Genomic DNA, 119,397 nt, shown 5'->3' with positions numbered 1-119,397 from the left:
CATACACTCACACAGTCACTCACTGACACAGACACTCACTCACACAGAGACACACATACACACTCACTCACAGACACACAGACACTCACACACACACTCCCTCACAGACACACATACTGTCATGCCTTAACTATGGTATCCTCTTACTTCCTGGTTCCACGGAGCCTAGCCACACCCCTTTATGACACGGTCTCCTTATTTAATCCGACCGCACCAGCTGATCGACGCTGGATTATTGAACTACGTTCCGTACTCACGAACCGGCTACAACATCGTTGTGAAAGCCCTCTGTTACCGGACCGGACTGGAAGACTTCAAGTTCCCTTCACCTCTCCTCATCCACGACTAAAGCTGAACTCTCTCCATTCAGGATAACCGCCTCTGAGGAGATCTCGGGAACCAGTGTTCTATGTGCCGGAAGCTAAGTAAAACCTCTGTGATAAGCGTTGCATCTCAAAGCTGTTATTTCCTGTCTCCAAAGTCCTTCGATAAAACAAACCAGTTACAGCTAACTTCAACTTATACTTTATATCAGTTAGCTGCATCTGTCTTGCTTCAGTTAAAGCCTATGGAACAGCTATTTTAACTTCTTATCACCTAATTCATTAACACTACTAAGAGACTCTTTCTGATTCAGTGTCTGCTAATTTCTACCGTTTACTACTTAAAGCTACAGTGCCTATAATTGTGGACTTCAGTTATCGTTTACTACTTAAAGCTACAGTGCCTGTAATTGTGGACTTCAGTTATCGTTTACTACTTAAAGCTACAGTGCCTATAATTGTGGACTTCAGTTATCGTTTACTACTTAAAGCTACAGTGCCTATAATTGTGGACTTCAGTTATCGTTTACTACTTAAAGCTACAGTGCCTGTAATTGTTGACTTCAGTTATCGTTTACTACTTAAAGCTACAGTACCTGTAATTGTGGACTTCAGTTATCGTTTACTAATTAAAGCTACAGTACCTGTAATTTGGACTTAAAGTCAATACCTTTTATTTTTTATAATAAATATTCAAACTATAAGAAATCTGCAGTTGTGTTCCTTCATAACAAATGTTTAGACGTGACACATACACACTCACTCACTCACTCACAGACACACATACACTCACACACAGTCACTCACAGACACACAGACACTCACACACACACTCACTCACAGACACTCACACACACACACACACACACATACACATCACATACACTCACTAATTATTTTAATAAATAAAAAATTTCCACCCAGCCTCCCTACCTGGAGAGCTGGTGTGGATGAGGAGTCATTCCCTGGGGTCCAGTGGGGCTGCTGGGCGGCGTGCGGCAGTGCTGTGATCAGACGCAGTGAGGGAGCTCTAATCTCACCGCTCTGCTCCCCCGCGTGCGGTCTGCTGATACCGCGGGAGCCGGAATATGACGTCATATTCCGACTCCACCGGCATCAGCAGACAGCGCGCGAGGGAGCAGAGCAGTGAAATTAGAGCTCCCTCGCCGCGTTTGATCACAGCACAGCCGCAAAAGCACAGCACAGCCGATCACAGCACAGCCGCAAAAGAGAAAGAGCCAGAAAGATAGGAAAAACAGGGGAAAAGATGAGAACAGATTGCAAAATTTACTGAATAATTATAACCTAAGGGATATATGGAGAATATTTCATCCAACAGACTCAGATTACACATGTTATTCCAGAACATTTAATTCTTACTATATTACTATAGAATAGATCTTATCTTGGGAAATGCAACCTTGCTGTATCTTGTAAAAAAAAATAGAGATACAGGATATAGCATGGTCTGATCATAGCCCTATCATGCTGGAATATAAAGATAATTTTCATAAAGAGTGGTGCATAAAAGACTTTAAAAATAATGTGGAAGAATTTTTTTTAAAAAAACCTCTTCTTTTTAGAAAATAAAAACAAACGCACTGGACATTATGGTCTGGTGCGCATATAAAAGCGTAGTTAGAGGTCATTTGATAAAAGCTATTGAAAATAAAAAAGGACTACCGTCGCTATCTAAACTGATGAATCAACCTATAACAGAAGTAGATGTTGGCAAACCTATAGATAAACTTAGAACAAAGACTGCTCCATGCCCAGATGGCTTTACAAATAAATTTTACAAACTAATGAAAGACCAACTAAAAAGGGGAACTCACTAATATTTTCAACTATATTATAGAAACAGGAAATTGCCCTGGAGAGCAGCTGAGAGCAAACATCGTACCCATTCCAAAAGCAGATAAATACTTAGAATATATTGGTAACTATAGACCTATATAATTAATCAACACAGATATTAAAATATTTTCCTCTATTTTATCTGACAGATTAAAAATAGTTATACCACAACTCAATAATGACCGAGTTGGACTCATACCAGGGAGATCTGCAATCAACAACCTTAGAAAAATAATAAATATAAGGGTAGAGACGGAGAACAGTGGAACCCCTCTAATATTTCTGTCAATAGACGCAGAGAAAGCGTTTGACAGGGTTGGATGGGGTTTCATGCTCGCTACTTTAAACCAGTTTGGAATCACTGGACCAATTTCACAAGCTGTGCTCTTTACAGCTCTCCATCAGCGAAGGTAATAAGCTCAGGATTTACATCACAACAATTCATTATCAAAAATGGGACCAGGCAAGGGTGTCCTCTTTCTCCTTTACTGTACATAATGGTGTTAGAACCCTTAGCGATTTTAATAAGATAGAATAAAAAAGGATTCTGCTAGGACACACCTTATTAAATATTTATGCAGATGACATCCTATTAACACTAGAAGAATCAAACATCTCGGTCCCAGAGCTGTTGAAAGGTATAAACAATCACTCCAAAGTTCCAGGATACAAAATAAATCTGGAAACCAAGAGTTGGAAACCAAGTAGGAAACCAAGAGTTAAAATTAAACTGTTGGCCAGATCAAGACAAGACGGAGGCTTGGGATGCCCAGAAGTTTCGCAATGCTATCAGGCGAGTAGCCTTTTCCATATAATGCTCACACATAGTAAGGCGTCAATTCAAGAAAAAATGTATGAAATAGAAAAAAAGCAGGGTTGGAAACTTATCCTCACTATTCTAGGTTGTGGAGACAAACAAAAATTCAGAGAGGCATGAACTAAATCTCAGATATTTAAGGATTTGACGGGATGGTGGGATAAACTCACAAATAATAAAATAATAGACGTATTCCCATTTTCAAGCATATCGGATATGCTAGAAAATTTAAAAATAGAAATATGGACATTAAGGAGGATAAAGGAATTAAAACATATTCTGGAGGGACAAAATCTTAAACCCTTCAACCAAATTATGAAGGAATTCAGCATCCCTTCTAGTCAAACATTTAATTATTTACTAATTTAATTATTTACGAGCTTCCTAGCAGAACACCTCTATAAAAACAAAGGGGAGAATACCACAAATCTCATACACCTACTTGAATTAAAGAATTGCAAAAACCTACTGGCAAAATGTGCTAAAGCTATAAATGGATGGAGACAGACTGATAGCACTGATCAACAAATGGGAAAAAGAACCACAAGTACAAATAGAAGAAGGAGAATGGATAAATTCCTTAAATAAATTAAATAAAAATATACATTGCTTAAACCTCACAGAAACTCAATTTAAACTAACTAATAGGTGGTATTTAACACCAAAACGCCTAAAGAGAATCTTCCCAGAGTTATCAGATAGATGTTGGAAATGCAATAATGGTGAAGGTAATATGATCCATATCTGGTGGCAGTGGACACCCATAAACAAATGTTTTGTATGTGTGTTGGTATATGTGTATCTGTATATGTCAGTGTGTGTTTGTTTGTGTGTCTGTGAATCTGTTTGTGTGTCTGTGTTTGTATCAATGTGTCTGTATGTGTGTCTCTATCTGTATGTGTGTCTGTGCCTGTGTGTCTCTCTCTGTGTCTGTATGTGTGTGTGTTTTTATCTAAATGTGTGTTTGTATCTGTGTGTCTATCTGTATGTGCCAGTGTTTGTCTGTGTATGACTGTTTCTATGTAACTGCATGTGTGTACCTATGTGTCTGTGTATCTGTGCCAGTGTGTGTATATGTAAGTATATGTATGTATGTATGTGTGCATACATCTCAGCATTTCACCTTCACTACACACAAATACAACCCTGCATACAAATGTCAACAGTACAAAAAATAACACCACCATATTCAAAAACCACACTACATAAAAATGCACTCCTGCATTCAAATGCCAATACGTGCAAACACACCCGTACATTCACTCACACATACTCCATACAAAAACATGCTTACATTCAAACACACAAAAAGTGCTTGGTGCTAAATACATAAAAATAAAAACACTGCTCAGTGCTAAAGACATTAAAAACATTCGCGGTTGTTTTTTTAACATTTTTAAGGGGGGATGAGGGGAGTGCGAAATATACGATCAACCCTGGGTGCCAAATGCTCCAGGTACGCCCCTGGGTAGGTACTAACCATTGCATTCCGGGAACAACCCACAAGACTTGCCATTTTGAAGATGCTCTGACCCAGTCATCTAGTCAGCACTATTTGGACCTTATCAAAGTCACTCAGATCCCTTTTTCTTGCCCATATCTCCTGCTTACAACACATGAAATTTAAAGGGACACTAAAGACTCCAGAACTACTGCATCTAAATGCCGTTGTTCTGGTGAGTATAGCCTGTCCCTGCAGGCATTTTACCAGAGAAAAGGCAGTGTTTACATTACAGCCTAGGAACACCTCTAGTGGCCACTGCTCAGATGACAATTAGAGGTGCTTCCTCGGATGGTGCTGCACAATTATTTATTTATTATTATTTTCTTTTATATAAAATATTTTACCAGGAAGGATACATTAAGATTTTTCTTGTTTTCAAGTATGTCCCGGGTTCACAAAACATTTTATGTTTTTTTTTTATGGGTTCACAAAACTATGTGCAGCCCTGCAGTTCAGCATCTCCATTCGCTGCATGAAGACACTGAACTTTCCACATAGAGATACGTTGAATCAATGCATCTCTAAGAGGAGATGCTGATTGGGAAAGAATTGGGAAAGAATTGGATTGGCTGAAATCATGAAATCTTATGATGTCAGCCAAGAAGGCGGATCAGGAGCAGGGCCAGACACGAGGAGCCCCACGGACCACTGAAAAAAGTTAGTAAGTCACTTTTGTAACCCGAGGTAAAGGAGGCCAACCACCTAAACGGTGGTTTTAGGTTCATTTCACCTGTCCGCAGTTTTAATGGCCGAGTACAGAAAACAGAAGCTCCTGTACTGCGGACCAGAGAGAAGCTCGGCCACGCTGCAGGGAAGGGGAGGTGAGGAGAATAAACAGGGGGGGGGGAGTGAGGAGAACAAACAGGGGAAGGGGGAGTGAGGAGAACAAATGGGGGGGGGAGTGAGGAGAACAAACAGGGGTGAGAGTGAGGAGAACAAATGGGGGAGTGAGGAGAACAAACAGGGGGGAGTGAGGAGAACAAACGGGGGAGAGAGGAGAACAAACGGGGAAGAGGAGAAAAAAAACAGGGGGGGAGAGGAGAACAAATGGGATAGTTAGGAGAACAAACGGAGGGGAGTGAGGAGAACAAATGGGGAGGAGTAAGGAGAACAAACGGGGGGAGTAAGGAGAACAAACGGGTTGTAAGGAGAACAAACAGGGGGGAGTAAGGAGAACACAGGGAGAGGGAAGAGTAAGGAGAACACAGGGAGAGAGGAGGAGTAAGGAGAACTAAGGGAGGGGGAGTAAGGAGAACACAGGGAGGAGGGGAGTAAGGATAACACAGGCAGGGGGAGTAAGGATAACACAGGGAGAGGGGGGAGTAAGGAGAACACGGGGGGAGTAAGGAGAACACAAGGAGAGGGGGAGTAAGGAGAACACAGGGAGGGGGAGTAAGGAGAACACAGGGAGCTGTGGAGTAAGGAGAACACAGGGAGGGGGGAGTAAGGAGAACACAGGGAGTTGGGGGGAGTAAGGAGAACACAGAGAAGGAAGGGGTGAGAAAAGACCGATAGGGGTGGGGAAGTGGAGACCACTAAGGGGCAGGGGAGAGCTCTAAAGGACGGAAGGGAGAGCTCTATAGGACAGGGGGCGGTACAGGGAGCTCTTTTACACTACTTGCACACACACACACACACAATGCATCCCTATATATACACAGAAACACACAATGCATCCCTACACACACATGCAAACAAACACTGCTTCTCTTACATACACACAGAAACACAATGCATCTCTTACACACACTCAATGCACCCCTTAGACACACAATGCATACCTTACACACAACCAGAACACACACAATACATCCCTTACACACAAACACACACTGCTTTCTATCCCTCACACAAAAACACACTGCTTCACTACACATAAACACACTGCATCACCTACACAAACTGGTATCCCATATACTACATTCCATATGCACACACATTAGATCCTCTACAATAACACATAACACATCCCCTACACACTCCACTCCCTGTGAGCGAACTCATGGGTGGAACATATAGGTGGACTTATGGGTGGGCCTTATGGGCATACTCACCGTCAGGCCCTGAGGCCCTGACCTTGAGCTGTGTAAGGGGCCCCGAAAAATGGAGCTGCTTCCTGTTCTCCCAGAACATTGAATTTTAGGAGAGACTCAACCTAGTCACAAATAGGACATTACATAGGACACAAGGTCATGCATTTAGACTGGAAGAAAGAAGATTTAGTCTAAGGCAAAGGAAAGGTTTTTTTTACCGTAAGAACAATAGGAATGTGGAATTCTCAGCCTGAAGAAGTGGTTTTATCAGAGTCTGTACAGATGTTTAAACAGCAACTAGATGCATACTTTCCTAGTTTGTTGCAAATTTAGAAGTGCTTCAAACTGGGTTTTTTTTTGCCTTCTTTTGGATCAACAGCAAAAGCCAAATGTGAGGAAGGCTGAACTTGATGGACAAATTTCTCTTTTCAGCCTATGTAACTATGTAACTATACCATAGTGATGCTTATGCTGTTAAAAATGAAACAGAGATGTGGAATTTCTTAGTATGAAACCTCAAGTTTTGCGGGTGGCTTTTGGATACAAATGGTTTCACATTAAATAATGAGTCTTCAACCAGAGGTTAATCAACCCATGAGCAAAACAATAATACGTCATATATGTGCAAATAGCAGAGGGAAATAGTTTTTTTTGGTTTTTTTTTAAATAATGTTTTGTGGTCCTGTTTGTTATATTGTTAGGAAAATAAATTACTAACTAACTTATATTGCAAATGTATGAACATATATGCATCAACATTGGCTTTAATGTTATGATGTTATGTGGTTTTACCTTCCCTTTTAGCAGGGAGGTTCCTAAGGGCTATTCACTAAACAGGGAATTTTTGGAAATTGACCAGCGAATTGTACATTTTAGGCCAATATAGCTGAGCTTGAAAATGTTTCCAATTCTTCTCTCTGAAATTCCCTGTTCAATTCCCCAGTCATTTCCCTACAAATCCATGTTTATTGGATAACCCTTACACGTGCACATAACCCTTACAGAACCAAAAGCGGGTATGAAACTTTGCTACCCTAATGTGTGGTGAATGAGCAACACTGGCAATTAAAGCAATGCTACAGTACCATTTATTAGAGTGCATTTTAGAAAAAAAATTAAAATAAATTGCAACATTAAGGCTAAAAATGACAGCCCTGGCTATAACTTGGTTGGAGAATTTTCCATGCTGCAATTTTGGCCTGAACTTTGCAGTTCCTTTTTTATCAACACATTTCACCATTACCTGATTTATTTATTCAAAGTGAGAATTCAATGTAAATTTCAAAATAGCACGATTTGAAAAATACTCGAAGCCAGCTATGCTTCCAGTTCATCAGTTCATCCAGATCATGTGGCCTAAAATGTAAATATGACTTTGAATTCACTTTGATGTCTCACTTTACTGAATAACACTCTTAGTGAATAAACCTCTTTTGTACTGAAGAATGTTCTGAATTGTGGCCATTTATGGAACATGTACAGGTCAAAATAAAGCATATCTGCCTGCAGGATGCTATTAATGCCCAGACAAATCTAGTCAACCTAAGATGGATATATTTGTGTTCAAATAATCTAATAAAGTGTTGCTCCTGCAGAACTGGAGATCTAAAGTAATGAGTAATATAATATAATGTAGCAAGGCATAACTATAAGCACACATCCAAACTCACCCCCGTACAGTGGGCATGCACCTACCTGCTCATCTGTGGTTTGAGACCTTTGAATGGATTTTCTCTGAAGATTTTAATGCTTTTGTTTCAAGTCATGCAAACAGTGCTCCATGACAGTATTTAATGTACAATGATCAAAGAACTGCTTCCCGGAACACAACTAGAAATATGTGAATTCAGCTATTTGCCATAAATGTTCTCCCTTCATTTGTAAGTCCTATTCACACAAGGTTACTGTTAGCCTTCTTTGTTACCATTGGTGTTGTTACCAAGACGTGATGCTTTGTACAATACAATGTGTTGGGGATTTTGAAAAGAAAGCCAATGCAAAAGAATACCTTCTTCACACTATGCAATCAACCACTTATTCTTTCTGGTACAAGACATGTTTCATCTAGGTATTCCAATAAAAACTGGTTTTCCAAGTTTTAACGTCTGTCAAGGGTGTAAACAACTTACTAGAAATACAAACGGCAGAAGTCTTTGGAATGGTGAAAACAAAGTTTACAAATGTGTTTAGTGCAATATAGTGCCCCACATTAATTGAAAAGATAACATTTCTAATTTGTCTTCTAATGAATTATTTTAGAATAATACAAAATAATCACAATCAATAGTTTAATTTGAAATCTAATGTAAAAGTCTGAGTTTTGTTCTTGAATTGCATTTTTAATTATAATTTTTTTAGTATTGATAGTCACTTTGCTTCGTTAACAGAGTTGACTTTAAATGGCAACTATACCAGATGATGTCCCTCAAAGCCTTCAAAGCCTTAAACAATCAATGCCCACAGTACCTGATAGAGATCCTGACACCCTACATTCCATCCAGTTCACTTCGGTCAGCCAGCAAATCCTTCCTGTCAGTGCCAAGAATAAAGACAGGTTCTAGGGCATTCAGCCACGCTGCCCCTACCTACCGTGCGCAATCAGAAAGGCACCGTCCTTACAGACTTTTTTTTTAAAAGCTAAAGACCCACCTCTTCCATCAGGCATTCAGTCCGCTCACCTGACCTTCAGAAACTCCTAACTTTTATTTTTAACTACCATGAAAAAAATTATTGCAGATTAATTTTTTTACATTTTGTATTTATATTTTAAGGCTTCGAGGCCTTTTTAAAGTCTGTCTTTAAAACTTGTATTGCTTTATAAATATATGTTTGAGGTTTTCATACAGACATTTTGGGGGTTATTCAGTACCTATTGTTTAAATTATTAAACGTTTAAGTTCTGTTCCCACGCAAGGCCAAATTTCATATGAATTGAAATGCTCTTTATGTAAAACAATTCTAAAAGAGTTTTTGCAACATTTGTGGGGGGGAAAAAATGGTTGCTGAGAAAATGTGATGTCAGAGATTTTAACAGATGAGGCAATGAACGCCCATAATGCAAAGGAGTAAAGGTGTTGACACGTTGCAGGCCTTCTATAAATTACTTACTTACCAGGTAAAGCTACTGTTTTGACTACTACATTAAAATGCAAATACATATGATTACACAATAAAAGTCTATGAGTTTTGATGAAATAACCTTCCTTTTAACAGAGTATCACATTTGTTTATACTTGTTATTAGCCACAAGCCATTCTTATGACTATGAAAGATATATATTTTAATTCCATAAATTTGGCAATATTTGGGCTTGTTAAATTTTTGTATAGATTTTCAGGCAAACTACCTTTAGTAAAAACAGAGGCTGTCACCTTCATTCTTTTTTTCAGTCACTTATCAGGAAATACATAAAAAAATATATGTCTTCACACATTCAGCTATATATAGTTTGAAGCAAGACCATTCCAAAAAAAAAATAGTCATAAGACAAATAATTCAGTAAATGCCACAAACATTTGGCACGTTTTGGACTTTACAACAGGATCCATACACATAAAACTTACAAAATAGTCATCACTACTTATACTCCTTATCAGCATTGAAGGATTGGGAGCTATCCATTCACCAGGCAATGCTTGCATCAACTAACACCTGGGTTCCGAACACCAAGCAAGACATGACCCTCATCTCAATTTGCACCTGTTGGCTATCAATCGCTACACCTTAATCTGTTCAGATTCTGAATTTTGATCACAGGCTTCTGCAGGGTATGATAAGTGCACAGAGCTCAAACTACACAGATTGAGTGATACAAATGATCATTGCTGATTATACTGAGCCACAAACATATATATTTTTCCATTTTGGAATAATCTTGCATAAAGGAGTTGCATCAACTTCCTTAATGCTACACCTTTTGACTTGTTAAGAATGTTATCTATTTTGCTAATGTTTAAGTTCTATTATATTATATGATTTATTATTTCAAGCTGTATTTGGTGCATTATCATTAATAGGACACTATGCACTAAAACAAATTTAGTTTAATTAAGTGCTTGAGGTAGCTTTTAAAGTGATCTGCACCTGATAAAGGTGCAGACCGCAATGTTCCCACGGTCCCACCACCGGACCACCAGGGTACCAGCCCGGAGTGTCCTTCACTGGACAAAGACAAAGAATTGCCTCCACTGGACCACCAGGGATTACTGCCCCTAGGGAAAGCAGGAGGGGGGCAAAAGAGAAACTTCCACACATTCAGATACTGCAACCACACAACACTTAGACACATATAGATTATCATACACACACACAACAGTTAGGTTCCTTCACAACTGAGCCACCTCATACACAATATTAAATCAGCACAGACAGGCACACTCAGCCTCCCCCCCACATACATCTCTTGGTCTCCTCTACTCACGCAATATTTAACCACTACCCATACAAAACACAACTTCCCACACACAGACACAACTCTCAGCCACCATACAAACATAATACTAACAGAACATAGCCCAGGGCTCTAAGACAGGACGCCTATCATTTATCCTGCCCATGGACCTGGGCAGCTATAATCCAGTTCTACTAACAAATACATTTAGACAATAAAGGTTCTGAGACCGTACAAAGAAAATTTGTACTAATTGATCAACTGAAAGGCTGGCCATACCTTTACACGTCACATTTGCTATTTTTCAAAGACTGCACATATTACAGAAATATACAAACACCTTTGACTCTATAAGCTGATATGAAAGAACCAGATCATTGACTGTACTAAAATTTGTTTTTGTTTTTCTATCAGTTAAAGTTAACATATAAATTGCAGTTGTGCATTAAAATAGGCAGAAAAATGATGAGTCTATTTACCTGTGCCCTCAAAAGGAACTTCTGCTAGCTAAACTGAACTAGCAGGTAATGGGCTGAGTTAAATTGAGCACCACTGAGTTTAACCTTGTGCGTAGAGTGTCCAAAGACACAGGGGAAGCAGCAGGCACCTGGAAGACCTCAAGTAAGTTGTAAAAATATTTGCAAACTTTTTAAGTACTTTCATATTGATTGCATTGAATTTCGTTCAAATCCCAATGCAATTAAATCAGATATTTGTCTTGTGGGCAAGTCTGAGGCTGACAAAACTTGGCAAAAGGCAGAGCTTCCACCTTCAAATTTCATTTTAAGCGACAGGCAATGGGGTAAAGCAATGTTTAGAGAGACAAACATGAGAGGGTCAGGATCTACACACAAGGGGTGAAGAAGATTTAGAGAGATACAAAGGGGGATGAAGTGACACACAAAAATTACAATTTGGGGACAGGGTAGTTTAAACACATGATTTCACCCTGAATGTTGTAGTTTGGGCAGCAAAGAATTTGAAGATAGGTACTGAATTTAAAGGTCAGATTGCAAAAACTACTTCACAGCATCAAATCCACTGCAGTTATGGTGCTCAGTGTGTACTTGGTGTGTATGGTGCTTAGTGTGTACTCAGTGTGTATGGTGTTTAGTGTCTACTCGGCATGTGTCCGGTCAATCGACCGTGTACACATGTGCACGTCGGGGTTAGCAGTGGAAGGGTTAATGCGCGCGCACTGCTGACAGGTTGCGTGGGCATCAGCATGGTCTGTCCGATGCCATCTGTAACGGTAATATACCCCAACTCGTAGGATTCAGCTCAACAATGACAACACAGAGCAGAGATACGTCTACCGTACCTTAGAATGTCCGGACTCGACGTAAAGGAGAGAAATACAGAGTCAGGAACGATCCGAGGTTAAGGGCACAAAGAGACAGCGTAAACAGGACTAGCCAAGGTCTGGTACACAGTAGTCAGTAAGCCGGCAAACAGAACAGAAAGGGATCAAGAGATAAACAGAGTCTGAAACAAAGCCAAGGTCAAGTACGAAGGAACACAACTGAACAGAACAAGCGCTAAAGGGAACTGAAATGGAAACCACGATAGGGCAAGGTACTAAGGGAAAAAGGTGAGTATAAATACCTTAACATTTAATTTGATTGGCCCCTGTCATATCCACGCCCCCTAAACGTGAGTGTATGGGGAATGTGGCATGACAGGGGCCAATGGGAGACCGTTTCAGATTTCGGCTCCTACTGTCCACACGCGGCGCGCTCTTAGAGTCAGGCGGGACACGTGACCGCTTCTTGCGGTCACTGCCCGCCTTTATAGTATTGCCGTCGGAGGAGCCGCGCGCGGCTCAGGCAACAGCAGGACCACGCGTGGCGCGAACAGAGGACCCCGGCCGGCCCCTGGAGAGGGTAAGTACCGCTACACATCGTGGAGACATAGTACAGAGGTCTGCGTTGACAGTGTTCTGATTGGAGCTCTTGTCCGCGAGGGGAATGTAAGGTGGGAGACTGCAATATATAAGGCACCCTGAGGTAGCAGCTGGCGCCAAAACAGCTGAAGTAAATTAGTATTCAAAATAGTTGTAAAGTTTGAATGGGAGCTTTTCATTGTTCTCCCCCTTTTTCCTGTCAGCGCCGGTTTAGTTTAGTTTTAGTCTGTTATCAAGTAAGAAATGAAAAGGAGGGCTTCCAGCAGTGGTGGTGCTGAATGGTTCATGCAATGCCTTTTAACAGCCCCTTTCTCTCTAGTTGGTATATGCCCACAGGAATGAGCATTAATGTACATTTTGGAACATGATGTGGAGGAGGTTGCAAAAGGGGAAGACTCTGAGGAGGGGCAAGGAATGTCCATATGCCTGAGTGATGGAAGTACGCTTCAAGGAAGAAAGAAGAGAGTGACTAAATCAAGAGTGATTTATTCCCCTCCACCTATTAGTGGAAGCAAGAAGATGAGGATTGCGGGGAAGAGAAAGAAGAAGTTCAGTCAGCCTGCTGGTATTGGGCAAGGGCCGGTTATTGATGATGGTGAGCAAGCCGGTACCTCGTTTGACAGGCCTTCGGAAGGAGCGGCTAAGTCGGCTGGTGAGGCCTTTCCTGGGGTTTCTCAGCAGGCTAAGCTAGGAGAGGAGATGGGGGTGTTACTTCAGGCTTTACAGGGTAAGTCGGGTAGTCTGACTTTAGCCTGGGTTCAGGAGGATTTTGAGAAACTGTCACAGTCACCTATGCTTAGTAATAGCTCAGTTAGTCGTCCTGTCAGGAATAGCACATCTGTTCATAAAGCTTGCTTTGCTTGGCTTGCAAAGCTTCTCCGCTTGGTTTTCATTTAGCAAATTCAGTAAAAGAAAAGATATGGAATGAATAATATTTAGATATTCTTTCTTTATTACCAGCGTTTAAGGATTTCTTGTTAAAACAAGAAAGAGAGGATGACAAGAAACACCCGGTAACTCGGTCGTTTAACAACTGGTTACAAGCGTTTTGTATTTTTGCTAGTGTTTATTGTGAACGTCATCCTGATAAGGCTAGTGGCTTTTTTTCCACACTTAGAGTCAATATTGGAGGCTTATAAAAATTTTGGTGGATTGTCTTGGTACAATTATGATGAAATATCTTGTCAAGAACTGTCTGTCCATAAGAATTTGTGTTGGGGTATGAAAGACATGGGCACTTAGGTGAGTATTATGCTACCAACCAGATTCCCACAGAGTCAAGTGAGATAGCAGGGTCAGGTTAATGTGGATCAGCTGTGTCCTAAGGGAATTTGTTGGTTATTTAACCCCTTAAGGACCAAACTTCTGGAATAAAAGGGAATCATGACATGTCACACATGTCATGTGTCCTTAAGGGGTTAACGAGACGCAATGTAAATGGCAGAATTCGTGCAGATTTAAACATGAACGCATGAATTGCGCTGGGAGTCATCCTTCCTTTCGGTACTTAAAGACAGGGTATTGTCAGGGAGCAGATGAAAATACAAAATCTGCTAGGGATGTTGTAACGGAACCGCTCCTCCTAGTGCTTCCCGAGGACTTCAAGCACTCCGCCAGACACCATAACCACTGTAGACTCCCACGAACTGCCGTAGCTTGGTTGGGGTCTCGCTGTCTCCACCCACTCTGGACCCAAGACCAGGGTCCAACTTCCAGTAGGTCAACTTCTCCGAATTCCAGAGAGCAGGAACACGAACAAGCTCTTGGCAGAGCTTAGTGATTAAACCCTGGGGAGTTTAGTGATTATAGCAATCCCCAGAGTGTAGTTCTCCAATCCCCCAAACATGAGCCAAAACTTCATGAAGGTACAAGATGATCTGAACTTTTAATGACCACACACTGGCTTTTATGCAATTCCCCATGCAAGGGGACATCCCACAGGGTGGGACACAGTACAACCAATCATTTACAGGAAAACCGTAAAACACACCCAGCACCAACATACAATCCCTCCCCTCTGCCTGTGATATAATTACTGAACACAATGGGTTAATGTAATTTATCACAGGCAGGAAAAATACACTTTTTATACATATACTGTAACTTTAAAAAATATACATCATATTCACATAAAACATACTTAGTCAGAATCAGCATACTTTAAATATAAACATAACCAAAAATCAGACAAATCCCTCCAGTACATAAAAAGTTAGATGGAAGTCCTTTATGACCGACCGCAAGCACATTTTCCTGCCCAAAACAGTTCCATAGATTTGGGCTGTGCGGCTGGTCTATTTCCGATGTTAAAGGCAGTTCACTTAGAAAAACTACTAAGTCCCATTCAAATGCACGAACGGGCCCCGTTCGTGCAAATAGCACAGTGTAACATGGCGTTCGAATTGTCGAACGCACTTCGACTTTAGCCGAAGCGTCAAAGTGGAGGAGACGCTAAGGGTCAGCGGTGTTCGTGCATTTGTGTAGCTGATTTTAGTTCCATGGATTTACCGCTGACCGCGTTCGACTAAATTAAAATGGCCGCCGCCACGTGTTCCTTTGTCGAATGGCCGCCACTTCAACGACTTCGGCACTTCGGCTGCATCCGAAGTGCCATATGAAAAGTACCAATCCTTCCCCATAGTATTTAAAGGGCCAGAAGTAGTGAAATACACTCCGGTATGGCTGAATAATGTTTTTAAAGGACCCAATCTCCCAGGGGCCATAGTCATGTGGCAGGAGGCTGACAATCAGGCTCCTCCAACAGCCAGGGGAAAAGGGCAGCTTGTCACCTAACACTCCAGTGACAAAAGGCATTTTGTCACAGATGTGCATTGGCAAAAAATTTGATTCAGTTCGGCACTTCCAAAATTCGGGACTTCAGCAATTTGGGACTGTGGCGGAACCAGCCTCGCCACTGGGCATTGGAGAAGACTGATTGCCAGCCTCCTGCCATGTGACTATGGCCCCTGGGATGTATTGCCTGCTCTCCTGTACTGCTGAGATTTGCTACCAACTAGGTGGATTTGGCTATGGAGCTTGTCTAGTGCCCTCTGTTGGTAGCAACAGCAATATGCACTACCTGAATAGCAAGACGGGTTCATTTGCATATTCGGGTAGATTTTCATATTGCTAATTCTGCAGGCACGTGAGATATTTTCTGTTAATTATTGTCTCCTCCACCTCTTTAAAAATATGCCATAGTGTTATAATAAGTCACTGTATGTTGCCTGCTATGATTTGACTGTTTGTAATTTTATTGAGTTTTCACAGCAATGTTAATGTAATTACCATAGGGGCTAGTCCCAAGGAAAATAAAGTTTTAGACAGTTCTTCTTCACCCTCAATCTAGAGTTATGTCTCTTATTGGGGGAATTGCTATATCACTACAAGGGATTGCTCTGCTCTGCATGCTCCCTTGGATAATCACTTCTAAGCTCTTTTAAGAGCTTGTTCCTGTCTCGCTCTTGGCAGGAGTCTACGTGGTTATGGTGTCGGCTGGAGTGCTTGGAGCCCTCAGGAAGTGCTAGGAGCATCCAATAACAGAGGTACTCAGTCAAGGTGCCAGGTGATCCGTTACAGGGGCAATTCGCCACTTCAGTTCAGTTTGGCACTTCCGAAATTCGAGTCTTCTGCAATTCGGGACTTCGGCACTATGAAACTTTGGAATTCTGGGCTTCGGGACTTTGGCACTTTGGGAGTTCAAGACTTCGGGAATTCAGCAATTCCCTACCCCTAACTCTACCCCCAACCCTACCCTAACCCTCTTCCTCCCCCTAACCTTACCCCTACCTCTAACCCTACCCGTACTAGGGTTAAGGTTAGGGGTAGTCGTATTATTTTACAGTACTTATTATGTGTATTTCTTAAATGTTGTTATGTTTGGGTATGTTAAGGTTAATCCCTGCTGTGTGTATGGTGCTTACTGTGTACTTAGTGTATATGGTGCTTAGTTTCTACTCGGCATGTATGGTGCTTGGTGTGTACTCGTTGTGTATGGTGCTTAGTTTCTACTCGGCATGTATGGTGCTTAGTTTCTACTTGGCATGTAGGGTGCTTAGTGTGTCCTCAGATCTATTTGTTATTATAGCGTTTTGTTCTGGTGTATGCATTTGATATTAGGAGATTATTGTTTTGATCTTTACATACTGATTTTACTGTTTTTTCTGGTTCTACCAGATACTTATCTTCTCTTTTTTATATTCGAGGCCCTAGAAATTTTGTTTGTAATTTTCCATTTTTGTAGTCAATAATATAAAACAAATTGAAGCATACATGGTTTGCAGCACAATACACTAAATGTTATATATGGTACATATCACAGAAATATACTCAAACACCATTGACTCAATATGCTTATATAAAGGAACCAGGCCATTGACTGAACTAAATTCAGCACCCTTCCCATAGTGCAGTCTCACAGCTTGAACACCCCAAACAACTGGTCCATCCATCTGTCCTAGTGGTCATAATCATAATGAAATTTTCATTTTGATTACGGTGGAATTTAATTTATATCACAAATCCAATTAAAAGATATACATCAAATACTTGTCTTATGGTAAAATCTGAAGATGACAATACTTGGCAAAAGGCAGAGCTTCCACTTTCAAGTTTTGTCATAGCCAACACTAGCGGAGTGTGGGGTAGGAGAATAAGAGTCACACAATGGTGGGAAGGGGTTTAGATACACTTAAGGAGGGTAAGGGTTAGTTAAGAGACACACAAGAGGATAAGGGGGTGTTTAAAGAGACACACACGGGATGAGGAGGAGGCTGCAGAATGACACCAAGGAGGATGAATCAAAATATTCTTACAATTTGGTGGGGTTGGAGTTTGTGCGATGGACTTTGAAAGTAGATAGTAAATTTAAAGGTTAGATTGCAAGAACCACTTCCCAGTATTAAAATCACAAAATCATCATTATGCTATGCTGTATGGAACTTAGTGTGTTTCTTTAAGTCCTTGTTTTTGTTTTCTGGCTCTAATGTCTGTTTTCTGGCTTTAATGTCTCTTTTCTCTTTTGAGTTTAACCCCTTAAGGACCAAACTTCTGGAATAAAAGGGAATCATGACATGTCAGACATGTCATGTGTCCTTAAGGGGTTAAGGGGGTCCTAAAACTTTATTTTTTTTGCCTTGTTTTTTTTTTTTTGCTAAATGAGTTCTGCCACAAAACACCACGGTACACATATTGCAGAAACATACATACATCTTTGACTCTCTGTGCTGGTAAAAAATGAACCAGGCCATTGACTGAGCTAAAATGAGCAAACAATTCCCATGGTGCAGTCTCATAATTTGCATATCCCAAACCTTTTACCCTCATATTAAATACATGACTGATTTCATAGGAAAACAAATCAAAACAAACATAGTTTAAAGCACAATGGCATGTATTAAACAAACATAAAATGTGCTATAAAAACCAGTTTTAATACCTTAAGAGTATGTCATCTTTAGCTGCCATCTTTATGTGGTCATCTCCGTGGAATATTCAGCACCTTTAACATCCACAGCTCTATAGACCCTATTGATACTGAATGATTACGTTCTATTATTGAAATAAAACATTCTGACACCAACAAATGGCATAGTCTACCATTAGAACTTAAAGGACCACTCTAGGCACCCAGACCACTTCAGCTTAATGAGGTGGTCTGGGTGCCAGGTCCCTCTAGGATTAACCCTTTTTTTTTATAAACATAGCAGTTTCAGAGAAACTGCTATGTTTATACTGAGGGTTAATCCAGCCTCCAAAACCTCTAGTGGCTGTCTCACTGACAGCCGCTAGAGGCGCTTGCATGCTTCTCATTGTGAAAATCACAGAGAGAGCACGCAAGCGTCCATAGGAAAGCATTGTAAATGCTTTCCTATGAGACCGGCTGAATGCGAACGTGGCTCCTGCTGCGCATGCGCATTCAGCCGATGACGTCGCGAGGAAGAAGGAGAGGAGGAGGAAAGCTCCCCGCCCGGCGCTGGAGAAAGAGGTAAGTTTAACCCCTTCCTCCCCCCAGAGCCCGGCGGGAGTGGGTCCCTGAGGGTGGGGGCACCCTCAGGGCACTATAGTGCCAGGAAAAGGAGTATGTTTTCCTGGCACTATAGTGGTCCTTTAACCCCTTAAGGACCAAACTTCTGGAATAAAAGGGAATCATGACATGTCACACACGTCATGTGTCCTTAAGGGGTTAATGGTTAGAAAGTACTCATTGAAGCATTATTTTTTTATTAATAATAGTTTTTGCATATACATATCATACATTCATCTTGGACGGACACATAAAATATTTTTTTATGAGTTTGCATATCAGCGTATCACACAGTAAGATGTTTCCTTGTTGCTTACAAGTGAAATTTGTTTCCCTTTGCATTGCATACCTAAGTAGTTAAAGTGTTTTTAAAGGAGGATACGCCTCAGCCATTACAAAGGTTTGTAGCACAAAGTCAGCGTTATCAGTACAACTGATGAAAGCAATCAGTACACACGCAAACGTTTCTTTTACTTGCTGTAAAAAAAAAAATATTTCAATAATCACTGACATTTCAATCTACTGAGAAGAAATCATGGTTCTTCAGCACAAAGAATTTGCAAAAGCTGGACTGAAAGATGGAACTCAGATTTGGAGAATCGAGAAGATGGACCTAGCACAAGTTCCTAAGGAGCTACATGGTAGCTTCTATGTGGGTGATGCCTACGTAATACTGAATACCATAGATCGGGTTCTATACAAACTGTACAATCTACATTTCTGGCTTGGTAAGTTGTAATGTTTCTTGGTACGTGTAGACTACCAGAGACAGTTAGAATATTAGTTAGCAAATGTAATGGGGCATTATTTAGAATGTGGGTGAATTGTAATGTATTTTTAAAGGTTTTCCCTGGTCAAATGACGATGAAATGAAACAAGTAGAAACTGGATGTTTCTGGAAAATGTTGAGAGTGTGATATACATTTTCAGACTGCTAGATAATTTACTGCACATTTACCTAGCTTAAAAATCAATGACAAAAAAATGTAATTAAATGTAAAACAAAATAAAAAAATACACATTAATGTCTTTGCTTGATAAAACTTGATAAGACTTAGTGATACATAGGTTGCTGCTATATGACATGAACATATATAGTTTAAAGCACAAATGGCATCTATTAAACAAACATGTAAAATTTGCTATATAAACCATCTCAAAGAAAAACTCCAAACACCATAACAACTTAATCTAAATTAAGTTGTTATGGTGCCAGGAGGCCTCCGGGTGCACTCTTATCTCAAGTGGTTAAATAGTTTTTGAATGGTTTAACCTGAAGTTGCCTCCAGCACTGATCTCAGCTCCTCCCCAGGCAGCATCCAGCTTCTGAAATTTCTGTTTTTTGGGGGGGACTGAGATCAGCACTGAAGGGAATTTTGAGGTTAGATTGCGCCAGGCGCCTCCTGTCACCATAACAGCTTGATTTAGATAAAGTTATGGTGCCCTAAGTAAACTGTTATTTTAAGAGTAAATCACATTCCCTACCAACATGGAATAATCAGCATATTTATCATTTGCAGCTCGATAATCCCTATAACACTTGCAGCTCAATGAGAAGCCTTTGCAATGCAGTTGCCTGCCTTCCTCTTGAGTTTAGCTCCACTGAGCTAAACAATTCAGGAAGTAACAGGACCTGTCGTTTGATTGACAGCAAGGGGTTGTAACTAGTTTAATTTATAAGAGAGCCACCACACTCTTCACACATAAAGCACTTCAGCAAGCTAAAGTGCTTTAGGTGTCTGGAGTGGTTATTTAAATTTAAAGTTCACTTTTATTCTCCCTTTAGTGAATAACTCTTCACATGGAACTCTCTCTCATACTCATACTTTTTTTATATCTGCATGGCTATCCTTCTCTCTTTCTATTTCATGTTGTGTGTGTCTCCATCTCACTTCTTTTCTCTCTGTCTTTCATTGTGTGTATCATGTTACTGTCTGTCTGTGTTTTCCTATCTCCCTTGATATGTGTATGTATCTCACTCTGGTGTGCTGTTGAGTGCATTTTGCATTTAGTAAAGTATGCTATTTTCAGTGACACAACAAATGTATCAATCTTTCCATCATATTTTTCCTCTAGAAACATGTTACATTTTTTTTTTTTTTTTGCTTTAAATTTGGCGGTCTTTTCTGAATTGTATATTTATGTAAAAAAATTGTGGAATATTGGCAGAGACTACTTTTGAGAACAATTTAACAAATAGGAACAGATTCGAGACAAAAAATAATACACTTTTCAGAACGCTTTGATGAATCTACCCCACTGTGTTTACAGTATCTTCTCTATTGTTTGCAGCTGTTTGTGTCAGAATTCATAACTTCTCTGACCTGAGCAACAATCACTTCTTATTTACATGATACTTCTTATTTACATGATCACAATTATTTGCTTGATGTGTCAAGCGCGTGCATTTTCCTTAAAGGAGCACTACATATATATTGGGTTATTAGGTTATTAGGAGCAAAGGAGCCTCCCTCGTGGCCCCACTCACGCTGGGCTGAAGGGGTTAAAACTCCTTCAGCCACTTACCTTAATCCAGCACCGTGGTCCCTCGCCGCTGGTGACCTTTCCTCCCCCTGCAGACGTAAGTTCACGAGTGGAGCCGAATACGCATGTGCGGCCAGAGTCGTGCGCGCATTTAAACCGCCCATAGGAAAGCATTATTCAATGCTTTCCTATGGGGATCTGAACTCACGCTGCGTGAGTTCAATGCGATTTTCACACTGAGAATCGCAGAAGCGGCCTCTAGTGGGTGTCAGGGAGACAGCCACTAGAGGCTGGATTAACCCTGCAATGTAAACATAGCAGTTTCTCTGAAACTGCTATGTTTTCAGGTGCAGGGTTAAAACTAGGGGGACTTGGCAGCCAGACCACTTCATTGAGCTGAAGTGGTCTGGGTGCCTATAATGGTCCTTATAGGTCCCAGAAGAAACAGAGATTGTATATTATCAGATGATCTATAAAATCAGCCTCATACAAGTTATCTGGAGTAAAAGTAGATTATTGAAAGAGTTCGAAAGTCTATCATGTATGCAAATTGCATATTTAAATCCAGATAAGCAAAGTATCAAAAGATCAAGGTGTCGACATGAAATACTATGTGGGATAAGAATTACCAGCATGAAAGATTTGAATAAGGACTCATCTAAACTTTAAATAAGCGAAGCTATACAACTACCAAAGTTCAAAACTACAATATGTTTTTTTATTAGCACCTTTCCTGGACTAAAGACTGAAGTCTTTTCAAATATTCCCTTAGCGCTCAATACACAGTGTGCATATGGTTAAAGCATCAATATACTGATAGACCAACCATTTTAGCTACTTCTAACTTACTATTAGCTCTCAGCCACAGTGTACACAGAGTTAAAGTAGCAGGACACTTATAGACTCCTCATTACCTTTGCAGCTGGTAATATAATCTGAGGTGGTAATATGGAGCCAAGAAGTATCTGACATGATTAACAGAATCACCAATCATTACAGATTAAAACCTACTGAAATCACAACCAGGGGAAAGCAGAGATTCAAACGGTACTAAACTCGGTATGATACAGCCCCGGACAACCTACCTGTGACCTATTGCGGCCTACAACCACGTTAGGCGTCGGGGAGACGGCTGCTCTCCGGCGCTGATTGCTGATCACCGCAGCGGGTATTGGTATTCCCCCCCCCTCCCCATTGGACCGGGGGGGGGGATATCCCGGTCTCAGGAGATACGCTACTATTACCCCTAATGCCTATTGAGCAGCACCACGGAGCAGGATCCGAGATGGCGGAGTGCCCAAACAAACCCACGTTAGAGGACCAACTGGCGACCACACAAGAGAAGCCGAATCTTTGATAGGTTCTGGGCACGACTGGCAGCGTGACAAACAGGCACACCGAACCCAGAACTACACATGGCAAAAACAGCAAAACCTCTGACCAACCAACGTGGAACCACAAACCGCCCCAAGCCATCAAACGCCCAGACTAACCTGCGACACCACCGCAGGAGACCCCGAACCTGGAGACCACACAAGCCTGTTATCCTGCAGAAGCCCGATAAAATCAGCAGGAAGCACAGGGCAGAGAGAACCTATGGCGAGCACCGACGCCTGGGGACTCAAGCAATCAAAACCCCTCCAGGCGGCAAATCAATATGGCGGAGCACCATGAGGCACACAGAAGGGGTACAGCCTCACTCTTCACTATGACACAGAGCCTCATACGAAACCAGCCTAGGGCAGAGCGGTCAACAGCACACCCATAGACGGGAAATTGGATTAGCGGGCAAGAAGACCCGGACTGCCTGCTGGCCAGCTCCGGTGACGACGCCGGCACAGACAACCCTTGAAACCTGACACACATGGCGGACGCCTGTAAATAAGCTTACACTAACGGACACAGACTTTTGCTTGTTAATATTAGCCCTAGCACTGACTGCAACCATGCTTAGCCAGACACACTGTCTTAAGATAGGGTGCATAGAATGTCCAACTTGAAGCAAACCTATAGCCTGTCACTATATTCCATGCCTGTACACCTAGACAAGCTCACTCACTCAGTGCATAGGGCACCCATGTCAGTAAAGACAGCCTGATTATCAAACTCCCCTACCTACTGACACCTTGCATTGACTCCCCTACCTACTGACACCTTGCATTAGCTTATCATCACTCGTTTGTCATCATAATATAATAAATGTGTAATCCTTACTATGACTAACGACAGTAACCTATAGCAACGCAGTAATCCATTATTTAAGTTCAGCATGTTTTTGTCTAGTTTGAACCTGTACCTAAAAATGCGCATATAGTGCTGCCACTGTTTGGCACGTTGAAATGCACAAATACGCTGTTGTGGCGTTTGCCAATATTTCTGCACCCACCTGCGCAATAAAAATAAAGAATTAAAAAAAAAAAATACTGAAATCAAAATATGATCAGTCATCAGAGTCACAGCCCCAGTCCTGCACTGTGAAGCTTCACAACTTTTTAATTAGCTACAGCATGAGTGTCACCACTGTAGAGTCACTGAGAACTTTAAAGAAGATGATGGAGTTATTAAAACTATTAGTGACAGGTAGCACTGTGCTGTGTGTCAGAAACGCCTTCCTCCCCTTGTCCCCCCTTGTCTTTCCTTGCTTTATATATGAATTATATATATTCTTAATCAGCCCTCGGGCAGTCACTAGGACTTTTGCGAGACAGAAAATAACTGCTGCTGCTGCTATTGTTGTGCTCTCACTGTGGTGCTTACAATATGCCATCTTACTACTCTCTCCTGTAACTTTAACCCTACCCCTTGATGCTATAAGCCAATGATGACCCCTGAATAGAGAGGCCAATAGCACGAATCCACTCAGGGGCTGCTAGCTCTGCTGCCAGAATGACAACTCAATGGAAATTTCTGTAATTCCTTCTTAAATGACACTAGAAATGCAAAATCTGCTGAATATGGTCAGATTTCAAACCACCTCCATTTTTTGACATGCCTAGATGCTCTCAGGACAATTTCTACAAACAGCTACCAATGAGGAGAAGGGGCACTGCAGAACTGAAACCTATTACAGAATTAAATAGACACTATTTTCCCCATATTTTTGTGGCTTACCACCCTCTCCTCTAGAAAAAAAAAGAATCTTAGTGTTTATAAACTACTGCAGACATGTTTTATCCACATAAAAATTGGTGGGGGGAGGCTTACTCAAATGCCCCTATGGATAAGCCACCACTAGTCTCTATGCTTGGTCTCTATTCCACAGTTCTGTACATAATATGCAAGGATATTTGTATCACACACTTGTCCATGTTGTAGTGCATGTAATTTGCAGTTTATAAAGTTGGGTAGTCACCGACAGTTCAGAGTGCTCATGATGACTGCTGTCAACTGCCCCACTGCCAAAAGTGTCTTCAATGGGGAAATGAGCATTAGAACTGGACCATGGAGCAATGGATGAAGGTTGCCTGGTCTTATGAATTATGTTTTCTTTTAGATCAGGGGGATGGCTGGGTGCATTTACCTAGGGAAGAGATGGCAGTCGGATGCACTATGGAAAGAAGGCAGGTCAGCAGAGCCAGTGTTATGCACTGGGCAAGGTTCAGCAGGGAAACCTTGAGTCCTGGCATTTATGCAGATCTTACTTTGACATGTATCATCTACCTAGAAATCGGTGAAGACCACATACACCCATTTATTCCCTGATGGCAGTGGCCTCTTTCAGCAAGATAATGCCACACTGCAAAAATTGCTCAGGAATGGTTTGAGGAACATGACATAGAATTCAATGTGTTGCCTTGGTCTCCAAATTCCACAGATCTCACTCCAATTGAACATTTGTGGGATGTGATAGAACAACAAAACAAAACAACAAAACCAATACATGGTGGCCCCACCTCACAACTTGCAGGCCATAGAGGATCTGCTGCTAATGGCTTGGTACCAGATAACACATGACACTTTTAGAGGTCATATGGAGTCTATGCCATGATGCATCAGAGCTGTTTTGTCAGCACTAGGGGAACCTCATGATATTATGGCAGATGGTTTTAATGTTGTAAATGATCAGTGTATCACTAATAACACATAAATTAGCTTTTAACTGAGGGTTGAGCAAACATGTCAAGGAAATGTTCCTCAGTACTTTTAATAGAGTACAGATAGGGATGTATTTAATAAAACATAGGTTTACATTCTTGATTGAATCAATGCACTTGTTCATTAATCTTTACACAAATAAATTCATTTTTGGCATGTCTCATTGTAGACCGTACCTCTCTAAATCACTACCACTATGGCATCAGAAATAAAAGACTTAGTGTGACTAAGTGTAGTGTGCATGGGGAAGACTGTGCTGTGTGTTGAGGCTAACTGTGTTGTTTGTGTTGTGGGAAGAGGATGAGTGTGTGGAGGGAGGTCTTCCTACAGCTCTCTTTCTATTTTATTTTATTTGCCTCATCTTGCTTGCCTTTTTGCATGAGGGTGTGTAATCCCTGGTGGTTAAATGGCGGACACTTTTGGCGGGATCCCTGATAGTACAATGGGGGATCAATGTGTTCTGCAACTCTATCAGCTGCAGATCACTTTAAGATCCCTTTTGCAGTACCAGTGCTCACTCAAGTACTCAGACCACTAGCTTCAGATCATTGAGCTGGGACCACAAGGGAGCTCATAAAGTGATTTGCACTTGAGAGAGGTGCAAACCACAATGCTCCTTGGATGTATTGAGTTGTAGCAAGGATATCTTTTGATAGAAGGTCCCTTCAAATACAAAGCCTGAGATCCAGGCTCTGTCTCTAAAAATCCACCTCCTCTGAAGGTTTAACTGACTCACAAGGTCTACTCAATAACTGACATATGCATTACGAGCTATGGTTTCATCTGGGAAGACTTACAGCTCGCTACCTTGACTAACGCAGGGGATTAAATACAATCTCTCATCGACAGAATACCACCATACTCTTTTCTAATCAGAGAAATAAAACGAATTTAAAAACTAAAAGTTTAATCGGGCAACCACCATCTAGTCACTAAGGAAACAAGGGAATATATTACTCAAAATTCCTTGCAATCCATGCAATGCCCATTGTTACGTTTGTTGTCTACCTACTCTCACTTATGGTAAGGTTATGATCTTTATCAGCACATACCTAAATGTGATTTTGCTTTACTTCTGCTCATGTGTTTCTGCCCAGTGCACCAGACAGATATATGTGGCAATATACTACAACAGATAGCTTTTAGATCCAAAATGTTTTTTTTTCCATAACATAGTAAACTGTTTCAAGAAGAATTTATGGCACTGAGTATTTACTAGCAGCCAGGCTTGTCCTCAGAGGGATTTGTTATTGTTTAAGATCAGGATGATATGACAATGACATAAATACTTTGACGGATGACATCATGAACAGAATTATAGCAAAATAGGATGTCTTTAGTAATATATTACTAACACCAGTGATAATAAAGAATTGATGATATTAATGATGATAATAAGTTTAAGGCCGTAAGGCCTGTATTTGTGGGAGGAGTTAAGCGTTCCATATAAACGCTACTCCCCCCCCCTTCCTACCTGCCGTACGCACGCTGTTCACACCACCCACCTCTCCCTCTTATACAATTCATTCAGGGGGGCCCTCTTTTTCAGGCCTACCCTCTACGTCGGTTCCGGCACACCACACCGACTTAATTCCAATCACAAGGTATTTCACTATACGATATTAACCGACCACAAATATTTATTTTTCTCCTCTTTGACTCAAACAGACCATGCTTCTATTGAAGGAACTCTTTATCATTTTATTATAATACAAAATAAGAACATTTCAGGAAAGAGTCTTCCTGAAAATTAGAGTGAAAAATGTGTGCATCTATTGTGCATACTTGTGCACGGCAACAAATAAAGTTTCATTCAGAAAATTAGTTTTGATAAGGGTGAACCACATTTAGCTTATTTTCTGTTTCAGTTTGCCCAGATCGCTTTGTCTATGCAAAACCAGAAAACCTGAAACTTAAAATAAATTATGCCCAATGCCCCATCTGCCATGCCATGGGTGGGGGCATATCTACTAACAGCATAAAAACGGGAGACTGGGCAGCTATTGCCCCCACCCATGTGAACTGGGTGAGAACTTACAATCAAATAATGTGAGGTGAACAGGTCACTGTACATTCATTAATAGCCCCCACCTACCATTAATTATTAACACTGTGTTCCCCCGATGTATTCCATTTATAGCCCCCACCCACAGCTCATTGTTGGGAGAGGCAGTATATTTTCCTCATTTAATAATCAAACATTAGGATGTTCCTACATTTTTGTATTTCCTAGAACCACTAGCCATTATTTAATTTTAAAGCCCCTACCAATGCCCCATCAGACTCTTAAAGGGATACCTGTGCCCACCAATATTTTATTACAAACCCGGCAGCAATAGTTGCCCCGTTGTTAGTTTTCAATAACAGTGAGCAACTGCTGGTTGTTCACTGGTTTTTAGACATGTCCCAACCAGCAGCATAGCGGGTAGGGACTTTTTACTAAATATGGGGGGCATACTGACCCCCACAGGCTTTTTAGAATTGTTCTGAACTATTTTTTCTTAACTAGGCATATAATAAAGTCTTAGTCACGAGGCAAAGAAAATAGTTTGCCCATTGGTCATTTAATTTATTTTGGGATTCGGCCATTGACCAATCGGAATCGTTGATGACCCAAAATTTGGATGCATCCCAAGTCATCCAAAATTGAATGCACAAGTCTAATGTGTGCTTTACTATTTCACTCCAATGTAATTTTAAACAGTATAAAAAGCAAGATTAACTGTGTAACACATGTCAGGATTTAAGAGGAAATTGGTGTTTGTTTTAGAAGTGAGCCAACATAAATGTATTTCTATACACACACTCCATACTGTTGAATGGAAGTGCACATTGAAGTTAATAACCCCAGTTGTAAATATGGATAAATGTATTTAGACTAGCATTTTTCAGACCATGAATGCGCTTAGAAAGTATACTGTCTGTAAAAGCTTTTTGCAGAGAAACAATGTTAATGGGACCGTATTCCCAATATAAAGAAAGATGTTCATAATGGACAGCTATCTATCTTAGGGACCCAGGTATAAAAAGGAAAACAGACATTATTCTCTAGACTATTGCCTTTATTTCTCTAGTCTATTAGAGAATAAAAATAGTATTCTCTAACTTCATCTCTTGTGTCTGTCTACAATATGTTTGTCAGTTACGTATTGTAAATAACCTCATAGTATAACTGTAAAGCACTGCAGAAAATATTGGTGTTATTTAAATGATAGTAATAATAGAAAGAATTTAGAAATTTGCATGAAGGAATAAAATAGTATAAGAAATTAGAAAGACGAAGTACAAGAAATTAACTGCTAAAGTTTTAGATTTAGTTGGCTCAACCAAAAGCCATGAAAGTGAGAATAGGTCAATATAATAATCAATATAATTATGGAGACAGATAAAGGTTATAGTTAATGCATTCCATGCAGTTGCTGATGTTGTCTGAAAGCCTTAAAGTGAATCTACAGTGCCAGGAAAACAAAGTCGCTCGCTATAGTGGCCCTCTCCCTCGCACCCCCTCTTCCCTCCATGGTGCAGATGGGTTATAAATGTCACTTACCTGATTCCAACGCCAATGCCTACGCTCCTCCTTCAGCGATGTCAGCTGGCAGGGGGGTGGGGAGAGTCTATTGTGCCTTCGTGGCGAGAGCTGCCCTCGTATTAGGACTTCACCCAAAGGAAAGCATTATATAATGCTTTCCTATAGGATTTGGGTGGCGCTAGATGTCCTCATGCAGAGCGTGAGGACATCCAACGTCAGTTTGGCAAGTAAATTTACCTAACCCACCGGAAGTCTTTCTAGTGGCTGTCTGTAGACTATGCACCCAGACCACTTTAATAAGCTGAAGTGGTCTGGGTGCCTGCAGTGTCCCTTTAATATACCTGAGTTACGGTGCATAAAGCTGTGACTGCTTCCGTTCACCTAAACACATCTTAGCTAATTTATACCATTATACCATTCGGTCATGCTAAAATAATTATTTAAAAAATGTACAAGTACTTGTACAACCCCCAGTTTTTCCTTCTTGTTGTAAGACAGAAATAGAAAGGTGGTCAATGGCTATATTTTTTTGTAACAAATGTATCTAATGTATTTCATACATTGGAATAAAGATTATTGTTTGCATGATATTCTATCTGTCTAAAGTGCCTGGAGTATCATTTTAAGATTTTGTGAGAACATGTGAATTATAATGACTTCACAATAATATGAATTGTTGTAGGAAGGAGTTAGTAATTTCAATGTATCCTTTAAAACATCATTTGGATTTATGAATGTCTTGTGCTTGGTTATGTGTATTTCTATATTTCTGTTGTTTCATTATGTGTTATTTGACGCAGGTAATGAATGTACTCAGGATGAGAGTACGGCAGCTGTGTTATACACTGTGCAGATGGATGAATACCTGGGAGGGCGGCCTGTTCAGTACAGAGAGCTGCAAGGACATGAGTCCAACATTTTCCTTAGTTATTTTAAAAATGGAATTAAGTATCAGGTACATCATATAAATTAATATCAATTTATTGTTATATTTAGTTAAGTGAGTATTAAAATTATTTGAGAAAGTGTAAACATGGTATCACATACACGGTATACAAACTGACAAACTGGCATTATGCCCACCCCTCCCTAGCAAAAGGTAAGGAGAAGGCATGGGCAGACATTGAATAGATTTTCACCTCTCACCCAGCTACATACAGCATAGACCCTATGAACCCTTCACAGACACACACACACACACACACACTACATCCCTCACAAACACTACACCCTACACACACACAGACAGGCTGCCCCTCACTCACACTGCCCCCTCACACACACTGCCCCCTCACACACACACAGACTGCCCCTTCAAACACACTCACACTGCCCCCTCACACACCCTGCACCCTTCACACACACACTACCCCCACACTGCTCCCATCACACACACTGCTCCCATCACACACATTGGCCCCTCACACACACTGCACCCTTCACACACACACACACACACACAGCATCTCTCACACACACATCACCTCTAATACACACACACTGCACCCCTCACACACACTAACAGCTCCCTTCACACACACACACTGCACTTCAGACACACACACACTGCCCCCTCACACACACACTGCCCCCTCACACACACACAGCACCCTTCACACACACTGCACCCCTCACACACACTGCCCCCCTCACACACACACAGCACCCTTTACACACACACTGCCAAAAGTTAAAGAAAAAGCCGACAGTCACAGCGATGGGCACAATGCCAAAAATGTAAGAAAATCCAGGAAATTATTATTGTTAATGTTTACATAAGATTGATTTTACGATACAAATATTGGAAACAGTCTGAAGAACATATTTAATGCCAAACAGTTGCAGGAAGAGAATCTTGCTTAGTCACTACAACAGTTCATTTCTTGATGTTTCAGAGAAAGCAATTAACTTTTACATTTTTATATTGAATTCTTGTTATCAAATTATCTGTATGAGATTTTGCCCACGTACAAACTCACAACCGTAAAATGTTTGAAGTTAAAGGTGTACAGCATTGACATTTTTATTGTAGGCTGGTGGTATAGCATCTGGCTTCCAGCATGTGGTGATCAATGACGTCAGTGCAAGAAGACTTCTACACGTTAAAGGAAGACGAGTAGTCCGGGCGAGAGAAGTTCCACTTAGCTGGGCCAGCTTCAACAGTGGGGATTGCTTTATCATTGACGTTGGACCTGTAAGCATGATATAATATCAAATGTTAGAGTTCAGTGGTGAAAGATACTTTAACTGTCGGAATTCCATTGGAATGTGCTATCTATTTATCAGTTGATTATATAATGTTGTACTTCGGCACATCAGTAGTTCAACAACCCAAAGATCTCACCCTCATTTTTCATATGGGGAGGAAGGGCTTGTTTGTGGACCACATAATTTGTCCAAATGTGGGCAGAGATTTGCAGTTTGGTGTAGAGCTGGACGAGGGGACAGATTTAAGCATCACTTTCCTCACTCTAAAGTTGCCATAAAGATAAAGGGACCCCGGTAATATTGCAGTAAAATGCTATAATGAATCTATACAATATATAATACAAAAAAATATCAAACTAAAAGAGACATGTTTTGAGATTTTGTGATGTTTTATATTTTACACAACCAAAATAAATAGTTATGTGATAACTATAAAATTAAATCAATGGAGACGTCTATATATTTTACTGATTTCTTCAAGTTTCTCTCTTACATTACATTTAAAATGGTTTGGTAATGTTTTGCTGATGTAATGGTGAAAAAATAATCCATGAATGCATTATGACATAATTGAAGCCCCAATATTGGTAAAACATTACTACAAATGTATTTACACTATGCCCCTTGCTCATAATGTGCATGCAAATAAAACTAAATATAATAACATTCAATCTAAGACCCTATTTGGGGGTTTGCTCCCTAAATGTATATGGTGGTTGACTTCATAATTTGTCAAATAAATATCCATAAATAAAAAAGCAAGATTCCATTAATGCTTTTACGGCAATAATACTGGCAAAGTATCAAAGGCGAAGTAGTCCACAACATCTGGAGTGCAAAAGGTTGGCCTTCATCATATTGACTATATTTAAAAGAAGAAAAACTACCACAACAAGAGGACATAGTCTTAAATTAGAGGGGCACAGGTTAAAAATAATATCAGGAAGTATTACTTTACTGAGAGGGTAGTGGGTGCATGGAATAGCCTTCCAGCTGAAGTGGTAGAGGTTAACACAGTGAAGGAGTTTAAGCATGCGTGGCATAGGCATAAGGCTATCCTAGATCTCAGATAAGGCCAGGGACTAATGAAAGTATTTAGAAAATTGGTCATACTAGATGGGCCGAATGGTTCTTATCTGCCGTCACATTCTATGTTTCTATCATCATTGTCATTGGCTGGAATTACGTTTTCAGCCAATAGGCATAGACCTATTATCAGGAAATCACGGAGGTATATAAATGCTACTTTCAGACCATACCTCTATGCAAGGTGAGGTTAAGAGGACAGTGGCGCAATGTAAAACTCTAATATTATTTAGCACTTCTCCTACTTTTCTTTTTAAAACCACAGCTAAATGGATTCACTCAAAATTGTGCTATGAACTCAAGTTGGTAACATTCTGTGATCTCCGAATGACATTTTAACAAAGATAATGTACATGGTTACAACGTTTAGTACATCTTGATCACTATTTATATTTGTGTGCCTTAAACGTACATGGAGTCCAATTATTTCATGCAATTGGTATGTTTTATATAATCAGTTCTAGGAAAAATACTACCGGTAGGTAAAAGAGGAGGAAATAATCTCTAGTAAAGTTTATTTAATCTGGATCTTAGAATCCAGTTCCAAACATTGAAACTTTGGAATTGTGATTGTAACCTGGATAAGATGCATTCAAATACTTTCACTGTTACTTTCACCTTTGTTACTTTGACAAACATTATGTTTGTTTCTCATAATCTCCCAGCAGTAAGTGACCCAGCAGTAAGCCAACTCTCATAGCAATGTTAAGCAAGCAACAAGTGCATTTTGTCTTGTAATTCTTAAAACATTCATTCTAAAAAAACAAAAAAGACCTGGACAAAAACTCAAAACACAAATTTCTACTTAGAATGTGTATCTATATTTTGAATAATGAAGGTTTAATCCTCTTGCGTAGAAGGGCTGGCCGGTATGTGCCCACCAGCATTAATGTTAACCTGCTTCATACTTGCCTGAGGAGTTTCCATACTTATTTTTTAGGACTTCACTTGAGTGACAGAGGTTAAAAAATGCTATCATGAACTTAAAAAAAATAAGGCAAACGTAGACAGAGATAGACAAACAGTGACAAAATGAGAAAAGGAGCAAGTAGGCGGGGCTAGCAGCAAACTGAGAAACGAGAGAGGCTAAAAAGACTCACGGGAGAAAATTAGAGTTTTGCCTAGAGTAGTAATAATTATACCACCGGCCCAAGTGGCGTAGCGTGGGATGCCAGCACCCATGGCAAGGCAAGTATTGCACCCACTAACCTGTGAACCGTTAGCTCTCTCCGTGTCCCTTATTGGGCGTCTAAATAGTTTTGCTACTCCTTCCTTACCTACCTCATCTCAGCAATGTGTAGGACACTGATAGTTGTGTAATTGTTTTAATCCACCTCCACCATGCCTAAAGGGATGTGTATACTCTATGTACATTACTTTAGGTGTAAGGTCTATACACATTACTTTAGACTTGAGGTGGATTTTATAAATTAGGCAATGCAGCTATCAGTGTCACACACGTCATGAAGACGAGGCACATAGGGAAGGAGGAGCGACACTATCTAGGCACATGTTACAGACTACTGGTATGATGCCATGTAATAAGGATTTACATAATGCACATTAATAGCTTGATTTTGCTTTTTATGATACCGTCGGTATCTTCAAAAGGGAAAGTATGTTATTAATTGGCATTATGTCATTTATTACAATCAGGATTACATGAAGACAGCATGGCTGTAATAATAAGCAAGAAAAATACCGTAAAATGTTACGTGGCAATTTTTATTTGCCCGTCATGTTGAAAAGCTGTGTAGAATTTTCGAACATTGGGAGATTTTCTGTGTGAGGTGGAAGGCACACTCTCATTTATTTATTACTACTTTATTTTTTCTTTCTTTTAAAATTTTGCTCCTCTAAGAATTTTGGATAACCGCCTCCCCATGCAACGCCACAGACTGGCTTTGAATATACTGTATCAATAGACATAGAAACTTGTATGAGAAAATAGGAGCCCAGACATATAAATTGCCACACCTGATGTTGATGTTGATGAACATCAGCTGATAATAATGAAAGTAATAAAAAAGTGTTGATTGGTAACATTTTAGCCCATATTCTAGCCCAGGGATAAGCAACCTTCGGCACTCCAGATGTTGTGGACTGTGTAGCAGAACCCCTTTGGCTGTCCAATCTATTTCCTTTTATTGTTGGCACTTAAGAGTTTTCCCTTTGCCTGGATTACACAGAATCACCTACCACCATAGGTGGCTATACTTTGTTCGGTATAAAGATGTACCAGCTTGCATGTGAATGGCTAAATTCACCATACGAACTAAACTACCGAATAACCGGACCACCCTGGTGTGAAGGGTGGCTGTAATTTACCTCCCTGATTGCTTGTTACATTCCCTTGAATGCACGAACACTATGCTGTATTCCCTGGGTGGTCGCCATTTCGGAAGTTGAATACGTGGCAGCGGCCATCTTAAAACCCGCGAACAGCGGTGTTTGGTCGTCGAGTGTCTGGAACTCAAAACGGACACTCGACTAACCGAACTCCGCTAAGACCTCCAGGGCTTCAGAAAGTACCGATGGAAATGCTCGAACGGCCCGTCGTTCGGTAGGATTAATCCCACGAACTAGGGAATTCATACGGTTACAAACGTAACTATGGATGGCATAGCCTTTCGAGACTTTTGAGGCACGAACAGAGACTGACCGCAGGGCCAGATCTCATGGAACTATTTTCGCCTACTTTACCCATGCGGTCGGTCAAATCTTTACCTTCTCATAACTCCCGAACCCCTGGTCTGATCTGGGCTACCATATTTGGGGTACATCCAAGAATTGGGGAAAAGTCTGTACTGTATAATTATGTTAACTGTTAATCTAAGGGGAGGAGATGTGTGGGAGGTAACGTCTATGGGATTGGTTACTGTAATAATTATGGTGAGTCCCTCCCTTGCATGGGAGAATCTCATAAAAGCAGGAATGTTGCCATTAAACTGCAGTTCTACTCCTAATACTGTGTGTCGTCCAGTGATTGGGAAAGGTGATGGGATACTATTGGATTTTATTGCTGATTGTGCTGGATACTCTCTTGGATTTATTGCTTGTTCCTGCATTCTTTTAATATACCAGTGGAGTTAAGCTGTGGGAAATCAGCTCTCCGCTACAGACTACATCCCCCATAATGCTCTTACACCCATAATGCTGGCAAAGCATCATGGGAGGGGTATAGTCCAAAACATCTGCAGTGCCGAAGGTTGCCTATGCCTATAACTGATTGTCAGGGCCTTCTAAAGATGGTTTCTATAGTAAGTGAAACTTATCAACCCCCTTTGATTTATAAATCAAACTCTTCAGGACTAAACTCTCAGAAAAAAAAATCTACCAAAATGTTAAATCAATTGTGACTGAAATCAAAGTGACTGAAATACGTGAAACTCGAAATGTATCTTCCACATCATCGTTCAACTACTGCTCTACACTACACTATGTCATATTTCACTGTTGTGTAAAAACGATCTATTTTAGACTATTTTTTCATTTGGTTGGGACTACGACTATATAAGCATAATGAGGGAGATTTATCAAAGTGTCCTAATCTGGACTGTGTTATAAAGTTCTAGATGTGGGGCAATCACCAAGGAAAACAGTGGAACCAGCAGGAACATTGGTGACTATTCCCTTGTTACATTTTTGAATCTCTTCTTAAAACAGAACGCGTTACTAAATCTTTCTGTTTTCAGGTGATATAATATTGGTGATTTTATAACCCACAGGAAATTTATCAGTGGTGTGGGAGTAAATGCAACAAGTACGAGCGAGTAAAAGCCTCACAAGTTGCTACTGGAATTCGTGACAATGAAAGAAAAGGAAGAGCAAACCTGACAGTTATAGAAGAAGGAAGTGAACCAAGTGATCTTATTAAAGTAAGTAATTAATTGGCATGACTAATGATTATCACTTTATAGAGTACACTCTTATTAAATGTCATAACACCACCCTATAATATTTAAGAGTGAAAAATATGTTAGAGGAACACCATAGTGTTCCTAACACCATAGTACTGGAATAAATGTTCAGGTGTCCGGCACTCCCGCTGTGGAGTGAAAAGGTGATTTTACTTAGCTTTTCTCCACCTCTGTGACGATATTGCCTCCGTTAACCCTGCCTCCATGGTTGAGATTATAAATCTTGATGATCTAAGCCAAGGGTTCCCAACACAGTCCTCAAGTACCCCCTAGCAGGCCAAGATTTAGGTATTACTATGTTGTGTTTTGTCTTTCTAAAAACACCTTAGACACAAACGGGTAATACCTAAATCCTGGACTGTTAGGGGGTACTTGAGGACTGGGTTGGGGACCACTGATCTAAGTCAATCCAAGGCTTTTCCGTAGTAAAGCATTGGGAGGCTATTTCACATGCATGGCAAAATTGTGCACTGAGCCAATCAGCATCTCCTTATAGAGACACATTGAGTCTTCATGCAGAGGGTGGAGCTGCTAAGCGTAGGATCAGCACTAGAATATGAAACACCTCTAGTGGCCGTCTGTGTGCCACTAGAGATCTTACTAGGCAGCAATTTAAACAGTGCCTTAGCTCATCAAGGCAGTATTTTCATCACTCAGCCTGCAGGGACAGGCTATAGACACCAGAACAACTACATGAAGCTGCAGTGGTTCTGGTGACTATAGTGTACCGTTCATAATTACTATAAGTACCAATATCTACATGTATCTGATTTGCAGCAGATCACCAGGTTTGCTGCTTCTGGCACGATGTCTGCAAAGACCAGGATATATCTGAGATCAGCAACATTTGAATTTTATGGTTTGAAATCAACCAATAGTTAAAGAAGAAATTATTCATTATGCTGTTGTGTTTTTTTTATCAGTGGTGTATGACATAGAATTTAACAGCGACATGTTGTATTACATCTTTCTGTAAATTTATAGCAAAATATTAAAAACCCATGATGGTAGAGATTTGTTTTTTGATAGGTTTATGCTGCTATTGTCAGTTCCAATGTGCTGCGCATGTACTTCTAACAAATGCTTACAGGCGTTTTCTCAGAATATGGAGAGATGTGAGCAGTGTTAAAGGGACACTATAGTCACCCAGACCACTTCAGCGCAATGAAGTGGTCTGGGTGCAATGTCCCTCAGGTTTTAACCCTTCAGATGCAAACATAGAAGTTTCAGAGAAACTGCTATGTTTACATTTGGGGTTAAGCCAGCCTCTAGTGGCTGTCTTCCGGACAGCCACTAGAGGTGCATCTGCGATGCTGGAGGCATATTATGCCTCCATCACGCAGAGCGTCCATAGGAAAGCATTGAAAAATGCTTTCCTATTGACAGTTTGAATGCGTGCGCGGCACTTGCCGCGCATGCGCGTTCGGCTCCGCTGACGTCGGCAGAGGGAGCTGAAGTCGGCGGGGAGGAGAGGTCACCAGCACCAAGGGAGCCCGGCGCTGGAATAAGGTAAGCTGCTGAAGGGGTTTTTACCCCTTCAGCGCCACAGGAGGGGGACCATGAGGGTGGGGGCACCCTCAGGGCACTATAGTGTCATGAAAACCGCTATGTTTTCCTGACACTATAGTGATCCTTAAATTTTTGTTGAAAATTTACATTTAGTTTTAGTCATAGTCTTTTGACTAAAAAGCCATTTTAGGGGGGGCGGGGCCTGGCCGCCGACGGGATCAGACGCATTCCGTCTGAGCTCCCGCTCCAGGCCAAAAGTCGGCGCAAATTGGAGGTTACCTGCGACCGGCAAACCCCACCGACGACCACACAGTCCTCAAGGCACTGGGGAGTACGGGGATACCGAATGGGAGCCTGTCCGGCACCGACAGTAACCCGGCTGGGCTCGGAGCTCGTTGGGGCTTGAGCCGGGATGGGACGGCCGCCCTCCCGGGTCTCCTGCCGGCGGCTCGGTCCCCCCCCCCCCTGGACCGGGAGGGTCATCCTGGTCCGCAGCAGCACTAACCAGTGCATGGGCCTACTCAACCACCCTGGCGTGGAACATCACCCTGGCGCAAGTCCACAAGATGGCCGTCGCCATGTGCACGAGCTTCCAGAGAGATCGAGCTGCCACATGCTCAAAAGTTAGGATTCCGCTCGGCTAAAGATCCACTATTATTCTACCAGCCTAATACAAAGCAATAAAGCTGAGATCGACACCAGCGATCTACCACTCAGGCACACCCATGAGCACAGAGTGGATCCTCGAAGAGAGAGACATGGCCCCAGCGACGAAGCCCTGCACATTGACCCCCTCAGAACACCGCGAAGAAGCCGACTCACGCGGACCGACAGCCCGCAGCTGCGGGGTCACCCTGAAAACAACGTGGCTGCAGGGATCTAACTCCCACCCAACGCAGACACTGCAATAATTCGCAAGTACTCCACAAGGGGACTATCACTTTGCCACTTGCCTGCACTGTGCCTCACATGGCAGTTCCCAAGCTTTTGTCCCTCTGCAGCCACTACACTTCATAGGGTGAAAGTGAATCGGACAAGGGGCTGTTGATGAGAAAGCTTGTCCTCTCTGGCGTCCTGGCAAGTGAAGAGATCTATATAAATCAACTTGAAGTGCTGCTGTTGCCCATAAAGCCGTTGAAGACCACTGCAACCACATCTCAGCCTGTGTTAACCATGCAACAAATAGACGCAATTTTTTACAAGATTCAGGACATATATGAGATTCATAAGGACTTCTATGACAACCTGTGTCCTTGTGTTCAGCAGTGGGACAACAAGACCACTGTTGGTCACCTATTCCAGAAGCTGGCCAGCCAGCTGGGAGTATACAAAGCCTTTGTGGATAACTATAAATGTGCTTTAGAGACAGCTGAAAAATGCAGCCAGTGCAACGTCCAATTTTATAAAATCTCAGAGGATCTGAAGGTGAAAGGCCCTAAGGATTCAAAGGAGCTGCCAACATCTGTTACCATGGAAGCATTGCTGTACAAACCAATAGATTGCGTGACCCGTAGCACATTTGTTCTCCATGATCTTCTAAAACACACACCCGCTGATCACCTTACTCCAGGATGCACTTCGTATTTCCCAGAACTTTCTGTCTAGTATCAATGAGGATATTGATCCCAGGAGAACCTCTGTCACAACACCAAAGGGAGAGACACGGCAGTTGGTGAAAAATGGATTCATGGTGGAGTTATCCGAAAACTCTCGCAAACTACGGCATCTCTTCCTGTTTACAGACCTCCTCCTTTGTGCCAAGCTCAAGAAGGCAACTGTGGGGAAGCATCAGCAGTATGATTGCAAGTGGTACATTCCTCTTGCTGACCTGATGTTCCCTTCCCCTGAGGAGTCAGAAGCGCATCCATCAGCTCCATGCTACCCCTGACCATGAGATCGAAGAGATGAAAGCAAAGATATCTGTTCTGAAAAGTGAGATACAGAAAGAAAAGAAATCCAATAAAGGTTCCAGTCGTGCAATCGAGAGACTAAAGAAGAAAATGCATGAATATGAGTCCTGGCTCCTCCTTTACTCTCCTACCATCCCCTTTCGAATCCTTAACAAGAATGGCAAGAGTTACCTCTTCCTACTTTCATCTGATTACGAGAGGTCTGAATGGAGGGAAGCTATCCAGAAGCTTCAAAAGAAAGATCTCCAAGCCTTTGCACTCAGCTCTGTTGAGCTTCAGGTTCTTAACGGGTCCTGTTTCAAACTGCGAACAGTTCACAATTTCCCCATTATCAGCCATAAGGATGATGACGAATCTCCTGGACTGTACGGGTTTCTTCATGTGATCGTTTACACTGCCAAAGGATTTGACCATTCTGCCAATCTTTACTGCACACTGGAAGTGGACTCTTTTGGGTATTTTGTCAATTAAGCCAAAACTAGAGTCTTTCGTGACACCACAGAACCCGAGTGGAATGAGGAGTTTGAAATTGAACTTGAGGGGTCTCAGTACCTGTGAATCCTCTGGTATGAAAAGTGCTACGATAAGAGCAAGCTCAATAAAGATAACAATGAGATTATGGACAAGATCATGGGCAAGGGGCAAATCCAGTTGGATCCTCAGAGTGTACAAAGCAAGAACTGGCACGTGGATGTGATCGAGATGAATGGGATCAAAGTCGAGTTTTCCATGAAGTTCAGTAGTCGGGATATGAGCTTGAAAAGAACACCCTCCAAAAAACAAACCGGGGTTTTTGGTGTTAAAATCAGCGTGGTGACAAAGCGGGAGAGATCCAAGGTGCCATATATTGTGCGTCAATGTATTGAGGAAGTGGAGAAACGGGGCATTGAGAGGTTGGAATTTATAGAATATCTGGAGTGGCTACGGATATTCAGGCTTTGAAATCTGCATTTGATGCAAATAATAAGGACATTCTCATGATGCTGAGTGACATGGACATCAATGCCATAGCAGGGACATTAAAACTTTACTTCCATGAGCTGCCAGAACCTCTCCTTACAGACAGGCTTTATCTTGCTTTTATTGAAGGAATAGCTCTGTCTGACCCAGCAGCCAAGGAAAACTGTATGATGCACCTTCTGCGATCTCTACCCGACCCTAATCTAATGACTTTCCTCTTTCTGCTTCAGCACTTAAATAGAGTTTCAGAGAAAGAATCGATTAACAAGATGTCACTCCATAATTTGGCAACTGTGTTTGGCCCAACATTACTGAGACCTTCCAAGGTGGAGAACAAAGGTCACACGAACTTGGCGTCTGACATCTGGTCACACGATGTGATGGCACAGGTCCAGGTTTTGATGCACTACATGCAGCATCCACCAATCAGCTTCTCTGAGCTGAAGAGGAACACGCTGTACTACTCTACAGACGTGTGAAAGCATATCTCCCCCAGCTGGGAGACGATCAGGGCAGCTCAACTCCTGTGTATATATCACAAGAGACATTCCAAGGGCAGAGAAGAGCACAGAATTGAGAGAAAGCTGGTGGCTTGGGAGCGCCCCCATAACTTGCTTGCGTGCGTTTCTTGAACCCTTTTGTACAGAATTAGAAATGTGGAAGCAGAAATGAATGAACCAGCACTGTGCTCCCAATGTAACTAGTTGTATTTTGTATATCGGTGTTCAGGCATTATTTTATGTAGAAGCAAGAGACACAGGTGGACGTGGCCTGCGAAGATCTGTTACGTTGCTCTGTGTGACATTCCCATGGGAACTCTTTAAACGCTGCACACCTTCGGCCTTTTAATCTGCCACATTCATGAACTCTGTGCTAGAATTTCCAACCTGAATTGTAGCTTGAAAATAATTCTTCACTTGTAGGACAACGAGGGCCAAAGATGCAGAGTTTGGGGTTTTAACTAGCCCTTACTGACAGCAAACGTACCGTACAGATACTCAGCACTGCCACACAGTTTGCCTCACACAATGCGAGTGGACCTTCGGTCCTAATATTTTTAAATATAAATAGATGCCATGACATTCTCTTTTCTTCAACCTATTGTGACTGAAATTAGTCCCAGTGCTTTCTGGTCTTTTCATTATAATGTTTTATTCTGGTGGACATGTGACTTGTGATTTGCTGCTTACGAGAGGTGGTACGTTTCTATTTATATGCCAGGCTTGGGAAAATGACTATCATCTCAGATGTACAGCACTTGGATAGAGGAGTCTGCTTTGTATCATGCGGTAAATAAAAGAAATCCGTTGTCACAATGGTAACAAAAATAATCTCTCTAAAGAACTGCTGATAATTTAAAATTGTGTACATTAAAAATGATGTTGGCTACTTAAAAAAAAAAAAAAAAAAAAGCCATTTTTGTTTTAGTAGTATTTTAGTCATCTGAATTGTTTTAGTTTTAGTCTCGTTTTAGTCGACTAAATCTTAAAAATGTGAATATGTTTGATATTATCCACTAAGTGAGGTTTTACATAATATATTCACCTCTCATGACATCCGTAGCACAATTTTGTTTTGTTTTTTGGTATATTATGTTTACTGGTGTGGTGGTTTATTTAGATTAAGTAAATGGATGTGTGAGTGTGCCTTGGGTTCTGACATTCATGTGGATGTTACTTTGACACGTACCAGCTACCTAAAGATTGTTGCAGGGATTGACACATACAGCCCTTCCCGGCAATGGTGGTTCCCTAAAGGAAGTGGCCTCTTTCTGCAGGATAATGCGACCTGCCACACTGCAAAAACTGTCCAGAAATTGTTTGAGGAACAGAACAAAGAGTACAAGGTTTTGCCTTGGCCTGCAAATTCCCCAGATCTGAATCCTATTGAGCCTCTGTGGGATGTGCTATTACAACAAATCCAAGCCACGCAACTTGCAGGACTTAAAGGATCTGCTACTAATGTCTTGGTTCAAGATACCACAGGACACATTCAGAAATCTTGTGGTATCAATACCTCATCGCATCAGAGCTGTTAGGTAGGTGGTTTAAATGTTGTGGCTGATTAGTGTATACCTGACTACCTGAAATCCTCATAGACTGTAAATGTATTTGAGCAGGGTCTCTCTTCATATCCCCTTTATATGCTTGTATACTTGTTGGTGCTATATAAATGAAAATAGTAGTAGAATAGTTATCAGGATTCTGTCAGTCAAGGGACCAAAATATATTGAAATGCATTTTTACTAATCTCCCACTAGGTGGCACTACAAAATCAAAAATATAGTTCTTGAATGAAACGGTAAGCAATAGTTTTCTTTAAAGCACGTATGATATAAATTATGAAATGTTACTTTAACTTTAACTTTTTTTTTCTGCCTGTGGTGAAACAATAGTGTGATTTTAAGCCCTGTAAACGGATAACATATTTCATGAATTATTCTGTGATTAATACAGAGCAATATGGGCCCCTAAATTCAGGACACACTTGAAGCTTACGTGTCCCAGTATGCCTGAAATCAGCAGGAAAATCACTGCCGGGTGGCTATGGCTTTTTTTTTTTTCAGAAATGGGTTGGTAGCAACATATATGACATAGGAAATAACAGCGACAGACAAGTTGTATTACATCTTTCAGTAAATTAATAGCAAAATATTAAAAACCTGCGATGGTAGAGATATATTTTTTGATAGGTGCCCACATTTATGCTGCTATGGTCAGTTCCAGTCTGTTGCGCATGTACTTCTAACAAATGCTTGCAGGCAATGTCTCACAATATGGAGAGATGTGAGCAGTGCTCATTTTGGCGGCAAATTGGCGGCAAATTTCAACTTAGTTTTAGTCATAGTCTTTTGTCTAAAAAGCCATTATAGTTTTAGTTGTATTTTAGTCATCTGAATTGTTTTAGTTTTAGGTGTGTTTTAGTCGACTAAAGCTCAAAATGGTTAGTCGAATAAAATTGATGAGAATTGTTAGTCGACAAAATTAACGCTGGATCTGAGCACATACTTTGTTTGGATTTTTACATCTGCACTGCCAGTCTTTTTACTTGTGGAAATTACCTAGAATTTTTTTAAGACAATCAAAATGGGAACAATTGCCTGGAAACTGTTTGTGTGGCTTGGCGTATTTCCCCTATACATGTACAATTATAGATAACATGCAAAGTGTATGGATATATTGACAGGAAGTCCTGACAGGAGAAAGAGACTCCAGCTTCCAATTTTTGATTTTTTTTTTGGGGGGGGGGGGGGGGGGGAGGGGGTTAGAAGAAACTAGAAGCCTATTCCTTACTTGATCTCAAGTATTCTAGTACTCCTTATTAAAGTATCAACACTTAGATATTGAGTGTCCGTGTCAGTACCTTGCAAAGGAAATTATGACATAAGACGGATAAGTAACTTTTGGCATCATAACAGATGGGTTTTTATGGCTTTCCTTTGCTTACTAGATGTTAATTTAAAGGGTTAATATAGTGCCAGGAAAACAAACGCATTTCCCTGACACTATAGGCTCTTAGAGTGCTCCCCTCCCTTGGGGCACCCTGCCTCTAAAACCCTTTCAGCCACTTTCCTTAATCTAGTGTCGGGCTCCCGTGGCACTGGTGACCTCTCCTCCCCCACTGACGTCAGCTCCCGAATGGAGCCGAATGCGCAAGTGCGGCCAGAGGCGAGCACGCATTCATACCTGCCCATAGGAAAGCATTACTCAATGCTTTCCTATGGGTATCTTTTTTCCTCACGGAGTCCAGCTTCAAATAAGTGCGATTTACTCTGTGTAAATCACGGAAGCGGCCTCTAGTGGGTGTCAGGGAGACAGCCACTAGAGGCTGGATTAACCCTGCAGTGTAAACATAGCAGATTCTCTGAAACTGCTATGTTTTCAGCTGCAGGGTTAAAACCTGGGGGACCAGGTACTCAGATCACTTCCTTGAGCTGAAGTGGTCTGGGTGCCTACAGTGGTCCTTTAACAGTTTTAGCATGACATTTAACCTTCATATTAATTGTAAGCTACATTGGTAACAAGTGTCCAAACACACAATTAAATGCGCCGTAGTTGTTATTCTCTAATTTCTTCTACTGTGCACTACATTATGTTCTCTAGAAACAATACCAAACAAGAGGCAACTACAAACAATTAAAAAAGCGATCACAGCTCAGGATAGCCAAACAAAGCCTTGCTAGCTAACAGTTAGTTCACTATTTTAATGCTGCAGGTAATAAAAGTTGATCACAACTCTGAAAGGAAAGCCATACCCATCTGTTAAATTCATTCAAATATATGAATATTCTTTATAAAATCATAAGGGTATGTGCATTAGGTTTTTGTGTAAAATAAAATAAAAAAAACCTGAGCAATAATTTCCAAAGAGGATGAAGGCCTGGTAAATGTAGAGAGAATAGCTTAGAGGAAGCCAACCAATCCGAGTAAAGATTTCAGCTGCTAAGTTAGTGGGGGCGCATACATCTCCTTGTCATCTGTGGAGCTGCTCACTTTGAAACCCTTTAGCTGTGCTTTGTAACTCTCAGCTGCAGTAATGAATGGTTTAAAGCATGGGTGCCCAATAGGTAGATCCCCAGATGTAGAACTACAACATACACAATGCTTTGCATGCTTCTAGAATGTGTTTGAAATGACAAAGCATTATGGGAGTTGTTCTACAAAATCTGGGGATCTACTATTTGGGCACCCCTAGTTTAAAGGAACACTCCACACATCTAAAACACTAAAAGGAACACCCCACTGCCCAAAGGAGCAAAAAAAAAAAAAAAAAGGAAAACGCTTGCTAGTAGATACACCCCTAATTAGTATGTGCATCAATTTTTCATGCATGTATTCACTGGGTGTATATCTTAAAAGAGCTTGGAAAAGCTGCAGATCTTATAAACTGCATCCATAGCAAGCCCTTCCCCCTTTTTTTTCCCAGCGGAGACTTTTAGTCTCTTCACAGAATAACCATGACTGCTGACCCTCTCCCTTTTTACCTTCCGTTACCCTTCCCCCCAATAAATCACAGACAACCAACCTGTGGGTAAGGGCAACGGCCACATCTTTTATTATTAAGCCAGCATAATAACCCACCCCATACAACGCATCAGAAAGGAAAGAGCCTCTAAACTGCATTCCACCGATGCCACCGAAGCTGCGCGCTCCCGTAAGGAGGAAATGAAAGCCAAAGTAGACAGCAACCTACCCTCAGAGGAGTACAAACCGAACTCTCCAGCATAGACCAGCCACCGATCCCACACTGCCCGATAGGCAGTCCACGAAGCGGGAGCCAGCGATCTCCTGAACAGGTCTGCTAGGTTCCGAAATTGAGGGTCCATAAGCACGTGGGACATACCAGACCAGCTTCCTCGGCTCCTGGAGCGACCTCCCGAAAACGATCCCACTGAAAGCGAGAAAGAGAGTTGGCAATGACATTAGACACTCCAGGAACATGGATTGCTCGGAACCAAATGTTAAATTCCAAACAAGGCAGAACCAATCGGCGTAACAAAGCCAATACTGGAACCGAGACAGATGATAAACGATTCACCACATGGACCACACTCATGTTGTCCGTGCGGAAAACCACCTGCCTGTTCGTAAGCTCCTCCCCCCACAATTCCACTGCTACCACAATAGGGAAAAGCTCAAGAAAAGTCAAGTTACGTATCAGGTCCGCCTCGCACCATGCAGCAGGCCAAGGCTCCGCATACCAACGTCCCCGAAAAAATGCCCCGAAGCCCAGTGAGCCGGAGGCATCCGTAAACAACTCCAGGGCCACATTAGATATCGCTTCTCGTCGCCAAAATGTCCGACCATTGTACCCTGCGAGGAACTCACTCCAGACATTCAAATCGTCCTTAAGCCGCTTGGTAACCCGAATAAAATGATGGGGAAGACTAATGCCGACGGTAGCCAGAGACAGCCGTCTACAAAACACCCGACCCATAGGCATGATCCGACATGCAAAGTTCAAGTGGCCCAACAGGGATTGCATCTGACGAAGCTGCACCTTCCGCGCACCCTTCACCCGATCAACCATGGTAGTAAGGATCCCCAATTTATCACTGGGCAAATGAAAGACCAAACTGATGGAGTCAATCTCTATACCCAGGAAGAAAATCACCGCCTTCGGGCCCTCTGTCTTGTCCTCTGCCACTGGAACCCCCAAATCTCGCATAACTGCCTTAAACTGTCCCAACAAATCCTCACATCGCGAAGAATGTGCCGGACCGATGAACAGAAAATCGTCAAGATAGTGCAAGAGGGAAGAAAAACCTGACACCTCCGATACGATCCATTCCAACAATGAGCTAAAAACTTCAAAATAATAACAAGAAATCGAGCAACCCATGGGAAGGCACATATCGTAGAAAATTCCCCTTGAAACTGACACCCCAACAAATGAAAACAGGAAGGGTGAACTGGGAGCAACCGAAAGGCCGATTGAATATCAGACTTAGCCATCAGGGCCCTGGGCCCTGCTTCCCGAACGAGATCCAGAGCCCTCCTAGAGACGATTGACCGCTTTGATTTTAGTCAGGATAGAATCTCTCAGAAACAGGGCGTGATTTCTACGATAAGGATAAATTTTTGTAGCATAGTATCCAGCAGCTAACTATTCCGATAGTGCTAACATTTACAAATTTTGGGGAAGTTGAGGGAACGCTGGGGTTCTCTTTGGAGTATAGATTTTCCTTATTAACCCTTTCCCTCTTGTGCTCTATTACTATGCCACTATTTTAGTGTGATAAGCTTTTCTACACTATCCTAGTTAATCTATTACCTGGCTACATACTTATGGGAGTTCTGTCCTTATTTAGTTTAATCTCTTTTTTTCTTTATTGATACATTATTATTTTTATTATTAATTATTAAAAGTTACATTTTAATTTAGGGACTGCTGATCTTGATACCAGGAATCTGCAGGTGTACTATCACAATTGTGAGTGCACTCTCCAGTTTCACTTGTATTCTCTTTCTCTTTGAAACTTTATTCAGTAGGGGTTATCCCCCAGCTTATTTCAGCAGTCTGACACACTCTCTCTATCAGTAAAGAAATCCAGAGCCCGATCAAAAGAAGCGTATCGGACCCGACTATCCTCCTTTGCAATCCCGTCGTTAACCGAAGCCCCCGCTGGAAAAGACAGGTGATGAATCAGCCGAAACACCCCCGGTTCCTTCTTAGGAACGAGGCCCAATGGGGACACCCGCAAATTATCAAACGGAGGAACGGAAAACGGTCCCGCCATCCGTCCCAAGTCCACTTCTTTTTGTAGCTTAGCCGCCAGAATCCCTTCCTTACCCCGAATCGTGGACAAATTGTGCGCAAACGACACCTCCCCTGACGGAGTAAATGGGATCCTAAAACCGTCGGTGAAACCTTCCCAAAGCACCCACGCTTCCCTATGCCTGGGATACCGTGCGAGCCACGGAAGCAGTTTTACCGCCCGTACCGGGGTCCTTCCCCGAGGAGCGTCATCCTTTGATGCCGTCCTGGGGAGGGGTTTTCCTCTTCTAAAACACCGAACCGCCGGGTGAGCCCCACCACAGTGGGAACACTCATGTTTAAATCGACAACTGTTGTACCACCTGCACTGACTCTAATTAAAGAGCCAGCAGATGCCCTTCTTGATCCTGGCCGACGCTCCACCAGAAGCGCCGGCGGCCAAAGGAAAGGACGATGAGGCTGGACGGCACGGGGTCATGAGAAGTAACCAAAGATTACCATCTTGCATGCCAAAATGCATGTGCGGTCGAATCACCTTTTTTTGTCTAAATTGCTGGTCGTATTTAAACCAGCATTGACCACCATAAACTTTATAAGCCCCCCAAATTAAATCCAAATAAGAAAACAACGACGGGGCCTGCTCTGGAAACCTCGTCGACAGAATACTAGCATAAGTTGCAAATCCTTGCAACCAATTACCGAAGGTACGGGGGAGCTCCTTACCTTTTCCACTCTCCGTCGCCTCACCACGTCGCGGTCTATCAGCGGATTCCCTATCAAACGGGACTAACGATATGAGGTCCACATACTCACCCTTCAAGATCTTCTCCCTCACCTCCAGCGACACATGCATCTCCAGGGGGGCTATGTCACACACCGGCCCCCCTGCAGTACCCTCCATAGTAGCAAACAAAACAAGCAATATAGGTGCTAAGGTGTAAAATATTAGTGCAAATATTAAAAATAAAGGTAGAGCAGCACCTAAAAGTGTACAAGCTCAAAAAACACCATACAAAGAATATAAATAGAAAGGTGCGCCGTACCTTTAAAAATTTAAAGTGCTAATTAGTACCCAACGGAGGGATCCCCGTGGGAAGCGTAGCATCCTGCGCAGCTAAGCCAACCTGCCCTAAGCGATCTAATACTAAGCGCAGCAATTTTACGACTTCCCCTGTATTCCCTTGTTCCAGCCCAGAGACCCCCTCTGCCCCTAACCAAGCGCGAGCGCACTCACGGTTCTGGAGCAGGGGTCTCTCCATCAGCTCCACATCCGAACCATCCGTCAGTAGAGGTCCTGTGGCCAGCCTGCCAGCTGCCCCTCCAGGGGCCTGGCGGCTCACCCCCATGGGAGCTCCAGATCTTCCGGGGTGGATGTGTGGAGGGGAATCCTGCGTCCCTCCCTCCTCTGTGACTGCAGAAACACCTTCAGGTCTCCTGGTGTTATGAAGAAGAGGGGAATCCTGCATCCCTCTCCTCTCCCTGGCAGTCCAAAGAGGCACTGGCGAGTTCCTCCGCTTGCAACCGCTGGCCATCTCCACTTTCGGGGGGCCAGCGGTGCTCCGTTTCGGAATCCCCGGATCCATCTTCACCCGGACTTCCGGGTTCGGCAGTGGCCTGTGACGTCTGCGCTCCTTGACCCACAGATGTCACGTACGCGCCACCAGCATTCCGGCGTGCGGCACCCCGCCTCTTCCGGCGTGCGTCCGCACGCCCTGACATCACATCCGCTGCAGCCAGAAAAGAAGGGTGAGGACTGCGCGACCTCACCTCACCTCTCCCACAGCGCCATCTTGGGATCCGCCATCTTGATGGCCAGGCCCCGACCGGACCATCCGACGCGTGGAACACCTCTCCCCGCTCCTTCTTCTTCCGGAAGCCGGATTCCTCCGCAGGGGGCCAGCCTCACTCGGCCCCGGACAGGTAGTAGCTGGTGGCACAGCCCTGGCTCTCCGCACCGGACTGGGAGACAATCTGGATGGCGGCCTGGAACGGCGGGCACGACGTCCTCTGGTGGGCCCCGACCCCTCTTGAGACTTCTGGGTGTCTTGGACACTGTGAAGCAGCGCAGCATAGGACTCTGCGCCGTGTGTCCTCTGAAAGGCCTGCAGAATAGTAAGTAGAGCCTCTCTGGGCATGTCAGGGACATGAGCCATGATGTGAAAATATGAGCTGCAGTGGCAAAATTCTGTAACAGCAGTTTTAAATCACTAACAGCAGTTTTCCTTTTTTAGGGTGACAAGAAACAGCACTGCTAGGTTCCCTCAGCGTGCTCTCCAGTGGTCTGGTAAGTATTACCCAGTGTCCCCGGTCCAGGTGCATCCCAAACATTGTATCTATTTTTTTCGCCATGGCAACCTCTCCGGGCAGCAGTCATGCTCCTCCCTCCTTATCCACTCCGGGGGTTGGCCTATCAGAGGTTTTCTCATTTAGAATTCTCTGAATTAGTGCACACGTGAATGCCCACTCTGGAATGCCTAGTCTGAGGTCAGGAGGAGCTGATCTGAGGTCTATGGGGGAGGAGGAAGGCACGCTCAAGTAGAGCATGCCTCCAATTTCCGTTAGCTCAGTGAGCTGTTTGATTGACAGCCGGTGGGGGGAGGTCCCTAGTTACTTTATAAAAGTGATGATTTCTCATAGAAATCGGCACTTTTATAAACCAAGGCTAAACGAGGATACTCCTCACCCATAAAGCACTTATCGTGCTATATGTGTGTAGAGTGTGTCCTCTTTTTTTCATTTTACAGAAAATGCTGATTTCCACAGAAATTGGCCTTTTGTTGCCACCTGTCAAGCAGACAATGGATCCTATCACTTTCTGGTTGTTTAGCTCAATGAAGCTAAACTCAAGAGGCAGCAATTGTCCAGAGCACATGCCTTGCAAAGACTTCTCATTGCAAAGTCTGCTGATTGGACAGCCACAGAGTTAAAAGAGGAACACTTGCAAAGGCTTCAGACAAAAGATCGGCAGTTTTTAGATATACTTTCAATTAAAAATGTATAATGAAATGCATGCATGTTTTCATCGGGGTATATGTCTATACTAAATAGTGATTTTGTTTATTGTTTGGACAGTGGAGTGTTCATTAAGTGTTGTTAGCTTTAATCACACTGAGTTGAAATAGAATCTTTTTGGTGTAAATGTGACATTTTTAAGCAGCAAGAGCAGTGACAGGTACAAAGTAAATATATAATTAATTTCCACTTATTGCAGAATTAAAATAACATTAGTCACTGACTTTAAGCCCTTGTGATAATACTTGCTAACCGTGTCATTAAATTGGATTCATGCCTTTTTGTGAAGTGTGGAGTTACATTTCCTGGAGATTTAAAAGGATTATGGTTTAGAGAGACAAGTATCTTACAAACAACATATAAGTATACATTATCAATGCAATCAAATGATAGAGCAGCTAATCTATAACATAGCTTTAAATTATCTGTATAGTAATTGTGGATATTTTAAATACGAACCGTTTATCACATTATCCTCTTTTTTAATTTCTTCCCAGTGGCTCTCTTATATAGGGCCTGGTCCTAATGTATGTGCGATAAAACGGTCAAATTGGTAAAAATGTTACTGTTTTCTAATTCTTTTCCCGTCGTTAAAATATATCTAATTTATGCAATGTGCGATGATACAGTCTAATTGGTAAAAAAAATTTTTAAAAAAATTCAACAGCTTTCTAATTCTTTTCCCGTTGTTAAAATTTTTCACTGCAGGCAGTACACAATTATTGTTTCAGAATTATGGAATTATTTGGTCTGGATTCCAAATAAACAGAAAAAAAATAATTAAGGGCACACCCAGAACATGCATTTCATATTAGTGGTGCTTTTATAAAGACCAACATAAATGCAAAAAACAGATTAAGGGAACAGCACACACAAACAATATACCGTTTTAAATCACTATCTTAGCAAACAAATATAGGGATTTGGAATAGGATAGGTGATTTTAAGTAGCCTTTTAAAGCTATTTTTATTTATGAATGTATTATGTATTTATTTGTATGTATGCCCTTTCTCCTTAATCTGTATTTTGCCTATATTTTAGTCTTTACAGAAGCACCACTACTAAGAAATGCGTGTTTTGAATTGTGCCCCTCAATTGTCTTTTTTTGTATACTTGGAATCCAGACCATATTCCTTTTGGATTGAGCACCCCTCCACTTTTGGTTTGAGTCAAAAAAAACGATTGAGCAGTATTTATATTGTTTATCTCCCATGTTAAAATTATCTTATTGCTCACTTATATTGGGGTTCTAAAATGAAGTTGTGGGCTTAACACAGTATGACCATATGGTGTAACCAAACCCCATTTGTTTTACAAGATAGGTGATTTTAAGTAGCCTTGTAAGATTCAAAAGTGATAATAAAACGAAACAGAAAGGTCTTTCCCCAAAAATAAATGCTCAAAGGGATCAGAAAATAACTTTATTATTAAACTAAAAACTCCCACACACAGACACTAGGTCACTAAAGGCTAATGTTTCCATGAAAATGACTGAGATGAAAGTCGTGATTAAATAGTCTCCTTAGTGAGGAGAATAGACAGACGGGAGGGGAGTAAACAGGACATACATAAAAACATATAACTCAAAAAGGGCAAGAAAAACCCAAAAGGAAGGGGGAAAATGAAGTAGATAAACCCCCAATAGCTAGTCGCCACACAGTGGTCGTGATTAGATTGCAACAAAGTTATTAATATGCACAGTAGCAATATACAGTTACAATGTTCATAGGTAACCGAGTTATAGCTGGATTAGCTGTATAGCAAACGGTCGTAGGATACAAATCCCATGTAACTCAAACAGGCTGTTTGAAATGAACATTGGGTAAGCACCCTGAATGGTGCAAAACTTATGTACCGTGCAGTAGTGGCACAGTGAGTGAGGGGTATGTAACAAATGTATAAATGCGACTAGTAGGTTGATGACATTTAACATTAGCACCAAATCGGATCCAATGTCGGAAGCCCCGACGCGCGTTTCGCCGAACTAAGGCTCAGCCTACTAAGGACCACTAACTAAGGACCAGCCGCAATCTGACGTCATGGGCTGGCTTCTTAACCTACGGTGGCTCAGCGCACTCAAATAAGTGAGGAAAGCATATTTCTGTGATTAGCATGATCGTTTAGTTTATAGAATGAAAGATTCAAAAGTGTATCTTTGTGCACAAAGAAAACATGTGTTATCATGAACGGTAGAAGGCAAAGAGGTCTTCATTTCTTGGTGTCGAATCTCCTTGCTTGGTCTTTTCCTGTGACCATGTACCCTCCTAAAAGGGGATTTATTGACTTAAAATGGAACAAAAAAATGTATAGTACTGATTATTCTTTTTATTATAATTAATTCTGTATCATGTTTTTCTTCATTCAGATTTTAGGTACCAAACCTGACCTGCCTGAAGGAGATGATGATACTGACATTGCTGCTGATGTATCTCATCGAAAAAAAGCAAAACTACACATGGTAAGACCACGTTTTAGAATGGGAACTCTCTCTTCCCCAGTTTGAGTATGTATAAAACTTTAGAACGTGAAGTACTGGAATATTCTAAATATGTGCAAGAGATTTTAGGTAAGAAAAAGAAAAAATGTACTGATAGACTTAGATTTGCCACAAAAAAAAAAATGCTAAATGTGTAATTCTGATTAGTAAATAAATATGAACCATTATATTAATGTGTAGCTGGTGCCATCTGGTGGTCAACATCAGAAACACAGCTCTTACTTATTAAAAAAGCTATTAAAAAATAAGTCTGTTTTCACCAGTGCAGTTTAGGACCTACCACTCCCTATTTAACTTTTACAGAGCACATACAAACATACACAAAGAATGACTGGGTATGAACTGTTACTTTTGATTATTCACCAAACATGGCATTTGGGAAAAGTGACTTGGGAATTTGAACAGGAGATTTTTCCCTATATTATAGATTTGGCATATAATATAAATGCTCCAGGCTGATTCAACCCGTACAGGGTTAGGAACTAAATTGATCATTCAAGGAGAATTGAAAGTGAATTTAAAACGTACAGTCAAATAGTCAAACTGGGAAAATTGTCTACGTAAGCTATGCATTTATTCCAGCTATTCTGGTCTTTAAGAAACACTATTGAGTTAGGAACACAAATATATATTCTTGACCCTATAGTGTTAATAACACCATCAAGCCCCGCTGCCTCACTAAATATAGCAAAGTCTTACCTTTATTCCAGTGTGCTGCTGCTGGCTCTGGCCCTGATCTGCCTCCTTGGCTGACATAATCAGAAGTGGCCATCTTAGCCAATCACAATGCTTTCACTTAGGAAAGCAAGGGTATTGGCAGTGATTGTCATGGAGGCAGATCAGGGGCAGAGCCAGCACAAGCCAAACACAGCACTGGCCAATCATCATCTCCTCATGAATATATCTCAATGAGGAAAGTTAAGTGTCTACATGCAGAGGGTGGAGACACTGAATGTCAGTACTGCACACAGGATGCACCTCTAGTAGCCATCTAGTGGCCAGTGGAGGTATCCCTGGGCTGTAATGTAAATACTGATTTTTCTCTGAAAATACAGTGTTTACTGCATACACTCACCAGATATAATAATCTGTAGTTGTTCTGGTGACTATAGTGTCCATTTAAATGTGAAATTGACTTTCAATTCACATTGAATTATTACTTTAGTAATATGGGCGTTTTATTACAGTCAAAATGGCCATGTATGCAGCCTGTTGGTTTTTACCCATTCTGTATGGATCAATTTGGACTTTAGTGAATAATCCTACAAAACTCACAGCTTGATTTACTAAAATGAGACTTCAAAGTGAATTGCAAACATAAGACCAGAATAGCGTAAATAAAAGCTTAGCTGAACTTTCACATTAGAGAATAAACCTCATCATATTTATTTATTTATTTATTTATTTATTTATTTATAAAGGAAGGATACATTGGGATTTCTCTCGTTTTCAAGTATGTCCTGGGGTCCACAAAACATTGTTACAATAGGGTACAATATTACAAAAATACAATATACAAACTATATATATATATATATATATATATATATATATATATATATATATATATATATATATATATATACGTACACACACACATATATACATTCAACATATAACAGGTAATAAATATAATCAACCATGACAGGTGTATTCTGTGCTGAGGTATATTGCCATAGATCTCTTAAAAGATTTTAGATTGAATGAAGATTTGATTGTGTCCCTGAGGTTAATCCATACCCTCACAAAAGAGAGGCCTTTGTGGTGATATTAGGACTAGAATTAGCTGGGGGGCCACGGGTAGACTCCATATCATTTGCAAGGGCAAGTAACATAAGGAATAGGAATTTGGACATTATTTTTGTTTGGGCATATAGTGAATGGGATACTTTAGAATTTTGCGAGGTGGGGGTAGGAGGGCTATTTTTTATAACTCTCCACCAGCACTCAGCAGATAAGTTACAGCAACAGAGCATGCCATGGTGTATGATAATTTGTTTTCCAGTTTGAGGTGTGTGCTTATGGCGTTAGTGACGTGAACAAAATTGGAGTGAGAAAAGGTTTATCACGAATAACAGTATGGTCATATTTGGATTCATGTTAGTGGTATGAGGTGTGTAGATGAAAGAAAACACAAATAGTAAAAAAAATTAAACAAAAAAATAAATAAAAGTAGATAATATTGGTGTGTGGTATATAGCTATTTGTAGGGAGATAGGGTATGTATTCTATAGGGTTAAGAAATTGGAAGGATGTGCTGATCAGTGTTTGCACCTGTCATTTCAGGAGACCGAAAGTTGTGTGGGAGACTATCTATAAATGAGGACATGAGCTTGGGGTGGGAGGGAAACGGTCTACCAGAAAGCTACCTGTTGCAAAGGGCAGTGGGACAGCTGATAGAGCTCTTGGTTGTTTGCTGGGCTGGGTAAGTTTTAAAATCAGGCTGAAGGAGAGAGATATATTAGGGTCAGATGGTCTAAGGGATGGGGGAGATGCATCTATGGACATTCGATTTAAGGGTCATTTAAGCAAAAACAGAGGGAAAGATTGAAAATTACAGAGATAAGATAGAGGTATTCATGTAGGGAAATAAAACCATTAAACAAATAACAAGAAAGACATATGGGCCTGAGCTGGTTAAACTAACTTTTAACATAATGGACAAGACAAAGGTGATAAAATAAGCAATGTGCCAGGGATAAGCAAAGTGTGATTAGCACAGGCTGTAGTTACAAAGACATGGCAATATATACATTGAAAATAATAAAATAATCACTAAATATAAAAACACACACAGCAAAAATAACAGGGTATGTAAAAATATATAGGTGTAGTAGTTACAGATACACCTGTTGGATGCTCTATACGGAGCCCTACCATGACTTGATATTACTGTTAATGCACAAGTGTGTTAACGTTCCATTGCCTATTTGTGTTTCCCATGACTGTACTTTTATGATATGTACACGTGTACTTGCCTTGCCCTGTTTTGTCTCTTAGTATTACATTTCTTGTTTTGTTTACGTGTAATCATGGCTGGCTGCACTTCAAGGTTTTGTTATGCTATTAGTATTTATGTATGTATTGAGTCAGGCTTAATGTGTTTAGCCATTCCTCTGCACTAAAACTATAGTTAAAGGGTTTATCTAGTTAAAATTATACTATTTTTTTTTAATACAACTGTTTAATACCTTTGGTGGACCGATTAGTGGATTTACCTGCAGCTGCAGATTGTCCCCTCCCACCAATCAGAATCTTCTCATTTTTGCCTATGAGGACTGATGATATCGCAAAATCTCCTGTCTAGCAGAGGATTGGGACATAATTAGTTTGCACACTCCTTTGTTTACACAAAACATAAATGCAGGATCTCTTGTGAACGAGACTTATACAACCCAGTGTTTTAATATTTTGCCATATTTGTATAAATAGCTACACCCGTTCAAACAGAATTATTTTAATTTGTTGTTTATCATATTGTATAAAAGCAGCATGGCACATATCTTTGACCAATAGTTTTGTGTATTATAATTTGTTTATTTAATATAGTCTATATATTGCAAATGGTTCATTCTTTTATTACTATCACTTCACTTTAATAGTTGGCACTGGACCAGTTAGATATAATTTTGAGATAAGTTCCTTGATGTTGAAATGGAATGTCTGCATGTATTCATTATTATGATTACACATTAATTGGTTTGGTTAATAGTTGGTAATAATTGGTTAATATTTGTTTTTACGTCTGATTCACTTCAGTAATATTCCGTTATATTCATTAATATTGTAACGCACTGAGGTTGCTTATAAATAATGTTAATACTATTGATATAAGAATCTTTATGTTTTAGGTATCAGATGCCAGTGGGTCTATGCAAGTAACTCTGGTTTCAGATAGCAGTCCCTTTTCTATGTCTATGCTCCTGACAGAAGAGTGCTTTGTGCTGGACGGTGCTGACCAGAATATTTTTGTATGGAAAGGTGAAGCTAGTTTTATGTATAATAAATTAAAGGGAAACTATCAAGACCATAAACAATCTAATCTAATAACATGGAAAGAAAATACACTAAAAAACCCTTCCTTTCTGTTGAATTGTGGGATGAGCAGGCTCTAACGTGCAGAACTTCTGCTGCTAATGTCATGGTGCCACATACCACATGATACATTCAGAGGTCTTGCGGAGTCAATGCCTCAAAGCATCAGTGTTGTTTTGGCAGCAGAAGGAGACCAGGCAGATTGCCCTGCGTGCCACCGGGTGCAGTCTGCACCCGGTAAAGCCGCTGGCCAAAGGCGCAGGGCTCTCCCCCTCCCTCTCAGAGCAGACTGAATGGAGGGGGAGTGCCCTGCACCCTTGCTCAGCAGCTCTCCCAGGCACAGACTTGCAGACAGTAAGATGGGTGTCTCACGATCTCTGGCCAAACAGAGCATTGATGCGTGTTACCGTTGCAACACTCTAAAACTTCAACATCTGCCACATGCTCTGCAAGTCTACAATGGTGGAATTGCAGACCGGATATCTTTAATATTGTGGCCGGTCAGTGTAAATGTCAAGTGAAATTAAAATTGGTTTAAAAGCGGAGTGAATAATACAAATCTTAAAATGAAAGAAGAATGTAATGGGGGGTTGGGGGGTGGGGGAGTAGCTCAGAGAAAATATTAGGAATGATAAATGAAAAGTCATATCATCTTATGCCACATAGTTATATCCCATCCCTTGCCCTGATTAATAGTTTGGGATTTTTTGCACTTTTGTTAAGGTAAAAATGCCAATGCCAACGAAAAAAAGGAAGCTTTGAAGACCGCAGAAGATTTTATAAAGAAAATGAATTATCCAGCTACCACTCAGGTATCTAGTCAACTTATTAACAAATCAATACCATGACTTTTTGTTATATTCATTTTCAGTATAGAGATGAAAGTTGGTACTATACATTCCTAAACTGGAGTACACTTATGAAAAATATATATCTGTTATTGACAGCAAGCTATAGTAAGGATAAATGGATGATGAAATGTGCAAAGTATAGTCTCAAAAGTACCGGTATTCATAATCTCTGAATTTATAACACACTTGCGTTTTTTTCACTAAACCCGTCATTTTAGAGTATTGACATGGTAATTGCCAAACTGTAAAATGTATCCGTCTCAGCTATATTCTACACCCTGGCTGTTTTTGTTTTGTAATTTCGTTGTTTAGTGAATAAATCTCATTATATTTTCGGTTTTAAATATAATTACGAAGATGTATAGACAGGGTAGGCAACATTAGTATTTCTAATGCTGAACGTAAGCCTATAAGGCACATTTTTAACTGTACTTTTTTTTTTTTTTCAAATATGTAAAAATAAAATTAATACAAATAGTTTTTATAATAAATGCTACTAATTTTATTAACTTTTGGAAAAGGGGAAAATTGAGGCACCAACAAAAGAGCTAGAAACTGGACTGCTGAAATGCTAATAATAATTATAATAATCATCATTATCATCTAAATACAAGTAAATTCATTTGTTTTCTTTTTTTCTAGATAATGATTCTGCCAGAAGGAGGAGAAAATCCAATTTTTAAACAGTATTTCAAAGACTGGAAAGATAAAGAACAAACTGAAGGATTTGGAAAAATAACAACAAAGGGCAGTATAGCTCAGGTGAAACCAATTCCATTTGATCCAAAAAAGTTACACGAATCTCCAAAGATGGCTGCTCAACATAACATGTTAGACGATGGATCTGGGGAATGTCAGGTAATATTTTACACAATAATATTTTACTATATTTTTATAACACTTGTGTCAATACAAATGTAGAGTCAAATCACTGTATAATGCGGATTGTTGTTACACCCTACTACATATACAGGGAGTGCAGAATTATTAGGCAAATGAGTATTTTGACTACATCATCCTCTTTATGCATGTTGTCTTACTCCAAGCTGTATAGGCTTGAAAGCCTACTACCAATTAAGCATATTAGGTGATGTGCATCTCTGTAATGAGAAGGGGTGTGGTCTAATGACATCAACACCCTTTATCAGGTGTGCATAATTATTAGGCAACTTCCTTTCCTTTGGCAAAATGGGTCAAAAGAAGGACTTGACAGGCTCAGAAAAGTCAAAAATAGTGAGATATCTTGCAGAGGGATGCAGCACTCTTAAAATTGCAAAGCTTCTGAAGCGTGATCATCGAACAATCAAGCGTTTCATTCAAAATAGTCAACAGGGTCGCAAGAAGCGTGTGGAAAAACCAAGGCGCAAAATAACTGCCCATGAACTGAGAAAAGTCAAGCGTGCAGCTGCCAAGATGCCACTTGCCACCAGTTTGGCCATATTTCAGAGCTGCAACATCACTGGAGTGCCCAAAAGCACAAGGTGTGCAATACTCAGAGACTTGGCCAAGGTAAGAAAGGCTGAAAGACGACCACCACTGAACAAGACACACAAGCTGAAACGTCAAGACTGGGCCAAGAAATATCTCAAGACTGATTTTTCTAAGGTTTTATGGACTGATGAAATGAGAGTGAGTCTTGATGGGCCAGATGGATGGGCCCGTGGCTGGATTGGTAAAGGGCAGAGAGCTCCAGTCCGACTCAGACGCCAGCAAGGTGGAGGTGGAGTACTGGTTTGGGCTGGTATCATCAAAGATGAGCTTGTGGGGCCTTTTCGGGTTGAGGATGGAGTCAAGCTCAACTCCCAGTCCTACTGCCAGTTTCTGGAAGACACCTTCTTCAAGCAGTGGTACAGGAAGACGTCTGCATCCTTCAAGAAAAACATGATTTTCATGCAGGACAATGCTCCATCACACGCGTCCAAGTACTCCACAGCGTGGCTGGCAAGAAAGGGTATAAAAGAAGAAAATCTAATGACATGGCCTCCTTGTTCACCTGATCTGAACCCCATTGAGAACCTGTGGTCCATCATCAAATGTGAGATTTACAAGGAGGGAAAACAGTACACCTCTCTGAACAGTGTCTGGGAGGCTGTGGTTGCTTCTGCACGCAATGTTGATGGTGAACAGATCAAAACACTGACAGAATCCATGGATGGCAGGCTTTTGAGTGTCCTTGCAAAGAAAGGTGGCTATATTGGTCACTGATTTGTTTTTGTTATGTTTTTGAATGTCAGAAATGTATATTTGTGAATGTTGAGATGTTATATTGGTTTCACTGGTAGAAATAAATAATTGAAATGGGTATATATTTGTTTTTTGTTAAGTTGCCTAATAATTATGCACAGTAATAGTCACCTGCACACACAGATATCCCCCTAAAATAGCTAAAACTAAAAACAAACTAAAAACTACTTCCAAAAATATTCAGCTTTGATATTAATGAGTTGTTTGGGTTCATTGAGAACATGGTTGTTGTTCAATAATAAAATTAATCCTCAAAAATACAACTTGCCTAATAATTCTGCACTCCCTGTACATGAGTGTGGCAGCAAATTACTAGACAGAAATCACACTTGATACGGTAACTATCTATAACCCACTCCATGGTTACCATAATTGTGCAGAGTCTCAAAATTCAAACATCCGTGAAATTTATTGCCTAAAAAAAAAGGCAAAAGGAGTTGCCCATACTTAGGATCTTGGGAAAGCTGGGGGTCTACATGGGCTTGAATTATTGCACTATAAGGTGAAAAAAAGACACAGCAACAGGATATGACATATGAGGCACAGACACGTGGCGGGACCCAGACAATTTGTCAAACCATGCTAAAGCATATGACAGCTTACCCTGAAAAAGCACAAGAGAACTACTTCCACAATAACCTGGCTTCCACTAGTGGTTCTAGTACTTGGAGTGTTCCATTAACATATCATTTAATTATGTATATAGCTGAAGGGATATGCGATTTACCACCTTAATAAGTCTGCAGAGAGTATGAACTTCTTTTATTTATGGAAATCGTTTTTTTTTTTTTTGCATTGTGAAAAGGATACAGGATATTATGATTGACTTCTTAATTGAGACTTATTTAATACATTGTTTAGATATGGCGTGTTGAGAGTAATGGCAGAGTTCCGGTGGATCCAGAGACGTACGGACAATTTTATGGTGGAGACTGTTACATCATATTGTATTCTTGTGCAAAGGGAAAGTACATTTATGTGTGGTAAGTACAAAACAGAAACTTTATGAAAATAGTATTAATTAAAATAAATTTACCTTACACAATTTAACCTTTAAAGGATCTGCTAACATTGTGATAGATTTCAGAAGTAAATAATCCTTTCCTTCTTTCTTTCTTTCTTTCTTTCTTTCTTTCCTTCTTTCTTTCTTTCTTTTCTTCCTGCTTTCTTTCCTTCTTTCCTTCCTTCCTTCCTTCTTTCCTTCTTTCCTTCCCTTCCCCTTCCCTTCCTTTCCAAATGTTGATTTATCTTCTGTTCTGTTACTACAGGCAAGGGTCACATGCAACTAAAGATGAAGTGACATTTTCTGCCTTTCTCACAGTTCAGCTGGATCGCTCTATGAAGAGTGGAGTTACTCATGTTTGTATTTTCCAAAAACTTATATGTGCTCTAGTAGTGACACACAGGTAGACCGTAGACAAAGTGATGAAAACATATGACTATATGTAGATATTCCACCATCCCTTTACAAATGTGAAATATTGTTATATTAGATTTGCTACCTCTAAATTGTGTTGTATACTTAGGATCAGGGGTCAAGTCCTGGGGAAAAAAGTGTGGGAACTCCCCCCCCACCAAAAAAAACAAAACACTCGTATGCATATATAAACGCGTGCACACACATACACTCACAGACACACACATGCACTCAGACACTCACAGACGCACACACATACTCAGACACTCAAACAGTGGTGTATTTTAATTTTGTGCTGTCCTAGGCATGACTATACCTGAGCACCCCCTAATCTAAATTTACCACCCCTTCCTGTCAAGGGCGCACCGCTTCCTGATTAAGAACCCACCCCTTCCTCTTTAGACTCCACCTTTTCCTGCTCCTTTTAAAGAAATACTATAGTGCCAGGAAAACAAAACTGTTTCCCTGGCACTATAATTCCCTGTAGTGCCCCCCCCCCCTCCCTCATGTCCTCCCCTCCCCCACTCGACACTGATGGGGTTAAAATCCTATGGGTATTTAGCAGATGCTGGATGTCCTCATGCACAGGGTGAGGACGTCCAGCATCAGTAAGGCGACTTTTGGTCACCTAACCACCCGAAAGTCCCTCTAGTGGCTGTCTGATGGACAGCCACTAGAGGTGGAGTTACCCCTCAAGGTAATTATTGCAGTTTCTGAGAAACCGCAATAATTACACTTGCAGGTTTAAGGGGACTGGGACACTGCACCCAGACCACTTCAATGAGCTGAAGTTGTCTGGGTGCCTATAGTGTCCCTCTAAGCACACTCTCAGACAGACACCCACACTGGCAGATACACACTGACAGTAACACACACACTCAGTGACAAACACACAGACGTCACTGATTTGACACACACACACATTCACTGACACACACTCATTCATTGACAGAGAGACACACACAAACACACTGACAGACACACACTAATAGTCACACACACACTAAATGACAAACAGACTCTCACTGATTTGACAGACACTTGCAAACATACACTAACAGAAGCACATACACGCAAACATGTGCATACACTAACAGAAGCACATACACGCAAACATGTATACACTAACAGAAGCACATACAATCATACACACACACGTACATACGCTAACAGACGTAAATACACTCATACACACACACACACACTGACACAAACACACACATACACCAACAGACATAAACTAACATACACACACATACATAGACTAACAGACATAATGATACACACACACACACACACACTAACAGACATACACACACACATACACTAACAGACATACACTAACAGACATACACACACATACATAGACTAACAGACATACACACACATACATAGACTAACATACATACACACACACATACATACACTAACAGACATACACACATACACTAACATACATACACACACATACACTAGCAGACATACACACACATACATACACATACACTAACAGACATACACTAAGAGACATACACATACATAGACTAGCAGACATACACTAACAGACATACACACATACACTAACAGACATACACATACACTAACAGACATACACTAACAGACATACACACACATACATACACACATACACTAACAGACATACACATAGACTAACAGACATACACTAACATACATACACACATACACTAACAGACATACACACACATACATAGACTAACAGACATACACACACATACATACACATACACTAACAGACATACACACAGACATACATATATACAAATTATTCAAATTAACATTGCCCACCCACCCAGCCTCCCTACCTTTTAGGAAAGCTGGCATGGATGGGTCCCTGGGGTCCAGTGGGGCTGCAGTGAGGCGGGCTGCTCTCTCCCTGTCACAGCGGCGAGGGAGCTGTGTCCTCTCTGCTCCCTCTCGCCGCGTGGGTTGTCTGCTGATGCAGGGAGCCAGAATATGACGTCATATTCCGGCTTCCTGCATCAGAAAACGGACCGCGGCGAGAGGGAGCAGAGAGGACACAGCTCCCTTGCCGCGTGTGACAGGGAGAGAGCCGCCCGCTGGGGGGGAGCAGGCAATCAGGTGCCCCTCCCATGACAGGGGGAACACAGGGCATTTGGGGGCGGCATTTTTTGCCGCCCCCTGAGTGCCTGCAGGGGGAACGGCGTTCCTGCTGTGAAAAAAGTGCAGGAACGCCGTTCCCACACGTTCCTGCAGGACTCGAGCCCTGCTTAGGATGTGACATAGGTATCTATGAGCTCTTTGTTTTCTGTAACCGTCAGTCCATCTAGCGCCATCCCATTATACTACATTAACGCACAGGCAAAGAGTACTTTGCAAACAAATGCAGAGAACAGAGACTCAAGTAATGTTTAATTAGGTAATAACGCTAAAATAAATGTACAAGATGTTATGAGAAAGTGAAGCTAAACTGATGTGCTGTTAGATTTTATTTCTCTATCCTTAACCAATTATGGATTCATTTCCCTCTAATACTCGCTAAGATGTTTCCTCTTGGTATATTTCCCCAGTGTACTGACAGAGCTTCAAAAGAAAGTTACTGACGGCCATTGAATTCTGTTACTAGAAATCAAAAGTTGAGCAGACAGCAATGATAGATGTTAAGCTGTTGTAGTGATTAATTAAATCTTTCTCATCCCTCAGTAAATCCCACAAAAGGACATCAAACGCTCAACTCTTCAACTATTGGCAAATGTTTAACACATAAAAATTGCTAAAACCTTGCAAAAAATTCAGAAAATGTTGAAAAAGATTTTCTGTATTTTGACGTAAAAACACAAGAAGTTTAGTTTTACTATGAACCTATCTAACAGGCATTGAAGATAATATGGATATGGATAAATAGAGGTCAAGTTCATAGAGACTGAAAATACATGGAAAACATGTTGTTATTAGTCATTCGTCAGTGGTACATTTTTATATTTTTTGCTCTTTTATTTCTTTAATTATATAATTAGTTTATGTTATTTTTATTGTTTATTTTCAAGATACGTGTGACCCAGGGAAAGGAACCTCCACATCTGTTGAGTATCTTCAAGGACAAGCCACTTATTATATACAAAGATGGGACATCAAGGAAGGGAGGTCAGACGCCACCACGACCTGTACGCCTCTTTCAAGTTCGAAAGAATTTGGGCTCAATCACAAGAATAGCTGAGGTAAAAATATATCTATAATGATAATTATCTTAGAGAACAGTTATTGACATCCTTTCAGAAATAACAGTCCAAACTCAAGTACATTTGGGCAGACTAGATGGGCCGAATGGTTCTTATCTGCCGTCACATTCTGTTTCTATCTTTCTATGTTACATGGGTGGGATCTTGTGAGCACACGTGATACACTTACAGAGTTGCTTACTAACGAGATTATTCTCAAGAATTCTAAGTTAATTGTAAAATTAAGGCCAATATAGCAAAACTGGATAAATTATCCAAGTCAGCTATGCTTCAAGTTCAGCTATTTTGACCTTGAAATGTAAATTCACTTTGAATTCACCCTGAATTTCTGACCTTCTTACTTACAGTGAGGGAAACAAGTATTTGATCCCCTGCTGATTTTGAACATTTGCCCCCTGACAAAGAACATATCAGTCTATAATTTTAATGGTAGCTGTATTTTAACAGTGAGAGATAGAATAACAAAAAAGAAATTCGGAAAAACGCATGTCAAAAAAGTTATAAATTGATTTGCATGTCATTGAGTATAATAATTATTTGACCTCTTCGACTTAGTACTTGGTGGAAAAACCCTTGTTGGCCATCACAGAGGTCAGACACAGAGGTCGAACCTTCAACTCCCTCCACAGATTTTCTATGGGAATAAGGTCTGGGGACTGGCTAGGCCACTCCAGGACCTTAATGTGCTTCTACTTGAGCCACTCCTTTCTTGCCTCGGCTGTGAGTTTTGGGTCATTGTCATGCTGGAATACCCATCCACGACGCATTTTCAGTGCCCTGGCTTAGGGAAGGAGGTTCTCACCCCAGATTTGACAGTACATGACCCCCCCCCCCCCCCCCCTTTTGATGCAGTGCAGTTGTCATGTTCCCTTTGCAGAAAAACACTCCCAAAGCATAATGTTTCCACCTCCATGTTTGAGGGTGGGGATGGTGTTCTTGGGGTCATAGGCAGCATTACGCCTCCTCCAAACACGGCGAGTTGAGTTAATCCCAAAGAGCTTGATTTTGGTTTACCACAGCAGTTTCACCCAGTTCTCCTCTGAATCATTCAGTTAATTGGCAAACTTCAGACAGGTCACCAGGAGCACCAGACCGAGGGAGACTGACAGTTATTTTGTGTTTATTCCATTTGCGAATAATCGCACCAACTGTTGTCATCTTCTCACCAAGCTGCTTGGCGATGGTCTTGTAGCCCATTCGAGCCTTGTGTAGGTCTACAATATTGTCTCTGGCATCCTTGGATAGCTCTTTGGTCTTGGCCATGGTGGAGAGTTTGGAATTTGATTGATTGATCGATTACTTCTGTGGACAGGTGTATTTTATACAGGTAACAAGCTATGATTAGGAGCACTCCCTTTAAGAGAGTGCTCCTAATCTTAATGTGTTACCTGTATAAAAGACACCTGGGAGCCTTAAATCTTGCTGATTGATAAGGGAACAAATACTTATTTCACTCATTCACATGCAAATCAATTAACATATTTGTTTAACGTGCGTTTTTCTGGATTTTTTTTTTGTTTTTTGTTATTCTGTCTCTCACTGTTAAAATACACCTACCATTAAAATTATAGACTGATCATTTCTTTGTCAGTGGGTAAACGTTCAAAATCAGGGGATCAAATAATTTTTTTCCCTTTACTGTAACCTAAAAACCCTGATAGGAACCCATGTTGTATGATTCCATTGAATGATTGGATAATTATAAGGACTACCTGAAGGTGGATTCTTGTATTTACAATGCAGTGTTAACTGTAAATTCATTCTTTCATTCCTGTTGTGCCAAAAGCTTTGCAATGCAGGCAAAAATTGATGAACAGCTGAATGAGAGATATCAAAAATGTAAAGGATATATTTTTGCTAGCAATTCATCTGGATTTTAACAAACTTTAACAAAAGAGCAACTTGATTCAGCCATGACAAGTACAGTTTAATAGAACCTGTGGATTTGGAATGTTTGACAAGCAATTGCACATTTTTTTGTATTGAAGCCACTGGTGTGTATATAGGAAGAATAGTTATTCTTCTTAACTTAACAGCAAGTGTGTAAATAAAATCAACCAAATCTTTACTATTACAACTATAATTACAATGATTTATATAACCTCAACATATATCGCAGTGCTGTACAGTAGGTAAACCAAGACGGATAATTAATTCTAAGAAAATATGTACAACATACACACACAGTAGGTGAAGAAAGCCCTACCCATATAAGCTTGCAATCTAAAAGATAGTAAATATAATGTGTATGTGGGCATGTACATATATTTTTGCATTTGGTTGTATTTATATGTATATTGTTGTATGTACTTGTGTATATTCTGTATGAACTTGTGTATACTTGTACATATACACTACGTGTGTGTGTGTGTGTGTGTGTATATATATAACCACTGTAACAGTGCAGAAGATGGTGCTAGAAGGGGAGAGTAAAAACAAAATAATTACCTATATTAAGTATATATATGTAATTATTTTGTTTTTACTCTCCCCTTCTAGCACCATCTTCTGCACTGTTTGCTCGTGTTTCTTTTTTTCTCTCTCTCCCCCCTCACTCTGTGATCTTCACACAAGGTATTTACGACCCTCTGCAAGAATGATGTCTATTCTCTATCAAACCTGTATCACAACTCCACTTTGAATTCTATGTGTCGTCTTGCTCAGAAATGCTTTAGGCTTGAGAAAGGGAGGTTGTCCCGAAATTCTGTTAGTCCAAATAAAAAAGGTATTAGAAGATATGAATTTTATCTTTAGGTGGTATCTTTTTTACATGATATAGAAACATAGAATGTAACGGCAGATAAGAACCATTTGGCCCACATAGTCTGCCCAATTTTCTAATAACTTTCATTAGTCCCTGACCTTATCTTATATCTTATGCCTTATCTTAAATCTTAGGCCTTATGCCTATCCCACACATGCTTAAAATCCCTCAATGTGTTAACCTCTACCTCTTCAGCTGTAAGGCTGCATCCACTACCCTCTCAGTAAAGTAATACTACCTGATATTATTTTAAAATCTTTGACCCTCTAAGACCATGTCCATTTGATGTGGTAGTTTGTCTTCATTTAAATATATTCTTCTCCTTTATGTATTTAAATATTTCTATCATATCCCCTTGTCGCGTCTTTCCTCCAAGCTATCCAAGCTATACACTTTAAAAGGTATATTTAGGGAGGATTAAAACCCAGGACCTTAAGATCATATATATAATAGCTCAACTGTACTGAACCAAACATATGATCCAAGTGTCCTGGGTTCTAATCCTCTCTAAATATACATTTTACCATGTATAGGTTAGAGGAAAGATGGGATGGGATTGGGTAAGGGAGTGGATAAATATAATGAAATAACTCTCAGTAACTCTGATTAAATAAATCCAGAAGAATCTCTGGTTTGCTGTAAACAGCAGTCATGCTGCTGATGAATGGGTCAGGATTCTGCTGTGCACGGAAAGTTATGAGCCTCTGGCAAAGCCAGATTTTCTATCAACGCTAAACAGACACAAAACTGAACTTATATCATACACTATAAATATAAAATAATATTTAATATGCATTTCTCTTTTTAAACTGATTTTTTTTATGTACATGTACATGTGATGACTGTTTCACTGTTACATTTTTTAAGGCTTCCTGACTGCAATTTATACGACAGTCAAGCCACATAGCTATGAGAAAAATAGGCTATTGTAAGCACTATTAATTATTTAATATTCAGTTGAAAACTAGAATTAAAAAAGTAGATAGTCGGGGCGGAGCCTGACTGCCGAGCGGGATAGACGCACAGTGGAGCAGCTCCCGACCACAGCGACATATTTAGGGGAAAAACACCCCGAAAATCGGAGCCAATATTGGCAGGAAGGCATGCTGCAGACAGGGGAAACCCGGGGGCACCCAACGAACCCGAAAACAAGAAGCACATTCCCCAGGAATCCCCAAAAGACACTGAGGCCTACTAGAGACCGCGCCGAGGAGAAGCGGCTGCTCTCCCCGCTAGCAAAACCACTTAAGGTCCCCCTGGCGAACTTGCCTCCAACCCCCCCCCCCCCATGTGGACCGGTGGGGGATATCCCGGTCCCCCCTGACCAACAGAGGCAGCTTACAAAGACCCCACAACACGCTGGAACCTGCATTACAGGGGGGCACCCCGACATGAGACGCCTCCAAGATGGCGGCGGGCGGGGAGGCATCCAGTATCAGAAAGAATCAGCCGCAAGAAGCGGGTGTATCTAGCTGCATAGATCTGGAAAGTAGTCTCACAAAAAAGTATAAAATTAAGTAATAGTAATCAGAAAAATGTGTGAATCTCCTTATGATAATAGAACTACAAAATAGATAGACAAATTATATCCAGTATCCCTGGTATGAGATATGAGTATGTATAAACCAAATAGAACAACAAAAAGTGAGCTTTAATATATCCTGCTCAAATGTGTTCTCTAATATATAGAGTAACTCAATCTGCCAAGGGAGAAAATGCAAGGATATAATCCCAAAGAATTACCACTAGAAAAATCCTCTGAAGCAATAGTATAGGATAACTACAAAAGGGATCCCAAACCAAGTATGTAAATGGGCTAATGTAGTAGTAACTACAATGTATATATGTACAACTAATGAGAGGATATAGATATCGTGAAGCTTAGAATGCCCACGGCATATCTATTAAACAGAGCAAGAAAAGTGAAAGTAAATATGTAGAAAGAAAATAGCAGAAAGTTGCTTAACAGACTATGTAACAGTCGAAATGGCAACAAAGTATACAATGCCCTTGCTTACATATACTTCACAAGCTCAATAGTGTAAGACAAAAAATAATAGTAGGTCTATCTAATTAGACATAAAGTAAGTGCCAACAAACCATAATGGTGCCATATAGTGAAATATGTGGGCAAACAAGTGATGTCCGAAGAAACGGACAGTGAAAACGCCTGACGCGCGTTTCAGTGCTCTTATAAGCACCTTATATGTCAGAGGCCTTTTGGACGAGTATACTCTCTAAAAATCATGCTGCAACTTAAGATAGTGTATCTGTTTAGGGCATTGTTGATTCCAATAATTATGGATGACCTTCTGAGACTTGAGAGACATATGCTCAGATTTGTTCAGGAAGAAGGGCAAGATTGTCCTCCAAAAATGCTTTCCCAAGGTCTGAAGGTAGTCTGGGGAGTATGAGTTTAAACCTTTACTACAAGTTAGCTCAGTGTGCACAGGCTTTAAAGTGGACCTCATTTAGGGGCTCAGTTTGATTGACTGATATCAAGGATTCCATCTGTTCTCCTTGGCTGTCTTATTTACTTTGGATCGATATGAGCAGCCAGTGGTACAGGTGTAGTTATAGGGCTGTTCTAACAATTTGTTATTCCCGTATGAAACCGTAGTTTGTAACCCAGTTTTCTGCAAATGATGTAAAAATAGCCTTCATGGATTTTCTTAATGGGTCTCCCATTCCCTTAAAAACATTTGGTGATATTCATGAAAAAGGTCGGATTCCTACTCGGGCCTCTTTGGAGGAAATGTTCCATATATCTGCACAAGAAAATGACAACCTATTGTCAATAATGGAATTTGGTACTGACATGAGGCTTAATTATCATGGGTCATCATTAACTCCGTTTGAATAGATCTACAAATATAGATCCCCAGTACAGGGTATATATATTAAACGCTGTTTACGCTTTAAAAAATGTAACGGTAGTGGTTGAGGGACGTTCCTGGCTTTGTGGGACATAGATCTCGGTGCTGTCATCAATAATGATTCCTTGAAATTTATATTTGAAATTGGTTATAAATTATCACTGTGTGCTACTGTTAAAGAAAATGGCTACAAACGCATTGTAGGTGGTATCTTGATCCAGTTAAACAGTCACATTTATTCAGATCTCTCTCCCCTCTGTTTTAGAGGCTCTTGTTCGATATTTTATATCATACATGGTGGGCATACAAATAGATTGTAACATTGTGGGATACTGTTTTTCCTTTTCTCTCCCACCTTCTTGGTCTCACCATATCTCACTGATCCTATATTAGTCCTATTAAATTATGTTCCATCTGCTTTTTTACTTTTGGTGGCCAACCTTAAGGTTATGCCATAAAATTTGCACTGCATACTGCAGTGCATATTTGTGTTGCTCAAAGATGGACAGTATTTATTACAGCCCACAAAAATACATTTTGTGTACAGCATGGTGGATCTCTCTTCTGATCTACAGGGGAAACTTCCTGTACACAACAAAGTTTGGATTCTAACCTTTTTTCTTTCTTTCTTTCTTTCTTTCTTTCTTTTTCTTTCTCTCTTTCTCTCTTTCTTCTATCTCTTCTACTATGCCTCGTTTCCACTGAGCAGTACAGTTCAGGTCAGTACAGTTTGGACGGGGTTAGAATGGTCCAGCATATTCAGGTGAGTGTTTCCACTGCAAGTCGGACCGCCAGGAGGCTTGCGGGGTTTAGACCAAATGCCTAGTTTTTGTTTCACTCTTGCCTGACATGAGCAGTGGCGTTTTTCTGTCCACCAACCAATGGAATGTACCGTGTGACATCTGTAGCTCCGCCCTAACCGTACCATACCATTTCCTATGGACCTACAACTGAAGGGGGCCCAGGAATGGTGCAGCTTGGTTCAGTTGTATTGGCCACTTTTATAATGGAAACACTCAAAATAACATGCCAGACCGTACCGACCCAAACCGTACCGCTCAGTGGAAACAAGGTATTAGTGTCTTTTTTTGTATTTCCTATCTACCATACCTTTTTCCACTGTCATGAGTTTCTGATATTGAGTATTTGTGATTTTTAAGATATGGTTTTTGTACTTGTCTGTACTTGTCTGTTTTTCTTGGTGTTATTGTGAGTTTGTACTTGGTTTGTTCTTTTTCAACAGATGTTTCTTTATTTTTGGCCTCCTGTTTGTTTGAGGGTGTCTGCCTTTTATATTATGTTTGACTTGGTATTTTTGTTTTTCTGCCTTATTAGAAGTATTAAGTACAGTGGTTCCTCGGTTTACGAATTTAATGCGGTCTCTGGGACGTTTTGTATTGCAAAAAATTTGTAAACCGAAACATGGTTTCCCATAGGAATGCATTGAAAACCAATTAATCCATTCTGCAGGTCAGAAAAAAAGTAAAAATGAGCTGGCATGGAAGCCAACCCACAATGCAGAACACACAGTAAAAGGCATGCAAACGACAAAGCTCAGCTCCCTATCTTTCCACCACTTGAGAAATGCACCAAAAAAGTTCAAAAAAGTCCCAAAACCACTGCAACAGATTTCCAGAATGTTTTCAAAACTCCAACACCTCCAAACTCAATGCCACCTGCATTCCACAGACGCCAGCATGCACGGGGGCGGCGCTATAAACCTCCCAGGTGTAATACATCCTGAGGAAACTTGCTTCGTATTGCGAAAAAAAATTGTAAACCGAGGCAATATTTTCAATGGATTTTCATTTGTAAACCGAAAATTATATTCTTATTTTAAGTATTAACCCATTCCTTCTCAATAAAAATGATTTTTTAAAAAACATGCTTTATTTATCAAATGAAAAATATGCAGAGCTATTGACTAAAGTGAAAATTGTTGTGAATTCCAAGTGAATTTTAAGCCTAAGGCCAAAAAGGTCAAACTGGAAAAAAAATTCCATGTCGGCTATGCTTCCAACTCAGCTACATTAGCCTTAAATTTAAAATAAAATATGAATTCCCAAAAATTATCACTTTAATAAATAGATAGAAAGCAAGTTTGTTTATGTTGTACCAACTCAATATGTCACTTTTTCTTTCTGAATATGCAAAAAACGTGCAATATATTATGTTGATACAGAAATAAAACCTCAATTTTGGTGACTTGTTTCAGCTTGAAAATGATTCATCGATGCTAAATTCCAATGATGCATTTGTTCTGAAAATGCAAAATAATTCTGCCATCATATGGGTTGGAAAAGGTGCAAATGAAGATGAAATAAAAGGAGCGGATTACCTAGTCAAAGTTCTAAAATGCAAGCCCACAAAAGTTGCAGAAGGACAGGAAACAGGTTTGTTTTTCTCCTGTATAAAATACACACAGGGTTTTTCAATTTCAAATTTAAACTAAAATATCCAAATTGGATCCAAATTCTCCAAGTCAGCTATCCTTCCAATTATGGCTACTTTGGCCCATTCACACTTGCAGCCTTTTATTCTATAGTACTATGTCTTAAAATAAAAAAAGACATTCAGAACACACAAATAGAGGGATCTGATTTTGCAGACTATGATTCATCATCATCTTGAGTCCCTTCCATGCTGCCTCTGTCTGATGAAATTTTCTTCCACGAACTGTTGGGATATTTATATGCCACATGCTTCCAACAATCATTTTTAAAATCTACTCCTTCCAAAAATTATTTCAACCAACTGTTGAAAGTAACCTTCAACAATTAGTTTTCTAAAATTCGATCTCACTGTCTTTTTCATTGATGACTGGCTTGGCAACTGGAGTTGTTTTTGAATGTCATTAATATTAAAGGTTTGGGCTGCCTGGAACCCTCCTATTGGCCTGGAATTGGCCAAGGCTCAATGAGCCCTGGGTATGTGAGTTATAGCTGCTCTGTGAGTGTCACTGAAATAGACCCTTACCATTTACATGTGCACTCCTTTTATATTTTTATATTTTCTGTTAATGTCTGCGTGAGCGTCATTAGACTATAGTGAAAAAGCATCATGGCGAACATGGTCACTAGTGCTTTAGCTTTTAAAATGTAACCATATGTCTGCAGTTATTTGTGAACCGCATTTCCCGTAACGCTCAGCGAACCTAAGGATTGGCTACCCATGGGAATAAAGCCCACATACTTTTAGTTCTAAAGTGTTTAGGGTCCACAAGAATTAGCTAGGCTTGGCACTGCATGTATTTTTGTTCCATGTTTCCCATAATGCTCAGCAAGCCCAAGGGATAGATGAGCATCATGTGACTGCAGTCCACAAATGTGTACATTTAGGAAAATGTAGTGCACAAACAGTAGCTTAGCCTTTTACTCTGGTGTGTGGACCAATTCCCCATAATTCTCAATGTGCAAGAGCTATAATGCTTAATGAGCTGTTTTATCCTAAATTTTATCCTAAATTATCCATAATACTCAGATAGCTAGGACCTGCTGAGCACCATGGAAATGTACCCCAAACCATGTAGTTCACAATTACCTGTGCAGAATGTACTCCACAAGCACTTGCTATACTTCCCATATTTCTCAGCCAACCACAAGTAGCAATTGTAGCACCTAAGCATCCTTCACCTATTATACCCCCAATGTGTCTCTCATGCCTTCTTTAGTTCCATGTTTCTTTAGTTAGATATCTCCACCCTGAGCTACCTAACTTGAGCCAGAGATCCTAGGAAATTCGACATCTATATATCTCTATATCAAAGCTAAACTCTGACTCTACTCACTAGTGTAAAACTGACTTACAATAAATCTCTTCTAGAATGAGTAATTAAGGACACTAGACTTGTTTGCAGAACCATGCAGACCAATAGGGGAGGGTGAAACCTGATCCTACCACTTGTGCATGGACGCAGAACAAGAATTAGAACATTTTCTGCTAGTTATTTCATTATCTATAAATCTGCCTTGTGAGATTATTCTTTTTCGTCCTTATTAATTATAATAAATATTGCTGGCATTGTTAATCATTATTAAATGTTCATGCATTTTTGACTGTATACTTTCCACAGATATATTCTGGTCAACCCTCGGAGGTAAAAAGAAATATCAGACTTCACCTTTGTTGGAAACATCCTTTGAAGATCATCCACCAAGGTTGTTTGGTTGCTCAGATAAAACAGGACGGTTTGTGGTAAGTAGAATTCTTACATACATGCAATGTGTTGCAATGTGGAATTAAAACAGCAGCATTACTGTTACAAAGTAACAACTCGAGTGCTCTCATATATATACATATTTTCACACTTCCCTAAGACACAAACTGTATTCAGTCAATCTATTTAAACATCCAAAGTAAAACAGACTTCGACAAAAATGTCTGAATTGACCATCATTTTAAATGTTTTTTTTTATTATTATAATGTAAAGGTTTTATCATTCACTATCTCAGGGCAGTCTTTCAAGTGTACACTACTAATGAGCCTCAAGGGTACATGCATGCATTTGCACATCAAAAATGGGATTTACTACTATTTGATGCACAGAAATCAAATGATCACAGAATCCCTACTAGAGGGCCTTTTGGCAACATGCAAATAAGCACACACAGATAATGTTAACCTGCATATCTATGAACTCCCTTCCTAAATTAGTGTTTTATCCACAGGTATGGTATAAAAAAATGGGTGTGCCAATTTATCTGTAAACACAGAACTATTTCTAGTTGCACAGTCAGACTTTAAGACATTGTAAATCCTGGTGAAGTTTTAATAGAAAAAAAAATCTAAACATTAAAGGAACAGGTTAAAGGAACACTATAGGGTCAGGAACACAAAAATGTGTTCATGACCCTATAGTTTTAAAACCATGTAACCCCCTGATTGCCTCCCTAAATATAATAAAACCGTACTTGTATTCAAGTCTAAAGCTGCTACCTCTGCCCCTGAACTGCCTCTGTCTGCTGACATCATCAGAAGTGGTGGCCTGAGCCAATCGGAATGCTTTCCCATAGGATTGGCTGAGACTGACAAGGAGGCAGATGAGGGGCAGAGCCAGCACAGGTCAAACACAGCCCTGGCCAATCAGCATCTACCCATAGAGATACATTTAATCAATGTACCTATATGAGGAAAGTTCAGTGTCTGCATGCAGAGGGTGGAGACACTGAATGACAGTGCTGCTTACTCTGCAGCACTGCCCAAGGAAGTAGCTTTAACAGCCATCTAAGAAGTGGCCAGTGTTATCACTACGATGTAATGTAAACACTCCATTTTCTCTGAAAAGAAAGTGTTTACAGCAAAAAGCCTGAAGGGAATGATCCTACTCACCAGAACAAATACAATAAGCTGTAGTTGTTCTGGTGACTATAGTGTCCCTTTAATATTGTGGATAGGTTTAGTGTTAGGGTTGGTAAAGATAAGGGTTAAGGTTAGCTAGGAATAGTATCATATAGGGGTTAGGATTAGCTATGGTTAGAAAATGCATTAAAGATTGACATTGGTCAGTATGATCAGTTCAATAAATCATCTCAGGGATGCTAGCCAAGTGGCATGTCTAAATGAAGACATGTCTTTAATTTGACCTTACAAGTCTCTTAAACACATGAAATTTGTGTGAAATCTGTGAAATTTCCCATGAAATTAAAATGTGTGTGAAATACAGAAAAAATATAACACCAAAGAATGAATAAGATGGCGCAAAAAAAATTGATCTGAAGTGAAGTGTAACTATACAATTACCTACTGTATGACTAATAATACATGCGGCAACCAAAAAAAAAGAAATCCTGGTAAACAGATTCTGTTTGACTGAAAAATATACAATATAACTAAGCAGGTTTGGTGGTAGTTGGTCAAATGATAAGTGTCAAAATGTTCCTAGTTAAATACTCTGGGTTGTCTGCTTTCTACAAATATATACTTTTGTTTAGCAGTTTTGTATTTTGTGACTGCTGGTAAACTTGTTCTCTCAACATACCAAATTTGGCAAATATTTTATTTTAAAACAAAAATATACTCATTAGCTTGTCCTGTAACTGCCAAAAAAATAAAAAAAATGAAAATCTTAGGTAAATAAGGCATTGTTAATCAGGACTAATTGGTGATCTATTTTGAGTTATTCTTCCTTCGTTACATTTGTAATGTAAAAATTATTATAACCAAAACTCTGAAAATGTGTTTCTTGCATTTCTATTATTTTGTTAAACCAGATTGTGTTATGTTTTCATATACGGTTTAAAAAACAAACAAAAAAAAAAAAACAATCTGTTCTTTAAAAATGGTAAATAATATATGTTGATGCACTTAACAGAGAACATTTATTATTGAGGAAATGCATAGTTCAAATATTGGGTATTGTTTTGGTTATGAAGTTGTACATTTTCCTTAGTCCTTAAAGGGAAACTATAGTGCCAGGAAAACAAACTCGTTTTCCTGGCACTATAGCTTCCCCCTACGTCAATATGAGCTGAGCTGGGTGCCTATAGAGTCCCTTTAAGGAGCTGGATCACATTTTTTCAAAGGAATGGCAGACAACTTATTTGATGTCTAAATTTGGATCTGTATTACCCTTTGCAAATGTATTTAATTATTATTAAGGTGTTTGAAATTTACAATACTAATATAAAAATATCTGTATGGTTAGATTGAAGAGGTGCCTGGAGAATTTACTCAAGACGACCTAGCAGAAGATGATGTGATGATGCTGGATGCGTGGGAACAGGTATTTATAATATACACAGGCGATGGACATAATTGCAAACACAACATTATTTATGGGATGGAATTCAGGGAAAACAATTGAGAGATTGAGAGACATATCAGGTAGGGTAAGTTATATCTAACATTTGAATGAAGCCGAATAACCTACTCATTTCTGGTACTATATTTATTATGAAATGTTTAATCATATCTAATGATTGTCAAGATTAAATCTTTATTAAATCTTTATTTGATTAAACTATTATTGTACCTGAATGTAAGAGGATTCACTCTTGGAACTTCAACACAAAAAGGTTCACGTTCCAAAAATAGTTTTTTTTTTTTTTACTGTTTAATTGGATACGTGCTACCTTTTGACTAAATGAAATTGTCAGTACCGGTACTTTTCATTTGGTAATAATATCACTATAAAAGGATTTTGTACCACCCATACTTAGTCACTCGAGTGTTGGTTTACAAATTTTGCTTAAATATATAAAAAATGTATAGATATATATCCACCAAAATATGTCCCTTAAATTACTAACAAGAAAATAATACAGGAATAGGACTCATAGTATCAATATACTAACTGGAAAAAAAAATGCCTTGAATTTTTATTCTTTCTTACAGATATTTTTATGGATTGGAAAAGATTCAAATGAACGTGAGAAAAGGGAATCGTTGATAGCAGGTAATGTTGATTTCTTATAATCGCTGTACTATTTTTACATCTGCTATATGTTGCATAGACATGATTTAACTACGTTTTACCCCTACTTCCCTACTTATTAGAGAGCTGGCATTGGCTGGGATAGATAGGATTAGATATTAAATATTGTTTTGTGCTTCCCATAATATGTTTTGCCATGATGCAGGGTTGTATTGTGTGTTAAACGAAAGTTATCAAAAATGTTGCAATGGATTTGATTACCATATGAATAAAGCTTAGTAAAACTATATTGTGCTTTGAAGATAGGTATGTCAACATATTACGAAAACACAATGGCTCACTTGCAGAAAACCATGCTTTCTATTTGGAGAAATTTGTTTTAATTTAAATGTTAAAATAGTGTTGTTTTCTTCTTTCAAATTCACAGACTACATATAAAAAGACGTTAAACTTAAATGAATCCTACAGTGACAGGAAAACAAAGCTGTTTTTTTCTGGCACTATAGGTTTCTAAGGTGCCCCCCTCCCTCGCCATCCCCCACCTCTCCCGCGGCGCTGAAGGGGTTGAAACCCCTTCAACCACCTACCTGGTTCGAATTAGGAAAAAACTGATGTTGGAGGTCCTCATGCAGAGTGTGAGGACGTCCAGCGTCAGATAACAGACCAATTTAGATTCCGGAAGCGCCCCCAGTGGCTGTCTGGTAGAACGTATTCTTTGCAGTTCTCTGAAACCGCCATGTTTTACATTGCAGCACTAAGTGCAAAAGGGACACTGTACCAAGACCACTTCAATTAGCAGAAGTGATCTGGGTGCCTACAGTGTCCCTTTAGCATCGCACAGTAACAAAGTTCTGTGTTCCTTTAACTAAAAAAAAGGATTTATCAATGAAGTGTACATGATTTTATGTTATAGGCTTTGATTTTCTGATAACCATTACTCTACGCAAATATATGATGCTCAAATATATGATGCTCCTGTACACATTAGCACATTACACTAATTTCTTGGTCTCAAATTATATTTCTGCAATGAAAGATATATAGAAATGTACTTCTGTACATATTTTACTTGTCTCATATATATATAGGAAATTATAATTTGTAATTATATTTAATTTTTTATGTGTTTTATTCGACAACGATTCATAAGCTAGTGTATAAATATGTCCTTATTATATTAACCGTTATTCTATATTACACAAAACATTAATAAATATATTGGAAAATAAATTGATCACAGTGTATCTCTTCCTCGACTCCTCTGTTATCTTGGTCTAGCCACTATTTTAGAGCATCTGTTTAGAACCTTCAAAACCTTAAACCCCTAAGGGTCTGTGCACCCGCCTAACCTCAGTCATCAAATACAGACTAATAGCTGGCTTCCGAAATACCTACAACTATGTATGTACGTAGTGGGGGATTTCGATGCAGCATAATACATAAACTAACCCCATTCAACCCCCCAATAATGACAGACAACTTAGTATGGATGAAACAGGCCACAGCATTTATTATATCATAAAATAAATTACTGCATAACACATCCATAACTTTATTTATTAATTCTCTTCCTTTTTCTGTAACCCAAAGCATAAATTAACATATATACATATATATAACGCAACACATAGTGTTATACAGTGACCCAACTGTCCTTGCCAATAAACATACATTGTTCCTAATAACCACTTCCTCTCACCACCCCCTCGTCATAAAATCATATCCTTCCAATGCCCGCCATCAGCCGACCTTATCCACGCTCGATGGGCACGAGACCCCAGGTAACCTAATGTTAACCCTTTGAGGCAGGGGAGGTTGAGACCTGCAAACATATTGAACTCACTCCATCCTTAAACATAACCCCACAAACTTAATTAGCAAGGACATACCCCCGGTTAGCTGTGGCTAACTAATACTAATGAGCGGGCGGGAAGCTGTTTGCTGGCCCGAATCCCAAGTGGCACTGAGGTAAGACCTCCCACACACTAACTTACATAGTACCTAACCCCACCCACACACTATTCCCAAACCACTCCCACGCATCTATCCCCACACTCCTACATGTGCCTTTGTCCGCTTAGCTGCGCTATCTCCCCAGGGCCTTAACCATGCTTTCTTGTTAACAATTATGACTGTTATAAAAAGTAAATTTAATTTATTGCAATAGCAATCAGTCTAATTGGGATAGCGTGACGTATACCATGAAGATTGCATGTAGGCTTCATAGTAAGGGAGCATTCAAATCATCTGTTAAGGCATGGTATGTGCCATTTCTGTTAATGGTTACTTACTAGATAAAACAATATATTGCAAATCATTGACAAGGGAATTCCATGTTTTAAGATAATGTTAACCGACAAACATAACTTAGATGGAGTATGATAAGACGGAGTATGGTTCCAGTTGGACCACTTTGGATTAAAATTTGCAATTTTATTATTAATTTGTCAGTTCTATGCAATTCCCTTTAGTAAATAAACTACTGTCGATTAAGTCTGTGTTAAAAAGTCTTACTAAAACTCTACTTAGTTGGACTTGTTTAAAAATGCAATGTTTCGCTTCGAGTTCAATGTCTATAAAAGAGAATATTTAGAAAGTTCAAGAACATACAAGAAATTCATAGAACGCATCTGATTTACATGTACAGAGCCCAGAAACATTATACTATACGGAAAACTGGATCTGTGATGTATTTAGCCTAATCTGTGAATTTCTTGGTTATATAAGTCATTTATTTTAAAGTGCATGAAATTCAAAGAAGTACTAAGCAGCCAATCAGAATGCAACTTTGTTTTAGCACTTATTTTTTTTAGTATGTTTTTTAATATGCTTTACAGGCTCATTCTAAAATACAGTGTTTCTTGCTACAGTGTGAAAGCTTAGCAGAAACATCTCATAACATTTACATTCATATCTGTGATTAAAGGATCACTATAGGCACCCAGACCACTTCAGCTCAATGAAGTGGTCTGGGTGCCAGGTCCCTCTAGTTTTAACCATGCAGCATGCGCATTCGGCGGATGACGTCGGAAGAGGTAGGAGAGTCCCCAGCGCCGAGGGAGCCCGGCGCTGGAGAAAAGTAAGAATTTAACCCCTTCCTCCCCCTTCAGCCCAGCGGGACTGGGACCCTGAGGGTGGGGGGACCCAAAGACCCTATAGAGCCAGGAAAATGAGTTTGTTTTCCTGACACTATTGTGGGCCTTTAAATGTTTAGAGCAGTAAAAATTTACGGTTAGTCGTGCGGTATGCTACAACATGCCTTATTATTATTTTTTCTTCCTCTCTTACAGCACAAAAGTATATTCAGAGTGATCCTGCAGGGAGAGATAAGGGGATCCCAATTACTACTGTAAAACAAGGATATGAACCTCCAACTTTCACGGGCTGGTTTTTGGCTTGGGATTCCAAAAGATGGCAAATGTAACATCAAGAAATACAACGTAAATCAAAGGGTGTAAAACAAATAAAGAATAAAGATACACTTTAAGTTCATGGTCATTCAAAATATAGTTTGTATTGATGAAAATAGCATAAATGGAGAAATATATATTGTATATTGATTCATAACATAGAAACATAGAAACATAGAATGTGACGGCAGATAAGAACCATTCGGCCCATCTAGTCTGCCCAATTTTCTAAATACTTTCATTAGTCCTGACTCCCTGGCCTTATCTTATAGTTAGGATCGACGTTTCGACCTCTTCAGGTCTTCCTCAAGATCTTGAGGAAGACCTGAAGAAGTCGAAACGTCGATCAGACAGATGTAAACATTTTTGTTACATTAAACACCAGTGATTTTTCTACAAAGACCGCAGAGTGCATCTCCTTTCTTCATTTATTGTATATATTCAGCGTGGAATTGCACCAGGGCATACGATTTACATAGCATCTGAAAGGGTGAGTGCCATTACACTTATATATATATATATATATATATATATATATATATATATATATATATATAAAGTTTTGATACTGTAATAAGAACAAGCATACAATTAATACATTATATAAACTTCTCGTTATAAACAAATGTATTCTAAAACGCAAATTCAAATGGATGTTTCATTTTCTATTTCTTTGGGGTTTTATATGTTATGTTAAAGTGAAAACTTAAATAATCATATCCTTATGCATGCATTGGTACCATATCAATATATAATTATTCTTGGTACCATACCAATTTAGAACTATTCATCGTGTCATTATTAAAATGAATAATTTAAACTTAAAATTTATTTGAAAATCATTTAGTCACCTGCTTCAAGAAACATTGACACAGATATTCTGTAACAAAATAAAGAAATAGACTAAAAAAAAAGAATCAGTTTACTGAAAAGCGTATGACTAGTTGAAAGTCAGGAGCGTTATATTTTTATGTATGTTGTTAATTGTGATTTTATATTCAAAATGTATTTTTATTAAAATAAAAAGAATCAGTCAAGCAAAACTTTAAATTTTAATGAGATTTTTTTTTAATTACATTAATTCCAGTGCGTTATTGAGTTGTTTGTTTAACCGACACAATGCAATATGTCATGTGATTCGAAAAATGCTCCCCTAGGTATAAATGTTTTTAGAAGTAATCAATATCACATACTATTTTATTCCATTCAATGTTTTTATTAAGTTAAAAGGAAGGAAACTAAATTAGTGATGACTGAATAGACGCCCATCCTGTTGTTTCTAAAACATCGTTTTATGCCTCATAAAAATCACAGAATAAACACTACCGAAAATGTTAGTACAAATGCAAACAAAAAATATATATTTCTATTTTGTCCAAAGATTTTTTTCTGATTCATTTAACTCCTACAGTTTTTTAATCAAATCAATAAAATGTAGATTTTTGTAATTCTGGATAACTAAATAAAAGCTGTGGTGACAGTTCGATAGGCAGTTGCAGAAATCGTCCCAAAAGATCGAAAAGATCTTGAGACTTCTTGAGACTACATCTGTTCCTTCCTCCTTATAAGAAGAGTAAAGGAATACTACAACATTAATAATAAATATACTATTTTTAGATATTTTCCTTACTACGTTTAGAGTCAAAGCAGCCCTCACCCCTCCTTTTTTACTTTTGTTTTTCACAAAAACGTTTAAAAAAAAAAAAAAGGATATAAACGTATAATCCAGTGCTGGCACAGTCTCCTCAGTTTGCCCTTAGTGAGACTCATAACAAAGAATTTGAGACATATAATGTACATGCATGGCCATCTCTGTGTTAGTAGTATTAGTATAACAAAAGGCAAGCTTTTATCCAAAATGTCTGCGTGTATGTCTACAAGTTCTAGTAATGAATAAGAATCAAGTACGATCAAGTCGTACCCTTAGTCAATGCATCAATGGAGCCATGTAAGGCACAACAGGATAGGAGAGAAATGACACTGGTGACAGGACTCACAATCTAAATAGAACCATCACAACCATTCAAAATGCTGAGCAATTATAAAAAGCAGCTGCATTCTTATAAATTTGGCATCATTACATCATCTTTTATAATGATTCATGTTGTTCTACCATTCATATACTGCATTGTAGCTCTCTCTGTGTGCTTAGAGTTCAAAGGTAGAGTGATAGATACATTGATGGTTTCTTATGGTGCTCTCTTGTACTACGCAGTGCTCTATAATAACGAGGCACTCTTACGGATGGTTTGCCATAACATTGTTGCTGTAATAATGATAGACATGTAAAATTTGCTATGTTGGTGACACTAGATTAAATGAATATCTAATGAAAAGCATTGAACTGCTCCTCTCTGCTATAACTACACAAGCCTACCAAAGGAGATAACAAGAGCAATAACATTTTTAAAAATGAACTCATTATACAGTGCAATGCACGTCAGAAAAAAGTCTATATAGTTGTCAAATTCAAGGGGCATTTCTATCAAATTATATTTTACAGTATATCTGTTTTTGTAACAATTCTATTGTACTTTATATTTTGAATAATTTCTGAACAGAGGCATTGTTAGGTAGAAAAAAGACCATGGGCTTCAGTCGAAAGGTAAATTGTATGACCGCTCCCATGTATATTTTTTTAGTCCCTCCCAAAACCCAAATCTTTACATAAGGTCAGACTATTGTATAAACCTGTATTTATAATCTCCACATTTACTGTATTGATCCCACACCTTCTGTATTAGCCTAACACCATATTGTGTAATCCCTGAATTCATAACATTAACTGAAAACGTGTGATATTACAGCTGAACCCACTAAAAACACCTAACTGTGCTGTTGAATTAACTCAAAATATGGTGCATTAAAGTGGCACTGGCACTGGAGCTGTTATTTCTCTGTCATTATCAAGGCCGCCGGTCTGTTCTCTTGCCATGGGCCCTCTCGGGCCGGTGAGGAAGATATTTGATCCCTTCGAGTCCCTTCGAGAGATTGGACAGGGTGGGAGGACCCGGAGGCACGGGGAGGGATCTAGGAAACAGATCGCTCCTCCCGCGAGCAGGCTGTGTGGAGCGTTGCCACGTGTTGCCATGGCAAAGCTCCACACAGCGCTCAGCTCTGAAGGAGTGAAGACAGCCTGAAGCCAGATGAGCTGCAGGCTATATAGATCACCACCGAACCACCAGGACACACACACAGCCAGGACCGTCACACACACAGCACCCCACAGCACCCCTCATACACATCACGCACACACAGGACCCCTCACATACACACACACAGCACCCCTCACACACACTGCACCCCTACACACACACAACATCTCTCACATACAGCAACCATCACACACACAGCACCCCCCACACACACAGCACCCCCCACACACACAGCACCCTCACACACACACTGCAGCCCTCACCCACATACTGCACCCCACACACACAGCACCCATACACACAAACACATACACTGCACGCCTCATTGCAGGCTATGTGTATCCAGCAGTCTGTGTATTTAGAAGTCTGTATGTGTGTGTGTCCAGCTGTCTATGTGTGTGAATTCAGCAGAATGTGTGTATTCAGTAGTCTATGTGTATTCAGCAGTCTGTGTGTGTGTGTGTTCAGCAGTCTCTGTGTGTGTGTTTGTGTGTGTGTATTCAGCGGACTGTGTATGTATTTAGCAGTCTGTCTGTGTACTCAGCAGTCTGTGTGCGTGTATTCAGCAGTTGGTGTGTGCATATTCAGCAGTCTGTATTTATGTATTGCATTTGTTCGAGGTACCAATTAACTACAAGCTTATTTTTATTGATAGTTTATATTTTTATACCTGTGAGTTGTTGTGTAGGGAGGGCCCCAGTGCACTGCTTTGCCCACGGGCCCATAATGCTGTTAAGATGGCACTGGTCATTATGACAGGAAACTCGGGACTAACAATGAAAGGGTGCCAGAATCAAACCCAGTACTGTTCAGGACCTCACCCAGACTCCAGCCTAGGTCAACCCCCCTAACAACACCCTTGCCTCTGGAGAATTTGAAACAAAGAAAATAAATATGCTAAAGTTATTTGACTTAAACTTGGTTGCTTTGATGTAAGTCTAACGAGAATTACTTCTCTGTAAAAACGTAATCGCCTTGAAAACCTGTCTACAAAGGCCTTAGGGAAAACTAAGTTAATATAAACAGCCATTAGTACACGGAGTGCCAAAATACTGATTTGTATTCCAGGAAGATAATTCTAAAAAACGTCTGTGCTTATATCAATTACATAGTTACTAAGTGCTGAAAGAAAAGTTTATGACTTTAATGTTAGTGATTAAATTGCAGCAAAACTCTTAATGCTGACAAAAAAATATTGTGAAAGGTACAGGATGAGTTAAAAGTTAGGAACTACGAAAATACAAATTAAAAATAGTAGAATTGTCCCAGTCACAGTACTGATAGTTAGCCAATCGACTATCGGCTGATGGGAAATGGTTTAAAGCCCCAAACTTTGTCACATTTTGCTTAAAATTGTCTTGTTTATGAGCAATAAATATTTTCTGATTGAGTTAGCATTTCAAAGTCTAAATGATCTTGCTATGGTGCTTAATGGTGATAGTTGACCCCCAGGAGAAATTTTATCTCAAGGGTTAAACCATACTTGCCACTCAGTGAAACTCCATTCACACAACCGACTTGCAAAGAAATGTTCCTTTTGCAAGCCAGGTTTGGGAATGTGGAGCGTCACTCCTGCCCAGCGCCCTTTGCGCTTACTAAAGGTGTAATTTCAGAAGCCGGTGAGCGCTGTCGAGAACTAAGATCGGTGCTGGATGCAACTCCGAGAACGGTTTAACCTCTGAAAGTGAGAGTGCGCTCAGGGGCCTCTTGGCAGCATAACAACTTTATTTAGATTAAGTTGTTTTGGTGCTTGGAGTGTCCCTTTAATCCATTTTCATAAAGATTACATCTTTGTACAAAATGCACACATGAGAGTGCCTTTTTCATGTTAATGCATTGCATATGGGGATGGAATAACATACTTAATAAGAACTATCACTGTTTAATTGCATTATGGTAAGAATGATATCTATAAAAGTTAATACAGCTTTTCTGCAGTTGCTAATTATTGTCTCTCTCTCTGTATGAATGTCAACAGGCAATGAATATATAATTGAATCAATAGGAATAATGCTACATGAGTCTCGATTTAATGTTTTAGAAATGTCTTAGAAAAACTTTCCATAGTATTTATCTACAAAAAGACTTTAACGGGGACTTCTGTAGATAGTCATTTGAATGTCATTTAATATTATTTTTCAAACAGATTTTGGTCATTTGGAAAGCTTATCCAAAAATATTAAATTGATGCATTGGTGACACGTCTACCAAGGGCTTCTTCTCTATTTCCATCGGCATCCTTGCAGTAGTGGGCCTCCCTTGAGACACAATAAAGCAATTTATCCTGGTAAAAAGGAGACATATATAGTGCTCCTGGTATTTAATGTCAAGTACACTTATTGGGATCAGAGCTGAACCTCGGGTCACAGACGCCTGGGTGCAGAAAATTTGTTGGTGCCCCCCATGTGGTTGTGGTCATCTTATCAACTCCTCTCCTTTGCAAATGTAAAGACATGCATGTTTCTATGGCAACAACGCCACCTCTCCATCTATAAGCCCCAATAATTTCTCAAATCAGACACACACTCACTGACAGTCACACACTCTCACTGAGAGAGACACACTGACATACGCACACTGGCAGACACACTCTCAATGGCAGATACACAATCTCACTGATTTGAAACTCACTTACTGATAGACACACACTCTCAATGACACACACACTATATCACTGATTTTAAGTACCCTCACTGACATGCACACTCACTTACTGACAGGCACACAATCTTACATATTTGAAACACACTCACTGACAGATTCATAAGTTTATTTTTTAGAAATAGGAGATGTACATGTTTGCTTGTTTCCGGAAGCATAATGTCACCTTAATAAACTTGGAAAGATCTTGATAAGAAATAATAATTTACAGTTTATGATTTTTGAAGGTTCAAATGTCCTGCTTTTTTTCCCCACATAACTATCACATGTATAATTTACATGAATAAAGAATGATGTACAAAATAAAGCAATAGGTTAAATGATGAACTATTAAAAATATTATCAAATCTATGTTAAAAATATAAAAAATATCTAATTATTTTACAATGTATTTCTTAATTAGGTTATGCTAAATGCATAGTTGTTCAGACATTGCTCAATAAGTGTGAAGCTATTTCAGTGACTCTCATCCATTTGCAATTAATTATCCTTGCAATGACAGACACACACTCTCAATGACAGACACAATCACACTCTCAATGACAGACACAATCTCACTAATATGAAGCACACTCACTGACAGACACACAAATACACACACTCACAGAGAAGACACGAACACACACAGTGACAGACACACACACACACACACACACTCACTGACAGGCACACTGACTGACTGACACTCACACATACTCACTTATAGACACACACACACACTCACTGACAGACACACATACACTGTCAGACAGACACACTCATTGACAGATGCACACACTCACTGACAGACACACTCAGACATTGTTGCACACCCTCACAAATTAATTAATTTTATTGAGGTCTATCCAGTCTCCTTACCTTTTGGAGAGCAGGTGTGGGTTGTCTCACTGCGGTCTAGTGTGGGGATGTGCTGTAATCTTGCAGTCCCTTACTCCTACCTCACGCTATTTAGAATGCTGGGGCCAGAATTACATCATATTCAGGCTCCTGGCATCACAAAGTGTGAGTGACGGAGGAGGGAAAAACTGCAAGATCAGTGCTCCTTTGCCACCGCCTCTGCTTCCTCTCCTCCCCATCCCCCTCTCCCCGCATATATCAGCCGAACAGGCGCCTGCCTGCCAGGTAGGCAAATGCCTACTCTGCCTTATTAAATAAGCGCCATTTTGGGTGCCGCCATAGGTGGCCACATGGCCACCACCTGGGCCCCCTGTGACAGGGTTTCTCTCAGCGTCCCCCATCTTCAGGCACCTGGGTGCGGTGCAATCTGGGCGCAGTGCACTACATGCCCCCTGATTGGGATGCTTTTGAAAAAAAATGATTACGCAATTGGTAGTCTGCATTTATTTATTTATGTTTTTTTATTCTGCAGATATGATACTAGAGATGTGATATTATTAAAAAAAATTCAATAAGTGTTTGAAGAAAGACAATATGTAATAAAAAAAATGTACACAAAGTAATAACTCTGATTTTTTTTTTTTCTTTATCTGTACTGAGGGATTTTTTCACATTAGAATGAACAATTTTAAGCTTACGTCTTTTTACAATATATGTACTATGGGAATATAAAGATCTTGCAGTAAAATTAAAGCTACTATTTAAAAAAAAACACTAAAAAGGTTTTTCTAACCAGCATAGTTTTCTATAGTATGAGAATCTCACAGAATGATTTAAAAAAATTGCAGTGTTGAAAATTATCAATAAATTAAAGTGAAGTTTTTTATAGACTTTGTTATTGCTATTAGTATTACGCAGTGCTATATAAACTATAAAACAGTACAAATAAAAAATACCTTGTTTAAGGACTATGAGAGTTACAGATTATAGCACCTCAGCTCAGCTATAAGTTAAAATCCCTCTAACACTAAACACCCTCTATATTGAGGATAACCAGATGAGATGTACATTGCTATATATTGCCTTTATACTGATACTGATACCAACATTTGTAGTGGCTACAGAGAGACACTTTTGTATAAAGATGAGTTGCTTAAAGTGTGGCTAGGGAATTGGGCTAATAATTATATTCTAATAAAAAAGGCCCACAGCATAAAGAGGTATTCCAGGAAGGAATTGTTTCTTTTCTTTTAAATGCATTTATAATATCACATAAAAATAACTACATCTTTAACGGGACACTCCACTGCCCAAATACAAAAAAATACATTTCAATCACTATTTAGCAGATATAATGTAGTCTCATCTACAATCCTCTGGAGTTGGAAGCAGTGGCGTACACATGACCTATGGGGCCCCGGTGCGAAAATTGATCCGTGGGCCCCCCCCCGCACGCTTACTCTGCGCAGGCCGGGGCCGCAACACATGGCGGCGGGCACCTGGTCGCAGGGTTGCGACCCCTGCGACCGCGGTATGTACACCAGTGCATGCAGATGCACACACACTTAAAGGACCACTACAGACACCCAGATCACATCAGCTCAATGAAGTGGTCTGGGTGTCAGGTCCCTTTAGTTTTAACCCTGCAGCTAAAAGCATAGCAGTTTCAGAGAAACTGCTATGTTTCACTGAGGGTTAATCCAGCCTCTAGCGGCTGTCTCACTGACAGCCGCTAGAGGAGCTTCCGCGATTCTAAGACACTGAACGTACATAGGAAAGCATTGAGTAATGCTTTCCTATGGGCGGTTTGAATGCGCGCACGGCTCTTGCCGTGCATGCGCATTCGGAGCTGAGCGGCGGAGGGATCCCCAGCGCCAAGGGAGTCCGGCGCTGGAGAAAGGTAAGTGCTGAAGACACACACACACTCTCACGAACAGACGCATACACAATAGCTAACAGACACACACATTTACTGACAGACACACTCAGCGACAGACATACATACACACTCACTTACAAAACATACACTCTCACTGACAAACACACAGTCACTAACAGACATAAAACAGACTCACTAACACAAACACACTCAGTAACAGACACACACAGTAACACACTCACTGACACTCACTAGCAGACACACACTCACTGACACTCACACTAACACACACACTAACACTCACAGTAACAGTAACACACACAGTAACACTAACACACACTAACACTAACACACACACTAACACTCACAGTAACACTAACACACACACACTAACACTCAGAGTAACACTAACAAATTTTTTTTTTAATTTAATCCCCCCAGCCTCCTTACCTTTTGGAGTGCTGAGGGGATTCCCTGGGGTCCAGTGGTGCTGCTGGGCTCCTGGGGGGCCGGTCACCCGGCGGGCAGGCAGGCTGGCGGGCGCGCGAGGGAGCACTCTCCCCCGAGTGCTTCCTCTTCAGCTCCCTCGCGCACCGCGTACTGATGCCGGAGCCGGAAGATGAGAGCACGAGAGCTCTCGTCCCCCCCCCCCCTAGCCGGTGGGGGTTATCCCGGCCCAGTTCTGGGAGTCAAGTGATTTTATTTTGGCCACACACGGCTTTTATGCACAGACGCCTACACGGGGTCTCCATACAGTCCTTTCTCTCCCAATATCCTCTGTGCCTGAGATATAGTTACGTGAGAAAAAGCTATAACTCTCAGGTACAGAAAAATCTACAATAATTTAAAACACCCAAAAATACATTTTAATACCTCAGAACCCCACAAAAGTCACCTCACCGAATAGCTTGGATATGAGCGCACACTTTGCCAAAATATCACTCAGATCCCTTCGGTGGTTCAGGAACACCATTCGAATGAAGTTTTGACCGGTCAGCCACGAGGTGGTGTCCCAAAACAGTTCCAGAGAAAAAACAAGGCAATGACGGGTCATCTTTCGGGGGTTCTCGCACAAACACCGACGAATGCTCTCCCTGGCTGTTAGGATACGAATGCTCCCCCTGTTTGGTAGTTTATGCCTCCCGAACCCATTCTCATAACTTTTTGGGAAGTTGAATGGGCAGCGGCACCAGTTTACCGGGTGTTCGTGGGGCCACATAGCCGAAAACAGTTCAACGCCGTCGACGACCACGTACCGCTGCCCCCATTTGGGAGACAAAATTGCGCCAATTGTTTGAACACGTGCATTCGGTTATACGAACGGAGACCACACAGGGAAAGCACTTGAACCAATAACCAATTTGTGGTTAACAGCCAGGGGTGGTCGGTACTTAAAAGGTGCGAACAAGGGGAACACACAGAGTTGGTTCGGTAAACGAACAGGTGTGGAAGGACAGCTGAACAAAAGGAAATACAAGTGTATTAAGAGCGTCCATTCTGCTACATAAACTCTGGGTTCTCCTCTCGTGAACATGGAGCATTGCCGCAGTAACCCTGGCAACGCTTTATTCTCGCGAGAGTGAACTCTAGCCTGAGCTGCAGGCTAGAGTTCACTCTCACCACTAGGACAACCAGGAAATGGAAGCACTGCCAATGCCTCAGGGGATAATAAAAATATCTAAAAATTATATTTAATCTGCCCCTTACCCCCTCACTGATACAACAACTACTTACACTGTCACACACGGCACCACCCACAAACACACTGCCCCTAATATACACACTGCCCCCCATACACACACTGCACCCCCATAGACACACTGCCCCCATACACACACACTCATACACACACACTGCACCCCTCAGACACACTGCCCGAATACACAAACTTCCCCCGAATACACACACTTCCCCCCCATACACACACACACACTGCGCCACTTTCACACACTGCCCCTTATACACACTGCACAAACTTTGTTAAGACTCATGTACACTCACTAACCCATGCAGACACACTCTCACTGACCATGCAGACACACACTCAGTCCTGAGGCCTGCAATGATTTTTCTATGAGAAGCATTAGATTGGAGCAGAGATCATACTTGATGATCTCACGATGTGAGGAGCAGCCATAGACCATTGTCTGTCTCAATCCTGAATTACCGGTAAGGTGAATGGATTTTTTTTAAAACTGGAAGGGGGGACAGAATATAATGCTAGTAAAGGACACATCTAATGTTTGATTTAATATATTCATTTTTAAAGTCAAAATATCCCTTTAAGGCTACGGGATCACACTAAGGGAGATTCCCTATGAATTTGTATGCATTTATAGCTCAGGAAGTAAACTACACTATTGTATATTCTTGCAGAGAAAAGAGTCAGCCATTTAATCTTTGACCCAAGAGTCTAAGGTGTGGTGGGGAAAAGGTAAACGTTTTATTTTAGCACTAGCAGTTAACATATGGAAGCTATATTACTATAAAACAGTAAATCCTTAGCGATAAGAATACAAGTGGGTACATGATAGATGGAAACATTTTCTAGAGGGTAATTTGCGGATTAATACAGATCTAGTGCTCAAAGAAAGTCTAGCGTTTATGACACATACTTTCCGTTAAATACCATAATTGCTCTAGGCACTGTTACACCAACTCTTTCACTTTATGCTTTTCTGCAGAATAGAATTTTTTTCTTTCTTTCCTTCTTTCTTTAAAAGGACCCAAGGTCATGTATACATGATTTATTAATAACTGATTGCATATGTTGACTAAAGGTGGAAATATGTATTTATTAAGCACTATCTCACCAAAAGAACTTTAAACAACATTTGCTTAAGTTACATTGTTCTTGCTGTTCCTTTAACCACATAAAAAACAAGATGTGAACTAACATAAACATCACTACTAAATATGTATACATACATGTACTTGATATTAGAAATCTTTAGACATCCGCTATTAATGCTTGGAATATTTATTTTTCCAATTAATGGAACACACCCTGCTTTGTTGTCATAGTGTCAATGGTGCCCAGTCTTCCTCCCGGGATAAGTACCCAAAAGTTGAGAATAGTTTGATCTATCAATATTAGGGATTTTGTGTCCTGCTGTGCACCCTTAAAGGGACACTATGGGCACCCAGACCACTTCAGCTCATTGAAGGAGTCTGGGCGCATGGTCCCAGGTTCCTTAAACTTGCAAAGGTAATTATTGCAGTTTTTAACAAACTGCAAAAATTCCCTTTGAGGATTAACTCCACCTCTAGTGGCTTTCTTGCGGGTTGTTAGGCGACTTTTGGTCGCCTGACGCTGGATAATCTCACACTATACATGAGGACATCCAACGTCATGTAAAACCCCATAGAAAGCAATATACAATGCTTTCCTATGGGGGAAATACTAATGCGAGTACGGCCATTGCCAAGCAAGCACATTAGGTCTCCCCCGCATGCTGACGTAGGTGGGAAAGAGAAGCGTAGCCCAAAATAGCACAGTTGGACAATGGCGCTGGAATCAGTGTGACAGAAAGTGACAGAAAAGGGTTTTTAACCACTTCTACAGCCTGGGGTGAGGGGGGTAAGGGAGGCCGCTATGGAAAGTGGGCACTATAGGGAACTATAGTGTCAGGAAAACAACTTTGTTTTCCTGGCACTATAGTTTCCCTTTAACTCTTCTTCAATCTTGCATTTTCCCTCCACTGTGTGCAGAGCATATTATTCCAATCAGTGGCGTACATACCAGGGTCGCAGGGGTCGCGGCTGCGACTGGGCCCGGCCCACCAGGGGGCCCGGCCGCCCCTGCGACCCGGTTTGTACCCACAGGGCCAGCCTCTTCTGCTGGGGGGCCCAGGAGCCGGCCACCTCCGGGCCCCCCGAGGCTGGCCCTGCTGTCACCCGGCTGGCGGGCGCGCGAGGGAGCACTGTCCCCTGGGTGCTCCCTCTTTAGCTCCCTCGCGCACCACACTGAAACCGGAGCCGGAAGATGACGTCATCTTCCGGCTCCGGTATCAGTACGCGGCGCGCAAGGGAGCTGAAGAGGGAGCACCCAGGGGACAGTGCTCCCTCGCGCGCCCGCCAGCCGGGTGACCAGCAACACCACTGGACCCCAGGGAATCCCCCCAGCTCTCACACAGGTAAGGAGGCTGGGGGGATTAAATAAAAAAAAAAAACAGAAAAAACGTGTGTGTGTGTGTGTGTGAGTGTGTGTTAGTGAGTGTGTTAGTGAGTGTGTTAGTGAGAGTGTTAGTGAGAGTGTTAGTGAGAGTGTTAGTGAGAGTGTGTGAGTGTGTTAATGTGAGTGTGTTAGTGTTAGTGAGTGTGTTTGTGAGTGTGTTAGTGTTAGTGAGTGTGTTAGTGAGTGTGTTAGTGAGTGTGTTAGTGTGAGTGTGTGTGTTAGTGAGTGTGTTAATGTGAGTGTGTTAGTGTTGGTGAGTGTGTTAGTGAGTGTGTTAGTGTTAGTTTGTGTTAGTGTGTGTGTGTGTTAGTGAGAGAGTGTGTTAGTGAGTGTGTTAGTGTGTGTGTTAGTGTTAGTGAGTGTTTTAGTGTTAGTGAGTGTGTTAGTGTTAGTGAGTGTGTTAATCCGAGTGCGTGAGTGTTAGTGAGTGAGTGAGTGTGTGTGTTAGTGAGTGTGTTAATGTGAGTGTGTTAGTGTTAGTTTGTGTTAGTGTGTGTTAGTGAGAGAGTGTGTGTTAGTGTGAGAGTGTGAGTGTGTGAGTGTGAGTGTGTGAGTGTGAGTGTGTGAGTGTGAGTGTGTTAGTGTGAGTGTGTTAGTGTGAGTGTGTTAGTGTGAGTGTGTGAGTGTGTTAGTGTGAGTGATTGTGTTAGTGTGAGTGATTGTGTTAGTGATTGTGTTAGTGAGAGTGTTAGTGAGTGTGTTAGTGAGTGAGTGTGTTAGTGTGTGTTAGTGTTAGTTTGTGTGTGTGTGTGTTAGTGAGTGAGTATGTTAGTGAGTGAGTGTGTGTTAGTGAGTGTGTGTTAGTGAGTGTGTGTTAGTGAGTGTGTTAGTGAGTGTGTTAGTGAGTGTGTTAGTGTGAGTGAGTGTGTTAGTGAGTGTGTTAGTTTTAGAGTGTGTTAGTGTTAGTGTGTGTGTCTGTTACTGAGTATGTTTGTGTGCGTCTGTCACTGAGTGTGTGTCTGTCAGTAAATGTGTGCGTCTGTTCATGAGTGTGTGTGTGTGTGTCTAAAGCACTTACCTTTCTCCAGCGCCGGGCTCCCTTGGCGCTGGGGATCTCTCCGTCCCGATCCGCCTCTCGGCTCCGAATGCACATGCGTGGCAAGAGCCACGCGCGCATTCAAACCGCCCATATAGGAAAGCATTACTCAATGCTTTCCTATGGACGTTCAGCGTCTTCTCACTGTGATTTTCACAGTGAGAATCGCAGAAAATCCTCTAGCGGCTGTCAATGAGACAGCCACTAGAGATGGATTAACCCTCAGTGAAACATAGCAGTTTCTCTGAAACTGCTGTTTTCAGCTGCAGGGTTAAAACTAGAGAGACCTGGCACCCAGACCACTTCATTGAGCTGATTTGATCTGGGTGTCTGTAGTGGTCCTTTAAGTGTATGTGTTTATGCATGCACTGGCGTACATACCGCGGTCGCACGGGTCGCAGCCCTGCGACCAGGTGCCCGCCCGCCATGTGTTGCGGCCCCAGCCCGCGCAGAGTAGGGGAGGGGGGGGTGTGTGGGGGGGGGGGGCCCACAGATCAGTTTTCGCACCGGGGCCCCATGGGTTGTGTGTACGCCACTGATTCCAATGTGTATAGAAGTTGTATGCATTACTGTGCTCCATTAGGGACTCCAGCCTCTAAAGCCCAACCAAAAAAGGAATTCCACTGACAAAAACACACTAGCACAGATGCATAGTAGACAAATGTATTTGATGACCAATGGGGTGTAAGCTGCTATACGGTGGATTTCTATTTAATCTTTGCAAAACAATGGTTTGCTAAAGCACCAAGTGTGCTTTCCTCAGTGGGCTCAGCCAATATTCCTCTCAGTTGTAATGTAGTATGTCTGTCTGGTAAAGTGTTTGTACTCGTTTATGATTTTTGTTTTATGTTTTATATCTAAGATGGAATGTTTGAAATGTAAGTCTATTTTTTTTTTTGTCATGAGAAAACAAATAATAAAGATTATTAAAAAAATAAAATAAACACCTAGTGTCTCTGTAAATACAGTTCAAGATTATACAGTGGTATGGGATGCTTTATGAGAGTAGAATATGAATTAAGACAATGAATGGCAATAATTTGTTTGGATAAAATATATATCCGTGAGAGACTGAAATATTAATTCCACTCTAATCTGATATTGGCCAAGCTTTTCGTTTCCAGAGAACTTGGCAGCAACTAAGGTTAGGCAGCATGAAGCAAACAGCTAAATGGCAAACTACTTCCTGAATGTATCTAAGACAGCCAAAGCTTTACGCATTTTTCTTGATTAAAAAGATAAGAACTTTATACTAAAATATCTTTTACATATCTCCATCCTACGTATTGTTTTTTTTCAAAGCTTACTGTGTAAATAGTAATTTGTGGTGTTTGCAAATTAATTCTACATTCAGGTCAACATTATTGAACTGGAAAAAGAATTCCAGTTCTACGTTAAAACTCATGTCATCTCCCTATAGTGACGACATCCACCTAGCTTTTATTGGGAAGGTTAGAAAAAGGTGCATTTGGACATACTTAAAAAAATAGAAATAGTCCCAAGTATCCTTCCAGGCAAAATATTTTCTGTATAAATACAATGTTTTACATATGTCCTATTGTGTTTTACACCCCACCTCCTATAGAATGTAAGCTTGTTTGAGCAGGGCCCTCTTCAACCTATCGTTCCTGTAAGTTTTCTTGTAATTGTCCTATTTATAGTTAAATTCCCCCTCTCATAACATTGTAAAGCTCTATGGAATCTGTTGGCGCTATATAAATGGCAATAATAATAATAACATATATTAATTTCATTGACTCTACATTTTTGGTTGACATATATGTCATTATATTTAATTCTCATTTTTACTTGCGAAATATTTATAGGTCTCCCATTTATAGATTGCCCCACTTCTTGCATTTATTTCCCCCTGGAGGCTTGTTGTGTAGCCAAGAGCATTAATTTTAAATCCACACACAAATGCTTGAAGCATTGAATTTTTTTTAACCTTTGTATAAGCTTCTGTAGGACAACCAGAGCTGTCATGCAATCTGGAATAGCATGCCCTCTTAAGACCATAAACTCTGCCTCCCTCTATATGACTTTGCTTTGTACAATCTCCATTTCATACCTCTCAAATGGCCTTGATTTACTAGTTAGCACCACTCAAAATGTTGGTGTGGCTGAAACGTTCTGTGTTCGTGAGTTTTACAGGGCTGGCGTGAAAGTGGCGTGGTTAGTAGGTGGGTGTGACAGGGCAAGAGGAGGCGAGTGTGCTGGATTAAGGTGGGTTAATGTGACAGGGTGAGTGTGGCCAAGTGAAGGGGTATGCGTCACAGGATTGGAGGGGATTAGTTTGACAGGATTATAGACATTAATGTGATAGACTGAGTGTGACATGGTTGGTGGGATAAATGTGAGATGGTTGGAGAGAGTGGGACAGGATTCTGGGGGTTTAATGTGATAGGGTGAGTGTGGCAGAGTAATGGAGGATGAGTGTGATTGGATTGGTGTATGAGTGTGACAGTGTGAGAGAAGGTAAGTGTGAAAGGATTTGGAGGGCGGGTAATGTAATAGAATGTGTCAGAACAAGAAGAGATGAGTGTGGCATGGTTGGAGGGGGATGAGTGTGAAAGAATTAGGAGGTGTTAATGTGAGTTTGGTAGTGTGAAAAGGATGAGTGTGTGTGAAGGGGTGACAGTGTGTTGGGAGGCTATTTTTCACTGGCTAGCCTCCCCACACTATAATACCCTTTTTTATGCATTTGCCCCTACTGGTGGTCCAGTGGTCTCCCTACTGGTCCAGTGGGTTAGCTATGCAGTCTGCAGCTCCGTCAGGTGCAGAGTTGTAGACCATGAGGTAGCTGTCTTGCGAGCTACGGCACTTGAAGTATTAGAGTGTTGCTGTGATAACCTGTGGCAATCAATTGCAATTGGTCAGAGCTCGCTGACAACTACTTCAAGTACTTCAAGGTCTGCTACTCTGCACCCGCTGCAGCAGTAGACTGGAGGTCACTGGGACCCCTCTTTGTGTCGAGCCCTTAGTCACTGACCAAAGACCCAACAAATCAGTCTGCCCTAATGCAAGGCCGATGAGTGTGACCCCTTAGGTGGTCTTCTAAGTCACCTAATTAAAGAGCCGCCTCTGGTCTAAAGTGAGCAAGTGTCTTCTGTTATAGACAATATTCTGAATCCACAACAAATGTAGTCTTCCTCAAATTCAATCTCCCTAAGTTGGGTTACACCAGGGCCGGACTGGGACAAAAATTCAGCCCAGGCAATTAAAGGCAGAGCAGCCCACTACTAGGGGCGGGGGCAGAAAGGGGGCATGTCATGTCACCACCATTGACACGCACACCCCCTTCCCACCACCAAATGAGTATGTTAATGTGACGCTCCTCCAGAGCATCCAGTGCTCCTGGCTAAAATAAATGCCATGAGTTTTTTTTGGGGGGGGGAAGAGGGGGTTGAGTTTGTGCTGCATTTGCTGGCGATTTGTCTCTGGGGTCCTCAATAGTAGGATACCAGAGATCAAAACAGGAACCAGACTGTTAAAGAGTGTTGTGCATGTATGGGGATGTTCCTTGTGTTGTTGTATATGTTTGGACGTTGCATGTGTGTAGAGCAATTGTGTGTGGGAAGGGGTCTGTTTGTGGTGTACTGCATGTGGCTAGGGGCTGTAGTGTGTGTGTCTCTGGGTTGTAAAGTATGTGTGTTTGTGTGTGTGTATTTATATAGGGCCTGTGGAGTGTGTGCATGTAAGGAGCTGTACTGTGTGTTTGTGAGTGTATCTAGGGGCTCGAGTGTGTGTATGCATATAGGAGCTGTAGAGCACATGTGTATAGGGGGGATAATGTATGCATAGGTGGTGTAGTGTGTACAGGGGGTGCAGAATATGTATTTATAGGGGATATAAATTAGTGTGGGTGCATGCAGGGGGTGTAATGTGTGTGTTTATATGGGTATAACGTATGAGAGTGCAGGGAGTGTAGTGTAGGTTTATGGGGTATAGAGTGTGTTTAGTGTGTGTATGTGAGTGCCAGGGGAATAGTGTGTATATAAGGGGTATAGAGTGTGTGTAGTGTGTTTGTGTGTAAGTGCAGGAGGTGCAGTGTGGATATAGGGGTATAGAGTGTGTATTGTGTGTTAATGCAGGGGCTGTAGTGTGTATGTAGGGGTATAGAGTGTATGCAGTGTGTTTGTGTGTTAGTGCAGGGGGTGTAGTGTGTTTGTGTGTTAGTGCAGGGTGTGTGTTAGTGCAGGGGAGCAGTATGTTTGTGTGTTAGTGCAGTGTGTGTTTGTGTGTTACTGCAGTGTGTGTTAGTGCAATGTGTGTTTGTGTGTTACTGCAGTGTGTGTTAGTGCAGTGTGTGTTTGTGTGTTACTGCAGTGTGTGTTAGTGCAGTGTGTGTTTGTGTGTTAGTGCAGGGGAGCAGAATGTGTGTGTGTTAGCGGTGCAGTGTGTGTTAGTGCAGTGTGTGTTTGTGTGTTACTGCAGTGTGTGTTAGTGCAGGGGAGCAGAATGTTTGTGTGTTAGTGGTGCAGTGAGTGTTAGTGCAGGGGTGCAGTGTGTGTAATGTGTTTGTGTGTGTATATGGCCTTAAATTATTACTATTAAAAAGTAAAAAAAAAAGTAATAACAATTCCATTTACTCCCCCTTTTAACTTTGCAGGGGGGAGGGAGCATTCACATACCTGGTGGTCCAGTGAGGGGGGCTACGCACAACACACATCCCTGGCGGTCCAGCGGCAGGTAATTTCAGTCTGTACCCCGCAGGGTACAGACAAGGTCTCTCTCCCTCTCGCGAGCGGCATTTTTTCAGAGCGTTGCCGCGGGTTACCATGGCAACGCTCTGAAAATCTCTGAGCTCGCGAGAAGACGAGAAAGGAAGCTGCTCGCCGTGCGCGGAGGGTGACCGGCTCACTGCCCGATCTCCCCTCCAGCCCATGATGGGATAGAACTCCATCTTGGGGCCGGTGCGGCTGCGCATGGGCCGGCAAGGGGAGATCTCTTGATCTTTCCTGCCGGCCTTGGCCCATGGCCATCGCGGCCCACCGGGCATTTGCCCGGTTTGCCCGATGGCCAGTCCGGGCCTGAGTTACACTGCTCTTCAGTTTAATACTAATGGTGTCATTACCTGCTAGCTGAGATCCAACTGCCTACTCACCTCTTCCTTCAAAGCTGTTTCATAATGTTTAAAAGTATGTTAAATTCTGTCAGTGAAAGTTTCTCTTTATTTTTCCCCCAAAAAATTACTAGTGCTGCTGCTTTTATTTATTTTTGAATGTCTTACATTTTAGTGGCTTCCCCCTGCCTGTTTAAGCTTTGTGGTATGACTACGTCTCCAACCTCCAGAGACACAAATTGCTTTCAAATTCAAATCTTTTATAAAAAAATTTTTTTAAGTATTCTAAAATGTGGTGATTGTGGTTATACTGTTTTCAAATGCCTTTCATTGTAGCGGTTTCTCCCTGTCTAGCTGCTTCTCTCGGTGTGGTCTTGCCTCCTACCTCCGCAGACGCAGTTGATATAAGCTGTTAGAGCACTGTTTTTTTCCCCATACTGAAGGACGGTCACTCATGCCATAGACTCGATGTGTGGGAAAGCTTTGTACTTCTCTGAGTGAAAGGGTGAGTGGGTCATAAATTTGCCTAACTATTTTTAGTATTTGTGGGAGAGAGGGAGGCACAGGGCAGCTTTCTACAGCAACAATGGAAATCTACACACACAAAAAGTACCCCTGGGATTTGCAATTTGCACCCTCTTTAAAATATTTTTTTGTAGGGAGACCCCAGGAACCTTTTTTAACCCAACAAGGTGGTGCATCGTCTGAATAGTATTATGAGGAACTCATGGCAAAAGCAGAGGAATAGTAAGTAATCTCCATGAAGCATTTATGGTGCCTGGAAAGTCTCATGTTCAAAGTTAAACTGTTAATAGTTTGTTTGACATTGAATAAGGGTTCCTTGATGCCCAGTTGACATTGAATAAGGGTTCCTTGATGCCTAAGGGTTCTGGCCTACCTCTGCTGCTCAGGCTAATGCTTCCGCATTAGCCAGACCAGCAATGAGTAGTATGATAGGCTGAGAGTGTCATCTAAGCTCAGTTTACCATTGCTGTCCATTGCTGGCAAGAGTTGGTATGGCTATTCAGAATGCAGCTATGGACTCAGTCATAGTCTCCAGTATGGGGGGAGAGCCGCAGGCAGCAAAGTCCCTTATTCAATGTCAAACTGATCAAAATCTGTACAGTGGGCTATAGTTGTTATGATACTTGAATTGAAATGAGATGAAGTGGTTATGTTACATTGAACATCTCATTAAATTCATCTGTCTAGAGTGTTTTACATTGTAAGTATTGTACTAATATTGCTTTATAATTGTATTTGTCTTTTGGACTTAATGGAAGTATCAGATTTCTGTGTGACATTAAGGATGCAATCCAGTACACCTATAGCAAACAAGTGAACAACATATTTATTTTCTTTGTACTTATCTACCATTGTTCAAATAGAACCATCAAACCTCATTTGTTTATTCAAAGTCTGCAGTAGGCAAACAGATGCATTACATGCATAAAACACGATTAGCTTATGTTTTTTTGAACTAGAATAGGTAGTCTGCACTAACTAATACACATTGAATTCTGAATAATCACTTTGAATAGCTGTCTAGTACAGAAAAGTACTCTTTCCATTCACATTTATCACAAGAGTAGGTTTCAAGGTCATATGTGATTGTTTGCTATTTGTAGCATTTAATCACTGAATATTGAGTTGTAGTCAGCTGACAAACGACCTACTGAGTCAAAGGGAGTGTAGGTGGTCGAGATTTTGCAATTTGGTTGCCCACTCATGCAGCAGTTTTGTAATATGTTCTTGGAATGCAGTGCTGGAACTGAATGGTTAAAATAGGAAACTGAATGCTTATAAGTCTCCAAACACTCTAAAATGTGAAACGAATTTTATTAAAGACACGGAGGCTCCTATTATGCTTCTCTTTCTTTTATTTTCCCTCAGCAGCGAAGAGAGAAATGAGTGAAAAGAGAAAAACATATCATTAACATATATACATATTCAACATATTCCACAGTGCTACATAGGGGAACCTCCCCCTTTCAGTATATAAGGTGTAGCACTCTCTTCCTCTTCCTCTTTCTTCGCTGCTCCCTCAGACCAGCTAAGTACATTTTATTGACTATATCATTTTACTGTCATCTATACCTACACTGCCTGCAGTTTATCTGCAGGGCTTGGTTTTTATGTTTTATTTATTCCTTTATATACTGCTTATTCTTTCCTTTGGGGGTGGGCTCTTGCCCCTCTTCACCCTGGGCTGGCTTTTTGACCCGACCCGTTTTCACCCGGGTCCCTGGGCTCCTCTGTGCCCCTGACAATCTCCCCACCCCACCCTTGTCGTTTTCGGCAACCTTTATATCCCGCCAACCTTACTCCCCGGCGGTTTTTCTCACTTTCTCGGTTCCGCCGCGGGCGCGTTCTGCGCATGCGCGGACACTCGCGGCGGCCATTTTCTTGGTTTCCCGTCGCCGATAGTGCCGGCGGCCATTTTAAGCCTCATTACTCGGCGTGTTTTTTGCTCCGAGGAGGCTGCTCGACCCCCGCTCCTGCTCTTACCGGGTATTCTTTCTCTCCTGCTCTGTCCTTTGTGCGTGGGTTAAGCAATCCAGCACCTCTGTCCTTTAGCCTTACATTACCTAATAGCTTGTTATCATGCAGTCTGCCTGTGGTGATTTGCATCCCCACCCTGTCCCACTTAAGGGTACCACAGCATCTGATTCCCAGGCCGACTCTAACCTTATAGGTTCTGAGGAATTCCAATCCCTCTTGGACACCACTATGTCCACCTCCATTAACAAGGCCATTTCCTCGGCCATGGGAGCTATGTCCTCTAGTATCTCCCTATCCATCTCTCAGGCCCTTAGGCAGGCCCTTCCCACCCAGTCTGGCACAGGGCCCTCTCCCATCTCCCCTGAAGGGACTAGCCCAGGGCGCAAGGCACCTGCCAAACGCAAACACACCGCTGACCCTCCCCACACCCAGGTAAAGCCTGGTTTGAATGACACGCCTCAGGCTGTCGATGATGGCGCGCAACAACCGCGCAGTAGAGCTACTGGCCGGGCTACGGCGGCCAGGGAATGGAAACGGGCACGTGCCCATGATTTATTGTCCGATTCGGACGAGGATGGGGACGAGGAGTCAGACAACCAATTCTCGGATCCCTACGGGGACGAGGTTTCAGGGGACGATGACCTGCCAGGGTCACAATTCCCTTCCAGGCAAACCAAGGCCAAAACCCTTTCAGGGGCCCATGATGCAGAGCTAACCTCTGATGATAAGGATGCCCTGGCTTTTGACCCAGACAACCTCAGGCACCCTCGCTCCGCGGAATGGGAGCCTGCGACCTATATAGCCCGATACCTGGCCCTTAGGGTACGGAAATCCCTCTCACAGGAGGGTCGGAACAAGCTGAGGGCGGAATGCCCACGCCCGATCATACCCGATGCGGTAGCCAAGACCCCTGAGGTAGACCCCCAGATTGTGCAGTTTCTGGGCAAGTCGGGTTGGAAACCCAAAAAAAGGCCTGGACTACTCCATGCGGAACTGCCAGGACAAGTTCCTTGACACCCTGGGCCCGGTCACCAAATTGTATGAGCTGCTGGAGACGGCTCAGTCTACTGGGGCTCCAGTAGACTTTGAGGTGGCGTTCGGCTGGCTCCAACGCCTAATTTGCATGATAGGCAACGCCAATACGGCCATGTCAACAGAGCGCAGGAAAGCCATCCTGCTCAAGATTGAGCCCAAGCTCGCAAGCATGGCCTCTAATGAGCCCGGTGCCTCCGCAAACGGCCTTCTATTTGGAGAATCCTTTGTAAAGGACCTAGGGTCTTACGTAAAGACATTCACGGCTTTGGACAAGGCCCAATCCTCCATTAAGAGGGTATTTAGCCCAAAGGTTTTTGGCGGGGCCGGTAGAGGTAGGAGCCGTCTACCCGGCCGCAACCCCCGGGGTTTCTCTAGACCGGGCAGAGGCTCCTTCAACCAACAGAGACCGACCCAGGAATGGTCCTTCACCCCATTCTTCCCCTCGCGAGGACGGGCTTGGCATACCCGCGGCAGTCGAGGAGCACCCACGGGAAAACGCCCTTATGGTAAGTACCATGTTTCCCCTTTCTTCCCATATACAGGTAGGGGGCAGACTGACCCGGTTCACCCGGGCATGGTCACTTATCACGTCAGACAGTTGGGTGTTACAGACAATAAAGGGCTACCACCTAGAACTAACCGCTCCCCCCATTCAGTCCTCTCCCCCAAGGGCGATTCACATGCCATCTGCACACTTAGATCTCATCTCTACGGAGATCAGGGAATTACAGGCCAAGAAGGCCATAGAAGAGGTCCCTCTAGACACACCGGGTTTCGTAAGCAACCTTTTTCTAGTGCCCAAAAAAGGAGGCGGGGTACGCCCGGTTATCAACCTACGGCCCCTGAATGCCTTCATACAATACAGGCACTTCAAGATGGAGGGCATTCACTGCCTCAGAGACCTACTCCTACCCGGAGACTGGATGGTCAAATTAGATTTGCAAGATGCTTACCTAACGATCCCGGTAGCCTCAATTCACAGGAACCTACTCCAGTTCTGCTGGGAAGGCAAGAAGTGGCGTTTCACATGCCTACCTTTCGGCCTGTCCTCCGCCCCGTGGTGTTTCACGAAAGTCCTAAAACCAGTGGTGGCCTTCCTCCGATTACACGGAGTCCGCCTTATCATTTACCTGGACGACATCCTAATACTCTCCGGGACTCGATCCCTCTTACTAGAACATTTAGGGTGGGCCCTACACCTCATACAGAACCTAGGCTTCCTTGTAAATTGGAAGAAGTCGGTTCTGATCCCCTCTCAACAAATGGAATTCCTCGGATTCCGTATCGACTCCGTACTACAGGTTCTCTGCCTCCCAGCAGAGAAGATGTCCAACATCAAGAGGGAAATAAAGAAACTTATGCAACGGCCGGACATATCCCTACGCCAACTGGCACGGGTCATCGGCCTGTTGGCGGCCTCTATCCAGGCGATTTTCCCAGGCCCGCTACACTACAGAGCCTTACAACGGCTGAAAGCGGCCTGCCTGAGGAGTGGCCACTCGTACGAATCTCACATTTCCCTGGATACAGAGTCGAGGGAGGAACTGAACTGGTGGCTAACCCACATGGAGGCTTGGAACGGCCGAGCGATCTTCGGGTCCACTCCAGACCTGGTGATCGAATCGGACGCCAGCTTACATGGTTGGGGCGCGCGCTGCGGCAATATATCCACAGGAGGCAGGTGGTCCACGGAGGAGTCCTTCTTACACATAAACTCTCTGGAACTGCTGGCGGCCTCGTTCGCCATTCGCAGTCTGTCTCCCAGAGGCATCTCATGCTCGATCCTCCTCAAGCTGGACAATGTCTCAGCCGTAAGATACATAAACCATCTAGGGGGAACCAGGTCTCGCATCCTAGCGGTTTTGGCCAGAGACTTCTGGAACTACTGCTTACAAAACAGCGTGTCCGTTACCGCGGAACACATCCCGGGCCTAGACAACTACACCGCGGACTGGAACTCCCGCTACCTGAGGGACTCGGGAGATTGGAAACTGCTACCGAAAATATTCCGCAGAATCTCGTCCCTGTGGGGACCTTTGAGCATGGATCTGTTCGCATCCAGACTCAACACACAACTACCGAAGTTCTGCAGCTGGAGACCAGACCCGGAGGCCGTAGCGACAGACGCTTTCCTCCAGGATTGGTCCGAGGGCAGGGCTTACGCCTTCCCACCATTCAACCTGATAGCTCGTTGTCTGGCGCACCTCCGGCGCTTCAAGAGCTCATTGGTACTGATAACCCCGTGCTGGAGATCTCAACCTTGGTTCCCACATCTGCTGGAGATGGCGATAGACCACCCACGGCTACTGCCGGACCATCCATCGCTATTGACCAACCCAGATGGGGAAAACCACCCCCTGGTGGAACAGGGCCTTCTCCGCCTCATGGCGTGGCTCCTTTCCGGGGACCCTGGGAGATCACGGAGGTTTCGAACACGACTGTGCGGCTCCTGGCAAACGCATGGGCACCTGGTACACGACAAGCCTACGCTGCAGCATGGAGACAGTGGGCCAATTGGTGCTTGGGACGATCATTGGATCCGATATCAGCCCCTGTGAAATCGGTACTAGATTTCCTTACGCACCTGTTCGAATCAGGCAAGGCCTTCCGCACGGTCAATGTTTTCCGCTCGGCCATCTCAGCCGGGCACGACCAGGTGGACGGCCTCCCACTGGGGCAGAATCCTCTAGTTTGTCGTTTGCTTAAGGGAGTCCGTTTCTCACGTCCCCCCACGTCCAGATACGGGTCCTTCTTGGACGTCAACTGTGTGTTCAGACTCATAGATGGCTGGCCCACTAACGTGGATCTTTCACTTAAACAATTATCGGCAAAACTACTGATGCTGCTCTGCCTTCTATCCTGCAAACGGGTATCAGATGTGAGAGCCTTGGACTGGCGAGCACGTTCATTCACCCCGGAGGGGGTGTCGTTCGATATCTCACGAAGAACGAAGTCGGCCACCAAACAGGTCTGCTATCCACGGATACCGTGTTTACCTAACTTATGCCCAATAGCGTGCCTAAAAGAATACGAGTCTCGCACCTCTACACTGCGCCCGTCCAATGACGGGCCTCTGTTCATCTCCCTGAAGAAACCCCATCTGCCGGTATCCACGCCGACGCTGGCACGATGGATTAAATGGATGTTAGCTACGGCCGGAATCGACGTCTCTGTTTTCTCATCACACTCTGTTAGAGGCGCCATGGCCTCTAAAGCATCGGCGGCCGGATGCCGCTTGGAAGACATTCTGAAGGCTGCAGATTGGTCTACGGAATCCACATTCAGGAACTTTTACTTTAGACCGATACAACATTTTTCAGATAAAGTCATTGCTCAGCTTTAAACAAGCATAATAGGAGCCTCCGTGTCTTTAATAAAATTCCTAGATTTTACTAGTAGCATGACGTAAAGTCATGATTTTATTAATGACACGGAGGCGAGTATTATTCCCTCCCTCCCTCCCTGTGTTGGAAGTGGTGATATGCTTTCTGTTACACCCTGTTTTTCTGGACTGACTCACGACTTACTTCTTTAGGACGGGTCTTCCTGGCCCATATTCTATTTAATTATGCTGTATAGATTTGACGTTTTCTGTCGTTTAGCTTAGTTTACATTAGCTTTAATTGATCATGATCATCACACAATTTATGTTATGCCTAGTTAATATGACACTTATTCCTTTTCAGAAGTCAAGATTGCTATATATAATGGAAAATATTACACCCAGTTGCAAGTTGAGATTTTACCATATTTCTCCCCTCTTTTTTAGCATGATTCCAAATACTTATGGAACTAACAGGAGCTTCGCAGTTGACTCCACATTCCCAGGAAGATATGTTCAGCTTCCCGAGTTTACAGTTCAAATTCAAGTTCTGGTTCGGTTTACGGGTCTTCGGATCGCGACGAAAGAGGAAGAGGAAGAGAGTGCTACACCTTATATACTGAAAGGGGGAGGTTCCCCTATGTAGCACTGTGGAATATGTTGAATATGTATATATGTTAATGATATGTTTTTCTCTTTTCACTCATTTCTCTCTTCGCTGCTGAGGGAAAATAAAAGAAAGAGAAGCATAATACTCGCCTCCGTGTCATTAATAAAATCATGACTTTACGTCATGCTACTAGTAAAATCTAGGAATTTGAAGGTAAAATAACATCTATTGAGTCAAAATTTGGTTGGAATTTGGTCAACCAAATTCCGACCAGAATTAGCTTCAGTAAATATGAGAATTGCCATATAATACATTCAGGTATCATGTATATATTTTGCAGTACACTGATGGTATGCCGAATTGTTTTTTTCCAAAACAATTACATGGATGGAATTTGGTCTGAACCAAAACACTGCATGGTTGAAACAATGCCTAGCAGACCCTTGATCATAAGTTAACCGATTCTAAAATGGTTTGACTACTTAGAATGTAAGCTTGTTTGAGCAAGGCCCTCATCATCTTCTGTTCCTGTGCATCAAACGTGTCTTGATGCAAATACTTGTTTATTAGTCCTTTTATAGTACAGTGCTTTGGAATTTGTTAGGGCTTTATAAATAATTATAGTAATAACAATAATATGGTGCTTGGAGCGTCCCTTTAACCCACGCTTCCCCAAACTCTGGCCCTCCAGATGATGAACTACAACTCCCATGATTCAATGAATTAAATAGATAGGCTGAGAATCATGGGTGTTGTAGTTCAGCAACATCTGGAGGGCCGGAGTTTGGGGAAGCCTGCTTTAACCTATAGCCCCCTAGTAGATTATCCAGCCTAACACATGCCATTTAGATAGGGTCTAACTAAAACAATTAGAATATGGGTGTTATAAAAATCATTATAACCTCAGTAATGCTATGAATTGTGAACCATCCCCATACAATCCAACATTTCAAATGGAAAAAGAGGAAAACATTTAGGAGTGTAAATGGGGGTGTGGACAGGGCAGCTCTGTTCTGAGAAATTTTAGGTAATTTAATAATAATTTATGCAACTAAAATATAATTTAGAACAAGAACAATGTGTCTTATTGGCACAGACTGATTTTTAAATACATTTATTTTAGTTAAAAGACACATTACTGGGAGTATTATTGCCGTGGAGCTCTGATATAAATTCAGGCACGTCAGAAATACTGAGCTCCTACAAAGAAGAAACATTTGGATAGAAAAAGGGTCAGATGGACTTTGCCCAAAATAGTTTTTTTTTAACTCTTTTAAATAGGGACATAGGGAATCCATAAAACGTCTGATCATCATCTTCATACTCCTACTACCCCTCTTTATGCATCTTCAACTTGTGATAGCTCTTTACAGTCTCCAGCAGCAATTACAATGATTTGCCAACATAATCCACAGCGCAGTGAAATAAATAAACTAAGGCAAATAATACATTCTAGCAAAACACGTTTGACATGCGAGAACAGTAAGTGAAGAGGGCCCTGTCCAAACAAGCTTACAATCTATTTACAACCTGTACCACAGAATGTGCAGTGTGTATAAAGCAATCAGTTCATTTTGCAGGTTATCTATTCAGAAGTACAAAGGTTACATTGTAATGAAATAGTGAATTTTTTTAAATATGATAACATTAAGCAGTTGTACTATAATTCATAACAAATTGGATAAGGGCACAATGTAAAAAATATAAAACACATTGAATTTCATAAGGAAGTGGAGTATGACGACTACTGCCACATTATTATTACAATTTGTCTGTTGCCTACTGAGAATATTCAAGCTATTATGACCTCATTCTTGGGAATTGTTATGTCTTTAATAGTCTTTACAATTAGGAAAAACATATATGTCACCCTAATGTGACATGGTATCGCATTATACTAAATAAAATCTATAAATTGTAATAGCCTAATTGCTTAATAAGTACACATTAAATGTTTTCATGCCTAATTTTTAGCAGTGCGTCTTTGAAGATAAGAAGAGCTAGCAGAAGCAAGACTTCAGATGGTAAGTGTAACTTTTTATTTTTACAGGTAGGTAGGCTTGTTTACTTTTAATGCAATTGGGGTTAATAAAATCCACTGCTAGTGCTGTCACGGGCAAATAGTTCACTTAAAAAAAAAAAATCTGGGCACAGATTTAAAGAATTTGGTTAGAATTTCAGTGTTCCGCATTGCTCGATCCGGCTGATATTTAGATCAAATTGTAGATTATACTAGCTTTAGTGTAACTATAATCTTAATTTTATTAATGACAGGAGGCGAATATTTGCTTAAGTCTCTCTTTACTAGAACTCCACAGCAGCACATTAACATAGAGAGAAAAACACCAAAGACAAAAACATGAGGTATCCATAAAAGGCTCCTCCCTACCAACCATTTCCTCTTTCACGCTGCGACAAAAGATACAGAAACAAAGACAATAAACTAATTAAAGGAAAAAAACGTAACATAACAATGAATGTCATCTGGAAGGAAACTTTGAATAGTGGATGGGATCTTGATCTTCATCCTGCCAAACAGTCGATTCCATGAACTGCATTCCGACCATTAAACTGAAACGAAATAAACAGAATCGAAAAACACTGATTAGTGAACGAAATGTACTGATAAAGCATAAATCCCACGATCCAGTACCGATAGTATAAAAGACATGAAATCCATCACCAATTACCGGCAATACAATATACCAGACACCTCCCCCAACTTCCCCAGACATCAACCCAGACTACCAAACCTAGCCCAGGCGACCAGACAATTCAACAGAAATACAATCAAGGCAATCCATCCAAACAAGGGGGGGAAAAAACAAAAACTGGGTGGGAAATATTCGCCTCCTGTCATTAATAAAATTAAGATTATAGTTACACTAAAGCTAGTATAATCTACAATTTTATAGCATGACAGGAGGCTTCATATTTGCTGTTTTAACGTTCCGACAGCAAAGCAAAAGAAGCATGGTCCGAAGGTCTAAAGTAGAATTGGCGAAAAGTCTCTTCACGGGACCAGTCCGCCGAACGCAAAATTTTCTGAAGGGAAGCGCCTGCCATAAACGCTCCGGAAACTGCGGCGCCCCTAACCGAATGCGCTCCGAAGGTCGCATTCACGCCCGCCAGAGCCAAAAGCCATCTTATCCATCGAGCCAGGGTAGGGGCTTGTGGGGTCTGACATACGAAATCAACAACTGTCCAGAATGAGAAGAGCGCAAAGGAGCGGTAACCGCAACATAACGAGCCAGTGCCTTCGCTACACAAAGCTTAGGCGAATCCTTGAAGTAAGGGTATGATACAACCGTCGAATCCGACTTGGTACGTCTAACCACCTTGAAGGAGAACCCCTCTGGAGAAAACGAGAAAGCGTCGACATCGAAGGCCCGGACATCCAAAACACGTCTGAACAAGACCAGACACAACAAGAGGGCAAATTTTGCCGAAAGCTGGCGAAGAGAAAGGTCCTGGTTATCAGGCCAATCCCAAAGGAACGCCAAAACCAAACGTACGTCCCAGAGGGAAGAGTACTTGGGCGCCGGAGGGAGCGCCAGCCTCATTCCACGCAGGAGCCTGCAGACTAGCGGATCCTGGCCGATGGGAAAACCTCTAAGCGGGACATGCACCGCCGAGATAGCTGACCTAGCCACGTTAACCGAGCGGTATGACCGACCCAGGTCAAAGAGATGAGACAAGAAATTCAGCACGCTAGATACAGGACCTGTAAAGGGATCGGTATCCCGTTCCAAACACCAGCGACACCAGGAACCCCATACTGAGAGATAGCACCTCCTCGTCCCGGGAGCCCAGGAATCCCAGAGAAGGTCTCTAGTCGATTGCGATAACGCCTCGACATTCCAGGCACCCCTGAAAGAGTCCAGGCCACTAGGAGTAGGTGGCCGTCTCCCACTAGGGGATGAGGGTTGCCCCGGGAGTCCGAGAGGAGCATTCGAGAGGATGGTAAAAGAAGAGGATCCCGACAGGAGAGATCCAGGAGCTCCGGAAACCAGGCTTGACTCTGCCATAGCGGAGTCAGCAACACCAAGGACACACGCGGACGTCGAATTTGTAGCAATACCCTGGGAATCATAGCGAATGGAGGAAACGCATACGCTCCCTGCGAAGGCCACACCTGGAGAAAAGCGTCCACCGCTGTGCACGCCGGATCCGGGAGCCAACTGAAGTATCTCTGGGTCTGGTGATTCGTCCTGGAGGCGAATAGATCCAAGGTGAACGGGCCCCTCTGATACTCGAGTTTGAGGAAGATGGATCGCAGGAGTTTCCAGTTGCTGGCATCCCTCCAATGTCTGGAGAACCAGTCCGCCGTCAGATTCGACTCCCCCGGAAGATATTCCGCTTGTAAGGTGATGTTGCGTTGGAAACAGAAGCTGTAAATCTCCTTCGTCACCTCCGATAGTGCTCGAGACCAAGCGCCCCCCAAGCGGTTGATGTACTGCACCGCTGAGACATTGTCCATCTGAAGGATGACGCAGCAGTCCAACAGGTGGTTCGCCAGGCTCCGAATCGCAAAAGAACCCGCAATCAATTCCAGGCAATTGATGTGAAATTCCGATTTCTTGTCCGACCACGGGCCCCCCGTGGACCCGGTCGCGCACATGGCACCCCAGCCCCACAGGCTCGCATCTGATTCCAGCACAAAATCCGGGGTTGGTCCGAATATCGCCTTGCCGTTCCAGGCGGACATATGCAGGAGCCACCAGCGCAGTTCGGTCTTCATGTCCGGAGACAGGGAGATCATCTGATCGTAAGAGGGTCTCCTGCGCAGAAAATGAGCCTTCAGCCGTTGCATGGCCCTGTAATGTAGTGGGCCCGGGTAAATCACCTCTATCGAGGCCGAGAGGAGACCCACCATGCGAGCCAACATCCGAAGGGGAATCCGGTCTTGCCGTAAGATCCGTCATATCTCCTTCCGAATGGTCGCTATCTTTGCCAAGGGCAGGCGAAGAATGCATTATTTCGCATCGACCTCGAAACCCAGGAATTCCACCGTCTGGGAAGGCTCCAATGCCGATTTCTTCAGATTGACCACGAACCCCAGGTGTTCCAACAAGAAGATCGCAGAGCGAGTTTGATATCTGAGCCTGGAGGGGTCCTCGCAAAAGATCAACAAGTCGTCCAGATATATTATGCAGTGGACACTCTCCGACCTGAATCGGGCGACCACCGGCTTTAGGAGCTTGGTGAAGCACCAAGGAGCTGAGCTGAGGCCGAAGGGGAGGCATGTAAATTGGCATGGAATGCCCTTCCATCGGAAGCGAAGGAATCTGCGACAGCCCTCGTCCACCGAGACGGAGAGGTAGGCGTCCTTCAGGTCTAGTCTCGTGAACCAGTCTCCCGGCCGGAGAAGGTCCCGCAGAAGATGAATGCCCTCCATCTTGAAGTGGTTGTAGACCACAAAAGCGTTCAATTCTCGTAAATTGGTCACTGGGCGGAACTCCCCGGACTTTTTCTTCACTAGGAAAATCGAGCTGAAGAAACCCCCCAAATCCGGGGCTCTTTGAACCGCGCCTTTGGCGAACAATGCCCGAACTTCCATATCTATCAAGGACTGTTGTTCCCTTGCGATGATGGGGTCCCTTGGGGGTTCAACCTGTGTTGGAGCGGAATGGAAGTCTATGACATAACCCCGTACCATCTGAAGGACCCATACATCCGAAGATACCTCCCGCCACCTGTCTCTGCAGTGAAACAGTCTGCCCGCATGCAAAGTAGGGTGAACGAAAGTGGTAGTAGGTGCACTCACCTGTAGGAAATCTCGCCCGTCCTCTGGCGCGGTATCCGCGACCTCTATCCGTCCTCTGAGCGTAGGGGGTTCTGGAGTGGTATGACGGAAAGAATGACGGACCACGGGATCTGTGGCGGCCCGAGGACCAACCGCGGCTGGAGACACGACCCCGCTGTCGTCCAGCCTGTCCAAAAACCCGGGATGTTTGCGGCCAAAAAACCTTCTTAATGGAAGATTGAGCTTTATCCAGGGAGGTAAACAGGTTGACGTGCTTCTGTAGCTCCTTAATGAAGGGTTCTCCGAACAGCAGGCCCTTAGCCATGGGGCCCAATTCTTGGGAGCCCAGTTCCGATAGTTTGTTGTCCATGCAGAACAGAGCTGTCTTCCTGCGTTCAGTGCAGAGGGCCACATTGGAATTGCCTAGCAGGCAAATGGAGCGTAGTGCCCAGTCCCGCATGGTGGCTGGATACAGGCTCGTACCTTCTGTGTCCACCCCTTTCTTGGGGTCCCGACCCGTACGGATCAAATACGTGGCCACCAAAGGGTCAAACTCCGGGGTCGCTGCCACCTTGTCCGGCAGGACGGGCCTGGGGCATTCCGCCCTCAGTTTCTTGCGGGCCTCTCCTTCAAGGGGTCTGCGGACCCAGTAGTGCACGAACTGTGCCAAGTGGTCGGGCACCGACCATTCTGAGGACCTGGGGTGTCGGATAGACCGAGGGTCAAACAGGGGTTCTCCCGTAGCATCCAGAAAGGTGTCGTCTCCCGGCACCGCCGAGGGGGCCTCTGTCCCTGGCGCGTCTTTGTCCTCCCAGCGCCAACTGGGGCCATCCCCACGGTCCTTGTCCCAATCTCCATCTTCATCTGAAGGGGACTGGTCTGCCCGCCACTCATCCAACATGGCCATAGTAGGGGGGGTAAGGAGGCCTCCTCCCCTGCGCCCGATATACGCCGGCGCCTGGCCGGCTAGGTTGATAACCTCAAACCATGTCGCTTCGCCGGAGCCTTGCCCTTCCGGGAGCGTGGTTCAGGGCCTTCACCCTTCCAATAGCGCATTTGCCTGCTCTCTTCCTTGAGAGTCTGATTCAGCCGAGTCGTCTGCCAAAAGGGGGTTCCTCTCGCACCCCTGTCCGCTTGTGGTTGAGAGAGGGCCCTAGCCAGGGCTTTCTCCACAGAGGCGGCCACAGCCGCATTAATCAGTGCCTGCAAATTCTGCTCCTGTGCAGAGGCTTCCATAACGTCAGAGATGATGGTATGTGATACCTAAGGAGATAGAGAACAGGTATCACTAGCAGGCAGTAGGGGCAGCACCCCTAGTATGGCAGAGGCAAGTATTAAACCCATGCAGGGTCAATAAACTGCGGTCCAGGGTATGGAGCCACCAGGCCAATAGCATGCGTAATATGGCACAGACAAAGCAGGCCAATCATGGGGCACAGACAAAGCAGGCCAATCAAGGGGCACAGACAAAGCAGGCCAATCATAAAGGCACAGACAAAGCAGGCCAGTATATGGGTACGGGCGGCACCGACCCAGTGGTAGATTGCAGGCGGAAATGTAGATCCTTATAATAGACATGCAGTAGAATCGTGACTTCTAGGGCTTGCAGGGTAGAGATAAAAGCGGGTCCCAGACCAGTCCTAGATCAATAAGAGGGTAATGACCCAAAGCAGAGTCACCTGCAGGAGGCATGCAGTGTAATGTAGAACCCAGAATAGTCCAGAACATGCAAGTGCAAATGTCCATAGAAAAAAAACATGCAGGGCTAGCACACATGCAGCAGAGAAAAGAAAAACTGTAGGCAGAAAAACTGAACCCCACACATGCCCAGAGCAAGAGCAGGGACCAACAGAGATGTCCCCCAAACAGAGGAGATGAAAAGAAGGTAGGGAAATAAACTGGGGCAAACATGCCATTTACATGTATGGAAAATTATCAAGCCACAAATTGGCATTGCTACCCTGCTTCTTGTGTCAATTCCTCAAAGAAAAAACGGTCACTGTACCTTTAATAAGGCAGTGACACGCGCAGCAGACACAGTGCAGAGCCGCGCACCCCCTGCCCGACCACGCAGTCGCAGGGGAACGGCGGCCAGGAGCGGAGGCTCCTGCGGCAATCAGAATCGCTCCCTGCTCCGTCCCCACACCGGTAATAGCAAGCAAGTGAGCGGGGACGCGAGCAGGGTAGGGAGAAAAACGAGGATTCACGCTCGGCGGACGAAGCCAGCGGGCAGGAATCAAAGGCAAACACACTAGAGACCGAAGGAGTCTTACTCCACGGTCCCGACGGACGGCACGGGAGGCGGTCGGAAGACCGCTTCTCGGCGACCGGGAAGGCAAACAACAGGGAAACAAAGCCAGAGAAAATTAAAGAGCCAGGGAAAAAAGGAAAATATCCCCAAAAGAGAATAAAAGGCACTTAACAAACATGATTAAAATACAGAAATACTGTAACACAAGCCCAAATAACAATTACAAGTTATACACAGTAAAACACACAACCATCCATAAAATAACAGGAGGTAGCGGTACTCTGACCTGTACTGTCTGCGGAGCAGCAAAGAAAGAGGAAATGGTTGGTAGGGAGGAACCTTTTATGGATACCTCATGTTTTTATCTTTGGTGTTTTTCTCTCTATGTTAATGTGCTGCTGTGGAGTTCTAATAAAGAGAGACTTAAGCAAATATGAAGCCTCCTGTCATGCTATAAAATTCAGCCCCATTCAAGGTCTGAACTGCAAAACCTGGACATTGTTAAATAGAGTGAATTTTGCATTCTGAATGACCCTGTTTGCCGCCAGATGGCTTTGCCCTATTTAGTGCAGGGCCATTCGGACTTTAGTAAATAACCCAATAGATAATTCAACACCACAAAAGACTTGAAATGGTATTCTAACAATTAAAGGGACACTGCAGGCGCTATAACCATTTCACCTCATTGAGTATTTGGAGTCCTTAATAGAGAACCATTTTCGAGCAGTTTAATACTAAATAATGGTCCCTGGCCAGAGAAAAAAGTTACTTGCGCACTATCCTAAATCCTTATGCACATTTAAATAACTGGAGGTTTTCTAGTATCACTCCAATAACCATTAAAGTGTTAAACTCACCAACCATGTCAAGGCAAAACATCTTAGGTGAGTCCTACGCTAACAAACAATTCACCTTGATGTCCTCAGCTAATAGGAAAAATCTATAATGAGACAGAGAGGGAATTTTTCTAAACACCTACTGACATATTAAACCTTAATAGGGAAAACATGGGGAGGGTGGCAGCACTGTAACACGGCTGTGTGATACAAAGTAAACACAAATATACAAAAATAAATCCTGCACTCAAAGTCCTGGCCACCCACAGCTTGGTTCCTACTGAGGGTATGGCTAAGACGAAAATTACCTTCTTGGCGCATGGTTTCAGAAAAGTGAGGGCAAGTAACGTGGAATCTCATCTTAAGTGAGGGCAAAAGTCCTCCTAGATCGCCATAATGAATTAAATATAAACTTAAGATAATAACCAAAATAAAATAAGAACTATGAATAGAGAATTAAATTAATGGTGCAAGGTTGAGATTTCCTGATAGGGTAGGATAAACACTATCAAATCCTATATGTTTCCCAAATAGACATATGTTTTTCGCATGGTACCTCTGAGAATACATATTAGCTGGTTACAATTGATACAGACAAGCTTCTCTAATTTCATGTGGCGAGGTAAAAAACCTAGAATAAATGTTAACACTCTAGCAAAGAAAGGATATCAAGGCGGGTTAGGCTACTCGGTAATAAGAGAAGTATATTTAGCTAATATGGTGGCTCATATTCATAAATTACAACTAACTAATGCAAAGATGGAAGCCCAGTATAAATTGGAAGCAGAATCGGTGGGGGAAATACACCTAGAGTATCTATCATGGCAAGATATCAATGATCAAGGGTTTACCTTTCCGAAAGGCTCTGCAATTACGTTACAACAAACTATAAACCAATGGCAATTCATTAAAAAAGAGTTACATCTTACAGATAAAATTTATGGGGGCACTAATATACTGATTTTAGAGAAGGTTATGCCAGACCTAGCTTCTTCTAATTGGAAACTCCCAAAAGATGCAATCATAGATGATGTTTGCAACAATTCTACTATTCTTCCATACGATGATTTAGTAGTTGAATTGAATGTACCAAACCAGGAAATATTTAACTATTTACGAATTAAGTTTTCTAAAAGATCACTTATTAGTGCAAAATGATGAAGGTCTGATTAAAAAAATTATCGGTGGTAGGAATGTGAAGAAGATATGCTCAATTGCCATGAAGCTCTTAAGAACTAGATTCAATCTCCATTCACCCCTGGCATTAACAAAATGGGAGAAGGAATTAAATATATCAATAGAATATAAAGTGGTGTGCCTCTTTGATTAATATTAAGAAAATCATTCATTGCTTAAATATCCCTGAGACACAAACAAAGATACTCCAAAGATGGTATATGGTTCCAACAAGACTATTTAAAATCTCATCTATAAACTGTCATCTGTGTTGGAGCTGTAGACTACAAGAAGGATCTATGGTACACATCTGGCTGAGCTGCCCTTTAATTATTCAATACTGGGAGGAAGTGCACCAAATTACACCATATTTAATTTGAGTAATGTTACATTGGTTATCTCTCCCGAGGTTTCCTTTTTACATCTGAACTGGGGAAATATAAATTTGAAGGGTAGAATTCTGACTACACCTTGTCTGATAGCTAAAATTGTCTTAGCAAGGAATTGGAAATCTACTATGTCCCCTCAAGGTTGTCTTTTTAAATCTCAATTACAATATCAATTTGAAATGGAGAGAGCTGTGCACTTCAATATAAACATAGAAAACATTCATCAAGTATATGATAATCTTATCAACAAAATGTACGGATTTAAATATGGACTTTAGTTAAACATTGAACTATAAAATTGGTTATGGATAATTATGACTATTGGCTGGCCGCCAAGTATGAATGAAGTTTGAAAGGATCGTGTCTTAGTATTGACTTTTAGCTTTCTGGTAATAATTGTACTTATTATTGGCACATTGTATGTCTGTATTGCATATATATTTTTTGTATTGTCAAAAAAATAATAAAAACATTTCAAATAAAGAGAAAAAACTAAAACAATTAAAATAAATAAATCTAAAAATTGTGAATTTATTTCCTAAGGTTGACAATCTAGGTCTTGTTTGTTTCATTTATGTTTCTGTTTAGAGATTAATGATTTGATCTTTGCTTCTTCATATATACATAGTGTTACTAACTTATATTTAGCTTTTTTTATCATAAATGGATTGTGAAAATTATCCACAAGGCTCTATCAGTTTGCTTATACTTGTTTGAACCCAATACATAATTAAGATTTATTTCTTGACAGTTCTGCATGAATGTTCATCTTCAGTTTAAAGTTTAGTTCCACCAACTTCGAGCAATACAGGTGAGGCCTGTATAGATATATAGATCTTTTATTGGAATTTATATTGTTTAAATTGCATACTCTCTATGCATTTTTCTAGCTGCACCTGTAGGCTATATTTGTCATGACTGATTAGCGCTTGTTCTAACCATCTGGATTTAATTGGTATATTATGGCAATTCAAAAGAGATAGTACCTTCCCCCACGTATACTTTCCTATTTCTCATTATATGTCATGATGATTACAACCATAATTTTAAAAACGTGTTTTACTATATTCTTATTTCTACGAAGTTCATTATATAATCTCAACTGATCTAAAAAAAAAAAAAAAAAGATGACTGGTTATCTAGAAATATTTGAGTTCGATGTTGGCTTCCAAAATCATTTTTAGTTCAAATGTACCTGTCACATATCCATCTGACACTTTTCCCTCACCT

At 41.5% G+C, this 119,397-nt stretch overlaps 1 protein-coding gene and 1 pseudogene across 1 annotated transcript; both read left to right on the top strand.

Moving 5' to 3' along the window:
- The first annotated feature begins 19,361 nt into the window (after window positions 1-19,361).
- LOC134609048 (scinderin-like) lies at window positions 19,362-81,891 on the top strand. The gene is made up of 16 exons (XM_063452414.1): window positions 19,362-19,580; window positions 29,761-29,915; window positions 30,993-31,154; window positions 35,983-36,132; window positions 53,150-53,242; window positions 57,133-57,262; window positions 58,040-58,128; window positions 58,810-59,025; window positions 61,273-61,394; window positions 61,680-61,770; window positions 64,876-65,046; window positions 72,923-73,100; window positions 74,780-74,901; window positions 77,352-77,429; window positions 78,041-78,101; window positions 81,371-81,891. The coding sequence occupies exons 1-16, from the start codon at window positions 19,388-19,390 to the stop codon at window positions 81,502-81,504; spliced, it is 2,145 nt and encodes a 714-aa protein (XP_063308484.1). The 5' UTR covers window positions 19,362-19,387; the 3' UTR covers window positions 81,505-81,891.
- LOC134609047 (active breakpoint cluster region-related protein-like) lies at window positions 38,703-41,947 on the top strand (annotated as a pseudogene).
- Window positions 81,892-119,397: the final 37,506 nt, after the last annotated feature.

This window comes from Pelobates fuscus, chromosome 4 (genome assembly GCF_036172605.1).
Source record: "Pelobates fuscus isolate aPelFus1 chromosome 4, aPelFus1.pri, whole genome shotgun sequence".
In the NCBI taxonomy this organism is placed as follows: domain Eukaryota; kingdom Metazoa; phylum Chordata; class Amphibia; order Anura; family Pelobatidae; genus Pelobates; species Pelobates fuscus.
This window is presented reverse-complemented; position numbering and strand designations above follow the sequence as displayed.

Coding starts and splice junctions, on each gene's coding strand:
- LOC134609048 (XM_063452414.1), top strand. CDS start 19,388: ATGGTTCTTCAGCACAAAGAATTTGCAAAAGCTGGACTGAAAGATGGA. Junction 19,581..29,760: donor CAATCTACATTTCTGGCTTG/GTAAGTTGTAAT, acceptor TATTTGACGCAG/GTAATGAATGTACTCAGGAT. Junction 58,129..58,809: donor ATTATCCAGCTACCACTCAG/GTATCTAGTCAA, acceptor CTTTTTTTCTAG/ATAATGATTCTGCCAGAAGG.